General features: G+C 43.5%; 2 protein-coding genes across 5 annotated transcripts; both read left to right on the top strand.

Annotated features, from left to right (window-relative positions):
* The first annotated feature begins 12,236 nt into the window (after window positions 1–12,236).
* Window positions 12,237–25,645, top strand: FXN (frataxin). The gene is made up of 5 exons (XM_065657729.1): window positions 12,237–12,405; window positions 14,169–14,251; window positions 15,617–15,737; window positions 20,194–20,291; window positions 23,638–25,645. The coding sequence occupies exons 1-5, from the start codon at window positions 12,280–12,282 to the stop codon at window positions 23,789–23,791; spliced, it is 582 nt and encodes a 193-aa protein (XP_065513801.1). The 5' UTR covers window positions 12,237–12,279; the 3' UTR covers window positions 23,792–25,645.
* Window positions 25,646–29,080: 3,435 nt separating this feature from the next.
* On the top strand, window positions 29,081–93,100 carry TJP2 (tight junction protein 2). 4 transcript variants are annotated; one of them, XM_065657895.1, is made up of 24 exons: window positions 29,081–29,156; window positions 41,802–41,922; window positions 69,630–69,683; window positions 72,451–72,575; window positions 74,409–74,511; window positions 75,248–75,830; window positions 77,502–77,605; window positions 77,765–77,918; window positions 78,975–79,083; window positions 79,176–79,315; window positions 79,842–79,908; window positions 81,962–82,112; window positions 82,861–82,969; window positions 83,666–83,876; window positions 85,082–85,269; window positions 86,349–86,444; window positions 86,556–86,635; window positions 87,691–87,901; window positions 88,320–88,420; window positions 88,782–88,994; window positions 89,347–89,457; window positions 90,390–90,731; window positions 91,145–91,230; window positions 92,186–93,100. In XM_065657895.1, exons 3-24 carry the CDS (start codon window positions 69,639–69,641, stop codon window positions 92,352–92,354), a joined length of 3,498 nt encoding a protein of 1,165 aa, XP_065513967.1. In that variant the 5' UTR covers window positions 29,081–29,156; window positions 41,802–41,922; window positions 69,630–69,638; the 3' UTR covers window positions 92,355–93,100. The 4 variants fall into 4 exon arrangements, with proteins under 4 accessions (XP_065513967.1, XP_065513966.1, XP_065513965.1 ...); XM_065657894.1 differs by lacking the exon at window positions 29,081–29,156 and adding an exon at window positions 29,653–29,778; XM_065657893.1 differs by lacking the exons at window positions 29,081–29,156; window positions 41,802–41,922 and adding an exon at window positions 29,702–29,778.
* Window positions 93,101–121,737: the final 28,637 nt, after the last annotated feature.

Below are 121,737 nucleotides of genomic sequence, written 5' to 3'. Positions count from 1 at the left end.
TGCATCTGGGACAACATAACCAAAGAGCCCAGCACAGGCCGGGATCTGTGTGGCTGGGAGCAGCCTTGCTGACAGGGACCTGGGATTCCCAGTGGACAACAAGCTGAACACAAGTCAGCAGGGTTCCACTGCAGCAACCAAGGCAAATTGGATCCTGAGCTACATCTGCAGGGGCATCACTAGCAGCAATAGAGACATGATCATCCCACTTCAGTCAGCGCTTCTTAGGCTGCACCTGGAGTAATAGGTCCACTTCTGAGCCCCACAGTTCAAAAAAAAAAAGATGTGAAAAGACTGAAGAGGGTACAAAGGAGGGCCATGATGATGATCAAAGACCTGGAGCACCTGCTGTATGAGGAAAGACTGAACGAGTTAGGTCTTTTCAGCCTATAGAAGAGAAATTTCAGGAGGAACCTCATCACAGTTTTCCAGCATTAGAGGGTGACTGCAAAGAGTATGGAGGCTTTCTCTTCACAAGGGGCAACAAGTACAAGTTGCATGGGGAGAGGTTTAATCTTGATATATCAAAAAAATTATTTTGCAGTGAGAACAGTCAGTCACTGGAACAACTTCCCCAGGGATGTGGTAGAGTCCCTGTTGCTGGAGGGTTTCAAGATGTGGTAGGACAGCATGCTAGATGAACTCATATGGGCTCCCTTTCCCAAGAAAGGCTGAACCAGATCATCTTCCAAGGTCCTTTCCAACCTGGCTGTTCTGTGGTTCTCTTGGACCCACTTAACAAAGAAACCACTTCTTGTTGAAAACATTTGGATTTGATTTGTAGTATAACAATCTTGTTTATCACTGACACTGCTTAGCACTGTGAAGTGCTTTTTTTAAAGTTTGTCTATAGGGTGGATGGTGCTCAGAATGCTCTGAAAATCTAGTGACATGCATAGGTAATACCTTCCGTAAAGCTGTCCTTACGAGTTTCAGGTGTCATGGTGATCTCTTTAGTTAGTTTTTGGCTTGTAAAACATTCATTACTATTATGTCTGGGAAACTGTAGTTAAGTATATGTGTATTTGAGTGATCAATACCTACAGAAACATAAAACCCAGTTGTGCACCTTATACAAGCACCCAGTGTTCATTCCACTGAGTAAAGGTCTGGAAGAATATATAGGTCTTAAGTGGAGAGAGTCATAGATGCCTTTTTGTCCTAGCAGCACCCTTTCTCTGCACACGGAAAAATCCAAACCCAAAATTCAGTAGTCAAGACAAGATAGTGGCACATACCTCCAGTGTCTAGATATGCAAGGGCTGACAGCTTCAAGGAAATTGGATACTGTGGCTAAGCACAGGTTACTACTTAAATGGCAAACTCATCTTGAGAAATGACTTACCTCTGTGCCTTCTTGGTCATGTCCCACAGACTGTATTGATGCCTCCTCAGCTGTTTTGAGGTTGCTGTGGAAGTGAGCTGTAACTTAATCACATGTACACCTGTATGTATGCTGAGGTGTTTGGGGAAGAAAGAGGAATAAGATACTGTTTTATGCACTAACCTTTTACTTCCTAATGCCCCCCAAATATCCTTCATCAGACCCTGAAACAACGGTTAGTCTTTGGTTGGGAAAGCTTGACACTAGAGAATCAGTGATGTGTGTTATCTTCTTTTGCAGAGGCAGAAGGCAGTTTCAATTTTATAGGAGGATGATTAAACACAGGCTAAAAGGGAAAGATGCATGTTTTTGAGAATACTAGGCACAGGTCAGTCATTTCTAATTTATGTCTGAAAAACAAAGCAAATCAATGATGTTTGCATTAGCTGGTTTAAGACTTCAGTTGAAAAGGTTACAAGATACATTTTGACCTTTTAAAAGCATGAAGAGAAAAATATAGCTTTAAATGGCACTCCCAGGTTTTCCTTTAATCCTGTAGTTAATAATCCTTGTCTGTGTTTCTACTGCAAGGCTAGCTGCTGTAGTCTTACTCACTAGATATAATTAAAAATATCTTAACTTGCTTAGTTTGAGTCACTCCACTAATCCTTTGATTTCTTTGCCCCTCTTGCTTTGAAACCTGGGCAAATTTTAGTCCTCTAGTAAATTAGGAGCTACAAATTTTTGATCCCATGAATGAAAAAAAGTAGTAAAATTAGTAAAATGACATTGTGTAAACTTACTATAAAAATAGCTTTAAAATGGCATTTGGCTGAACAGCGTTATGTAGAAATTCAGTCGAGTAAGGTGAGGTGGAGCAGAGATTGTAAAAAATAAAAAATACTCCTGTTACAGGTAAGAGCACTGGTTTTGGGGTGTTACATTAAGGGAACACCATGCAAACTCACACTGTGCACCTGATGTCAAAATTGAGAATTTACCTGGTAACAGCAAGAATTTTCGTTCCAGGACACAGGAACAGAGACATCTTGAGTTTGCAACCAAAGGGCTGGTCTGGGTTCATCAGTTCTGAACAAAGACCAAGTTCAGCAAACCAGCATTTTGTGCACCTGTCATTCTAAGCAGCACTGTTATGAATATCTTCAAACCTGAGTTTACTTAAAAATGCCATTGGTTTATTTTCTCTTTTAACCCAGATAATAACTTAAGAAAGCTAGCTCTTATGAGTAAAATATGACTAACTATGATGTGCACTGAGCAGTAAGTATAAGCCAATCTAAAGTATTTCTAAATATTCTAGTACCATACATTGGGAAACAACTACTGAGTATTCTATAAAAATAATTTTAATTCATAATCAAATACTGCAGAAAGATAGAAGCAGATATATAAAGCAGTTGGCAATTTGAAATGTTTCTCTGCAGAGAATTAAAACACTAAAGGTTATTGTTTTTATGGATATGTAATACGATGATAGATCAGATATTCAGAAGCAAAAGATGCCATCTAGTACAAACAGGTGTCCTGTACATAGGACAGTAACAGAGAAGGTAACACTCTTCTATTTAGCACTTCGATGTAGAAATGCACAAAACGAGTAAAACAGTGTTTCCTTCTCCTCTGGAAATGAACTTAGTCTCCTTTTAAAGTTCTGCTGAAGCCCTATTCATCTGTGTCAGTTCAGGCAGTGTCAGCTGATATATAAGCAGAAAAGCATTTAATGTCAGCAAACACTGTTGAACACAAAAGTCTACCATGTTCTATGGAATTTGATTAGTAGGAACTACAAGCCAAATCCTTCAAAAGTTTCTTAAGAGAGATCAGCAAGTGCAGCTGATCCTGGAGACCTTAGTCCAGTGTTACTAAGGACTGGTATTAAAAGCGATAATTTCACTCAAAGTCACTTAAAAACTGGTAGCTGACATTGTTTTGGCAAACTGCAGTATCAGTAAAATCAGAGTAGTAAGGCTTAAGAATTACTTTAATTGGTTCATTGCAAGTAGGCTTGATTCCCTTTACACTTACAGTGGAACAAGAAGATGCATATAATCAGCACTGTAACAAACTTCAAAGTTTGCTCCATTGTGATGCTGTACATCTTAAGTCATCTGGTGGTAAATATAGGATTTAAATAAATAAATATATACCCTGCCTGTAGGATTTCATTAATGAACTATAATGCTTGAAGAATACTTCTGTATATTTAACTATAACGGAAGATTCTTAGGTAGTACAGAAGTTGTTACATGGAAAAACAGCATTGCATCCTGTTGTTGAACAACGGAAGGGCTCACAGAATTGCTGTATAATTTAGAAGTCACTACCACTGAAGATATGGTTGAAAAGGATTGATAAGAGCTTCAGTAAAATAAAAGAATGGAATAACCATAGTCATGAGCAAGCCCAGAGTTAGAGTCTGGTTAGTGTAGCTATGATTTGTGTCAGATGAATCGCGTAGATAATATTATTACATTTAGAATTACTTATGGTTTATGTCCAAATGCCAATTTTATTATAGGATTTTGAAGTCTTAAAATATCTCTGGAGATTAATTTTGCATGTCAAAGCTGCTGTAAATGCATAGATAAACAGATTTACAAATATTGGTCTATAAAATGCCTGTTTAGAAACTGTCAAAACTGTCTGCCTCTTCTTGCTCTTCAGTGCTCTTCCTCTTTTCTTCTGTTCTCTCTCCCATAGTTTAGTATTAACACCTGCCTCTTTGAGCATTTTCTACTTCATATTCAAACCCTTCCAATTGCCTTCCTCATCTCCTTGGTTACTTTCTCTTGCAAATATTTTCATGCCTTCAGCTATTTTCAGTGTAGCGCCCCAAGCGCTCTCATCTAGTATAAACTCTTTTTTCAGAGAAGAAAATTCCCACCTGGCTCTGATCAAACGAGGCATCCTAGTCAGATACAATTTTGGCTAGGGGATTGTACTTCAACTGCAACTTCTTGACGAGGTGTTTGGCTTTTATTCAGAAATATTTTGCTTCTCAGTCTGTCATTTGATTTGATATTTGATACATTTGTACTCATATTATAGTTTTCCTCAGGGTGCTATTGTGGACTAATGGCAAGTGCAGCTGAAATTAAGGCAGTTCCCAGGCAGGACTACATGGAAAAACAAGCTAAAAAGTGTACAGTCACACTGTGCTGCATACCTCAAATTCTGATATGTTGCTGTCTTTCTGGAGGCTTCAGTTTCTCTGCCTCACCATTTCCCCTGAAGATACTGATGGAAAAACATGGTAGATTGAACATTAATTCTGGGACTGTGAGAAGGGCATCTGGGCCTCCTTACTTACAGACATCCTTCCTTTCCCCTGAGAGCAGAATAATCCTTAAAAAGTTATGTGCACATACTGGAACCAATCAAGCACTCTTTCCTTAAAGTAGAATCCCATTTAAGGCTGAAGGGCACAAACCTACTTGTTTTATGCGGTGGGGTAACTGCTCCTTTCCTCTGTTATCCATCTTATCCCTGTATCCATCCATGCACAATTTTAAACAGGAGAGGGAAAAAAGAGGCCCATGTCTCTCAGGGAACTGAAACCTGGTGTCAGGTAAAACAACAACCAAGCATTTAATGTAGTTTGGCAGAGGTGTTCTTGCAGAAGCAACATCATGTAGGAAGCAACATAGCAGCAATCTTTCAGTCACCCTTGGATGAAAATCAGACACGGGAATTATGTGCTTGATTAGATTTAAAAGGTACCAATTCAGATTACAAGTAATACATTACCTGAGGAGCCAAGTATTAAATGCCAGCACGTATTGTCACTGAACGGCTTGTTCTCGTGCCCCGTATGAGGAAACGAATCGGCTCAAAAGCAAATCCATTAAAAGAGAACTGGAACACAAAAATGCTCCAATACAAAAAGCCTCAAGTAGGCTCAAAGATTGTAAATCCATTATTTACTCAGTGTGAGACCTCTCAGACAGTGATTACGGGATTGTATCCTGTAGTGTCATTTATCCATTATTTATCATTTTGGGCCCAATTGCTATGGCCAAACTCAGTCTCTATGACAAAATAATGTTTCTTACATCTGCAATCAAAGTAACCCCAGAAGTTGTGCAGTGGTTGCAGTGTTGCTTAGAGGATCGTATCCTGCACCTTGAAATACATGGACGTTTTTCCAGAATGGTATGCACAGAACTGGACTGTACGTGACACAAAGATGAACGTCTAAAATCCCACCTCCTTAAAATGGCACCAGTAGCACGAACAGCGTTTTTGTGATTGACTCACACAGTTAACATTTGCTATGAGTTTGTCAGGTCTGTTTATTCCAGCTCTCTTGTGTAAATTTCCCTGATGTTTTTTCATCGTTGATCTCTCTGAATTCCTTTGGAAGAATCAAAGAGAACAAGAATAAGCTCTTTGTAATTACATCACGTAATTACTGGAATAGCATAAAGCTGGCATCAGCAATACTGCTTGTCTCCTTAGAGAGTGAAAAGTAGTGATAAGGCTGGAAGGTCTGGAATTCTGTTGAGTGAACATCATATCTGTCAAAAATGGACCTGCAGTCACTCAGATCTGAGCTTTCAGGCAGAAACTAGATCATGCTAGTGAAAAATTATCTTGGCTTCATAAAACATTATTCTGTTTATCAGTACTAGCATTTTTCAACTTTTTTTGCCAAACTGGTTCTTAATTTTTTTAAATCCTTGTAAGCCTTATGTCATCCTCTTTTTAAAATGTCACTTTCTTTAATTTTACTCACTTGTCCAACAATTTCTCTTTGCATATTAAAGTGCTCTGCATCCTGTAAGTACACACTGCTTGACTCCCTTAGCACATTCAGGTGCTAATATGGCAGTAGGTAGACTTTCATTGCCAGACCACAGCTATCTAGAGAGAAAGAGAACAGCCTCTGAGAAATTAGCACTGTGCCCACCACCATCAGTGACTATGAACACCGTAACGCTGCTGTAGAAAACAGTAACAGATTTAAAGGTTGCCACAGAACAATATTGAAATATCAGTCTTCAACATTCAAGGTCTAGCACTAGAAGTCGTAACTAAAATATTGATTTAAATCTACTGGTTACCTTTCGGGAAGATAAGCTTTAAGAATGTCTTTTGAGATTTTGTTGTTGTTGTTGTTCGTAGTCAAGATTAGATTGTTGAGCTATTTGAAGATTAGTTAAATGCTTGTATAGAAAAGTACAATTTAAAGGTGACCTTAAAAATCTGTTGAATAAATGTGAACTTATGCCTTTATTATATATATATTAAGAAGGTTTTGGAATTAAGGTCCCTACAGATCTCTTTGTATTGGGTCCTGCCCCATGTTGGATACAGTAGCTGAGATGCCTTTAATTTACTGCAATATTTTGTTCAGCTGTCAGTTTAGCCTTAGTTTGATTCGTAATAATATGGTGTTAAGCAAAGAACAATTTATTTTCCTTTCCTCTCTGACTCTGTAGAGATGCTGAGAAGTGACCAACTATTTGTATCACATCATTGCTGCTTCTGTAGAAGATACAGCATTCTAATTCATTAACATTATTAAGGTTTGGGGTTTCTTGTATGTGTGAGGTATATTGATTGCTATGACATTGACTAGAACATCAGTTGTGCCTGCAGGTTTTTGAGTAGGTGTGATTTTTTCAACTGGGGAAGGCTATTGTACAGAAGTTAAGACGACTTTTATACGTGATGTAGGAAGACTACAGTTTTTCCCCTAGCACTTTTAAGTAACAAAGGCCTCAGTCAATTCTGCAAGGTAGTAAAAGCTGTTGTGAATTTCTGAGTGCCCTCAGTTTGGACTGTCTTCTCTAATGTCCAGAGTGTTCCACATTTTGCATCCGTTAAGTGGCTCTCTTCATGTAATATAAGCATATTGCAATGTCTGCAAAACTTCAGGCATTAGCTGTTGTACAACAAGAAACCAAGTGCTTTTGACTAGGGGGCAAGGTAAGAAAAGAATTGCTGAGAAACTGTGCTGCAGCCTGTTTAGTGGAAGAAAGATGTTACCTGTTTATAATTCTGTAAGAAAACAAATGCAACTCTTGACTTGTCATTTCTTTATTTCCAGTAACAAAGAATACATGAAGAGTAAGACTAAGAGACATGATCGTGGTTAATGAAGAGCACTCTCTGCACTCTGGATTTAAGAGGGAGGAACTTGCTGAGCCTCATAGACAAAGAGTAATAATCAGCTGAACTTATTCTAAGAAGTGTCAGGATCTTTGAACCATAGAAAGGATTGATGGACTTTGAAAAAAAAATCTCATGGAACATTCCACACTCTGCTATCATCTGCTGTTGCTTGCTGAACTGTGAAGAACTGTGTATTCAGGCTGCTTTCTACTATATTGCGAATCACCTTTTTTGGACTTTAGAGTGATTATTTTCTTACCAGCTCTCCAGTGGTTTCATTTGCATGCATTCTGTAACTATGCACAAGCAACATCTATTATATGCTTTAGCTATTTAAAAATAAGCACAGTGATGAATAAAATTAATACAATTTGTTTTGACCCTTCAGTTATAATCACTTAGGTCCATGTCAGTGGAAACTGGATTGATGTCATACAAGGGTTAGGGTAAAACTGTGCACATACTGTATGAAAATGAGCCTCTAAAGATATTTTTACTGTTGGTGAAAAGGAGAAAAAAAATGTTATTTATAAAAAGGCCTTATGTTGTGTACATATATTGTCTTTGAAATATTTTTGATTTTAGTTTATTTCTTGTAAAAGAGGAAATATATAATTTATTTAGTAAATACTACTGTAAACTATAGTTTTATTGATGAATAAAATATTTTGTTCTCAAGACTATCATAGCTGTCAACCTGCTTTTGATCTGATGAGGGCTTACTGTTCTGGTATTTATTTGCTTTCATGAGATGGTCTTGAGAGGGATCTCAAGAGATAGGACGACCACTCTGTAACATGTTGTCTGCCTTTATCTCCTACCAGCTTTGTAATGAAAAGGGGAATCTTGAAATTAGAGTAGAAGAGGCAAAGGAACATATTCAGCAGGCATTGCCTCATACAGGCATTTCACGTTTTTCAGTATGGGAAATCATTTTAAGATAACTGTGGAAACTGTTCTGGTTTCCTTAATTTCCCTAGCAGCAAAGAGAATCTCAAACACCAGTGACCATCAATCCAGGATTTCATGCTTCGATACCCTGGTGTATTTAAAAACCACACAGCTGTCACTTTGAAAATTTATGGATATTATTGGAAATAACATTTCTTCTACGAGTAAGCATAGCAAACCTGCTTGATTGGCAAAAGCAGAATTTGGCACTTTAATTCCTAGAATTATGCTTTGTAACTCTGAAAATTTTTTCATTTAAGGTTTTGTTGTGGTTTTTAATTTTTCTTACTTTAATGTAATCCTATAACCGTGACAAGGAGGAGGGTATTATTCCTTAATTATGCACAGAATAGAGAAATGGAAAGGTTATTTTTTTTTTCCCTGTAAGTATGTAGAGTCTCTGGCTTAATTTAGAGCTTGTGTCTCACAATAACCTATTTTCCGGGCTTTAAAATTAGATTGCTTAATCACAGCAAGATAATTCTTCTACAGCATTCCCCTTAGAAATGCACAAGACCAATCCACATGCCCTGTGAGCAAAAACATTTTGTACATCTATGTGAAGTGTCTGCTCCTTCATGCACAGTATATAGCATATTTACAGTGTGTCTCTGTACAAAGTGGGTATTTCTGATTAGCCTTATTTGGGGAAAACCATGAAATTTATTAATTTAAGCACCAGGTTACCCTTCGTAAATCACATACATGTTACTTTTTTCCCAATTACCTAGTAGACCATAGTGTCTGAATGATTAGTCCTTAGGAAGACCCCAGAGGACACACAACTGCAACAACCCTGTCCAAAACCAGAATGCCTACAGAAAATGATTCAGAGACTGAACCATCCTTTGTGTACAATCCCTTTTACGCAGTGATTCCTAAATGAAAGCAGTCATCTAATACTTGCAAAAGGAAATCCTCCACAGTCTATGGAGCCTACTGGGAAAACCTCCTCCAAAGCATGTGCACTTACAAGTTTGGTTTTGTGGTTGTGGTGGGGTTGGGTGTTTTTGTGTGTGTGGTTTGGGTTGGTGAGGTTGGCTTATGGTTTTTTGTTTTGGGTTTTTTGGTGGTGTTGGTTGGTTTGTTATTGTTGTTTGGGGGGGTGTTTGTTTGGGTTTTCTGTGGGTTGGTTGGTTGGTTTGGGGTTTGGTGGTGGTGGTCGTTGGTTTTGGGTTTTTGGTTTTGTGACTACATGGTTCCACTGAGAGGGAAGAGGGATTAAGCAATGTTAATGGCCAACAACTTGGAACCCATTTTCTCTAAGACATGAAATGGTATAAAGTTTCAAGCGTCTAATAGTACAGAAGCTTATAAGGATGTTTATGTCTCACGCCTAAGTATTTTGTTTTTCTTCACCTTGCATTGGCAGCACTTCGATGAAAATGTAACTACTATTAAACAGATCTATAAATCTGATGCAGCAGTGCATGTCAGGTAAAAATAAAATATATACAGATGGCGCAATCAATATGCTGGAGTATTGAGGTAATGTGCTTGTCTATTTCTCCAGGCCTAAACAGATGGAACTCACCACAGGGAGCAAAATTTGAAGAATTAGGTCACAGATGTGGGCTATCTATGTGCAGGGATATCTGAATACTCTGTCCCTGCGACCTGGCCAGAGGGAAAAAACACAGGCTGATGTCTGCTTAGAGAAAGATAAGGAATAACTCCAAATTTGTAGATCTGACCCTGTGACTTAATCATAATGGTATTCAGAAGGGCGAGTTTTGCCTTTGGTGGTAGCATGGAATAGTTATCCTCAGTTAAAAAACAAAACACCACGATCAAACTTCCTGTCCTTGTACTAGAATTCAATGGTTTGAAAATACTTACACCTATCTTGAGATCTGTTCTCTTGTTGACTTTGCTTGTTATTTCAGGCAATTTAATTTCATATAACTCAATGCTATTTTCCCAAACTGTGAACACTACACAGTGATAAAAAAGTAATCAACAGTGCAGTCCACCTGTTCTTCGTTAGAAGCCACTTGCTGACCCATTTCCAGTGGTGCGTGCATTTGCTTGCAAGAGGAGACACATCAGCTCCTTCCAGACCAAAGGTGCAAGGCCTGACCCTGCAGCTATTCTTGCATCTGGAACTGCTTCACAGTTATTTTACACCAGCTTAAAAAGATATTGATACCAAAGTGCTGTGATACGAGCATTCATGTAAGGGACAAGGATCAAGATGAAAAACACCAAGAAACCATTGCTAAATTTGCTAACCCCTAACTAACTCAGGCCCTTTTTTAAGTTGCATAAATGATCCTCGCCGGTAGTTATGTCCTGTAAAGTTCATTAACTTGGACATTGTTGACTATTTTTTAAAAGATTTGGAGAGATTGCTAATACCAGAGAAAATATTTAATCTACGCTGATTAATTGATTTGTCATTAACTCAGAAACAAGAGAGAAACAAACATTTCCTATTGAAAGTGGCATATGACCTTGGATGATCAGAGAAAAATCACTGTGGAACCACCTGGACAATACCAGAAAATATCATCTGACAATCTTTTTGGAGGAATGGCAAGGTATGTAAACAAGCACCATCTTTTATTAGATCGAATGCTACATAAAAGAACGGGCATTCCCCCGTTCTCTCAGCTGCTTTCCCCTCTCCCCATCGAGGTATGAAAAAGGAATTGTTTGCTTTATTAATGTATTCTGCAGTCTGACAAAAGTTATTTCTCCCTACAGGCCTTATCTCAGTATGTAGACCATTATAGGTGCAAAAAAACATAACTATTTTCTTCCAGAAGTGATAGAATGTCGGTTGGTCTTTAATGAGGTAGGGAGTATCTTGTATGGGCTGGAAGTGAAAAAACTTCCCTCAGAAAATGCAACAAGAACACAGACAAGAACAAGCTCTGAGGGAGGATACTGGTAACCAAAACCCACACAGGACTCTGCTGGAAAGAGACAAGAGGCTGACCAAGATAGATAATATGGTTTGGTACAGAGAAGTCTTAACTACAACAGATAAAGTTTTACCAGAAACGTGCACATTTGACTTGAATTGTCTGGGCTTATGCCCCTCGTGTGGTGGAGAAGAATTTCAGCTTAAAGAAAAAAAAAAAAAACAGAAATCATGGTGAGAAACCTGACAACTTATTACCTAAAGCATTGCAAGATGCCAGCTGCTTACTTGAGTGAGAGGTTTAGAAATGTAAAAACGCAACGGTAGCAGAGGGGCCAGCACCTCCAGGCAGCACACTCCCCCTCTACCGGGCTGGCGGGGCAGTGCCGCGTCGGGGACAAAGGCCGCAACCGGCTCCGATGCAGCGATGTTGTCTCGGCAGCAAAAGGCACTGTAGTTTAGTGTGGCTGTGCTGCGGCTGAAGCCAGCAGCGGCAGGGGACCTGGGAAAACAAACACACAAACAAATAAAAAACCAGAACACGAGGTACCCTGCTTTCCCCCCGCCCCGGCGCGCCCTGGGCTGCGCGGCAGCACCGTCCGCCGGGTGCTGCGCCCGGGCCGGCTGCGCCCAGGTCCCCCACAAGCCACAGGCGCGGCGCCCAGGGCCCCTCGCCACCCGCCTGACCCGCGCCGCCTGCGCGTCCCGGCTCGGCCTGGGGAGCGCTCGACCGCCCGGGCCGGGCCGCTCCGCGCCCGCCTCCCCGAGCCCGGCCCTGCGCCCCCGCCTTGACAGGCGCGCTGGGCGGCAGCGCCAGGCCTGGCCAGCGGCCGCGCCGCTGCCTCGCACCGGGGGCTGGTCTCCGGCCCCGAGCCGGCCCGGCCCGGCGCTGCTCCCCGCGCCGCCGGCGGAGGGCGGTAGCGGCCGGCGCGGTTCTCGTCCGCCGCCGTCTCGGCGGGCTGGCTCCTCCCCTGCCGCTTCCGTAGCGGGCGGCGGCGGCATGTGGAGGCCGGGGGCGGCCGGCGCGGTGAGCGCTGCGCGGCGGGCGGCGGCGGCGCGGCGGCAGAGCGGAGGCCCCGGGGGCGCCCCGCTGTCGGGGGCAGCCGGCGCCCGCCGCGGCCGGACGGTGAGCGTGAGGCGGGCGGGCGGCGAGGCCCGGCCTGCGCCGCCGGGAGGGAGGAAGCGAGGCGGCAGCGCTGCCGCTGCGGGCGGGCCCTGGGGTGGGGAGCGAAGGGCGGCAGGCGGGGTTTCCTCAGCCGGTCCCCGGGACGCCAGCCGCGGCCCCCGCCGGGCTGCCCGCGGGCCGGGGGCAGCGGAGCCCGCCCTGCCTCTCCGGCGGGGGGAAGGCCGCTCGCTGCCTGCCGGCAGCCGCTGCGAGCGGCGCTGAGGCGGGCGGGCCAGCGCGGGGCGAGGGCGGAGCGGCGCCCGGCAGCAGCTGCCCGCGGCAGGCGCGGCTTTGCCTTCGCCCGCGGGAAGGCGCCGGAGGGCTGTGCCGGCGGTCTCGCTGATTCCCAGCCCTGGCGGGTGCAGCGAGGCCCGCCCGGCGGGGAGCTCGGCCTTTGCTGCCCTGCAGAGCTATTCGCTGGTTTGCTGCCCTTCTCCAGTTGCAGCAGGTGCGTGCTGGCCATCCCTAGCGCCGGGTGCGGTATGCGCAGGGTGATGCCAGCCGTGCGCTAGCACCGCGTTGGCAGCCTCGACTCATGAGTCGAGTGTGAGCACAAGCGACCGAGTCCCTGCTTCTCAGGCTGGCCAGAACCTGAACGGGTTTGTGCCGCTGCAGCTTTTGATCCTAAGCGTGTGTCAAATAAATGCTAAAGGGTGCGGTCAAAAACACGTGGGCATCAGTGTGTACTTTGTCAGCCAAATCATTGTGATATTACAAGGAGCTTGCTGTTCTGTGTCCGTTACGTCTGTGTGATGGCTTTGGCCTAACAGGCAAGTTCATCTGTAATGCCTGAGGATAGACATCAAACCGTATGGACAGAGATGTTTTTGTGTTTTGCTCTCGTGCACTTGAAGAGGGGCTGTCATAGTTCCTTTTAAAATGTCATTTGTTTTTCAGCTCACTCTGTTACTTTTTAAAACCTTGTATAAGTACACAGAAAACAATCAATGCTGTCTTGCCATTCATCCAAAAATATATGCCTTAATAGCCCAGGTTAAGAAGGAAATGGCAAGCATGCTATCTTTCTTTCTTGGTAGATAGCATAAGTGCTTCTGCTAGTGCATTAGACTAAGCAATCAACATTATCCATGTTGATGTATTGCTTCCCCTCAAAGGGCTTGCCCATTTTGATCCCTTGTATTGTATTGCCAGTATGTTGATACAGCTCTTCTGTAATTTTTATTTGTTTTTTTAAAAGCTTGTTTTAAACAGAAGAAAAACAAGAAATGAAACAGCTTGTTGTACAGAAGAGATCTGGAATGTGAAGTGTGATGTTAGCTCTTAACTTTCGTAAGGAGGATTCAGGGTTTCTGTCTGTTTCAGTCTGTTTCATGGCTTCTAACAGAGGGACACAAGTTATTGATAATGAAATGTCTGAGTAGCTGATACTTGTGAAAGTCTTGGCCTGAGCCAGTTTTCTGAAGTTGCTCAGTAGTTCTGTGATAGAAAAGAAAACGGTTCTTCTCTTTCCTAGTTCCTTATTGTATAAATAAAGTTGTTTTATTTTCCACTTGTATCAGAAGAAAAGAATATTATAGATTGCCTCAGTCATCCAAGGACTAAAGGTGCATAATTGTTTCCATATTAGCTCTGTAATATAGAATATGAATATTTTACAAAGGGGGGAAGGTCTTCAAGGATCTATTGACTTTGTGTGACAAATATGTAATTTATAGTTCTTTGTGTTTTGGCTTTTCCATGTTCCTTATGCTTGCTTTCAACAGCAATTACAATGTGCTGCAGCAGTGAAGAGCAAGACTGTTTGGTCCATGAATTTAAGAAATGCAGGAACTCTGAATGATACAAGGTAAATTTTATTTTGAGATATTCATATGAAATTATTGTCTCTGCATTTTAAAATAATTTCTGGACATGGCAAGTCTGTCAAATTAATGTAATGCTGATAGGATGATGTAAAGGAAAAGGACAATTTTAGTGAAAAGCATTTTGGGTTAATTTGGGAAGTCACTCAGGAAATAATTCTGGTACCTAAGCATAGGTGTCTAGCACCATTTCACATGTCAGAGTACATGAAGTTTCTGCCTCGTGCTGGGAGGATGTGACACATTACCTGTTAGAGGCTTCTCCCCTTCTGATGCAGGAGGTGGAGGCCCAGTCAAGATTGTGCAGATTTCTAAAATCGCTCTTACCGTGAAGTCTGTGAACTGCACCCTGAGCCAGGACACGAATCCTGCCTAATCCTAAGGTCTTCTATTCTCCATGCCCCTAGGTTTTTCTGTGGTGTCCCTCACCTAAGGGGCATACAGTATATTTCAGTAACTGGCTAGCAATATTTTTTTTTTTAAATTGTGTTCTTTATAATCAACTGCAAGATACCGAGTCATAGTTCATAGAGGCTGCTGTATTGCCATGCCAATTGGCAAAAACTGAAATTATTTTACTGAATTGTCTGTTGCTAGAGATACCCACCTACATACTCGGTTAAAAATTGACACTGACGTGGATGGAAAAACTTATGTGATTTAATTACGTTTGGTTAATTAAACTGATCTAGGCTTTGTTCCCACAAACTTTTTCTACTTACTAAAGAGGATAACAGAAGCAGTCCCACAAGTGCTGTAAACCTTACGTAATGGCTACAAGGGTGGTTTGACACTTTCTGAAGAAGAAGGTAATTGTATGTATTAGTTCATAACCACCCTTTAAATAACGCTTAATTACCAGGGTGCTTTGGTAATACCAGTTGAGGAGTCAAATGCTGTACATAGACATGGCACATGATTCTGATGTTTGTAACCTGCTTATAACTACAGTGGGTTTCTTGGAGTCAAATGTCATACGCTTCTAAACAGGAGATACTTGTATCTATTTATAGAGTTCAAAACTACGTCATTCTTGCACACTGTGCTTTTATGAAAATGCCTTATTTTGCAGTCGAACTCCCTCCTCTTAGCACACAGGGATCAGTATATCTAAGGAAAGAAGTACATATTCCTCAGTTAGAGATCTCCACTACCAAAATTTCAAAATTCCACCTCCATTTATAACGTGGATTGTTACCTTACCTTAAGAAAAATGAGTGCTTGTTTCGTATGAGCTTTTCACGGTTACCGTTGCCTTCATGGTCATGGTCTTGGTATATTTTTATTGTAGGGAAAATACTGTCTTCCATGTTTTTCCTCCTAATTATGGGTCTGTATGTCATGTGTAGCTCTTTAGATGAGACCACTTACGAAAAACTGGCTGAAGAAACACTGGACTCCTTAGCAGATTTCTTTGAGGACCTAACAGATAAGCCTTTTACACCAGAAGATTATGATGTCTCTTTAGGGGTATGTTTTAAAAATTCTATTACGACTGTAATTATTCTAGATTTTCTTTTCTTTGAAGGAGAATTTTAAATTATTCACCTTAGTGCCAACACTTAAAATACAATGAGTTTTTAAAGCTTTTTTGTTCAAATGTGCCTGTTTATACTGACTGCAGCAACTATTCTAGTAAAAAGTAACACGTGCTGTTGTATGATTTGGGCATTTAAAATGTTTAGTGTATAGAGAAAGACATAATAAAGAATAATAAATGAGCTCAAGAGGAGACAGAAACTCATTTCTGATTTCATAGAATCATAGAATAATTTTGGTTGGAAGAGACCCTTAAGATCGTTGAGTCTAACCATAACCTAACCTAACTCTAGCACTAAACCATGTCACTAAGAACCTCGTCTACACATCTTTTAAACACCTGCAGGGATGGTGACTCCACCACCTCCCTGGGCAGCCTGGTCCAATGCCTGACGACCCTTTCCATGCTAAAATGTTTCCCAGTATCCTATCTGAACCTTCCCTGGCACAGCTTGAGGCCATTTCCTCTTGTCTTCTTGTCCTATCACTTGCTACTTGGGATAAGAGACCAACACCCTCCATGCTACCACCTTCTTTCAGGTAGCTGTAGACAGCGACAAGGTCTCCCCTCAGCCTCCTTTTCTCCAGGCTAAACAGCCCCAGTTCCCTCAGCCGCTCCTCGTCAGACTTGTTCTCCAGACCCCTCACCAGCTTCATTGCCCTTCTCTGAACTTGCTCCAGCACCTCAGTGTCTTTCTTGTAGGGGCCCAAAACTGAACGCAGGATTCAAGGTGGGGCCTCACCAGTGCCAGGTACAGGAGGACGATCATTTCTCTAGTCCTGCTGGCCACACTATTCCTGATACAAGCCAGGATTCTGTTGGCCATTCTGGCCACCTGGGCACACTGCTGGCTCATGTTCAGCCAGCTGTCAATCAGCACCCCCAGATCCTTTTCCTCCAGGCAGTTTCCAGCCACTCGTCCCTGAGCCTGTAGCGCTGCCTGGGGTTGTTGTGACCCAAGTGCAGGACCCGGCACTTGGCCTTGTTGAACCTCATACAATTGGCCTCAGCCCAACGTTCCAGCTGGTCCAGATTCCTCTGTATGGCCTTCCTACCCTCCAGCAGATCAACACTCCCACCCAACTTGGTGTCATCTGCAAAGTTACTGAAGGTACACTCAATCCCCTCATCCAGATCCTTGATAAGGAGATTTAAAGAGAACTGGTCCCAATACTGAGCCCTGGGGAACACCACTCGTGACCGGCCGCCAAGTGGATTTCGCTCCGTTCGCCACAACTCTTTGGGCCCAGCCATCCAGCCAGTTCTTTATCCATCGCAGAGTACACCCATCCAGGCCATGCCAGGTTCTCCAGGAGCATACTGTGGGAAACAGAGTCAACACAACATCCACAGCCTTTCCCTCATCTGCTACGCGACTCACGTTGTCGTAGGAGGAGATCAAGTTGGTCAAGCAGGACCTGCCTTTCATAAACCCATGCTTACTGGGCCCGATTACTTGGTTGTCTTGTAGGTGCTGTGTGATGGCACTCCACATGATCTGCTCCATGACCTTCCCCAGCACCAAGGTCAGGGCTGTAATTTTCTGGGTCATCTTTCTGACCCTTCTTGTAGATGGGCAACACATTCACCAACTTCCAGTCAACTGGGACCTCTCAGGTTAGCTGGCACTGCTGATAAATAACTGAAAGTGGCTTGGCGATCACCTCCACCAGCTCCCTCAGTACCCTTGGGTGGATCCCATCTGGCCCCATAGACTTATGTGTGTCTAAGTGGCGTAGCAGGTTGTCTATAAATTTTTCCAAACATGTACAGACCTCTGACATCAGCAGTCACTTCCCTCCCGGTGAATACCAGGATAGACCCATGTGTCATAGTACATGTACATCACGTGCACCTGGTAGAGGAGTTTCTTTGATTGCCCTGAATACTGAGAAGCGGCGTTTGCCTTGACCAGGTAGAGTACGTTTGTCCTGGCTTTATTGATGACTCAGCCTGTGGTGGAGAGAAGCCACAAGAGGATGCAATGTTTAGATAGGTCGTTGCAAAAGTGGCACCAGGGCATACATGGGGAGAAGGCAACTGTCACAGGAGACATTATGTGGGTGCTAGCCTGATAATTTCAGCCTTTAATAGCTCAGCCACTCAAATTTGTTTACAGGAGTCACAGGCTCTGATTAAAAATGTCAGTTTTATTTGTATAGGGAATTTATTAGTTTTATATACAATTCCTGATGTGGTTTGTATGTTACAGCCCTCTACATGACTTGGAGGAACGTGCAGTTTTGCCGCACGCTGTGGTCTGCAGCACAGGTCTCTCGCTATGGTACTTATTGAGGTCACATAAATGCTGCTCCCTCTTCATGCCTTACCACAGGGAGGTTGCTTTCTGCTAGCCCTGTCAGTTAAGGTTTTATGCTCAGGGACACTGAAGCAGATGGTTCGGATTGCACTGTGGAGGAAAACCCAAACCAAACAAAACCAAAACCTAACTAACTGAAACCCAGTAGTTTTCAAACTTGCTTCTGTGTAACTTTGCCATTGTAATGTTCATTCTTTATTTCTTATAGCTAGGCTAGAAAATAACATGTCGTTAGTAGGATTCTGTTGTTGCCCTTAGCAAATACTATTTGTTGCTTTAATTAAGTATGTAATTAATGTTATAGCTAGTTGCTTTTTTGCTGAAAAGGAAAGAATTGCTTAACTGTTACCATTCAGTATATTTTAGCACATCAGCACTTATCAGCTTAATTTAAAGAGTTTAGGACAAAAATTAGCAGAATTTTATCTCCAGCCGCTGTAGAGTGGATTGTGTTTGACATTGTCTCACAGTGAGGCTCAAGAAGAATTATTTTTACACCCATCTAAATTCTTACCAGTGCTCCTTTTTCACATAGACAGTATGATGTCATAATATCTTGTCATTTTTCTGTTAAGAGCAAAATGTTCAACAGTCCCAAGTTTACCCAAGTTAATTCCAAACAAACAAGGCTGATGTTGTCGTAAGCCACAAGGTGGCAAACGTGATAAAGGTCTGTTATGCCAGTGAATTGTTAGGAACTTGGTTTCTTCATGCAATTTCTATCTTCTTGTCCAGGGAATAAAAAATATCTTTTGGAGAATATTCGTGTTAGCATGAGCTAACAAACATTCATCCACAGTACAAAGCACATACAGTAGTATTTCTGAAAATATGGTAAAAATATGTTGCATTTTAAGTTCTTAAAAAGTTGTATTTTGTAGTATTTCAGAGGCCTTGCAAAATGTATGGGAAAATGTTTTAAACACAGCATTAGAAATTAGCCTTTTAATTTGCAATGACAGAACAACAATACTCTCCAATAGCTGAAACACAATATAAGCAATAGTATAATTTTTTTGTTAACTCTTTAAGACCCTATTTATGTACAGTGTTTCTATAGTGTACAGCGGAACATCGTGCTGAATACTTAATATGCGACTGAAGAGCATGCAGAAAAAGAGTGAAACCTTTATATCGCTATTCCAACGTAATCACCCCAACCTGCTCTTTGAGCTTTATTCTAATATAGGGCATGAAGTATGTGAGAAACACTAGCTTAAATATGACTAAGTTATTAACTGAATCATCAGGCTGTATTCTGTAAAGATATCATTTTTGATTAGCATAAGTCAGATCATCTGCAGGTTAGCTCTAGTCCAGGTAGTGTTGTTCTTTTAAAGTTACGACAAATATTTTGTCAGAGTTACATCTGCTTTTCAAATGCACCCGTGAAAATGTCAGAGAAATGTGAATCGTGTTGTCAGTAAGAAATGTGAGTAAGGAAGAGAAAATAAATGCTCGTTAGGATAATGGTCTAAAGCTGGCATAACTAAAACAAGCCAGACCTCATAGAGTTGAGAAGTGGAACATTTTTGAGGTAAGATCAGGCACTTCATCAGAATTATTGGAGAAAAAATTGTGTTTATTCACTGGGAAATTGTTACAGTTACTTAAGAAAAGCTAGGTAAAATTGCATGGCTCAAAAATCTAGCAATGACACATAAAGCTTCTTGACTTCAAGCCACACCAGTTCTGCTTTATTCATGAATAGAAAAAAATGTTATTGGATTATGTTTTAGTCATTGCAAAATAAACTAGCAGTCCTTTCAAGATGACAGGTCAAAGCTCAAGAGCATTATTTAAGTAGTGCCATTGTGAGTGGCGCAAACAAACTAAAACTCTGACCAGAAGGTTTAAAGTCTAGATCAGACTCGAAGATATGTAGGTTGTCCTAGGTATTAACACAGGTACCTAATGATCATTCTTCCAAACAATAGTCGTTTGGGAAATAGCTGGGAATATGATACAGATGGGTAAGTTTCTGTTTATTTACTGCAGATGATGTAATTCTTGTCAAGTAACAGGATGCAAATTTTTAATTTCTCTCATTTTCTTTGTGTTTTAAGAGTGGAGTTCTAACAGTTAAATTAGGTGGAGACATGGGAACATATGTAATCAATAAGCAAACACCAAACCGGCAGATTTGGCTGTCCTCACCCACTAGGTAAGTTATGTGTAAGTTATGTAATGTCTACAGGCTGGGTGGAAATGTACTTCCCCTTTTTTATAGCACAGCATGGACTATGTAATATCCTTTTCATAAGTAACCCTTTTCCTTGATATATTCTCAAAACATGATATAATCTAAGTGTTCAATAATAATTTCTTACAGAGGTTTGCGACACAGTGCAGTGTACTGACATACCTAAATTAATCCAAGAAACATGTAATACAGAATTTTCATATACTGTTTCGATACAAAGCCGCTGTCTACAGGAATATAGTCTACTCGTAGGGAAAATAAACAGCCATGATTGAAAAAATAACCAGAGTTTCTGTTGGAAACAGAGTGATGATGCTGTTATGATCTAAACCTCGCTTTGTATTTAAACAGGGTGGCTCCTTCCCGTTCAAGCTTATGGGATTTCCTGCTTTATATGTTTATGTGCTCTCCCACTGGTTGTTTTTGTCAAGCATCTGCACTTTATGGGAGCCTTGGCTAGCTGTTCCCTCTGCCTTCTCTAATGCCGTGTTTTGGTCCATTCCAGGTTTCCTGGTTGGTTTCAGCAGAGAGTGCAATCAGGAGGGAAAACGTTGTAGCTGTCTCCCCCAAAAAATTGTATTCTCTGCCACTATCCCAGGGAAAAAAAAATGAGGGAGTTGGTCAGCGTTGCTGGTGGAGGAGCCCAGCTAGCTGGAACGTATGAGCAGTGCCAGTAGCCAGGCAGGCATACCTCCTGAACAGCCTGCAGAAAGAATGTGGTCATTGCGAAACTGGGAATGGCTTTGCGGTAATAGACTTCTGTAGTAGGGTTTGTACCAGTGAAAAAAAAAAAAAGGCACAATGGAATTTAAGATTTTAAGAGAGACAATTTTAATAGATATAAAATTTAGCTAAAGAAAATTATAACCTTGCTTTAGTGTACTTCTGTACTGGCTGGTGCACAGCATGCTATGTTAGTAATTTTTTTCTACTACCTCCTTTCCTGTACAAGAATCATTTTACTAATTAAATAACTTACTTAGGAGGTACATGACTTGCTAAGGCACAGGCCTAGCAAGGTAACAAACCTTTTTGTATAGACGGATGCAGGGTGTGTGTTCAGAATTGATTCATTCTGTGTATTTTGCAACAAGCATAATTTCTGAACCTTGATTCTGCTTAAGATGACTACGAGATTTTTGTGTCACTGACACAAAGGTTTCATCTATTTATGAAACCCAGAATTTAGAGAATTCGTAGCTGTTTGGAGCCAACCCTAGTTGAGCTAAGACATACATGCTCCAGAATATGGCATTCGTGAAAAAATGTTAAGCTTTTCTTTTTGATTGCTCCAGTAGTGAAAAAAATACACAAAGAAAGATATAAACTTGAAAATTCTCTGATGGTCTTTTTCATCATCTGTGATGAAAAATTATTCACCTACAAACATTAAGTTTTGTGCTTCTTTAACTGGTATTACGGAAAGCAGTGGTATTTCCTGAAATATGACACTACATGTTCACTTCCTAGCTTCCGAAAAGCAACTCCAGCAAGTACCCTATGATTTGTAGTAACATCCAGTGAAAGAGGCAAATGTTACTGCCAGCGGTCACTTGAATGTTATATTTGGGAAATTTGTACAGTACATGTAGAATCTTGAGTCTTTAAGAACATCTCCCAAGGGAGACAAATTCTTAATATGTGAGAGACATTTTCTTGAATTTTTTTACTTTGTGTTTTGCTATCATGCATCTATACAAGAAAGTTTACCTAAGCTTGTGTTTGTAAAGCTTTACTTACTTGACAATTTTTAAAAAGGAAGTGAGAGGGTGGGTGCAGCCTGCCAGCAGTGTGATTGCAGTAATTTCACGTAGCTCCTTTGAATTAAAAGACTTTTCAACCTTACATGGCATCCCTTAATAATACTTTAATGTGATACTTTAATTCTTCTCTTACCGTTTAAACATGTATGCAGACTTCCCATGGGAAATGTATTTAGTCTGTGTTTAACTTTGTAGGCATTTGATAGAATTCACAAGATGCTTACTTAAATTATTAATTTAAATGAAAAAAACATACTTGTACAGCATTTTGGAGATTCAGAGAGCTATGGTGGTGTTTCATATGCTAAGCGTATCACTGATATTTGCCATGTAACATTTAAAAACAGTTAACTTACACATTTCTTCTCTTTGTCGGTGTTGATTAAATGGCCTGTCTTAGCCTGGTTGCATGAATGGCTGCATCCCATTCTGACATTCCCTAGGTGCAGGACAGCATAAACATACGCTTGCGCTGCAAAGAGGTGAGAAATGCCTAGTAAAGTAACTGGAGCACATAATCTCCATTCCAAATAGTTACAAGTTCACATACAGCAAGTGAGATTTCAGTGGAAGTGACTCTGATTTGTGTTTGCATTTGTGGTTTCTTGTAGTTTGATTAGTGGTTGGGAAGTTCTTCGTTTGAATATTGCAAGTACTTCAGATATTCGAGGTTCAGATCAGTGTTTATGTTTGTAGAGAACCTCCAGGTTGTTCTTGTGTATACATACCATAGTCTGTTTTCTAGCAGGCCTTGTATGTGGATTGTCTGAGCTCCAAGGTATTTTGCCCTATGAGTTCAAGGGTAAGACTGATGGTTTGTGTGTTTATCCCAGACAGCTATTTCATTCCTTCCTCTTTTCTTAGTTTCTCTAGCTGACATTAGCAGTAGTGAGCACCTTTCAGTCATGCTCCTGTTTCAGATGTGGAGAACTGATTGGATAGAAATGTCTGGAATGGAACCCGAGTGTTCAAGTTTCTTTCTTGATCCTTAATTTAGACCTGAAAGAGAAAGCCAACAACTATATGATAGCACAGAGGAAAAAGGCATTTTAAATATAAACATCCCAGATGCCAATATATTGGGATTCGGCTGGTAATTCTTTTATTTCATCTAAAGAGAAAGTGACTGTGGTGATCTGTGTTCTGCTGTGCTTAGAATATCTGCATCTAACTGCTGCAAGAACCAATCAATAGCGTTAATTCAGCATTATACAAATATCCCTTGTAATATGCATGTGCAAGGAAATTATGTGGTAAGGGAAGAAATTGGAGAAATTAGTGTCAAAAGCAAGAAGGGAAGGAGCTTGTGTCTGCTGGGAGTGACTGATGTATCTTGTCACCTTTCAGATATATCTGTTAGATGGCTCGGCAGTTCCTGGCAGATCTGGCCTTTTCTGCTCTACTTCCCCGGACTGCCCACCCATCCTTCTCCGTGATATCTTGTTTCATTTCCTGGGCATTCTCTGGGGTACATCATAAATACAGGCTTCCAGCAGCTCCCCATGAATAATCTGTACTTACACAGTGTGTGTTTTGTTTTCTAGTGGGCCCAAGCGCTATGACTGGACTGGACGTAACTGGGTGTATTCTCATGACAGAGTATCCCTTCATGAACTTCTCTCAAAAGAATTTTCAACAGCGTTAAAAACTAAATTGGATTTGTCCTGCTTAATATATTCTGGGAAAGAAGATACTTGATGATATTCTACCTCATGAAAGTTTGAAGACTTTAACTGCAAGCCAAGCCCTTCCTTGGTTTCTGAAGTACCTGAGCTTAATTCTGTTGTTTTTAATGACATAACTATGTTGTGCAACAAAAATGAAAATAATATATTTTTCTCTAGTGCTCAGTCTTTGGGTTTCTGTGTCACTGCTTGCATGTGTGTCCATGCCGTACAGGTGGTTGAGGTCTCCCTTCCTGTCACTGCATTTCTTACTTTATTACTGCAGAAGTAAGTCGTGAATTCTTACTCTCTGTAGTCTTGTTTAGATGTAAGGACTGACCCACCTGGTGACTTCTGACAAGCATACAAATGCTAAACTTCTTTTCGTGAGACTTTCACCCAAAAAAAGAAATGCCTGCAAACTACACTGACGTAAGTTGTGGTACTGGGAATGCACTGCATTAAAATTTGTGACTCTCGTGAGTGAATAACACATCACAGTCAAATTGAACACATCATAAATTAAATTACTGTGGCAGGTAATGCATGTAGTAAGAGTTTTTCTCCAAGTATTGCAGAACTTGCGCTTTTCTCCAAATTCTAAATTCTACTTTCTTTCACGTGAGGATTTTTTTTGAGCTAAACTTTAAAATACTTAGAAGTCTGTGTGATTGTAAGCATCTTATGGAACTGGAAAGGCTGGTATGTGATGTTTAAGCTGTGCAGCAACACACTTCTGTCTGCAAACACTTCATTCTGTTACTGTGAAGTTCTCTTTCTGTTACCTTTATTTCTTCAAAAAGTAAAGTACATAATTTATTGACCTTTTTTTACTTAGTTGAGCAAAATTAAGATCCTCTCATGGTAGCAAAAATCAGCACTGTTTGTTTCACTGCGTTTCTTGAGTAAGTGGGACACAGGTTTTTTTCACAGTGATACACCACTGCTCCCCTTAGTAGCATGCAAATGCAGAAGCTTCCACCTTTTTGCTTCTTAGAATTGAGTATGGTACTTATGCTGATGAAGCTGTCTTTTTCAGGCTGTTAAAAAATGAGAGTGAAATAAATTACATACTCTGCATCTTAAACCAAAAAACTTTGAAAGAAATCATGAACTGGAGGAAAAACACTTCAACACATGCATGGTTGTATTATTACCACTGGTGGTTTTTAATTGCCTGTAAAATGGAAGCACAAAGTTGTTGACTGATTCTTGAGGAAACAGTTATACCATACTCTCAGAATTGTTTATCAATGTATGAAAATATGTTCAGTGCAAACTATTTTTCTTCTTGGTTCTTCTGATGCTTGTGGTTTGGCACGATCCTCTGGCTAACTAGAATTATTACAGATGTGATTCATTATGTCATTGAAAAACAATAGCTATATAGTATTGTTGTCCAGTATTTGCATTTAAAGTATAAGCGTTGTCACCCGCTATTTCCCACCATATAAATAGAGAGTAACATTTCACTGGAAGTAGCTCTTGGTTAATTGTGCGTACTGTTTGCATGTTTTTCAATCAAAATAAAAAATATAACAGTTACCTGAAACTTTAGCTTTACAGGATGAGGTAAATATAATGACTACCAATTCATGAATACCAGAGTAAAATGTGTTGGTTTTTTAACAAAGGAGAGCTAAAACAGAACATCTTTTTACTGTTTTGAATTTAGAACAGTGAAAATAATTTGCAGCATATGGAAAATGGTAGTAGTTAGTTCTACCTCCTAGTATTTCAAATAGCTAGTTAAACATATTTGTATAGATGTTATGACTTGATGTTTGAATCAAAGACGCTTCCTCCTGGTTGTGCCTTTGCCTGATCATGTATGGCTTGTGTAATTATTTTTCTGATTGATTCTTCCAAAAATTATTTTCTTAAGTAATTTGCATGCAACATATTCACTGACATGCATCTGATTAATATTTGGAGGTTCATTCCCCATTCCCTTACCTCTCATGCAAATGTCTACGCCAAGATCAAGTTGCATGTAGAATTCTTAATTGATTACATAAAGGTGTGATTTCAGGCTACGATGACAAAGCTAAAGACTGCAGACATATGTACTGTTTTGAATTTTTTATGTTTCTTAAAACACTTACTGGAAAAACTGTTCAAAATTTGGCCAGTTCAGGTGGATTTTATAAGAGCACTTCAACTTGCACATTTGACATGCCCTGGTTGTGCTATTTATGCAACATCCTGTGTTTAGGTAGCCGAGTAACAAATGGATTTAATCTAACTGGTGAAGGTAAATATCACCAGCAAGTTCGAATGAGTTTTATCGTGGTGTACAAAATGAAATCATAAGATGTGACTCATTTTTTGCTCTAATACTTGAATGAAATTGTAAGTCAGGGCAAGGACTCTGGCAGCGATTGTGCTCGTACAGTGGAGGCACAGGACAAGCTCCGATCCTAAGGTCAGACTTTGCATATTGCCCCAAGACAAATAACTCCTCTGTACTGTTTTTCACTTCTGTAACTTACTTGAATAAGCAGATTGCTCCCTGGTTACCTGACATCACGTCAGTAGTTTCTTGTTTCTCTTCTCCCGAAGGAAACAGCTGAAGGAAAATCCTCGGATGGAGACTGTGCACAGTCAGTATTGATAACTACCAGCATATTGCTGGCAGCGTTTTCCCCATACGACAGTTGCTCCACCTCCAGTGAAGGAAAACATACAGAATACTTTCGAAGGACGAGTATTAGCTGTACTGGATCCTCAGACTCAGCAGAGAACTTGGGCTGTGTTGGGTTTTTTTAGGTATATCAGAATTTTCACCAATAGCTAATTGCTCTTTCTGCAAGTGGTGACTGTATTTTTCTGCTTCTGGTCTGCTGTCTGAAAGTCTCAGCATTTCTAGCCTTGCTAAATTTCAGTGTTCTGTGTGCCAGTGAGTTCTTTGGAAGTCTTGATTCATGTACTCAAGCTTACAGCAACTGCTCACAGTCTGTATTGATCACAAAATACTACGTTTGACAGAAGTTACATGCCTAAGTGCTTCTCTGGTGTTCGTTGGTTCATTTTCCTTTCGCCTTGTGATAATTCTTAAGAAACATTACCATTTCCCTGCAAGACTGTTCATGTGACAATGTCATCTTTGTTCTTTAAAATCCGCAAAGTCTTTAGGCAGCTTCAATAAATGCGATGAAGACCTGTCCTGAAGAGGTGGTAGCTGAATAAGGGGGATTTGCAGGAGGTTCATGTTTGATTACTTTCAGCTCTTGGTTAATGATTGAACTCTGTGATTGTGCTAACCAGCTCTGGAATGTGTGGGAGTCCTAGGAAGGAAGGTGGAGGCTTGCCAAAATACCTGGAAGAACATTCAGAATAGAAGAGGAAGCATGGGAGGGGCAGAGACAAAGGCCATCAGGAAATTAACTGTGCCGAAGGGCTGATGTCACTGCCAGGGCAAGGAAGGACCAGGGGCAAGCTGCAGCGTGTTGCAGCCCCTTAGGGGGTGGTATTTCACATTTACTGCACACCACTACTTAGAATTGAAACCAGTCAAACATGTTCCATGTCCCAGTCCATTTTGCTATAGAGCTTTTTTAAAAAAACAAAAACAAAAAAAAACCCCCTCCTCTTTAAGAAAAAGTTGTTTGGAGTTACATCTCCCTCTGTCCCAAAATGTCTTTAATGTAAATTGTACTGTTGGCAGTCGTAGAACAAAGACAAGATTAATGACCTCTACCAAAGGAGAAAGCCAGCAGAGGCTGTTTCACTGGGGGCAGAATAAACAGAGCTATGAACAGATAAAGATTTTTAAACAATTAATTACAAACTTTTTTTTTCCAGTTCAGGTTAAGGAGAGACAAGTTTAGATAAGGAAACAATAGATGTTTAACACAAGCTGTATAATGTTGCTGCCATCCCCAATTTGCTGAGTTGTTTTAAAAATTGTTTGTCATGGTAATTACGGTAAGTTATCAGTATTACAATGAGTAATTTTGTAAGCATTGTTGGTTTCCAGTTGTAGGCTCTTCTGCTAGCCATCAATGTTCTCCACTGTTCTACTAAAAAAAAATAGGAATATATTAGATATGTCAATAGTATTGCTTCTCTTCACAGCATTTTAGAACCATTAACCTAGCGTCATTGTAAGGCCACTATTATAACAGTAGCTTCAGAAAAAGAGACCTAACAGCTCATGTTTTTAAACATTCATAAAGGAAATGGACACTCAGCATAGTGAAAACTAAATAATCTGACACGTACCTGCAAGTAAAACTAAATTGCTACTCCTCATGCCTTGATTCTGCTTGAATGCAATATTGTATTACATACCGATCGCTGAACCTGTCTATAGCTGACAGAAAAGTTACTGAATCAGTCCGTTTTTTTTCCTGAGTTTTGCTGTTTGGGGCTTTTAGACTGCAACAGTCACTTGAAGACTATTGTATGCACACGCATGTTAATTATTAACTATAACTACAAGCAGGTTTTTTTCAATACAACGTCTGAATGCAGTTTCGTATTTGCTGTCAATAAAACAGGCTCTTTCGGTGGCTCCTTCCAAAGTCCAGCACCTTCATGAAGAACACTGTTTGCCTTCTTTATCTTAATTTCTGTATGAGGCATCCTGCACAAACGTAATCTGCACCTAACAAAGAAGAAACCAGCCTGAATTAGGAATGGTGTGGGAATCTGGAATGTTTAGCATCTGTTGAAAAATCACCTGCCCTTTGTCACCAGCAACTAAGAACAAACCAGAAAACTTACAAGTAGTTTTTGTTTCACAGACCTGATACCGGGGGAATATACAGTTGAATTTTAGAGGGGTTTGCATTGGGTTTAACTGCCCAAGAGAGCAGATAACAAATTCCTGGCGACATTTAGTGCTTTACAGTGCGGAAGAAATAAGACTCCTAAGAATCCTGTCGAAGCTGTTCAGCCTTGCCTTTCCCATTTCGGCTGCAGTGCTGGAAAGCTGATACCTGTGGAATGCCAGCCTCAAGTGCAGTGCCCTTTCGGGAAGTTAAGGTTTCAGGAGCAGTATTGGTAGCACTTGCAGAGTGACGCCGTGTTCTGGCCTGGAAATGGGGCTGCTCTGCCTTCTGCTAATCTCGGATGTTTCAGCCGTGAGTGATGATGTGACCACACCAGTGAAGCAGGGGGAAGTTCGCCACGGCTCTTCTGTGATAAGAGGCAGGAAAAAGCAGATTCAGAAGCATATGTAAACACTGCACCGTGGTTTATAAGCTTTTTCGGAGGTCTTCCAGTTAGAAAAGTTTAGATGGGCAATGATCCCGAGTTCCTAGCAAAACGTTGATGTAATCGGAAGGAACACACAAACGCAGGGCCGGGTGACAGCGCACCCCTGCAGCAGCAGCGGCGAGAGGGTCCCGCCAGCCTCGCCCGGCCCTCCGGCAACCGGCACCGGCCGCCCGCAGGTGGGACAGAGGTGGGACCCCCTCCCGGGAGGAGGGACGGGCCGAGGGAAGCCGGGGGGGCGAGGCGACCGGGGTGGCCGCGCCGCGGTGACTCAGCGGCGCGGAGCACCGGGCTGCAACCGGTATTTCCTGTTCCCCCGCCCGCCGCCGCGTGTGTGTGGCGGGGGGGCCCGGAGGGGAGCGGGGCGAAGCCGCCCCTCAACCGGGGGCGTGGGGAGGCGGCGGGAGCGCAGGTGGAGCCGCGCCCGCAGAGGGGGCGCGCAACGCGCCGCCCGCCCCGTCCGGCCGCCGCCGTCCCTCCTCCCCTTCCCTCCCCGCCCTCCCCTCCGCCGCCTCCCCACCTGGGGGCGAGGCCGCCACCTGCGGCGGGAGCCCGCCCCGGCGCGGCCGCGCCGCCCCCGCCCTGGCAGGAAATCGCCCGACTCGCCGGGAGCGGCCGCAGCACACCCGGACTCGGCTTCGCACTCCGAGTCCGCAGCGCCGTCGCAGCCGCTCCGGGGCGGCGGGCAGGGCTGAGGGCAGGGCAGGGCGCGCAGCCCCGCCGCTGGGCCGCCTCCCGCCACCTCTGCTCCCGCCACCTCTGCTCCTGCCGCCGCCACGCCGGAGCTACCTTCGCGAGCAGGCGAGTATCCCCGCGGGGCGCGGGTTGGGCTGCCCCCGGCTCCGCGCCGCTCCCCTCTCCTCGGGCAGGTGCGGTGCTCCGCCGCCCCCCGGCTGGCACCGCCGCTACCTCTGCCCCGGCGGCCGCGCTGCGGGGAAGAGTTGCGCGACTTCTCCCTCCTTTGTGTGCTTTGGGTTTTTCTCCCCCGCCCTTCCTCGGGCGCACTTTGGCTCCTTTGTCCGCGGGCGCCGGGGCAGGGGCTGCGCTCCCGCCGCGGGGAACCCCCCGGCCCGGCCCCGCTCCCGCTGCCGCGCACCTGGGGCGCGCTACAGCCGGCTCGGGTCGGGGATCGGCTTTTCCCTAACAGGATTAAGCGGCTCTCGGTGACTTTTTCCGTGCTAAGTACTTTCCGGGAGAGTGCGATACTACGTGGGAAGTGGGAGAGATGTCACCGATGAATCAGGGTTTTTGTTTACCCTTTTTTTTTTTTCCTTCCCCCTTAGGAGGGGCGGGTCCCCCGACAGGAGCACACCCCCGACAGCGGGGGTTTGGGCTGCCTTTGTTATACACAGAATTCCTGAAGTCTTTATGTTGGCACATCCCAAGTGAATTCCAGCCGTGCCTTGGGCTTTGGCTAACTGGGTCAGGGGAAGTTTCAAGTTAACGGGGAGCTGTAAAACAAAGGAACAGGCAGTTCCAGGAGCCAAAGGCTTGATTGCCCTGTTAAAAGTGTCTTGGCATCAGCGTTGTTTGCCGTGCTGGAGCCCAGGCCCATTAGATTTGCATCGTGTGGTGTCCAGGCTGATCTACCAGTGGCATGCACTTGCTTTATTAGACAGCTCTGCCCTTACTTTCCCCCTGCTTGAAACCTGTTTCCTCTGCATATTTTCCCAGGGTGAAAAAGTACATGCTGTCTGAACATACTTGCGTTAAGAGTCATATACGCATCTTTCAGATGGGTTACCTGACAACTTTCATACCTTCAGTGTTGCTAATAGTTACTTTCTTAAAACAGTTGCAATCTCTGAATGATCTGTTCCCTAGCTTCCATTTATCAGCTGGTGTTGAATCCAACAAATAGCACAGTATTTGAAAGCTCTCAGCCCCATAGCTGTCTTCCAGCAGAGGCCACCGAAAGTCTGCTTTGTTTTAACCTTTGGCTGCAATTACAAAGGTGGAATGGTTTGAAACAAAATAACTTTTCTTTTGCTCAGCAAAGTTTTGTTTTAAAGGCTGAGGACTGTGATTCAGCTGTGCTTCAGAGAAAATAAAAGCAAAATGCTTTGCATTTAGTAAGCATGTTTCTGTAATTTAGACATGATCAGTAAGATTTATACTTAGTATAAGCTAGCGCTTATGAGGGCTTTCTTCAGGCTTCTGAGGAAGCTGTCTGCTGTATTTGACTTTTAGTTGAGTTTACTGTTATAATTGCTTCCAGCCTGTTATATGCAAACATCTTGTTATGCCCTAAACATTTCAGGTAGCAGTAGTGACTGCTCTTCTCTTTGCAAAAGAAAGTCACTATGGATTGGAGAAACTGCGTCTGCCTTTGTGTTCTCCAATGGCTGTGTCACAGTAACTACTTCTGTGCTCAGTGCCACTACACTGGGCTTTTTGTGAGACTAAAGATGAGTATCGGGAATTATGCAATGGAGTTAGCATGATCCCAATACTTTGCATGAACTATAATCTCAACAGAGCTCTTCAGAATGAAACGTCAAAGTAATAAAGTGTCTGATACTTTTTTGATTGCTTAATCCCCCTTTTCCTGGTTCAGTGTCTTCTAAGGACAACCAGGAAATCTTTCTTATCTGATTAAAATAATGTTTAGGCACTGACATGGTTCACAAAATGGGATGCGTTGTACCTTTATAAAACCTAGATGCATCAGGAAGTTGATCATAGTAATCCTCAACTGGGGAATGGCCTAATATTCCAGGACTACTTCAAAGCTGCATTTAACTTAGAGCCAATTTAGATGACAGCATTTGTGCGTGTGTTTTGACAGTTACCAATATTGTCTGTCTCCAGAGCTTCCTTGTAGGGTAAAGGAAATCTCTTGTTACAAGACTGCTCTCTTTTAATTGCTGAAATAACAGTATTTACATTCTCAAGGACAGTGTAACTTTTGTCATGCCTTGACTGCTCAGTTTCATTCTCTTGTAGTAACCCTAGAGCAAGTCGTTCTAATAACAGGGGAAAGAAAGCACTGACATGTTGTAACACCTGCAGTTTGTTGAGGTTAGAGATTTTCAAGTCTGGTTTATTTTCAAACAGGTATGAAAACACAAATTGCTGGGAAAAAATATTTATTAAATCTGACAGTTGATCCTTGACAGCAGCTGCATGAGGCCTGTGAATCTTGATCCCAGATTGCAGCAAATTTCTGTGAACTTCAGAAGACTTTTCAAAAGTTACACAAACAATTTGTAAAAGAAACACTCGTGGCAATAAGAGTATGGGTCATAATTTTTAGACCTATCTTCTAACATTACAGACCTTGCTGTAGTGAAGAATACTTGCAAGTGGCGAGTTACCTACAAAAGTTGCAGCGCCAAAGTGCGTATGACCGGTTTTGCATGGCCACGCTGACGTATGCACACCAGTGCATGTCATCTTCCTCAGCTGAGGGTTTGGTTTCACTCCCGTGACCACGTAATCAGGTTTAATTTCTGCACAGATTCCTCTCCCAGATGATTTTGTCAAAATACAGCTGTTCAACCATGAGGTGCTTTTTCTCAGTTATCTGAACCTGGCCTCTTCCTCAGAAGGAGCAGCACTGTGTTAGATCCTTGTGTCTGCTCCCTTGTAAAGTGTGCTTATGCCTGGTCCCCAGGGTCTTTGGAGCCTTCTGTTGCCCTTTAGTGGTCTTTTAACAGTACTATGGTTACCCTAGTTCCACTTCCGAAAGCTTGTGGGGGGGCTGGGGGTTGTTTGGTTTTGGTGGGGGGTTTTTTTGGTGTGTTTTTTTGTTATGTTTTGTTTGTTTTCTGAATAGATAAATTGTGATTTAGAACTTGCTGTATTTTTTTTTTAAACAAACAAACCCTACATTTAACAGTAGAGGGCTGAGGTTATTTTTTACTTACATATTACATAATTGACACAGGTACTGACTGCAGTATGGGAATTATCATGCAGCAGCAAAGACCAGTCCAGGTCACTTCACAACTTAAACTATTAAGGTTTGGGTTACTTTTTAGTTATTTTATTATAGTTGTTTTATGTTTTCTTTTAAATCGGATTATTGCTTTTTGAAAGTGCATGTTTGTAGGGAATATTGTAGATTTTTGTTTCAAACGAGTATGCAGACTGTGGATTTCTGTCCAGTGTTAGATGACCCTTGCAATTGTGAACGTATGTGGGATGTTTGTGATCCAAGCCTAGTAATGACAGAGTGAGCTGTGGGAGCTCTGGTCTGGTATCTTGTACAGCTTCTGTCCTGGTGTGTATTCATCAGCTGCAGGCTTTGTTTTTAGGAAACATGAGCTACCCAAGTTTTCCCGAATTTAGGTCAGCATTGTCACTGTGTATGAGTGTTGCAAGCTCAGATGACCACGGTTTCTAATCTAGGAAGAAAATGAAACTCATTAGTGCTGTATTTTCACGTGTATACTGTGAAAATGACAGCCAGGAGTACTGTGTGATACAATAGTAGAGTCAATAAGAAGTGTGGAAGGAAAAATATAAATCCCCTTTTGTTCTGATATTTCCCGATGCCTACTCCCTTTCCATGCTGTTGTCTTTGCTTCTGTTTTGCACCAGCAATCCAGAACTGCTTCTGAGAATTTTTTTTTTTATTTCATAAAGGTATGCAGATTGCCTCAGGTGTGGTTGATATACACGTGAAATGTCAGATGTAGGATGCCTACTTAGGTGTGGATATGTTTGCATTAAGCTAGGCATGGGTTCAGATATTTTGGTCTGCTTTGGTTTTTTCCTCAGGTTGGCTCAGTAATACTTCCCACAGAAGTGTTTTGTTGTCTTTACTCTGTCATCCTGAACTAGTTCTTTATCGTCAGCCTGCATTGTATTGATAAACTGAGCCTGAACTCAACAGTGTTTGGCTTCATCTAAACCAAGGTTTCACAGGTTTGTTCAAGCTATTTGTTATTTGTTTTGCCCCATTAGTGGTGGCGTTGTTGTTTGGGTTTGTTTGTTTGTTGTTTTTGTTGTTGTTTGGTTTGTTTTTAAGACACATTGGAGAAAACCCATTAAATCTCTTCTGCATGTCACTGTTAACAGCAAGGCTATCAGTAGTCTGTCTTGCTCTCTCTATTCTAACATCTGCTTCATCATCCAGCTCTGCTTAATAGCCAGCAGATTTGACCGCTGGTGTCTCTAGCCTCCTTAGCACAACTTTGTATAAGCTGATTCTGAGAATCTCCAGGAACATATGGACTGTTCAGGCAAGGGACGATTTCTAAGGAGGGGCCAAAACCAACTGCCTTCTGTGAAGCTGTCTGAAGGAAGTTTCCAGGTCCTCCTCTTTCCGTGAAACCACTTCTGCCCCCACACCCCTAGTCTGGTCCTTGATGCTCCTTTGCCTCAAGATTGTTTCAATAGATCAAGCTTTACATATGCATTGATTGTTTTTCAAGCTATTTCTTAGCTATATGGCTCAAACAAAACGCATGTATATTCTGGATTTTAACAAATGTCTGTCATAGTTATTCTTGTCACTTGAGAAAAAGCATGTGGGAAGAGGCCTTTGTTTCTTTGCTGTCTTCATGACATAATTCTTTGATCTGTAGGTGTTACAGAGATTTTTGTTGAGAGATGAGAAAGAAAATAATTTTGTCTCTTTCCAAAGCGATTTGTGGTTGTGTTGGGCAATAGTTGTCTCCTTTATAGTTGGGTCTGAAGTGACTGAAGCTGTACTCATGCTTCTGTCATCAGTTCTTACACGAAGTATGCTCTACATCTAATTAAGGGAGCATGACTCTGTTTTCATCTGTCGAGGATTAGAGCAAAAGGAAGCTTTTGCTTTGATCTCACAATTTTTTTTTTAATGCAGAATAGAGCTTCCGTCATTCTCTGCCCATTCGCTGAAATATGTCTTACTTTCCAAACCATCCACTGCAATTGAGTCTATAGTTTTTACAGTGTGAATGAAAATAAGCAAAATTCAGAACTGCTTTTATAAAAGTCACCAGTAGGATTTCAGCCAGGTTGAAATCGCAGCCTTAAGACTGAAACGGTTTGGTTTTTTGTTTTTGTGGGGGGGTTGGTTGGTTTGTTTGTTTGTGTGTTTGTGTTTTTTTTTTTTCCCCCCTCTGTCTCAACTAAGGAAGCACAGAAAAGAGTGAGAAACTTTGGAACAGTTCAAAAAAAGCTGACAATCTTCATGGAGACCTCTTATACACTTACAGCAGCTTGGCGAGGCTGTGACAAGTGCTCCAAGCCTTTTGGTACATTGCCACAATGCACTCTATCAGTTTGATAGAAATGTGTTGCTAGATTTTCTTAGTTTTGTAAACTGGTTAGTCATTTGTGTGAGAGATTGACAGGGAGAAGGTTAGCAGAGAACGCAAATATAGTGAATAAGTGAAGAATCTTTTTACCAAGCTGTGAGGTGATTTCTTGCTGTTATCTTTTTGGATGTGGCTGAGGAACATGAGGTCCTGAAGTTGACAAAAATATTTTTCTTAACAGCTTAGTTCTCAGATTATGTTTGTTCACTTCTCTGTCCTCAGTTAGGAGAATTGCACTGTGTTCTTTACAATAAAACTTGCTGTTTGTTCTTCTTGAAAAAATACAAGACCAGAAGAAGGGGAGTGGATGGTAACTCCCCAACAGGAAACAATGGGCGAAGGTATGTTTTAGACCTCTTGTTTGCTCTGCAAAAGCCATCCTTCACTAACAATTAATGCACTAATAGCTTTGAATTTCTGTTTTCGAAAAAAAGTTGAAGGAAGTTGATAAACTGTGAGTCACTCCCTCCCTCCCTCTAGATATCAGGAGACTTCATGAAACATTTAGCCAAAAGCAGTGCTTGGGAGTAACTTGTGCTTATTGTGTGAACTTGGCTTTTCTGTGTACAAATCTAGTTGTTGAGCACCTGTACAGGTGAGAATTAATTGGATTTGCCCAAAGAGACAAAATATGGACCAGAGCTGCAGTAGATGGTTTTTAGACTTTGCATGTCTTTGAAAAGTACTTCTGGGAAGTTTTTGTAAGAACTGTTTCTTAGATTTATAAGGGGAAAATTTAGGATTAATAAAGTGTTAAGCGGGGGACAGAAAGAAGTACCAAAACTTCATAGGAGAAATTGTGGTAATACAGATGGTGCTAACAAAACTGACTTTGAGGGAAGATTTGATTTTGTTGAAATGTTTCTACATGGACTACTACAGTTAGAAGGTTCTTAAAAACTGGAATAGTCAAAAAACTGCCTGCTGCTTATCTTGTCTTTTCCTAGTCAGTACTGCCTTTGCCACAGAGCTGCCCAAGCTATCAGAAGTCAGGATGTGTGCAGGGATAATGATGTTAGCTGTGCTTGCAGCCTTCTAGTAGTACTTCACATTCCTAAGCTTCTTAATACTTTGTATACAGATGTTTGAAGTTGTAGTTAAGACATGGAGAAGTAATTCTTTACTTAATTTAATTTCTGTGCTTTTAATATATTTATTTTCTTAGTACATCAGAATTTTTCAGGCTGTATACTCCTTACATATCAGCATGCAACTAGGTAGGTGACAACTGAATTTCTCCCTCTGACAGTTGTTTTTAGTGGTACTCCCTGAATAAAAAAAAATGCTTAATTTTATTTTGATCTTCTAAGGTCAGTTCTATGGGATTACTGTTTAGTAATAGCTTAAGAGAGTTCAATGTGTGCATGTGTTAACATAACCTTCACAATTAGCTGAATATTAAACACCAAATATGGGTAACATAGGATTGTAAGTAATATAGGACCTGGCAATGGTTATACAGATCGTGTTGTTAAGAGTAGAATATTTTACAGTATAAGTAATGAAAACTTATGGTTTTCATCTTAGCAGTTTCTAAATAAATAGCATGCAATACGAAGTCAACCCAACAGAAATATAGACGTGTCTGATAATACTGAGGAATAACTAAAATGCTCACTTTACAGAGATAGTTGTAGTTGAAGTCGTCCATCTTCCCATCCTGTCTGTTCTTTTTACATTTTTATCTACAGTACTGCAGAAGTATGTAATATTTATATAATATATAGTTATATAAAAAACATTCATATCTTACAATCTTAGTATCTAAGTAGCATTGCAACAACATTTCCTTAGTTAGTCTTTTTACAATCAAGTATGTCTCTTATAGTACTGCAATTTGACAGTGCTGCAGCAGTTCCAAGATGTCCCTGTTATTCAACAAGTACATCTGCCTCTAACTTTGTAGTTAGTATCTGAGGTCTTTGGCATGTACAGTTGCTTACCTCATGGCAAGAACAATTTTGACATGGAAAATTACTTCTGGCATAGTGTGAGGCACATTTGAATGACTAGTAGGTATCATAATGGGAGTCTTTAGCTTTCTTAATTCCATACAATTCACATAAGGAAATGTTTCTCTGTGTCTTTTCTGAACAGATCAAATAAATCCCTTCTAACAGTTCTGTTGTACAGAGCTTTGTGGTGCTGAGAAGAAAAGTTGAAGCAAGAGCTATTTTTGACTGTCACAATGTCTGAAACAGTCTCAAGTTTTCTGTGCAGATCTCTTTTAGTCCGTGGATGGATTTGACAGAGACGTTACCTAGTCCTCCATTAGTACTTGAAAGATTATAGACAGCAGAGATTTAGCAAAGGATTAGTCAATTGGAGAGTGTGCATTATCCGGCCAGGCTTAGAACCGTGATTGTCTCTTCAATCATTTTTATTAGTGTCTTATTCAAAGATCGAATTATGTAACAATGACGTTTCAGGGGAATCTGGTAGGAGTTTTTCTTCGGTTTCTCTCTCCTGCTAACTCTTCAAGCCTGGGAGAGGGGGAAAAAGCATTATTTTTATTCTTTGAAGTGCAGCATGTTTTGAAAAGCAGCAGTTCAGATAGGTGAAGAGGCATGACTTCAGTCGCAGCATCTGCATTTGGATGATAACTTAGCGTGGTGGGACTCTTGAGAGAGGCAGGATGCGGTACAAGAAATATGTAACTATTTTAGAAGCGGCGATTGGTATTACTCCCCTTAACAAGAGAGAACTGCTTCCTGAGGGTAGACATGCAAATCTGTGGAAACACCCAGGGTAAGTGTTAAAAACTAATCAGTGAATAACTGTGGAAAAACCTGTGCGTACCTTGAATCATGCAATTTAAAAACTTGTTAATCTTTTTTCGTACCTTCCAAATGGTGTGTCTTCTGTGGTTGTAATTAAACTTTGTTCTTTCATTAGAGATTTCTGTGTACTTCTTGTCCTTGGCTAGTATAATAAGTAGGATAAGGTATTATTTCTAAATCAGGCGTTTGCTGAAGAACAGAAAGGCTAAACAGGTGTGTACTCAGCAGAATGAAAATTAAATGGTTGCTTTGTGTTTGTTACTTACTACTAAGCTGATGTGCATATGTATGCATTCCCCCTCCCCCATTTGAAGATATACATATTTTAGTTATATCCATGAGAGAACTAGCAGCTTCTAAAAATGGAAAAGAAAAACACTTTTCTCTGTGTGTGCAACTTTCCTTCTCTGCTGGGAAGCAAGAGTTCATCATACTCAGAAATACCATTTCCTTGAAGGAAAGTTTTAGTTATTAAAAGAGAAGTAAATTAAGGCTATTAATGTTAAATGTGAAATATTGAGCATTCTGGTTTTGTTAAAGACTATCCAGAGTGCTTTCTTGTGCCACACAAGTATTAGGCTTCAGAAAATTATTTCTGTTTATGACCGTTTCCTTCAAAAACACATGGTTTCAGTGAGAGGGGATTGTCATTCTCTCCCACCTTCCCCTACATGAGTGGCATCAATGGATGGGTGTCTTCACAAGCCCTTCTAGGCTCTCCTAGTTTTGCTGTACATTAGAATGCTGTCACTCTGTTTCGGACGTTGCAGCGGAGTGCAAAAAGTGAGTAGCTTGTGTTCAAGAGCAATTAATATGTTTGTACTGGTTTGGAATAGTTTTCTGTAAGCAAGACTTCAAAGAAAAGCTTGGAGTAAAACTCTGACTGTTTGGCTGTGACTGAACGCAGATTTATCCTATAATTTTTCCACAAGAGCACTTCCTCTGATGGTAGTAGCAACAGTAAAAGCCATTAAAATACAGTGCACAATATGATCTTTTTTTATAGTTGCATCACCAAAACCACGAAAACCAGTCTAGAATATATGCTGAAGCCAACAGTTTCCAGCCTGTTTTCTGCACAAGTATTCTTCAAGTTCATCCTAAGCTTCTGGTATCGTATTAATAAGTGCTTGTAGGGCTTTTTGTTAAAAATCTGCCCATTAAAAGGGGTTCTTAGGACAACGTATTTGGACACAGGACAGTGGAGTGTCCTGAACTGTGACTTCCTTTGATGGTTTTATGTAAGTTATCTACATGCCAGTCTCTTTGAATTTTGCAGCAACTCTTTACATGTTGATAAAACTCAATAGTTTGAGGAGTTGTGTTGGAAAGTAATGGTACATTCCTCCAGAATTCCTCTTTGCTTTCAAGTAGACTTGTTTGGCCAGAGTCACAGCTTGAAACAAGCCATCTAAAAATGAAACTTGCTAACTTCAGTATCCATTATTTTTTTGTTTCATAACTGTGACTGTTTGGCTTTAATCTACTACTGAGTGCTAGTCAGTGTCAAAGTGCAAAAGACACTACCCTGTTAATATTTGTGTTTACTTCCAGCATACTGGATCGGGTATCTCCCTACTTTCAGGGAGAGGTTTAGTTCATGCGACTGTTATACGCACTTGGAATTCCAAACTGGTTAAGATGTATTTGGATTATGTTTGGATTTGTCATTCCAACAGTTTCACAAAAGCAGAAAAGCTGTTGTCATTGGACTGTAATAGGGATCACTTTTATGTTTTCATTAAAACTTTTTGGGAACTAAAGGCTGGTAACCAGCGATTGCAGCAAAGTGAACCGTGAGTTGAAGAAAAAAGCTGTTCTTTTTTTAGCTGCAGAATGCTAATTCTCTACAACAGGAATAAGCAAATTTATAGCTCACTTTGCTAACATCATCTTATCACTCCACTTCTAGAGGTACCCTCTCATGTTCATAGGGGGAGAAGGTGTTTTAGAAGTGTGATTGTGTATAGGGGGGGAAAGAAAAAAGCAACAGACATAATGAGATGGTTCCCAAAACGGAACGCGGAACATGGGATATAGAAGTCCTCATCTGTCATCTCATCACTGCACAAATTCAGGTGCATGCTTAATTCAAATACCTCCTTTATTTCTCTTAATCATCTCCTAAAATTAACAGAAAAATAGCATTGGAGTGTGATGCCAGTTCCAGTGCCATCACTTGAAAGTTGTGAAAATCCTGATTTAAAAACCCAGACTAAGGTGTGAAAGAAAGCAGGAAAGGGGGAATTATGTTGTTTTGCCAAGGCATTCATTTACATTTCCATATCAAAGGCATTATAGAACATGTTTTTCTACCTCCATTTTTGCTTGGAATATTGATGTGTTTTCTGTGACAGATCTGTTTTTACGACTTTTGGCATCTTGATGTAGAGGCAAAATGATGACAGCAGTGGTAGTTTGGGTTTAGCTTCCTTGTGTAACTTTCCTGCAGCCTCTAGAATAGTATTCTGTGCACAGCCTGGAACAATAAAGCTGATGTTTGTTCATAATGCACAGCATAGTAAACTCATATTAAGCATCCTTTTGTTCTGTGACTTCAGAAGTCATGCCTTGATCCAAAACAAGTTTGTTTCAGCATAAAAGTATCTTTCTGGAAGTAATAATCAGCAGAGAGGGAAAAAGAACTTCTATTATAGTTTCACAATGCAATGTCTGGCAGGTGTTTGCATTTTTTGAAGTTTTTAAGAAGTTAATCTGTGACAATATGTATCTTTAAAATATCTTAGAAGTTTTAAGGTTGCTTTTTTGAACCTGGGTCCTCATCATGATTGCGCTCAAGAAAAGGTAGGTGCCAGACACAAGACACAATCTGTGAAATGTGGGGTATACGTGTAGATAATTGGGGAAGTTCTGCGGGATTCATTCAGTATCTCTTTCTTATGGCACTCTAACTATCTAGAAATGGCCAATGGGGTATTAAGCAGAACAAAAAAAAAAATACATTGGTGAGGAAAATGAATGAACAAACAAACTGTTACAGTATGGATAAGATACTCTGCTAGGGAAGTCCCTAACCACTGGCTTCTATTTCTGTCAAAAGTTTCTCCTTCATCTTAGTTAAGCCATTCATTTTCTGTTTTCCTACACGGGAAAATCAAGGGCTAGAGCAAGGGGTCGGGGAGAAGAGGAGACCTCTGGCAGGGATGCTGAATGGAAGCAAACTTACTGCCTTTGCAGAAGAGGGGTAGCAGAGGCCTGTTGCAGGTGAAGAAGTAGCAAATTACATTGGAATTTTTTTTTTTTTTTCCCCCTGTCATTTGGCAACTGGAGTGGATACGTTACCAACTGATATCACTGTAGCACATATACCTGGTTGTTCTTAGGGAAGCTATACTCAAGATACAGCGTTCTTACTGGCTTAACTTTGTACAACACTCTTGCGCAAGCTAAGCTGTCAGACTATGACTAAATTAAAACGCCCAGATGCCTTGTGGAGAGGACCAGTGCAACAGAGGGATTATAAGCATGTTTCCTATCTGTACCCTATTTAGTTTGCGAAAAGTCGTTGTTGCCTCGTGTGCAGGCATGTGTGGATGCCTGATGAGGGACAGTGCTTGAAGTGAAGTCTGAAGCATTGCTGCAAGTGCAAATACTGCTGAGTATGTCCTTTATTCAACTAATGTTTCCACTTGGTTGCCAGGGGAGCTGAAGCCTGGCAAACCAGTGAAATGTATTTTGTATTCTCTCTATCTCTAGGACTTCAATGTCCCAGGTTTCACAGTAACTCTTCTGTGATTATACATGACTCAAATGAAACTTTGTGTTTCAGGGAGCGAACTACTGCACTGCCGTCTCCTTGTGAGTGGGACTGGGAGCATAGCCGTACATCGAGCCCAAAGCATCTCTCAGCGAGTAGACAGAGACGCTCAAAATCTGTCATTCCTCACAAGGTACTAGTGAAGTTGCAACAGAAGTGGCCATTAGTTTAAAATTATGGATTCTTGTCATGTGCTAACTGAAATGTTTGTTCTTTTAGCTATGTTTTTAGGAGGTTTTAAGAAACTGTAGTTAATAAAGTAATATGTTGAAATCTGAACTCGTTCTTTTGGATTCCTGAAGCAACCTAGAATGAGCACATGTGCATTTTCTGAAAGCTGGATGATGTACAACAGGCCTCCAGAAGAGAAGGGACTTCTGCAATGAACTCAATATTCTGCTAAAGTTATGCAAATAATAATGCGCAGGCCTGCACTAGTTCATCTCTTAGCTAAACATTGGTAAAGAATGAATTTAATCTATGGTGATGTCTTCAGCAAATATAAATATTTAGCATGGGTTTGGGGATAAATAAATTACTTTAAGCGTGGAGGGTAATATTAATGGGAATTACTTAGTGACTCAGTAGAGTCCTGGGAAACAGAATAGCCACACACAGGGAGAGTTGTTTTGCTGCATATTTTATTATAGTACATCATTAAGGTAAATATAATCCTTTTGGCATCTTAACCTTGCTTTTGAAACCTTTTCTCAAGTGCTTCCAGAGAGAATATAAAATGCGTCCTTAGTTTTATGTCTCGATCAAACATGTTTGGCTTGTTTTCGTAAGTCATTTATAGATAACAATTTTAAGAGAGCAAAGGGCTTTTATGGTGTGTTGCAAAACTATAATTGACTTATCTTTCATTCTTGAGAGATGAATAGCTATTGCTGCTTTAGTAATTTACTTGGAAATGTGGGTATCAGTTGTCCTCTCTTTTTAGTTTGTGATGTGCTTAACCAAACCTACTTATCTGTTAGTTTAATATTCTGGGAGTGAGGGGAGAGGATGCTAGTTAATAAGACCCTAAAGACATGATACAAAAGGGAAAGAAAAAAAAAAAGTCATAATTTTATAAAATAACAAACAAGCAAGACCTGTTCACTTAGGGCACTGTGTGGGGGAAAAGATGATATTAGAGTATCAGTGAAGCATAGCTAGGCAGAAATGTCCCAGTTGAAGTCTCAAGCAGATCTAGCATTTTCCTCATAATAAAAAAGCTGTCGAGAATCTGGTGTGGTATGCAAACCTTACACCAGGGAATGTGGATACTTGGAAGCCCAGCTCTTAGCAAAAGAAACTCCAGAGCCATGTATCCACTAGAAAATATGTCTCAGAAGCTGCATCCAGCCACTTTGCCTGTGGGCTCCCAGGAGTTGTGGAACTGGCAAGTGAATGACCGGCATGGCTGTGTCCATCTTGTTTCTCCGTGATGATTGTTTTCACTGTTCTCCCTTGGACTCTCACCAGCTCATTTCGGTCCTTCCCAAAGAGCAGCACCCAAAAACGAGCATAATACCCTAGCTGGGACCTTACTGTTACTGAATAGGGCTGCAGAACTGCTTTGTTTCGTAATGAGCTCGTCAGCAGGAGGTTTGCCAGTATAAATAGGATGGGGAGAGGCAGAGCTTTGAAGCATAGTTTTAGTGCTCTAAAGGACTAACTTGGCTGAAGAACTGCTGTCTGGAGCTTTGTTCTTTAAATTAATCTCTGTATCAGAAAAAAATTAACAGGAAGGTTTTGTGTATGTTAGGTCTTGTGCATTCTGCATATTATTTTGCTTGTTCTTAATGAGTATAATGATCTCCATGAGAATGGGATCTTTGTTTTCTTTACTGTGTTGTCTTAATTAGTTTGAGCCATAAGAGTTGATTACCATGGTAAAGTTTTTCATGTTGTAGGGCTTGGCTTCTAGTGAGGGAAGGCAGATAAACAGCTGAAAGCAGATGATTGTTTCACAGCCTTGCAAGGAGTAGTCGAGAAGCATGGAGAAGAGAGGAAGGAAATGAGATGTAAGCAAAACGAATGTTCAAACAGAATGTGCTCAATGTGGTGCCTTCTGTTTAAAATGAATAAATTGGGGGTGGGGAAGAGATTTCCTTTCATGTGTTGATACGCACTTTTGTGTGGTGTTTGGGGAGAAACACAGTACGCACTTGTGTGGTTTGGATCTGTTTAAACTACTTATTTCATTCTTTAGAATAACAGTACTAGCTTTTGTAGCTTCCTAAATTAATAGCGGTCAAAGTGCTTATGTCAAATAAAGTTGCTTCAATTGCGTAATCCCTAGGGCTGTGGGGGGTGTGTGTGTCCAGGTAGAGTCACTGTTAAGTCCCTGTTTCACTCTCTAGCAGTAGGCCACACTGTTTCATTTGCTTGCCGTACTTACCAGTGTAATTTTCAAGACACTGCAGTGTAGTTTAAAAGATTGCACAGAAGAAAATGTGTTTAGAATAAATAGAATGTATTTCTTTATTCTCCCCACTATCCTTTTTTATTGACTATTATAAAACATCTTTGCATATTCTCATGCTGCTTTTTATCTACCCTGTGAAAAGTGCTGTACATCTATGTTTTCTAATTCACATTCTTTGCAAAGAAATGTCAAAACGAAGCAGTCTTATGCTGTTTTTTAGCAGAATAAACTTGTGAGGTCTAGTATAACAGATCACTAATATTTCAAAACTTTTGAGAAAAATATAGTTCCTGTATTTCATACTGTTAATATCTCTAGTGCTGTTCCTATTTGTTCAGCATATAACAGTTTGTCACAGTAGTTTTTTTAATTTGCTTAGAACAGTACTGCTTTGTGCTCTAAATCTTTATCTACGTGCTTTAAATTTCACTGATTTGAAGTGTCTATGTAAATCTGTATGCCTAAGTTACAAAAAAAAAAAAAATCCTTACCATGAGAACATCAAAATAGGTGGCCAGGTAAGCCACAGAGGATTTTGTACTGTTGATTACCCCAGAAAAAGTATGTATAAAGTATGGGATGCTGTTTATGTTGGGCTCTGTGTTTCTTCCAGGGACATCCATGCTTGCTAAAATAACAGCCTCAGAATTGCTGCTTTGAAACACGGAAAGTGTGTACAGCTCTGCATCCCTACACTAGACCAGATATACCAAACATACCGGACCCTGCAAGCTGCATGCCAAAATCTTTATGCTGCATAATCACAAGGTGTACTTTGAAAGTAGAGACAAGGGTCAGGTTAGTGAACACATCACTCTGCTTTAAGTTGGCACTTGAGTCATGCAGTAACCCAGCTAGTTCAGGTAGAAAGGAACCTCTGTTAGGGAATAGAGATCTAGGGCAAAGAAACTTCCGTGGCACCTCAGGAGGTTTCTAGCCCAACCTCTTGCCTAAAACAGGGTTGGCTGTGAGATCAGAACAGGCTGAATGGGACTTTACCTGGTTGGGGTTTGAAAACCTCCAAGGACGGAGATGGTACAACCACTCTGTGCCCTGGGTCCACGGCTTGGCTGCCCTCATGGGGTAAAAAATTTCTCTTTATATCCCTCCGAACTTCTCGTTTGAACTTCTGCCCATCATCTCCTATCCTCGCACCATGCACCACTTGTTAAGAACCTGGCTGCATCTCCTCAGTCTTCCCCCCATCAGCACCAATGGGCTGCTGTTAGGTGTCCCAGAGCCATCCTTCCTCCAGACTGAACAAGCCCAGCTGCTGCAGCCTCCTCCTGCGGCACCAGTGCTTTAGCCCCCACCATCCTCCATTGAATTTACTTCTACACATGGTAACAAGTGCCCAGATAGTATACGTGGCTTCTCTTGTCCCCTCAAGATAGAGACTAAGTGTGCCATACATGTGACTTAACCCCAGTGTAGAGCTGTATGTTTGAACCACATGTAGCTCCTGAGCAATTCAAGAGTCAGAGGTCAGCTGCCTACACATCTTCTAATCCTGAAGGTTGAATCTGTTAGGGCCCAGCTTACTATATAAAGAAGTGGATGTAATTGGATTTATGAATTATTTAAGTAGGACTGGGCTGACTGATTTGTGTGATTTTGCAGGCTGGTGACGAACAGCAGTCTGAAGAGATTGCCTGGAAGGGAAGGGGGAAAGGCTGTTTGGCAGCCTTTTGTATTTTTAGAAACTTCTACAGTACCTTTCATCAGAGGATCATGAACACTTGCTTAAAAACAAAAGCAAAACTGACATCTCTGTTCAGACAGTTCAACAACTGGGCTAGCAGCCTACATTCCCAATATCTCTTGCTGAAATCAGTTCTCATTTCTTTAAGGAGGTTGCCCATTTGCCATGCTGTCTAGCAGCACTACTAAGCATTGAACTCCAACATCAAAAAAAACCCACACCAAAACAAAAAAAACCTGGTTGTCAGAGGGGCCAGCTAAAAGGCTTGGTGGTGGGGAGAAGGCAGAGAGAATCTGAATCACAACATGGACACTAAGCTTGGTCACTGCAGGGAAGTGCTGAATAGCCTTACTTGATAGGCAGGAGTAATGGTGAGGGGCAGCTGCTTATTTTAAATTTGCATCCTGTAGTGTTAAATGGGTGTTCCCTCTGCTGATGTTGGAAGCAGCATAACTGCTTCACTAGAGCATTAGATAATTTATGGAATGCGTCCTAGGTTTTGCATGACTCAAGCTACAGCAAGTGATCTCTAAATTAGTACTACATAGACCACAGATTCAATCTGATTGTAGGCAAACAATGTCTGCCTTGATTGCTTAAACCGAAAATCTCAATGGGAAATGTGGTCACTAGAAGTTATTTGCATGTTTCTCATAGAGTTAGTACCAATTACTCTTTCCATGGAAGTTAATTTTAAAATGTCTCCACACCTACATAACATTTTGTGAAATCCCCTGCACATGATACTGCTTTGTACAGTCACTGCACATGCAAAATAGCTGGTTGTAAATACTGCAGAGGGCAGAGCTGCACATTTATAGCCCAGTTCATGTAATTTTGACATGGTGTTGGTACCCAGCCTTTACGCTTCATGATGCAGTATCCCTTCTAGGACTGATTACAACTGTACCTGCACCTCCTGTTTCAAAGGGAGACAATGAGTGAAAAGTGCAGGCAGCCATGCCTCCAAACATTCTTAGATGTGCAAAGACCTGCACAGATGGAACAGACCGTTTTTTCTGGGTGTCCTGCCCCTCTTCTGCTTGTGGGGCTGTCCTAGGTCAGTTTTGGTTAGTTTGTAGATATTCTATGTAGTCACTAGTGATCCACAACGTAGCGTCTTGTGCTGTTTAAGAGAAGCTGAGTCAGGAGAAGTTATGTCTAATTATACACTTAAATAGGTGCTGCTTTGAGCTGCAGTTTAAGGGTTTGGTTTTGTTTTCCTCGGTCTTACAAAGAAAGAGAATGGGAATGCTGTTCGCCAGTGGAATCACTCCTACATGAACTGGGTGCTTTGAGTATCTGTTCTCCCTTTTCCTGCCACAGGAGGCAGGAACTTGTGCTGAAGCTCTTGTCACTAATTACACTGCTATCTTGTGTCCTTCCATTTTTGGTTAAGGTGGCATTATCCTCCCAAATCCTACCTACGTATTCACCTGTGTGATGGTAGCTTGATCAAAGGGCAGAAAATACCCAGGAAGGCCTGCAAGTCTGTTCTATTTAGTTGATTTCAGTATAAGTAACTTGTAACTTGTGATATGTTCATAGCTATGCTGTCAGTATGGGCATCTGGGCACTTGGCCAAGCTCTAGTGTGAGCATGAGCACTAGAGGTCACTTACTGCTCACATTTTTGGGCTAGTATAGGATGATTTATCTGTTCATCATGGCAAAGTGGCTGTTTGGTTTGAGGGAAAAAAAAAAAAGCAGGAAAAGTTATGTGTCCTCTTACAAGTGAGAAATTTTAAGAACGAACATGGGAGATGTTTTGATAAGCTCAAAAGGATTGTTTTAATAGAATCATAGAAGAGTTTGGATTGGAAGGGACCTTCAAAAGTCATCTAATCCAATCCCCCTGCAATGAGCAGGGACATCTGCAACTAGATCAGGCTGCTCAGAGCCCCGTCCAGCCTGGCCTGGAACGTCTCCAGGGTTGGGGCACCTACCACCTCTCTGGGCAACCTGTTCAGTGTTTTATCACCCTCATTGTAAAAAAATTTCTTCCTCATGTCTAGCCTGAATCTCCTCTTTTTTAGTTTAAAGTCATTACGCCTTGTTCTATCACTACAGGCCCTGCTAAAAGGTCTGTCCCCATCTTTCTTATAGGCCCCTTTTCAGTACTGAAGGGCTGCAATAAGGTCTCCTGGAGCCTTCTCCAGGCTGAACAAGCTCAGCTGTCTCAGCCTGTCCTCACAGCAGAGCTGTTCCAGCCCTCTGGTCATTTTTGTGGCCTCCTCTGGCCCCTCTCCAACAGGCCCATGTCTTTCCTGTACTGAGGGCTCCAGAGCTGGAAGCAGGACTCCAGGTGGAGTCTCACCAGGACAGAGGGGCAGAATCATCTCCATTCACCTCCTGGCCACACTCCTTTTGATGCAGCCCAAGACATGACTGGCCTTCTGGGCTGCAAGTGCACATTGCCGGCTCATGTCCAAACTTTCATCCAGCAGTGCCCCCAAGTCGTTCTCTGCAAGGCTGTTCTCAATCCCTTCATCCCCCAGCCTGTGTTGGTACTGGGGGTTATCCTGACCCAGATGCAGGTTCACATGGGCCCACTTCTCAAACTTTTCTAAGTCCCTCTGGATGACATCCTATCCCTCACGTGTGTCAACTGCACCACTCAGCTTGGTGTCATCTGCAAACTTGCTGAGGGTGCACTTGATCCTTACATTACTGATGAAGACATTAAAAGGTACTGGTCCCAGTATGGACCTCTGCAGAACACCCTCTGTCACTCATCTCCATCTGGACATTTAGCTGTTGACCACTACCCTCTGGATGTGACCATCCAGCCAATTCCTCATTCATCAAACAGTCCATCAAATGCATATCTCTCCAATTTAGAGAGAAGGATGTCGTAGGGGGCCATGTCAAAGGCCTTAAGGAAATCCAGGTAGATTTTTTTTTTTTTTCCATCCAGGTAATTGTCTGTTTTTTCTGGAAAGTGAATTGAAACTAACTGATAAGCCATTCTCAGGTGACAATTTGTGGTAAGCGGTTGAAAACCAGCCTACTTTGCTTGCGTAACTGTGGTCGGTTCCTGTATCTTAGCTCAGGCTAGCTGTGTTAACCTTGCTTGCTGCCCTACAGGTTGGGGAGATATAGCCTGATAACCTCGCTGTTAGTGTTAATACCGTGTGGCTTTAATGAAGTCACAGAACATGCCAAAAGGAGGTTTTGGGCCAAACCAAACTTTTATCTGGAACAAGAAGTAACTATCTTCGGCCTTGGAAAGGACAGGCAGAGCCTTACATTGTTCTGACTGGCACTGCCTGCACTCTCCAGCGGGCTGGGAGGGGATCAGGAGTGCTAGCTCTGCATCTTCTGCCAGAGCCTGTGTGGAGGGAGATGGCTGCAGGAGGCTGCTGCCCTGCTTTATGCTGCCATAAACTTGGTATGTGTGTTAAGAGAATGCAGTTGCAGGGATCTAATGGCTTTTCTTTCCCCTGCCCCACCTTAAGCCTGGCAACTGCTCCCTTTGAAAAAGTTACTGCTATCCAGCTAAATACAAAAATTGACTTTGTCTGCAGCTATGCAGTCTTCAGAAAATCCTACAATATCCTACCAGAGCAAATACCAGCTCATGTTGTTTTTGTTGTGTCTTGTCACTTCAAGGAGCTACGTATTGGACAGTGGCTTTCTCTGCTGACGCTGTGGTGTAATACCCTATGCTGATGTTGTCAGTCAGTGCTCGGTCTTTGGGAAGTTGCCTCCAGTTTGCAGAGAGGTGCAGAAGCACTCAGTGGTGCAGAGAGTGGCAGCTGTTTTGCCTTGTCCTGCTGTGTCTCATGGACCAATTCTCAATGCCAGATGCTATGACAGTACCCCATGTGCATGAGGAGCCTGGCCCCCTACACTTCATTTTTCCAGGTGGACTTTGGTGGTATACCAGACGGCTAGTGTTCAAACAAAAGTTGGATGGTAACCCTCTCTTGTAAAACTGAGAGGAGGGACCAGATGAAAGAAGAGCTAAGTGTGTGCTTTGGCATTTTTCTCTCTAAATTTGAGGGTAGGCCATACAAAGTAACATGCTGTTTGCATTCTTTTTTTAAAGTACTGGCCTGAGAAAGCGCTTCCCTTACAGTTTGTCCTCATTCTTTTTTTTCTTCCTTCCAAGAATTGATTCAAGTATTGGCTCATACACCCAAAATAATGTAACTCCAGGAAGACAGTAGCACTGGGAAAGAAATCTTTATTTCTGAACTTCTGCCGGTCTTCTCCTTAGTGCTTTTAGTGACCATCATTTCTGCAAGCTCTCGAGAATACTGGTACCTCAAGAACATGCTTTTTTAAAAATATGTAATTACGGCCTCAACTGAGGAATTCAGCCTCTGAATTAAAAGCAGCAGTGTTGACTGTGAGACTGATGTGGAAGGGCTGTTAGGTGGTGGGAGGGGAACCCGACCGAGGCTGCAGACTTGGGGAAGCCATTGCGTGGAGGGGGTGGCTTTTGAATCCCTATCCTCCTCAAAACACACGAACAGAAAAGGTAGAAATGACCGGTGCGTTTCTGTTTGGCAAAGCAGCTGTGGACACTGCCCGAGAGCCTCACGCCAGAAATGCTGCGTGGGCCGGGACCGCGGGCCCATCTCTCCCGTTTACCCGGTGACAGGCGTCAGCAACCGGCCGCTGCCAAGGGCAAGAATACAAGAAATATTTTTGTAAATGGAGAATAACAATTCTTTTCTTCCCAGGGAGAATGAAAATGTTTCTCCGCCGCCCCGGGGCGTTTGCGGGCTTGATTGGCTGGCGGCTGAGGGCGGCCGGGCCCCGGCAGTACAAAGTCGCTCTGTGGCGGGCTCCTCAGTGCCGCCTTTGTCCCTGACGGGCTCCGGCCGCCCCCGCCGCGCCTCTCCCGCCGGCCAGAGGCTCGACCGGTTTCCTCCGGCCTTTCCCGGGCAGCGAGGCCGAGGTTGGGGAGAAGCATGCCCGGCGCTGGCGGATTTGACCGCTAGCGCCGGTAGCCGCGGGCGGCAGCGGCCCCGCGGCGGGGCGGGCGATGTTACTATGGGAGCGACGCAGGGCTCCGCCGGGAGCGAACCACGGCAGCCCGCGGGGGGGGCGGAGCAGGTCGGTAGCCTCCCACTCGCTCACCGTGCTCCTCCTCCTGCCGGGCTCGCCCCCCGGCACCCCTGGCCGCGGCCATGGTAGTGTCCCCGCGGCAGGAGGCAGGGCGGGCGGGGCAGTGCGGTGGGCCGGGGCCGGGGCCGGGGCGGGGGCGTGTCTGGCGCTGCGTGTGGCAGTTACAGGTGCTAACGGGCCTTTCAGACCCGCTCAACGGTCCCGGTGGCCGCCGCGGCGCCGCCTCCGAGCCAGGCCGGGACCCCCGCCGTGCGGGCGGAGAGGCCGCGGCTGTGAGGAGGAGGTGGTCGCGGTTGGGGCGGGAGTCGGGTTCGCTCGGCTGGGTCCCGCTGCCTCGGGCTGGCCGGGGTCACTGCTGGAGCCGAAGCGCGGTGGAGATCCCGTGTTTTTTCGGTTAAATCGGAGCGGGAAGCTCCAGGCTGGCAGGCAGGAGCAAAGGGGCGTTCAGCTCCCTTGTGCGTGTCGGTGCGTGGGCTCGCCGCTCTGTTTCTTGTGTCTTGAACGCCAGAAGACAAACCTTAATTTTATATTTTAAATACTGGTTGCGCCCAGGATGCAGGTCAGTGTTTTAACCAGGAATATCCCTGTTTCTGTGGAGAAACAAACTCCCAAGTTCGAAAAAGAAAATCCTCCCTCTCCCTGCCCCCTGCATCGTTGTTGGTTTGGTGTTTAGAGGCTGTTCAGTTTTTATGAGAAGAGGTGTTTTCCTACACCTGTTGCTGAACTGCAGTAATCCGTGTAGCCACAAACACAGAGCAGTAGCAGGCAGCACCTGTCGGGACTGGAGAGGCAGTGCAGTGTGTGTGGTGTTGCAGGAAACTTGAATTCATCTGTAGTCATCTCCCCCACCCCTGCTAAAATGTGGATAGAAGCCATAAGGATAAGTTATTTATGCTTCGTAGTTTTGTGGCTTGGAGAGTAATTCCTACTGTAAGTATCCTTTTTGTGTGCGGAGTCTTTGTGTGTTTTCCAATATCCCATACTGCACATGTTAGGGGTATTTATTTGCCGTCAGTGAACCACTTCCTTTTATGTGATTATCTCCAGATTGTGTGGTGTGGGTTTTGTTGGGGGGCAGGGGGTGTGTGCTTTGTTTTTAAATATAAAAGGTTGTGCAGTTGATCCGAATTAACTCGGTCTTACTCCACCCTTCACGTTCTGTTATCTTCATCATCTTCTCTACTTGTCTGTTTCATCTGTTCAGAATCCATGGTGTAAGCTCTTTGACACAGATCCCATTGTATTTGACACTTCTGTTGCTGGAATACGTTTACTAAGTAGGTGTAGTCATTTGCTGATGGTTCGGGTGAGAGAACCATAAATATCTGACAATGTGTTGGTGACTTGCCTCGATGAGGTTTAAATATGTTGACATGAGATGGATGGAAAGCCTGACTCTGCATGTGTGAACTATAGTAGTTGTAGAGCTTTTATTTACAGTTGCATACTTTAGACATACACTTTACATGGCTATTGCTTGAATACTTCATTTAAATTAAATTAGAGTGAGTATGGAATGGTTCCTGAAGGAAGACACCTTGTAGTATATTTCAGCAAATGGTGTACTGGTAGATTGTGCTGTCAGCCTCCTCCCATTTGTTTCAAATACCAACATTTTTTGGACCTGCTTTTATTGGTAGAATCCTTGCCCTTTTGAAGTTAATGATGACACTTCTGTTGGCTTGATTTGATCGAAGATTTCGCCCTTTTTTGTACTTCACTATTTATACCACAAACTTTCTCTTCTCTGTGGAGAAAATGCATGTTTAAAGAAAAAAAAAAGGTTGACAGGTTTCTAATGAATGTATGAGGTCTTTGGGTATGCCTTTCATGTAAAGAAATAGAATTAAATGGTTTGGATACAGCTTCTTTTTATTTCACAGCTGTGAGTCTATGCAGTATGGGAATATGCTGTGTTGGCTATGAATTCAGTGGCAGCTTCTCTGTCAGCAGAAACAGAGTTTTGGCTGATCTTTTCTCCTGCCTATTGTTTGAGACTGAGAAAGCTCATGTTTCCTGTGTGAACTAAACTTAAGGAGGGAGAAATTGTTGGTGTGGCTCCTGCAATGGTTATGTTCCGTATATTACAGTTACTAAAGACCACAATTCTGTTTCTTTTACAAAGACAACAGTTTGTTCTTTATTTTGTAGAAAAAGACAGAAAAATAATCTGAGAGCTACTACAGCTATGACTTCTAGTTTCATCTTTGTTTTCCTAACAAAGCTATGTAAACAATGTAAAATTTATGGCTACAGTTTTAGGAATTCAATTTTTCACAGCTTGTGATTATTAGAAATATAACACAAATGAAGATTCAGCTGACAATTGAAACATTTTTTGAGTCCTTTGGGTAACAGAAAGTCATAAGTTGCATTATTTTCTTAGGATGCTGAAGTCATTGATCGCTGCAGGGAATTTCTTTTCTGAGTGACCTGTATATAGGTTATGAGCAAAACAGTACGGTGACATTCATGGTCATGTTAAAATTGCAAATAAACTTAAAATCACTTTGTATTTTAAATCTGTATTTGGAATGTATTTCTTACCATAAAAATGAAGAACTAGCCAATAATTTTTTTGTGATCCATGCTGATAAGACAGACTGCAAATACCAGCCTTAAGGCAGAATTGTGTCCCTGAATGCATCTCAGCTGGAACGTACAGTGGAAACTAATACATACATGCAATTACTCTTGGTGCTATGTGAGAATAAATCATCTAATTTACTAAACAGGAGGAGAGATGTCTTCATGAACCCTCCAGGCATCTCTACCCAGTAACTTAAAAATCCAGTAAAGAAGAAAATGGTCCTTCCAGGCCTACAGTGGCAGCAGTTAAGTAAACATACAGATGGTTGTCAGCAGCTTTCCAGGTGTTTGTGCTGTGTATTGTGCCCTATTAAATAATCAGAGAGCAGTATCGTTTTACATATTCTGCTGCTGGAATTTCTAGATCTGATTAACGTTACTGTGTGTTTCAAAACTAGATTTCAGATAAATTCTTGTGGGAAAAAGAAAAGACAAATTATCAAAAAAGAAAAAACTTCTTGAAAAATGGGTGTGATCCGACAACTTCCTTATACAGCTACAAGAACTGATACACCCATCAGCCTGCTATGTCTTTCCCTTGCACATGCATGCCTGTTCTGTGATGGGAAAGCATTTTGGATGCTTACCCATTATGATTCTTAGTATGAGCTTTTCAGAGAGAATGCAGAATGTCCAGCTAGACTGTCATTCCAGGCTCCACAAACAAAGCTGTGAGAGGCAAATTGTTGGCTATTGACTGAACAGAGCAGCATGCTGCCAGAGTCAGTGCTTGGCACTGGTTGCTCTTCTTTCTGTGTTCCAGTACTGCAAAAATCTGGATAATGTGGGTTTCTTCTAGTGGCCAGGGCGGAGTATTCTCCTGTCTAGTGTTTCAGAGGCTTTTTGAAGAATTGCAGAACAGGATGAAAAACAGTTAACTGTTGTTGTTGTTGTTGTTACTTTATTTCTGGAATAAAAATTACTTAGGAAAACAATAAGTGGTCAGTGGTTTTGGTTATTCTGTTCAAAGTCAAGCTGATACCTCTTTAAAGCAATTGAAGTGACAGTAGCATAGCTGATTGGTGTGTTCACTCCTTAGATGATACTGTCAGAACTTCTGTTTGTGTGTATAATTGTACTTGCATTGTTTCGTCTGTGGACTACATAACAGCTACATTTTGGCTGTATTTTTTTATCTTGCAACACCCGTAGTTTCTTGAAAGTCTTGCAGTTTAGCATAAAAGTAGGGTGGTTGTTCCTGAGCCAGTACTTTGGCAGGAACTCCTTTTCAGTTGCTGACAGAGTTGTCAAATATTATACGTGCTTTATCTCGATAGGATGTGTTACAGTAGATGAGGCTGCAAAAACCCTGGGATCAGACTTCTAAAGACATAGTGTTGATTGCAGATGGATGCCTGTTGGCATTTCCAATAGCTGCTATGCATTCGATTCTCCTTTGGCAGTTATGCTTCCCTAGCTATTTGTGCACAGTGCCAATTGCACTTAAAAGGTTTAAGGGTGGGTTTAGATGGGGGAAGAAGGTGGAGAGATCTTCAGTCATGTGTCTCAGACACCATTGCTAAACTACTGGTTAAATGTGAAAAGCCTGCACGAGAGTTGGTACATCAGTCTGCTGTCCTGCTGGTGTGTGTGAAATACTTGTAATCTAGTCTGACATATGGGAATGCCTTGAATATGTTTTGTCATTTTCTGTGAGGCTTTTTGTTTGACAGATTATTATAATGCCACTTTAATTTTAACATTGCTATGGTGTTAAATTATAGAATTCCATTCATTAAATTTCATCCATTAACTTCTCTGCCTGTTGTAATAATTTGACTGAATTTTCTGTTCTTTTCCAAGCTTTCTTTACTGGCTTTCCTGATGTCTTCTGCAGCAATAAGGATGGACTAAAACCCTCGGATCATAATTATTTGAAATGGGGTTAAATTTTTCTTACCTTTTGTAAAGTCTGTTTGTCTATAGGCACGTATATAACTTCTTTTGGATGGGAAAAAAACAGAATACTTCATCATAGTTTGCTTCTGCTCTGTATGTCAGAAGGTCTTTGAAGTGTATAATGCTCTTTTATGTGGTTCAAACCACAAGAAGAAAACTTTCTGTTCTGAATCTCGGTTGAGAGTGAGTTTTCAGTGGCTACCAAAGTGAGCTGTGCTCTGGGTGGTAACTTAATGGAAGCATTTCTAAACCTTAATGATTCTGAGATGTTTAATTTCCTTTTAGCCACATATGCAAAAGCATCCTCTTGTTTTTCTTTCTCAATCCTTTTCAAAGCCTCGTGATTTATGAAAGTGGCTAATGGTCGCGGAAGGAGGAATAAAATTTCTTCTGTCACTCTTCTGATCTTGTTCTGGTCAGCTTATCCTTTGAGGACTTCAGTTTGCAGTTCGGTGGAAATGGCACTGTTTCACAGGGATGTGTCGGTTTGGTTTCATTAAATGGCTGGAGCAAAGCCTCAAGTTCCTTACGTTGATGTTACATGCATGTGAACTGTTGACTTGGTAGAAAGACTGCATCAAGGGTTCTAGTTTCAAATGGTTCTACTGTCATCCTTTCAAAAGAAGCAAGACCAGCTGCAGATGTACTCAGGTTAACACTTAGGGAATGAATAAGACAAGTGAAAGTTGCTATCTTGATATTAAAGAAAATGGTTAGTTTTGAAATAAGTCGAGAGGTGTCTGAAATGTTCTTTATAACAAGATGTTTGGATGTTACCAAAGTCATACACTAGTATATAACTGCATGATACACTTCAGCTTCATGTCAAACCTTGCAAAAGAATTGAGGAGAAGGAATGGAAAACACTTGAATTTTGCCACTCTCATCTGCCCTCCTGTTTTCTTACCTCAAAGTGTTTTTCCCAGTGTCACCAGGTATGTGGTAAGTTTCAGTGTAACACAACTTTATATTGGATTATAGGGGTTTTTTCTTTGTTTGTTTCCTCTTCTTCCAAATGTACTGGGAAGGATATCAGTATAAGACTTATGGACCCAAACCCTTCAAATGCAATCCCCAGATTTGCATTTGCATCCATACATCCTGCTGTATGGATGACAGAAATATTACTGAACTCTCTTTTGCAACAGATTTTGCTCTCATTTTAGGGATGTGTGAGAGATGTTAAAATTTAGAGGTGAACTTCGGCGATGCCTTCTGGCATGACGGAGTAGGCTGTTGAGCGTCTTGAGGCGCGGGTGAGTTGCCTGAGGCTTAGAGGGCAGGAGCATGGTGGCAGAAGAAAAGGAAAGCAGAGCGTTATGACTACTGTGACTAGAAAAAAGGGGGGATCTCCTTGTAAAACGAGGACAGCAGAGCAGTCTGTAGTTTCAGTATGCTGACTAGTGCAATTAGTATCTCTGTAAGAGTTGGTGAATGAATCAAGCTGTTGTAGCGCACATCTGAATGATGGTGAACATACAACTTCAAAACTGCTTGATTTCATAAAGATTTATATCTTTTGAATTGTCAATTTAAAATTCTTTAACAGAAATTTGAATTATGTTTTTACTGTTATAGACATTTAAATGCATTTGAAGGTTTTCTGTATCTACCTTCGTGTGTCAGTGACCTCTTTGACATTTGTTTTGTGAGGCTTGTGATATGGCATTGATAATTGTATTAAATACCTTGTATTGTGTGAATTTAATGGGTTTTAGTCTTAGATGGGGTCAAATATACCATTAGACTTAAAGCATTATACAGAACCATATTGAAGTTTATTTCTGTCAGCCAAAAAAGAAAGCTAATGTGACAATATGCAATCTTACTGCCACAGGAATGCTGGAACAAAAGCAAAATGTTTCCAAGAATACGGCATATCATTCTTCTATTAATAGAATTAGAACAAAGAATACTAGAAACCTTAACAGGGAAAAATATCTAGTTTGGTTTGGGACTAAGCTCAGAAACTAACAATTGTACACGGTTTTGCATTGTCTTGCATTATAACTAGATGATTAAATATAAATGCTGACCTTATCGTATTGTATCCCAGCAGTGAAATGGCTTTTTAAAAACCAGTTACATAAAGTAGTAGACAGGTACCCAGCTTGTTTTCCTCAAATTTTGGAGCTGTAGTTGGTGCATAACAAAGTTTATGCAGTCACAGAGTCTGTAAGGGCCGTGGAATGGCAGAAATGTGATTTCTCACCAGTAGTTGCTTGATGGTAGAATTAGTCACTTTTGTTTGGTTTTCTCTTTGAATGTGGGTGCAGGAAGCAAAAGCATTTAAAAACAGTAGCAGTAGAAGATGTATCACTGCAGCTGAACAAAATTGTAATGAGTGCCTTGGACCATGTAATGCATATGGTGCCTCTTTTTTTCCTTTCAAATTTTTATTTTAAGACGCTGCGAGAGTAAAAGCTGTGCTTTGGCTGCAGGGAGTAATTGAATCTGAAATGAGACACTTAAGGAATGGTGGCTCCATTTTTATTTTTCATGGTTGACTTGGTTTTTTAAATTAGTTTATCTAGCACAGTGAAATTGATTATGCTAGTGAATTTACCTCTCTGTCAAATCCTGATACTGCAAATACATCAGAACAAACACTTTTTTTATGATGCCAAGCAAAAGATGGTCCTCTTGAACTTAGCTTGTACACGAACTGCTTGAGCACTTCTATTCTCAGGCCTCACTTGCATGGACATCTTTAGGAGCAGAAGGTACCAAAACAGTGTGCCTGGAAAGAAATATGTTAGGTTTTACAATTAAAGTAAATGGGGGTAGTTAAGTCAGAGACAGTCTTTAAAGCAGTTGTTGATAAGGTGAACTGAAAGTTTAGTGTCCCTTCACTGGTGTTACCTTCTCTTAGTGTATACGAAGAGACAAAGACACCTTAGTCTCTGTGACAAAGTGAAAGCCTAGGAAAACCATTCAGAAAACAAAACAGTAAATAAACTCGTTTCACTTTCCACTGTGTATATACATATGCCACATAAACAAATATAATCGATCTGTTAGCCTTTTGCTTAGATTAATTTTGATCTTCAGCTGAAACTGCTTGGCTTCCAGGTTTTTATCTCCTGAAGCCTTGCTATGTTTTTTTTAAAAGGGGTGGAGGGGAAATCCACTTTATTGCAAGACTTGGCACATGCCATCTGCCCAAGAGGTGAGGTTTGTTCTTTTCTGTAGAACCCCTTCAACACCTGTGGGAGATTAAATTAGTGTTTCCAAGGCTAGTGCTGCATGTCCCAGAACACTTGGGAAAAACAGTTTCTGGCTTTCCTCTGTGAAGCAACATCTAAAAAGGAAGAAAAATTTGATGAAGAAGTGTTAGTTCCTACAGTATTTTTTCTGAAGAGGCAGAAATTATTTTCTAAAAAACAAAACCCAAAATAATTTAAAACATTTTTGCTGCCTCCCCCCACCCCGCTTTTTTTTTTTTTTTTTTGGACATGGGATCTGTTTTCTTCTCCAAAATGGCAATTTTGTATTTGAATTGATGCTGTTCCCTCAGAAATTTTGAACAATTGTTTGCTTCCTGTGGGGGGAAGCACTGGAACAATCGCAGCATAATGTCACCAGGTTAATGACAAAACTGTTGTTGGGCAAAAGATAGTGAAGGGAGCTTGCTCCTGAAATAGATCCAAGCTATATTTTTATGAGTTTTAGGTTTTCAGTAGGTAAGACCTGTCTATCTTGCAGCTGTGTCTTGGATACAAACATTTGGGTTTCGTTTTTTTTGTTGCGTGTTGGTTGGTTTTTTTTTTTGTACCCTCCCTGTCTTGAACAGGCTTTTGTTTAGTTTGTAATGGGATATTGTACTGGGTTTTGATGATGCATGTGTATGCATCTAAGCTCAGTAGAATTCAGCTGTAACAAGTGTAAACTCTCTGCTTGTGTCTTCCACCCCAACCCAGAAACGTTTAGAAATTTTGCCTGTATGTTTTAAATTTGTATGGCATGTAAAGGTTGTGATTGAATTGGTTATACTCTGGTGGGTAGATACTGCTTTTAGCCCTTCTCACCCCCACCCCCAATGGTAAATGAGGACCTGCTCCTGGTAGCATGCCATCAAAGCAGTTCAGATGGCTGCTTTTGCGTATACCCCCTTCCAATAGTAAAAGAGGGAACAGTCAGTTGTTAGATGTATAGTTGCTCAAGAAGCCTCATAGTTTTTAAAAGGCACCATGCTGTCCTAGAGTAATTCCTGGGTATTGAATTGGAATGATTAACTGTTGTTCTTACTGGCAGAGATCACAAGTACTGTGAAATACAAGTGAATGAATTTGAGGAAATTCCAGTGTGTGTTGCTTCACTTTTCTGGTGTAACGAGAAATTATGCCTTGATATCAGCAGAATTAGGACCTTAAAGGACCTCTTGGTACTTCCTGCATGTATAAACTACTTATGTTCAGGTTAAAAGTAGCCTGGAAGAAAAAGCTTCACTCCAAAAATGTAACTATAGTTCTCATTTTTATTGTTAGTGCTAAAATGTAGTATTTCTAACTGTAGGTGCAACTGTCATGTAGTATTGGTTCAAAATATAGTTTAGAATTTTTCAGCTACCAATTTCCATGGTGTCTTGGTGTGACTGATGAGTAATATGCATCGTTTCTCTTTGGAGTACCAGATGTTTCTCTCTTTTCAGAACATAAAATTGCTTGGGGAATATGTTTATTTCCTTTGTACAAACAGTGCAATTAATTCTTGAAATAATTGTGGTGGAAAGGCACTTAAACTTAATAAAGCTGGAATTTAAAAAAAAAAAAGTCTGTTTGACTGATGATAGGATCTGTGCTTGAGATCAAAGAAACAAAACAAAGAACACCTAAACACCTAACATCATATTTCTTGTCATCTTTTGTCTGAAAGGAAAACTTTGAAACAGGATTTTGGCCTAACAAGATGTTAGGCCTTTCTCAGAAGTTTTTAACTGCTACAACTTTTATTTATGAAAATCACTCAAATGCCAACCTGTTTGGGAAATATGTGAAGATATTTGCTATATTGAACCACTTCTTCAGAGACGTAAGAATATGCAGTGTGCCAAAGCAATAGCACGAAGTTGTAATTCTAAATTCTCAAACTCTAAAGAAATTCTGTATTTAACGTCTTGTTTTATCGGGCAGGGAAGTGCCTGAGTTGCAGATTCACTGCACCACCTAGTGTCTCTCTGGGTTAGTTGCGAGTTAGCTCTCAAGTTTTGCTGGCTTTTGTGGATTGCCTGCAGTGTGCAAAAAATAATTTGTCAAAAACTCGGTGGGTTTCTTCTGGAATGTGAGATTTCCTGCTTGTTTTGCTGATCTACTCTAGACTTCTAAGTGCCCTGCAAGTTCAGTGCGAAATGGAAATGCAGCTCCTGGTGCTTGTATGGCTTTTTAATATGCAGCAAGAGGGAAAAAGAAGCAGACTTGCTTTCTGTTCATCTGTACTACAAGGGCAGATATATTTAGTGTGTGTATATAAAAATATATTTTATTAATATATCTTAAAATATATATGAGATTATATCATAGTATTACATTAATACTCGCAAAGCTTTCATAAATGTTTTTTCTAGAATATGGGCAAACAGACAAGATACATGACCTGTTCATGTCTGTCAGGATATGCTAGGGTAAAGTGTATACATGAGGGTAGTAATCTCTTGTTTTATCAAAAACGGATGAACAAGCAGGGGAGAATATGTTTTCTCATACTCTTAGGTACCCTTAAAGCCACTCAGGAACTTTAATTTTCCTGTATTTTGCATTAAAAGTTTTTTTTTTTCTGTGTTCCTTGTATTTCCCTGCTCCTGGCTGGATAGCTGGACTCAAGAGTTGTGGTGCTCCTGGCTCTTCAGCTTACAACCTTGGCACTGGGTATTTTTTAAGAAGGAGTAGTTTTGCTAACTGGAAGCAAAATTCATAGTGAGATAGTGCTGAGCACAGTGTCAAGTAATCACTGTTGGTGTTGTGTTGCTGGATTCAAACTGTTCCTTAAAAGAAGTAAAACACACAAAAAACCCCCTTCATTATTTTCTGGTGAACAGTTCTCATTTGATGGTTTTAAAAGTTTTCATGCTCCTTAAGTAAACATTGGTCTTTGAATGCCTGGAATACACATTGTAGTGTTTGCCAGTGCTGCTGTAGGTAGAATTTACAAATTATAGGAAGTGAATAGTGTACTGTCTAAGTGAAACATGATTAAGAAATGTCTTTTGACATCATCACTTTTTTGCATTAGAAAGTTATGCCTGTGTTTTTGTATAATGACATTCAACTTATCAAATAAAGGAGTTTCTGCCTTGTTGAAGAGCACCTGCACATTATGTCTAGTGGATATTGTGGGGGACTATGGTGGGTCCGTGGGTTCCCTGACGGAGAGCATGGGAACAGAGATCAGCCTTGAAGATATTAAAGCCTGCCTGTGAGAAAGATGGGAGTAAAGGACCATCCGGAGATATTAAGGTGTACCCATGAGAGAGAAGGGATGCACGCGTAGAGAGAAGGGAGTAGAAGAGTAACATTGATGATAGAAAAATTTGCCAATGAGATGTTACTGCTGTAACTTGTAACCAATAGTGAAGAGACACATGAATTGGTAAAACTGTATAAAAATGCACTTGTGGCAATAAATGGCATCTACTACTTTCATCCTGGAAGAACTTGGTCTATGTCGTTTGTCCGTCTCAACCGCGACAGGATATCTTTTTGCAAACCATGTTTTATCACTTCTCTTCCTTTGAGCTGAGCCATTTATCATTCCGGTAACCTGTTTTTTCAGGATGATCTGTTGCTCTTCTGGGGGTTGTTGTATTGGTGCAGGAGCCTACATAAAAAAGTAGGAAGTGCTTCTCTGTATTAGAACATTTATTGGTAGAAAGTGAGGTACCTCTTTTTTGTGAATGTTGGCTGTGTTGCAAAACAGCCGTGGCTAAATAGTTTTTCTCATCCTTCTAGATCTTAATCAGAGGTCTACCATACCATATGCAGATACTTCATGAAAACATTTCATTCAGAACCTTCTTACTCCAAAGTGGCTTGAGCATCCTTCCTTACTGCATGGGGAAAGGCCTGGTAAAATTATGCTAATTAATAACACTTGGTGGGTTCTGGATATGCAGCTTGTGTTACGTATGTGATTGTCTTTTCATAGTTAATAGCCTAGGTAGACTATGGCCTACAGCTGAAAAAGAGGAGGTATGGACCTTCACACCACACACTGATACACATACAGATTGCTTTTTATTTCAGCCAGCCTCCAGTGTCTATTGAGGGGATCTTTCGGGCATCCTCCAGAAAGTGAGGTGGATCAGCATCTTTGAATGTCAATAAATCTAGGGCCATCCAGTTTTGTCTGTCGTAATTGCCTTTATGTAGGCAGGTGACATGTGAAGGCAGTTTCTGAATCCCCTGATAATGTATCTGGTCTTTGAGACCAGGTGTGCTGCCAGTGTCTTGATGCAGGTCTGGAGTCCTGCTACTTGGCTGGCTACTGCTGTCAGTGGCTAGAAGAGCCTCTGTCCCCATCCTTTACAGGTCGATGACTTTCAGTTAGACTTGAAAGTTCTTGATAATCTTCAGTATGGGAGTCTCTTTAGGGAAGACCCGGACTCAGCTTTCAAGGTTTTTATGCTTAAATCCATGGTAGCAAATGAAGGGGATGGGGTGAAGAAGGGCCTCTTTTTCGGCGCACTTCCATAATGGAGCCAACAAGTCTATTTCACAGCCTTGTCTAGATTATGTGTAAGGAAACACCGTTTTTCTTTGCTGGCTAGACAGGAAGAGACTAAAACAGACAGTGCTAGGTGTAAGACTTGTAGTTAGCTTTTCTGCTGGGGAGATCATGCTGAGGTAAGAAAGCTTTCTTCGCCTGGGTAAGTGGAGAGATGCTGCCTCCTGCTGTAAGGCTTTCTTGTGACATTCTGAGGTTGCTCTGTTGAGTTTTCTGGGTGTTCTGCTGTTTTTTGCAGTTCCAGTTTCTAGAACAGATCATCGTGCTTAGTTTTCTATTTATGTTTCCTCACAAGATTCATAAACATGTTGTTGTCTGGTTAGATTCCCACAAAGGACTAAGGTGTGTGTCTTTCATTGGAGCTGAGCTTGCTTTCAAGAAGTTTCAGTTTGAAATGTCTGTGGATAATAGGTGTCAATTAGGTGTGAAATGTGAGAGGCTTGTGTCTGTCATCTTGTGCTGGGGGTGAAGTTAGGCTTTAGTTTACTCTTTGTAAAGAGACAAGCAGGTAAGGTCAAAGGACAGCATCTGGGATAGTGCTTATTTGTAGCTCAAAAAACTTATTTCCATGTAATTTAAAAAAATGAAAAGAGGAATTCCTATCATGGAAAAATTGTTTTCCTCCAGAATGAAATATCCAAATGCAAAAGTCTTCATCTTCCTGTTAACTCATCAGTCTGTTCACAGCTCCTGTTGTGACTATGCAAGAAAACTTGTAGTAATATTCCTGGACTTCCAGATTTTTTTTTTTAATTTCTCTTCAGATTCCTTTTAAATTTTAGCATAGTCAATAGATAGTCTTTCTCATTTTTCTTTAGAGAAAAGACAATCCAAAATGAAGGAAGAATAGTCCTTGCTGTTATCACCACTACAGCTCAAGGACAATGTTTTGCCATTTTTGTTCTCTATGTCATCACAGTCTTTTTATATTTTTGGTGATATGTCTCTGTTTGGAGTGCTGTTGAAGCTCTGTCAGGCAAGGAGGAGGAGAGCTGAGACAGGGCTAGAGAGATCTCAAATATATCCTTACACTTGTTTCTGTTTCCTACTGTTTTTGTTAAAATAAATACATTTAAAACACAGTCTTGGAAGCTGTGAATGTGGGTCTGTCTGTTCAGAGGAATGAGTTTCTTCTTTAGAAGTGTTGATGGAAATTCTGAACTATTTTAAGCAAATTCTAATGACACTCTTAAACTACTTTCATCTGCATGTGTGCTCTCGAAATGGGAAGCCCCAGTCAGAGGCTGGTATCAGTGTGCTTGCTTCTCCCAGACCCCTGGGTGCAGGATAAAGAGTGTTGGCCTTCGGGAGCCCAGCGCTGGAGGTGCAAGCCTGTGTTCATCTGAGTTCTGGCTGGTGCAGAGATGGGGGTCACAGTCAAACTGCAGGATGTTGAGCTTAGTCTTGATTTTAAATGGAAAAAACAAACACAACAAACCCCCAAAAACCAAACAACAAACAAAAACCAACCAAAAAAACCCAAACCAAACAACAACAATGAAAAACAACAGCCCCCCCCCAATATTTTCCACTGCTGTCTGAATTCTTAAGCAGCTAAAAATGTTCCGCTAATGAAAAATGCAGTATGGGGATGGAGATTTTAGTTAGCATTGTGTACTGAACTTGGCCTGTGTTCCTATCTGTCACTGCCTGTGAAACTTACTTACACAAAGTCTAGGTGAAAAGTTCGCTTAAGGCTTAAATTTCACAGCCTTTTTTCAGCATACACAGAACTGATAGCTTGACCTATTTCCCACTGAAGTCGTCTGTTTGGCTGTATGATTAGCTTGTCATTCTTACAAATATTTTACTAAATGTTTGAGAGCAGAGGGAGTGTCTTGTTATTTGCGGCTTTTATAATTTTGTTTCTCTTTCCCTTTTTGCTTGCTGGAGCAAAATCCACAGTTCTGCAAGTGTTAATATGTGATTTTGCACACGCAGTTGACAGGATTACTGGCATGTATACAGTTATTTCTGCATAAGGACTTCCTGGATTCAGCAGTTAAATTGTTAAAACTCGGTAGAGGCTGCTAAACCACAGTGTTACTCAAGACAAGCGGTAATTTTTACTACGAAATATTATAGTTGGAATACGAATTTTCAAATAATTTGCACTGTGCTTCTTAAACCTTTTTTCTTTTAAAGTTTCGAGTAGGTTCCTGGTAGAGTTAGCCCATAAGTGCTTGGAAGAAGAATAACTTGCTACATATCAATTTGTTCCTGACACTTAATTTAAAAACCAACAAACAAAAATGTAATATTATGGTACTGCTTCTTTCTGGTGTTCCTTAAAGTGAGAGTTGGTTAAACTCGTAGGTTTCCCTACTGCGGTTTTGATGTGTTTCTGTGTGAAACTGATGGCAGGATTTGTTTGGGTATGTAGGCCACTATTGTATTAGAATTACATAACCCTGTTGAGTGGTGGAAACAGATGAAAAGACGGGGATGTGCAGCATCCCCTCACAGATTATATCCTGCAACAATGAAGACAGCTCAAGCTCTGCAGAGAATGTGGTCACATGCAGTCAAAAAGTTGGGGATTTTGAAAGGGCACGTGAGTTGCTTTTTGTTGCATGTTGCTCCAAGTCTTTTCTTCCCCTCCTCCCCTTGTATATTCCTCCCCTCTCTAACTCAGTTTTATAGCCAAATAACTGCTGTGGCAGGTCTTACGGTTTTGTTCTTCTCCCAGCGTGGAGGAAGTTGTATTCAGTGATCTCTCCGTAGCAAGTTACTGCATAAATCTCTGAAGGCTGTCAGTGAGAGCTGCAACAGCTGCTGCCTGTTAGTAGCACACAGACGATTTTAGCACTTCGACTACTTTCCTGCCAAAGATTCTGTTAAGCAGTCTGGTTTGCGTATGTAGAAAGCACCTGTCATTTTGGTATATGAGCATTAGGCAGATTTAAGCAAATCCTGACTACAGTGTTCTAATTAGAAATGGACTGACTTTAGTCACTAATGAATTTAGACTACCTAATTACAGTAATTTGCACTTACTGCAGGTAGCCTGCTATCTGTGTGAAACCTGGGTAGACTTGCAAACCAGTTACTGTTAGTAATTGGAGGTGGGGGTTTTAACCATTTTGCCTGCCTTTCTCTCTCCAGTGTTTTGGTGTGCAGTCTTACAGTGAAATTGTGATCCTATAAGGGATGCACAGGCTGTTTAGTATCCCTTTGTGTTCCCTTACAGATGAAGTGTGAAGAAATTGACAAGGTGATGGAGGCTTTTTGTAACCCATCCCTTGACACATTCAGAGGAGAGTCATATTATTAGATGTGGAATACAGGAATGTTGTGATTGCGGTGGAGACTTCAATCTTAGTTTCGATCAAGTCCTCAACTGATGATTTATAATATTTGTAGTCTCTCCCTCTCAATCTTCCCCATTAATCTGTCAGTGTGGGTTAGCATCATGGCAATGGCAAGCAGCAGTACATTTCATAATGTTAAAGAGATTATTACTTAGAAATTTGAGGGAGTACAGATGTGTTTCATGCCTTATTGGCTTCCAAGGTGACCATTCAGTTCTCTGAACTGTGTTACAGAACCTGCATAGCTTTATCAGTATGGCAGAACTAGTTCTGTTGTCTTGGTAATTGTGTTGCACAAAATGAGCTTTGCAAGTACATTGTGTACTTTCCTTCACTAACATAGCATACAGCAAATGGGAGAAAGTTTTGCAAGGAGCAGTTTCTAAAAGTGTATTACTTTAACAAATGCTTATGAATTTTAAAGTTAATTATTTAATTAGATTTGTTGAATGTTCAGTAACAGTTTCAAGCTAAAAGTAACCCCTCAAAATTTACACAGAAAGTACCTGAGACAGTCACTGATACTATGAGGAAATTTTTCTAGGCACAGATGAGATGATATTGTAGGCTCAACATCTTGCAAGACCCTAACTGTAGCATCTGTAGGCAGTAGTTTATCTTCCATTCTTACTGCTTATTTTTGTGACCAGATACCATGATACTTACTTGTCAGAGCAAAATAAACCTAACTCTGTTAGTTTACAATGTTTTTCTTTACTACACAATGCATCTCTCCAATTGTGCACAAGGTTTTGAGTTGTGCCACTGCTCATGGGAGGCCTAGTTTTCTGGAAATGAATTCCTGTAAGTTTACCTGTTTCATACCCAGAAATCCACTCTCAATAGCTTTACTGTGCTTTCCTTCATCCTTTCTCTGCAGTATTGTACTGAATAAGTAGTCATTTCTCAGGTCTTCCTTTAGCAGGTAGTGTATCAAAAGACCTGGTGGTAGAGTTTGTGGAAGAGTAAGGGAACTGTGCTGCTCTTTGTCCCCACAGGTAGTAAGCTCTTGTAGATTTCATCCTACCTGCCGTGCTATTTTGCCTGTGCAGAGCAGGACTCAGTATTTTGGGCTAGGAGGTGGTCCTCATAAGAACTGTATGCAATGCAGACTGAAATTAAGTGGTGTTCTTGTTGCACATGTAAGTTGTTGAGTCTTTTATACAGTGAGAAGGATGGAAAAAGGTTTTCTATCTCCCCTGCTTCTAAAGAATTTGAACCCATCTGCTTGTCCTTCAGATTTTATCCGTCATTGATACTGTCTTTCAGTTCTAAAACTTTCTTCAGTTAAGCCAACTGGAATTTAAATGACACTGAGGCCCTTCTTTACCACAGACAGGTTTTCTGCAAAGCTTAAAAATACCATATAGAAAAGTGGGACAGTGATGATGTAGCCAAGGTTCAGTAGTAGGTAAACTGTTTACATGTTTTCATATGTGCCAGACAAGCAAGCCTAGTCACTTCTATTTACCACAGCAACACAGAAAAAGTGCTTCGTTGAGGAAAAATTTTTTACTTATGGAGGGTTCAGTGTCAGCTAGTTGAAGAGTTAGACATGTCAGCTGGTTAAATGCAAATATCAGATAGAATTATTTCACCATGTGCTTCAGCAGAGTAGTTAATTGACCCAAGACATATGTGTTTTAATACTAACAGTTTAAACGCCACTCATTCTTGTCTGATCTAGACAAGTAGAAATTTAGAAATACTTACTTGTATTATTTTTAATATAAGCCATCCTCTCCATGTATTTTAAGTGAATTTTTTAATTAGACCCAAAAGGTTCTGGAAACTGGAGAGCAATATTCATTTTCTGAGAGTACAGTGGAAATTTAACACCGTTCAGTGTTGTGAAATTCCTGGTAAGGATGCTGAATGTTTTGTGTATTCCCTCAGGAACTCAGAGCAGGACTTATGTTATAAATTTGGTTTTCAATACATGAATGTGCAATGGAAAATGCAAACCTAGTTCCTCTTTGGAGTGCTCAGAATCCACGGGAAGAATACATTGTGGGGTTCTTTGCATTCAAGAAGCAGCATCCGTAGCTCGCTAAACAGTTTTATACTGCTAGAAGACTTACTCTGGAAACACAGGGCATACTTTAAAGTACAGGCATATCCTTCTTGTGCCACTTCTCTCTGTTGTTTTGGAATTTAGTTACCAGTAATCCCATAAATGCCTTTAAAAAGATGACTGAGTCAAAACTGAGCTTCTGTGTGAACATCAGTTTTCTGAGCAAACTCTTAGCTTTCCAAGAAGGAAGACCACTTTTGGCATTAAGGATGAATAAACCTAAGGCTTGAGTGTGTGCGTACACATACTTGTGCAATGCCTGGATATTTCTTCTGCAGTGCATCAAATATTGTGGCTCATTTTTCTCCTCATTTTACAGGGCAGGCACTGAAGGGTCTGGCTGTGTACTATATGATGCATCACAGCTGGGTGATTATTCTGTATTATATTTTTAAGCTGTGATGTTGGAAAGATTTCAGGTTATATCATGTAACATAAACTGATGAGTTCAGGATCAGTTTTAACTGGAAATGTGGGGGGGGAAAAAAAAAACCCGTTTCCGAGAAGTGTCACAGAAATGGATATGCCAGTGCTATATAGTGATACATGGTGTGTTCCTGTAAAATTTAATTTCATCAGAGGAAACTAAATAAATACTCATTTATGTAATTCACAGTGGACAAAACATTTTGTTAAATCCACATGAACATGAAGAAAAAGATCTGAAGGCTAGTTTGGTTTGAAAACCTCAGTTTCAACTGCTAATCTTATTGCATACTGGAAAGGAGAGGTATTAAGTATTTTGTGTGGCTATATAATGCTAGTGTGATCTGAATTAAATGATTTTGCTGAATGAGACTTTTCCAGAAAATCAGAATGAGCTGTTAAAATGGTGAAATCTGAAGAGATTCTATCACCCTGGACCTATTAATATTCTTTGTCTTTTTAGAGAAAAATCATCATTAACTGAAACACATACATTTCATACCAACTCTACCAAGTTATTAGAATACATGTATTAGTTTTATACATGTGTTTTAATGGGGTATTTCACATTTTAATTTAGATAGTTGTATGCTTTGTGTTTACTAATTCGTTTCTGTGTGCAACAGGCCCCAGGCATGGAAGAGCTGATATGGGAACAGTACACTGTGACCTTACAAAAGGTGAGTGAGTGCCTGTTATATTTTTAGTTTTCAAATATTCATGCACTGGTTTAGTCTAAGTATGTTTTACAGTAGATGTTATTAGCATATCTGAGTCCAGAATAGATTGAATTTGTTGTCCAAATCAGGTATGTTTTTCATGCTGAAGCTTAACTGCTAGTTACACAATAGTATGACTCTTTAAAATTAAATTAGCAATGTAAGTGCTGTATTTGCTACTGTTTGGTCTTTGTAATTACAGTACAATATAGCACATGCCAGCCACATAGCTAAATTCGTCATTGAATAAACTTAAAAACAAAGCACGTGGTTCTATAATAATCACTGAACATGATTCCACTGATTTCTTTTTATAAGCTTTAATATCTACCAGTCTAGAATCTAGAGGAAAATTACTGTCATCAAAATTTCTAAAATATGTGGATTATAGATCTCACTTTTAACAGTTCTTCCAAGAAAGTAGGAAGTGTCTCATTACTTAGAGTCCTGTTGAGTTAAAGAAAGTAGACCTTCTGTTTCTGAGTACTCTAATGGCCAGGCTGCCACGCCGTGGCACAGGATGTGTGCAGTGACGGTGGTCTTCCCAGCTGTTCTGATGATCTGAGTTCAGTTAGTACCTGTATGGCGCTGCGTATGTTTTTTTACATGTTCTGCAATGAACTCAACTTGATGACGTAAGTTAAAATTGTGATCTTTCCTACATGGCCTGTTTTATGTGCTGAGTTGTTGAGAAAGGATTCTTTCCAGGTTACAGAGGTAGACAGGAGAAACACTGCAGATAACAGAGCTTAGTTCCTGTAATTTCCAGCTTTTCAGATCTTGAATGTCTTGTAAATGAGCACTATTTCTTTGCCTCTGAGACAGGCTTATACTGCTGAGGTGACAAAGGGCCATTGGACTTGCTGCATCAGCCACTACCAATGAATTTTACCATTATTTTAAATTTCGTACTCTTTTGGCTTGAAGCGTCAGACTGTCTCCTGTAAAACTAAGGTGCAGCAAGTGAAATGCTGTTGAAAAAAAAAAAAAGAACAAAAAGCCAAACAAAAAACCCCAAACTTTTTTCCTTCTCAAAGAAATAACCATCTAACATTGACATTAGTGGAACACGAGCTGGCATATGATGTGAGCTGGGGGAAAAGCACCACTTTAATTTGGTGTATTACTTTGCCACTATCACTATGTTAAAACATTTTGTTTAAATGTGGCTTAATTTGTATTTTATAGTGATAGGAGGACTATGTTAAATAACTAACAAAATTAACCTGTGTGTTTAAAAAAATGTATGGTTTTCTGCACACCTTCTTGTCTGCAGTTCAGTTACACTAACAGTTCTCAGGTCTAGTGTTACAGACATGCTTCCTTCGCACCCTTTTACTTCCCTGATGTTGTGAATGCTATCTTAGGGCTTTTAGGGATCTGATATTTCTACGATGACCAGTTTCACAGAAATTACATATTTAAAATAATTGGTTGTGAGAGAGGATGATCATAGAATCATAAAATCACTTCAGTTGGAAGAGACCCTCAGGATCATAGAGCCTAACCATAACCTAACCTAACTCTAGCACTAAACTATGTCCCTAAGAACCTTGTCTAAATGCCTTTTAAACACCTCCAGGGATGGTGACTCCACCACTTCCCTGGGCAGCCTGGTCCAATGCCTGACAACCCTTTCCGTGAAGAAATTGTTCTTAATATCCAATCTGAACCTCCCCTGGCACAACTTGAAATCACTTTCTCTCGTCCTACCACTTGCTACTTGAGAGAAGAGACCAACCCCCTCCACGCTACAAGCTCCTTTCAGGTAGTTGCAGACAGCGACAAGGTCTCCCCTCAGCCTCCTTTTCTCCAGGCCAAACAGCCCCAGCTCCCTCAGCCGCTCCTCATCAGACTTGTGCTCCAGGCCCCTCACCAGCTTCATTGCCCTTCTCTGAACTCTCTCCAGCACCTCAATGTCCTTCTTATGATGAGGGGCCCAAAACTGAACGCAGGATTCAAGGTGGGGCCTCACCAGTGCTGAGTACAGGGGGATGATCATTTCTCTAGTCCTGCTGGCCACACTATTTCTGGTACAAGCCAGGCTGCTGTTGGCTTTTTGGCCACCCGGACACACTGCTGGCTCATGTTCAGCTGCTGTCAGTCAACACCCCCAGATCCTTTTCCTCCAGGCAGTTTCCAGCCACTCTTCCCTGAGCCTGTAGCGCTGCCTGGGGTTGTTGTGACCCAAGTGCAGGACCCGGCACTTGGCCTTGTTGAACCTCATCATAGAGAATTCACAAGTTCAGTGCTTGCTTGTTGTTATCAGCCATGATCTTGTTTAGCTTGATCAAGAAGTAGTTGTTACAAACTAGATAGCAATTATAGTGAAGATAATATCCTAGAAAAGCTGGTCCACTTTCCTAGGCATCACTCAAAAAATAATTTATCTAGCAATAAATTTCGTATGAATAACCAGTAGAGCAAAATGCAGGCTAAGTTAGTGAGTCCTTTGCTTAATTACTCACCATCACAAGGCTGTAGACTGAGGTTTTAGAACACAGGAACATGTCATCTTGTTACATGGGTTTGTAAACTCATTCTTTATAAATCTACAGGTACTGTGTATTTATGCAACTCTGCACACAACTGTCATTTTAAATAATACCTAGGTAGAGTGCCATTACAGGAACATTCATGTTACTCTTCCTTCTCTCTATCAAACTTTCTATGGATGGAATTGAATTTTGTTATAATTGTTTTTGTTGTATTTGTTTTTGTTGCAAAGGATTCAAAACGCGGATTTGGGATTGCAGTTTCTGGTGGCAGAGATAATCCTCATTTTGAAAATGGTGAAACATCAATAGTAATTTCCGATGTTCTCCTGGGTGGTCCAGCAGATGGATTACTTCAGTAAGCAATTTCTTATTTCTTTGTCTGGTTTATTTTAAGGGTATGGCTGAAGAAAATAATATAGAAATGAAGTGTTTCTGTAGTACTTCTGGTAACATTGTCCTTGGTGAGGCAATGTCTACCGTGGACAAGTAATTTTAAATCTGTAGGCTGAGATAAACAGTTTCTGTTCCACTGCTGATCAGTTTTTATTCCTTTCACCTGGAATACCTGATGAGAACTTGACAATTTGGAGGAATGCCAAAGTTGTGCAGTAATAGTGATTCAAAAGAGTAGATTCTGGCCATTTTGCCACACACGAATTTTTGGTGAGCTAATGAAAAGGCTGACATGGGAGCAGTTGTTGAAGGACTGAATAAAAGGATTCTTGTGAAGCCGGTAACAAACCATTCTCAATATAAATGCACAAAACCTTCGTTTTGTATCAGTGATCCCTGCACAACACCACTCTCATCCGTCCTGTTCCGTAATCGTCTGTGATTTGGGAATAAAATCACGTTCACAAATTATGTAAGATCCTAGGTAAATTGATGATAAGGCAATACCAAGCAATTTGAGCACATTCAGACAAAACACGTTCTGAAGAAAACAGAATGCAAAGCCGTTCCTCTGACAAACCAAGGAATATAGTTCTAACCTTCAGCGTGTGTGGGAATTACAATCCAGCAATGCATTTTATGGTAAAGTGGGGTCTTGATACAGTGTTACAACATTAAGTTTGATACCATCTTTATATATGTGGGCTGTGAAGAGAGCTATTTTAACTCTGCCATAAAGCCCGGATGAAACTGATCCTGGAATATAATGTGTTGTTCTGGCATATTCATTCAGTAAAAGGAATTGGAAGGGTAAGAAAAGAGGCACAAAAATCGTTCAGAAGGTAGAGAAAGTGCCTTATAAAGAGAGGCTTAAAGTATGTAATCTTCTTATTTAAAAAGAAGATTGTGATGTGACTTGATTACAGTGAAGAGAAAATAACGAGTGCTGAAGATTTCTTCTATCTAGCAAAAAATGGCACAGTAGCCAGTAATTGTTTGAGCTAATGCTTCACTGTAAAGCTAGTAACTGATGGTTTGTTTGTTTTAAATCTCCTGCACTGTTTGTGCTGAAATGCTTTTCTGGAAGATACGGTTTTTAATTAGTCATGTGTTATGGGGCTGTCTCCTGGGGGTAACTGAGTTCAGTCTTAATGGTTCATTTGACATGCAAGAGATCTGAATAGACAAGTTAGTAATACTTTTGGCCTGTACTTTAAGGCAGGGAGGACTTTTTGTGTATTATAGTTTGGTTGGTTTCCCCACCCCCCCACCGACAATCATCTTTCTTCAGAGTAGATGGGACCTGAATGCCAGTGTTTCAGAGAAGTGTACTGAAGTGGTACTTGTCAAGATTTGTCTGAACACCGCTATGGCTGCAGCAGTTTGAAGGTCTCTTGAAATTCTTATGTTGGTGTGAAAAACATCTAGCACTAGGTATGAAAGGCTAAGAGTTCTGAAAGAACTTAAAAAAAAGTTTTAATGGTCACCACAAATATTCTTTAAAAAACCAAAATCTTATTTGACATTATTGCAAGGTACTTAAGTGGGACATAGTACATGTACAAAGATGTGCACTGCTACCCAAAGTCTGGTTTTTAAACATACTGAAAGCTTCTTCTAGCGTCCAGGTATTGTAGGGTTTGTGTAACAAGCACAGTTTTTAAGCAAAACTCTCTGTTAAAATGAATGAAATCCATAGCTTTCCCTGAAAAGAAAAAGAAATTTTGCTCTGGGGTTTTCATGGAGACTCATCTTAAATCCCGTTTTTCTTCTTTTTTCCCTCCCCCACTTCCAGAGAAAATGACCGGGTGGTCATCGTTAACGGCACCCCAATGGAAAATGTTCCACATTCTTTTGCAGTCCAACAGCTTAGGAAAAGTGGAAAAGTGGCCACCATTGTAAGTAAATTACAAATTTATTCACTCTACAGTGGTAGGTACCTGTGTAACCAGCCAAGGTTTTGTTTTTCTTCTATGAAGTGTATTATACATGCATAAAGCAAAGCAAGCCTTTGCCCAGTAGAATGTACAAAGTAAATAAAACAAAGACAAGACATCACTTCTACAGGTGAAACAAATGGAAGTTAAACAAGTATTACAGCATTATCCTGTTGAAAAATTGTGAATAAAATGTATGCCCTCAGTTTTTAATTTTACTGAATTATGAGTAATAGTTGGAAAAAAATGAAAGTTACATGAGGCAAACGATGTCCTGCATACGCAGACCATGTGCAAGGATTTGCTGTCCAGGTTGGCTTTCATTAGTTAAGGGAGGCATCTGCTGCTCTCTCTTCTGGGCATTTGTCGTGTTTTTTAGAAGGTATCTAGAAAAAGAATATTAATTACTCACACTTTTGCAGAGGTAAAAGAGTATGGTTGCTGATCTGATTTTTTTTTTCTTTTTTTTCTTTTTTCTTTTAATTCTTCTTCTACTCTTCTTTATCCATCCAATTAGTAAATACTTGTTCTCTACATCTAAGTAATCTAATTTACTGGTTGTTCTATAAATATAACATTGTTGTGTTGGGGTTTTTTTCCCCCCAACCTCTTTTTGAAATGTGAATAATATTAATCTGTTGAATTTCATATTCTGACCATTGGAGGGTTTTTGTTTGTTTCATACTGGACTGAACAGGTAGTGAAACGACCAAGGAAGGTGCAGGCTGCTGCGTTGAGGAGAAGCCCATCCCCTGAATATGAGGGCAGAGCTTTAGATGTAATGGATGACCACGCAGAATTTGATGGCAAAAGTGCTCGAAGTGGCTACACCGATAGAAGCTGGCATAGTGGTAATGGAGGGCGCAGCCAAAGCTGGGGAAACAGCCTGGATCAGAGCTATAGAGATGAACACAACAGAGGACGTAACCAAAGCAGAGACCGCGACAGGGAATGCAGCTACAGCCGTGATCGAAGTCGAGGCAGGAGCATTGACAGGAGCTTGGATCGAGACTATAGAAGAGATCGGAGCAGGGGAAGGAGCATGGACAGGGATGGTGGCTATGAACGGGACTACAGAGGAGACTACAGCCCACCCAGTTATAGTCGTAGATCTCAACCTGATCCTAGATATGGGAGGGAAGTGAGGAATCGAAGTAGGGACAGGCTTCGTTCCCGAAGTGCTTCACCTGAAATACACCACCAACATGAGTACCTGGGACCTGCACAGGATCAGAATGGACCGATCAGTGTTCTCTTAACAAAAGGCAGACATAATGAAGGTAGGTATAGTAGGGGAGGAGAGGATTTCATTTTTAATACAGTATGTTATTTTGTTTGGGGAGGGAGAGGAGCTGAACATTCTCTGCTTTTAGAGGTTAAATATTGGAATTTTCTAGCTGATCGCTTAAGTTGTTCTTTCATTCTTCCTGGCTGGTTTGGCATGCTTTTTCCCTCAGCACCTTGAACTTCACCTTTGAACAAAAAACTGCTCACCCACACCATTTCAGTCTTTTCAAGACACTGCGTCCTTTGGTTTTCCACTTTCTCTGTCCTGTTATTCTGATTCTGGTGGGAAACATGGATCCGATCATCATTCAGATTACACTTGGTACATGGTCAGAAGTGTCAGCTACAAAGGGTGAAGAGTAGACTCTGCTTTTAATTGTGCACTTCTTCCCTTCGGTACAATTAAATTAGTTTCGAAGATTGTTTGGCTCTGAATGTTTCGGAAAGTCATTAAGGAATACTGAAATAGCAACAGCTGAAACAGCCTTTCCTTGCTGAGTATTGGAGTGCGTAAAGGAAATCCAAAAGCCTGATCTTTTCATGTCCTGTGAAATAAAGATTCTTGTGTTATAAAGTGTGTTTGAGATTAGGTTGTGTATTCTTTTGTGGGTTTTTTGTTTGTTTGGGGGTTTAAGTGTTGTTGGTTTGGGTTCTTGTTCATTTGGTTTGGGGTTGGTTTTTTTTTTGTGGTGTTTGTTTTTGTGGTGTTGTTGGGGTTATTGTTATTGTTGTTGCTAGTTGTTTTTTGTGGGGGAGGTGGTGGTTTGTTTGTGGGAATTGTGTGGGTGGTGGGGTTTTGTTTTGTTTTCTAATCTGCCCTGTTGAGATTTGGAACAATTTTTGCTCATTTAAGCTTTGTATGCATGAGCTAACCTCTTCTTTCATCGACTCTAGCAAGGATCCCTTTCCCTCTTTCCTCTTCTTCCCCTGCATATACTGTTTACGCTTGTAAAGATAAAGCTGATAAGGATAAATTTAAGGTGTCTGTGTTAAGTTTTATATGTAGCTAGTAACTCTGTCGTAATTTCTACCATTCATATGGATACTCCGCAGATTCGCTTAAATGTGGTGATTTTTTAAAGCAGATAGCTCTTTCTTTCCTTTTCTGTTGTTGTAGGATATTTAAGAGTGTTGCCTCTCTTTGTTAAGTAGCAAATATGCTGATACAAGTAACTTGGATCAAAGGGGAAAAGGGGGAAAAACGATCTTTTTCCTGAAAAAAACAAGACACTTGCTGGGGTACAGAGAGGACAGGGTCAGCATAGAGTAACTGGTAAAAAAACCAACCAAACAAAAAACTCCAGCCCTTCTGGTAGTGCTTTTTGACCATTTTTCATCCCTTTCTATATCATGCAAAATAAGATGCAGAGAGAGAATCTAGTCCAGCATGTTAATAAGCACATCTAGAACGAAGGCATTGTTCTGCTGTGGAAGGTGCAGCCTAATTATCCATCTGTGATTGGCTTTGGATTGCTGTTTGTTCTGCTGTAGTGACAACACAGAAGTAGGAGAGTTAGCTTGGGGTTAAGTGGGTTTACTAGGTTTGCATTCTTTTTCTTTTCTCATGCTACAATGGGATGTGCTGCATGTACACTGTTTATTTTTTTTAAAAAAGGATCCTTGCTTATCTTCTAAGCTATGGTGGTTTATTTTCCTGATTCCAGAATATGGTCTCCGTCTTGGAAGTCAGATCTTCATAAAAGAAATGACCCGTACTGGCCTAGCAACCAAAGATGGCAACCTTCATGAAGGGGATATCATTCTTAAGGTCTGTCCTGGTTATGCTGCTAGCAGTTTAGCAGACACTTGTTTTTTATAGCGGTTACTCCCGAGTACGTCATGTTATAGTCAAGTTCACTATTGGACTTGAGCACAACATGGACTTGCGTGTTTACTTGCAGTGTTATTGTTGCCTTTTTATATCCAGATCAATGGTACAGTGACAGAGAACATGTCTTTAGCTGACGCCCGAAAGTTGATTGAGAAGTCACGGGGGAAGCTGCAGCTGGTTGTCCTTAGGGACAGAAAGCAAACACTGCTCAACATTCCTTCATTGAACGACAGCGACTCAGAAATGGATGGTGAGGTTTAATGTGGATAAAAAGTTCTGAACTCTGTGCAGGGACAGTATGGAGCTTATAGTGTTTTGCTGTGATAGAGTAGTACTAAGTTCTTTATTTAAAAATAAATAAATTAAACCAAACCAAACAAAAAAACCCATACAAAACCTAAGTAATAGCAATTAAGCATCAAGACCACTTCCTTTAGGAGAAAGAAGGATTTTGTAGTAATCATGTAATTACGTTTTGGGCAGGGACAAAGATAGAAGCAGCCATGTTGTTCTGGTAAAATCAATCTTACTTCTCTGAACAAGCAAATCACTTGCTCTATTAGAAGACTTCAGTTTTAAAAACAAGTGGATTGGACTGGTGTCTGCTTTTGAGGGCATTAACATTCATGACAGCATTCAACGGGAGGTAAAAAATGTGAGGACAAAAGGAAATTAAGTCCCCCTGGACAACTGGTTTCTATTTCCAGGATCTGTTCTGTACAAATGATCTCTCACAGTATGTGAGCTAATATCTCTCAACATAATCTTGCTTTGGGAAGGGCCTAGGATATTTGGGGGAGCAGAGTGTTACATTATTTAGTGCAAGATATTTGCTGCTCTGATGTCAGAATATTGGATGCAAATTTTCATAGGTCTTACTGTGAAAACTGAGATATGCTTCAAGTCTGAGGGCTACTCTGTTTCTTTTGTCACGGAAAAGCAATGATGTGAGGGCTGTTAATGTCAAGGTGGTCGTCTTTTTGGGAACCTCCATGAAACCTCAAATAAAAGGCTGCTAACACTAGTTAATGAGTACGTGTTATACTCAAAGTAGTTGTATGACATGAGTGTGTTTCCTAAAGGTTGTGTGAAACCTTCCTGAAATATTTTTGGGGCCGGGGCGGGGGGGAGGAGGATGGAAGCACTAAAAGGTATACAGCACTTTTTGAACTCTAGTCAAATCTACCTTGAAACGGGAGTAGGCTTAAAGGTCAGTATATGACAGCTTTGTAAATAAATGTGGTGATGAGGTGTGCAGATAATTTAAACAAATCCCAAATTTCTTGATTTGCTGCTCTCTTTACAGACATTTCTGAAATAGAGTCAAACAGATCATTCTCCCCTCAAGATGACAGATTACTTCATTCTGATCTAGATTCGCATTCATCCAATGAAAAGCTGGAAGAGAAACCAAAGTAAGAAGCAGTCTTTTCTAGTCCATTTTTCTAATGTGTCTTAAAATACATGGCATTCTTATCTGATTTCACTACACTTTTTTTTTCTTTAGTGCAAAAGATGATCCGTCCAGTAGGATGCCCAGGATGGGAGCAATGCCTACACCATTCAAATCGATTGGTGACATTGCTACTCCTGGTGTTACAGTTGTAGACACAAACAAAGAAATGAAGTACCAAGATGACCCAGCAGGTAAGTATTTGAAGTTTTTGGTTCGTTTTTTTTTTCCCTGGCTGCCGAATGCCTACTCCCCCCATCATGTTGACATATCTAGTATAAACTTCATGTCATCTGCATCCTGACACACAAAGAAGAGGTCTGTCTTTGCTGTGTGGTGCAGAAAGAGAAGAAACACTTGAGATTGTTTGACGGCAGTTGGTTATTAGAATTACTGCCTCAAAAAGCAAGTACTCTCCTAGAGCATCTACCGTAGCCTATTGCCCTAAGCAGCCAAATGAAGCTATTCCTGAAATCTGATCTGGCTTGCCTGTAAGAGTTGTCTATCCCTCCCTTTACCTTTTGCTCTGTTTCAATTTTTTTTTTTTTTTTTTTTTTAAAAAAGGAAGAAAATCAGTTCTAGTCAAAGAGATGCTTGACATTTAAATCTGTACTACCTTTGGCATGGAGTGGTTTTGATTGCTATCTGGTAGTTTAAAATTGCTGCCATTTATGACTTTTTCAATAGCTCAGTAACTTCTACTGGCTTTTTTATTTACAGTGTCTCAACCAAAAGCAGTTGCAAGAACAATTCTTAAACCCAGCCCTGAAGATGAAGCAATATATGGGTAAGGTGGCACTTGACGTGTTCTTTTGCACTTAGTGTTCTTCCAGTGACCTGTACCTGGTTCTTGGTTGTATGGGTTTCAGGGTTTTTTTCTCATTTGAAGAGATACTCCTTTTACAGCTTAATGCCAAGAAGAGGTGAAGTGCCTTCTAACTGACCATATGTGAGTTAAACTTAGTTGTAATAGTATCTGCCTGGAAGTTATAGACTTGCCTTCTACCTGGAAGATATAGAACACCCCTATGCTTCTGGACTTGCATGGGAGTGTGCACAGTGGCATAGTTTTATATTTTTATTCTGCTCTACTTGGCACTTTAAGATAGTATTTGGAGTACTATGTCTGTTTTGGAGCTCGCCAGGACAAGAAAGCCATTGACATACTGGAACAAGTCTAAGGGGTCAGTGGCTGCAACGTATGACAAATGAGAAAAGATGGAGAAAACTGGGTTTGTTAAGCCTGGAGAAGAGAGGACTGAAGGGACATCTTACTGCTGTCTGCAACAACCTAATGGGTAGTGGCTGTAGAGAAAACAGAGCCATACTCTTCTCAGACAGGTACAGTAGTAGGAAAAAGAGCAAGGGACACAAGCTGGAACAGAAGAAAACTTTTTAACGAGGGTAATTAACCACTGGAACAGCTTTCCCTTGTAGGTTGTGGTATCTGCACCACCAGAGATACTCAAAAACAGAACTGGTCAAGGCCCTGAACAACCCGCTTTGAGCAGAGGGCCATTCTAACCTATGCAATTCTATGGAAATGTATTTTACACCTCTTCGATTGTTTTATATGTACACAAAACACAACCCTCCCCTTCTCTGCGATATTAAGATACAAAGAGAATGTCCTCTAATTAATTAGTAAACAAGCTCGTTGCAACACAAGGCCAAACATGTGTTTCTATATAAGCTGGAAATTTCTGTACAGAAATTGATGTATTTTCTTCAAATCCGAGCCTGTGCAGTCCATATTGCATTTGTAGTCTCTGCTTAGAAGTGAACAAAATATTCCTTCCAAAGTTTTTTTTTGTGTTTGTTTTGTTGTTTTGGTTTTGGTTTGGTTTTTTTTTTTTTTTTTTTTCTGATTTTTGTAACTACTCAAATGGAACCTGTTACTGTTGATTCTTTAACAATTAAGATACTAAATGTTGTAAACTATTTAATAGCAAACCAACTTACGCATTTTCTTTTGAGGGTGTCCAAATGCAGAAATTGAAGGGAGAAGAGCACTGAGATTGTAAGGAGAAGCCTAAAGATAACTTTTTGAAGATATTCAGTAGCTTGGAGTATTTTCCCAGATGGATTCTCTGGTTTTTTCTGGGTTGGACCCTGCCTATGTTGTCATTGATGTGCAAATTAATCAAGTGATTATTTTGGTGAAGGGGAATTTATAATACAGGCTTAGGGTATTACTGAGAAAGGCTGACTGATAAGTACTGTCCTCTGTGTTGAAGGTCACTCGGGCATACAGCTTTTCTGACAGCAAAAAAGCTGAACCTAGCCCAGTAGCCTCTCCCACTGCAATATGAAAGGACTGATTGTTAACATACCAGTAGAATATACTTGGAAATATTTCTCATTACGAGAAAACTTAGACTTCTGTCTAATTAACATGTTAAACTGCAAAGAAAATAGGTACAAATTTAAGGCATATGACAGTTCTCAAGCATATACAGGAACAAGCAATGAGTATGATTACTTGTTAGTCAGAGTGTTTTCACAAAAAACCCAACTGCTTGTGTGAGGGAGGATCCAATAGGTAGGGGACTATTTGGGGACTTCAGGAGCAAGGAGTTGTTTTCCTGCTCTGTCAAGTCTGTGTATGCCACTTACTCACTCTTCCTAGTTCAGTTTCCACTCTGAAAAATGCAAATTCTCTGCTTTCGTTCCCTCACTGAAGAATTACCTGGGTAAATACAGCCTGTATAGTGAAAGAAAGGGGCTAAGAATATTATTAATATAGTTTTGTTAACAGAGTTGCAATTCTTTTCTCTTGACAACCTGTTACATGCCTAACATCTGGCCTTACTTCTGTTTTCTGCCTGTAAATCTCGTAGTCCTAATACGAAAATGGTGAGATTCAAGAAAGGGGACAGTGTGGGTCTACGACTGGCTGGTGGAAATGATGTAGGGATATTTATTGCTGGAATTCAAGAAGGCACCTCAGCTGATCAGGAGGGACTACAGGAAGGAGATCAGATTCTTAAGGTATGAGTCTGTGTCCCTGAAATGCAAATGTCCTTTGTATTTTTTAGTTTGCTTCTTAGTGGAATTATGGAAGAAATTAAAATCTTAGCAAGTCAAGTTATTGCTTTGTAAGTGTGTATGTGTGGTGGAGGGGTCTTAACTGAAATGAGTTTTTGAAGGAGACTTGTCTATCAAGCTTTAGTTTAAGATTCTGTGGAAGGGTTGGGTAAGAGAAATATTAATCAAGAAAAATACCCCAAGATGGGAGAATAAATTTTCTGTACAATGCTTCTTCCTAGTCTTGGAGTGAGGAAAAATTTAGGCCAATTTATTTTTCTTCTTTCATCTTTATGATTTCCGTGGATAACAGTGATTTATTTTTCCACTTTCCCAATTATATCGTCTATGCCATTTTGTCCTCCTACATTCGCCTTTTTTTTCTAAAATGCAAATAGGAGGCTGATGTCATTTTCTGTCTATTTTCTCCTGTGATAGCCTTGATTTTCAAGGTCTTTTGGAGTATATCAAAATAGAAGGAAAAAATCTAGCAGTGCACATCTAGGACCTTGTTACTTTAGAAAGATTACTGTTAATGGATGGAATAAAATAATCCTGGTGGCAACAGACATCCATATTGACTTCAACAAGAAAGTATAAGGGGAGAGAATATTTCAGATTTTTAGATCAAAAAAAAATCTTTGGTTATTCCTTTTTATTATTGATTTTTCAGGTGTTGATTTTTTTTAATTTTTTTTTCCTCTCTGCGTAGGTAAACACTCAAGACTTCAGAGGCATTGTTCGGGAAGATGCTGTTTTGTATCTCTTAGAAATCCCCAAAGGTGAAACAGTGACAATTTTGGCTCAAAGCAAATACGATGGTAGGTGCTTTGAATAAAATGTGTGTATATCCATGAATCTTTTAAGCTCTGTTTTGTCAGTGAAACCACAAATAATGTCTCTTGTGCTTATTGTTGATAGCATTTTAGTTACTTTCCCTTTCAGTAGTTTGGCTATGTTCCATACCACAAGGATCATACATATGTGCATATGTGATGTGTTTTTCAGAGCACTTCTCCATCTCTTTCATTATTAACAAACAGCCTCTCTTCTTAATCCTGAAGAGTGACAATGTACTGCGTGTTCCTTCTGCTTTTCTGTCTGTAGCGGCTGGCCCAAGGTCTGCTGTTGGCATTACTTATCTGCTGTGCCTTGGCAGTCATAAGGGATTCAGTCAGCAGCAAAGGGACAGTTTTACTGATGAACAGTTAAGGAGCAAGCAAAGCATCTTGCGTTCCTGTTGGAGACACAGCCTGCTGTAATATTGAAGTACCATAGCTGACTTTTACTTTGGAAAGATGCAAGTACTCCCTGCCATCAGAGCTGCAAGGGCTGTATGTGAACAAATATAGAACACTCTTGATAATGTGTGTGTAGGCCAATAGATGTGAATGAAGGCTGTTTTTTTGCACATTTTTGAGTGGAGGGGAAGAATTTCAAAACTGTTCTCTAGAATTATGGCTTAATCTTTCTTGAAAGTGTAAAAAATATAAACTAAAAGAGAGTTCCTGTTTTAGTCTACAGAGACATCATGGCCTGTGGCAGAGGAGATTCATTCTTCATCAGAAGCCACTTTGAGTGTGAAAAAGAGTCACCACAAAGCTTAGCATTCACCAGAGGGGAGATCTTTAGAGTAGTTGATACGCTGTATGATGGCAAACTGGGAAACTGGCTGGCTGTGAGAATTGGAAATGAACTGGAAAAGGGACTCATTCCAAATAAGAGCAGGTAAGGTGGCATCCTGTCTTCCTATGCATTATTAGAACTAAGTTGGTTTTTTGTCCAAGTGATTTTTGCTTCCTATGTCATACCTTTTTTTTTTTTCCCCTTACAATGGGAGAGTGAGGAAAGGATGAGAGAGGGTGATGTTACCTACATAGTAGATCAGGTATTTGCAACACAGGCCTAGAACTTCTGTCTCAGCAATCAGCCAAGGTTTGACTGCTAGCTTCAGTTCCTCTTCTAGAAAATCAGTGGAGGGTCCTATTTTTCCCTTTCCGCCCCCCCCCTTTTTTCTCCCTTCTTCTCTACCCCCCACCTTGTTCCCAACCCAATGAAATCAAACCAAACCAAAAAAAACCCAACATCAAACCCCTACACCTTAGGAAGCTCGTGTGCAAGAATATTCTGATTAATCTTTTAAAAGAACTTGGGTGCTTGAATTTCTTTTGTATATCCTTTTGGAAAATGTTTCAAGAACTTATTCCAGGGCTAATATTTCTTGGTAGCTGTGGTCCTTATTTTTTAGATGAAATACGGGGTGAACCACAGCAATATTTTTTGCTTAAATATGCTGTCCTAGTCAAAATTTGTGTGAGGTAATAGTAAGTGTCAAAATGTGCACAATGAGTAAAAGTATTAAAATTCATCAGCAAAAAGTCTGTGTATTTTTAGACTGTAGCTTTAAGTTCTTGAGTGTGGTTATGATTTTAAGATGGGGGGAAAAAAGCTCACAGCTACATTGTACAGAAGTTCCTGAAATATGCTTCTTATGTGAGTCCTCTACCCCTTTCCTGGTTAATACATTCTGTCCTCTCTGTTAATTGATTTCACCAAACCAGCCTTTGTTTCTATGCTGTAGTGACTTTACTTACAAGGCCTTGTGGAGAAAAGAGTAGTGACAGCAATTTCTTAGGCCTTCAGTTCTGAGTTACACTTGCCATTCTCTTATTTATGCTTGTGTGAGTTATCAGTTTAAGACCTGAGGACTCATTCCCGCCCAGCAATTTTGTAGCTGTGGCAAGTCGGGGCATCATTCTGACACTATGTTTGCTCCAAGGCAGAAGACCCTGGACTTCTCTATTCATTCCTGCGCTCGCAGCTGTCTATCTGGCAAATTACCTGTTGTAAATTGAAAATCTGTTCTTCAGTGAAAGTGTCTTTGCCCTCCTTGACTAGTTCTGTACAAATGAAGTCTGTGCTTTCTCTGTCAGAGCTGAGCAGATGGCCAGTGTTCAAAATGCCCAAAAAGACGGCTCAAGTGATAGGGCAGACTTCTGGAGAACACGTGGCCAGCGATCTGGAGTGAAGAAGAACCTGAGAAAGAGTCGTGAGGATCTGACAGCTATTGTATCTGTGAGCACAAAATTCCCAGCTTACGAGCGAGTTCAGTTGCGTGAGGGTAAGTGAAACTGCTGTGAGCCAGCTGCCTGTTTATTGCTGGCCGGTTTAGAGTCCAAATGTTTGGTCAGCTAAGTAAGTGATTTCAAACAAGTTGGGTTCAGTGTTAAATTTGAGCACCAGGAAGGGATAACATTTTTTTCAGAATGCAAATTTCTGGATGCTGTTAACTACTCTAAGAAAGAAACGTTCTGTGTTTTCAAGATGCTGCTGTTCTCCTTTGCCTCCAAATTACACATGCCAGTTTCAAGGTTTACAATGAAAAAAGGAAGAAACAAGCAGGATTTTCTTGTTTCCTCAGCTTCCCCTTGACTAACTCTGAAAGTACAATTCATATGCCTGAGATCAATCACAATCTAGCTTGCTCATAAATACCACTTTGACATTACCTTGAGAGTGGAACCCACATATTTTCAAAAATTTGTCCAAATGTGATCAAGGTTGATGTGGTCTGTGATTCTAAACTAGCTGTATTACTAATGATGTTGAGCAACTCAAGATAGTCTTCTGAGTATTTGCACTTGACAGTATTATGGAACAAAACATACAGTAAAAACTATTTTAAAGGAGCTCCCAGATGTCAAGATGAAGACTGAGTAATGTAATGGTATTGCCCTATTAACTTACGAAGACCGTGTTTGCTTGCACTTGTTTTGATATAAACATAAAAATTTTGCTTTTCTTTTCTTATTCAAGCTGCCCTGCAGCTGGTTTAGCATTTGTGTCTTTATTCACACAAAACACACTGGGTCAAGGTTCATGCTGTTTTGCTGGATGGAGGGATTACTGAAGATTTGCTATATGTTTTCGGAATGTAAAATCCTCTCCATACATCTTCTTTAGAAGAAATAAGGAAGCTGTTAAATTAAAACAATCTCTTTTGCTTTCTCAGCTGATAAAATAGCTTTCTGTACGAGTTAAGCTGTTGCACAAACTTTTGGGGAACAAAAATCTATATTTTTTTAATATCTTCAACTTATTTATAGCCTTGCATAGTAATTGAGGATCTTGTCTGTGCCGTTTCACTTGTATATAAAACCAGTCTTATCAGACATATATTTTCTCCGAATATTTTTTCAGCTGGTTTTAAGAGACCCGTGGTGATATTCGGCCCTATTGCAGATGTCGCTATGGAGAAGTTGTCAAATGATTTGCCTCATCTGTACCAGACAGCAAGTAAGTTGTCTTCCTAGCTTCCTTGTCACCCATCCTTAACAGAGAGAATGGATAACTTAATAATCACAGCTGCCCAGCCACTCCATATAAGCTAAAATGTTGTCTTTGCAGAGACAGAACCCAGAGATGCAGGTTCAGAGAAGTCAACTGGCGTAGTGCGCTTGAACACTGTGAGGCAAATCATTGAGCAGGTAGAGTATTTCTCTGTGAAAATTGCTTACTCTCAAAGGCATGTTCTTTGAGTCGTTTGCTCCTAAAACTTGCAGAGTCCTAAAGTCTTCACTGCATCTATTTCTGTAATAATTAGACTTGGCTTAATGTTAGAGCTGTTTTGAAATTGTTCAACAACAATTTATATGATTTCCATAGCTGTCCTCCAAGTGGGAGGGTGAACTGGATGTTAGAAATTAAATTTTCCTTTCTTAGTGCATTCTAAATCTGAGCATGTGGTTGTCTGTGGTTTACTATATGCTTTCTGAATTTGCCATGGAGGCTTTACTGTCACACCGTGCTCTGTTTGTTCTTACTGTCATCCAAAACTGAAAGTTTTAGGTTTCCTCAAAGTTGCTGCTACTGAAATGAACAGGAAGTGACTATGATAGCTAAGTGGCATCTACTGTGATTGCATTGAGTCTTTTTCTAATACTGTTTAGAGATCAAGTAACTAGGTGGTAATCAAGAAGCCTAAAAATCTTAAGGCAAAAAGAATGTACTCTACATCTTATTGCCCTGGGCCTAATCACATCAATGCCAGAGGAGTTACAGTGTCATACAGAAGTCTGTTCAGAGCTCAGGCCTCACTGAAGCACACATTTGAAAATCCCATTCATCTTTGTACTAGAAGTAGCTAAGAAGTAATATATCAAATGAAGAAAGTGAGATTTGCCTCAGCTAGTAAGAATAGATAAAAGTTCACAGATAGCACCCAGAATAGTTGTGGTAGGGGCAAGTAGAGAGAAAAGCTAGTTAACTTTCACTACCTATTTAGGGAAAAAAAGTGCAATAAGTGCATTTTACTTACCATGAAAGTTAGTTAACTGACATTCAGGCAAAAGCTGTTCAGAAAAATGGAGCTGAAAGAAAATGGCTGCCTGCTGTGGCTTCTGAATGTGATATAACTGTGAGGGAAAAATCCAACAAGTTGTGGTCTTATTTGGACAAAAATATCCTGGTTTTCTTAGGATGTTCCAAGCACCTCCTCTTGTTTCCCACAAGCAGCATGCTGACTGGGCTTTCTTGTTAACAGGATAAACATGCTCTGTTGGATGTGACTCCTAAAGCAGTGGACCTGCTAAATTATACTCAGTGGTTTCCAATTGTAGTCTTCTTTAACCCAGACAGTAAGCAGGGTGTGAAAACCATGAGACAAAGGCTGTGCTCCACATCTAACAAGAGCTCGAGAAAACTTTATGAGCAAGCAAACAAACTGAAGAAAACTTGTTCGCACCTCTTCACAGGTAAGGAGGAACATGTGTCTAACCTGCTTAGCAAGAGTGTGGTGGATGTGATTATGGGTCTTGAGGATCCACTTACTAACCTGCAAGTTAACTCATGCAAGCTAGAACTAGAAGGGTGTGAAGGTACGGTCATGAGCAATCCCTTCCTTGACTTTTCTCAAAGTTCCTTGTTCTGCCAAATTCTAATACAAAACAAATTATGAATCCGCATACTGTCATTAAAAGATAAGTTATTTAATAAGCTTGTGGAATGGACAAATGAGAAAATAAAAATACCATGGTTCTGTCAATGATCTGAATGAAATGGCTGTTTAACATTCTCACATAACTAAACCAAAAAGTGTTAAACAGCAAAGACTGGATAAAGGATCACATTGCATTTGCTGTGTATATATACTTTTTCCTTCACTTTTTACAGCCACCATCAATTTGAATTCTGCCAATGATAGCTGGTATGGTAGTCTGAAAGATACAATTCAGCAACAGCAAGGAGAAGCAGTATGGGTATCAGAAGGAAAGGTAAGCAGTCAGTCCATACTCTGCTAAGCTATACAGATGTCTCAAGATATCTCTTGCCAGTAAAAATTGTTCACAATTTTGTTTGCCAGTGCTGGATAGATTAGATAAGTAGTCGATTGATATTTTTCTTGGTAACAAAAAATTACTTATTATTGTTCTTTGTTTTATTCTTTGGAGCTTTCATCACTAATGCTGTGGCTTGGGGAGAATGATGAGAACTTTCCTTTATTATTCTACCTTAGAGTTTCAGTTCTGCAAAGTCATTCTTAAGGAGTTGTTTGGCATGATGTTGAGACCTAACTAGACTCTAATTCTTACATATTTACTATTTGTTCCTTAATTCTGACTGACTTTTCTCTAGCTGGACAGCTTGGAAGATGATGCAGATGATCGTATGTCTTACCTTACGGCAATGGGTGCTGACTATTTGAGTTGTGACAGTCGGCTGATTAGTGACCTAGAGGATACGGATGGAGAAGGAGGTGCATACACTGACAATGAACTTGATGAGCCCTTGGATGAACCAAGGATTTCATCTGTTAGCCGGTCCTCTGAACCTGTGCATCATGAGGAGGTGAGATGACTGGATTTTCAATAAGACTGTACTTTGGACTTTCTGAAAGCCCTGTATATATGGCTTAAAAATGAGTTTTAAAAACTGCAACTTAATCTTACCTCTGATAGTGTTTTAGAGCTACCTTGTGCAGAGCAAAAATAGTAATAGCTCTGCTTTTCAGCCTAACTCTATAGGTTTCTTGATGATGTCTCATCACCTTGAACTTTGCAATTACATCTGTAGTGATTGTGGTCAGGTTGCTGACAGTCATTTTTCTCCTGGTTATTGTTCTCAAAATAGTAAACTTGACAGAAAAATTATTGAGTTACTGGATACTGCAGTGATTTTTCTTTCTTATTTTCTTTCATAGAGTTTAAAAAAAATTAATCCAGAACCAAGGGCTCAGTTGAGAAAAGCTGGTAGCAGGGAGATCCTTAGAGAACCGAGTCCACCTCCAGCATTCAAGCCTGAACCACCTAAGGTAAACTTGTAGAAACAATTCTGAATACAAAGTTCCTTTTTCTGGAGAACTCTCCAGGGTGGGACATTAGGAAGAGCAATAGGAATTACCAGAGATTAAAAAACATTTTAAGTGTGGAGAGAAGGAATGACTGAGGGTGTTGCAGGATCAAGCAGACAGAGAACTTATTTGAAGAGAACTGTTATCATTTATGTGTAATCTCTATATGGAATAAGAAAGTAGACTCCTTTTTGTGTCTGCCAACAAATTGAAAGGCACTTTTTTAGCTCAGCAAGGACAAACTTAAGTTAATCATCAGGAAAAGTGTATCTGACAGCCATTAATGCAAAGCACAAAACCAGAATCCACCACTTCTGAAATTAGTCTCCATCACTAGAAATTGACATTAACTGTCTATTCAAACCTTGCTCAGGAATGATGCAGGGGGAAAATATTTTTGTTTGGACACCAAATTCTGTTTTAGCAATTCTTGATTTCTCCTGATGCCAAACTGCTTTCTTTATGAAGATGGGTGCCCTCACATCCTGCATGTATTCAAAATATATTCAAGTATGCCTTGATAATGGAGATTGGGCAGAGCAGGACGTGTAAAGCAAATGAAGATGGAACAGAAAACAGGTGTGGGTCCTGTGCACTTCTAAACTCCTGGTAGTGATATTCTACATTAGATAGTACTGACAAATGATTTGGGATGTTACTTTTCTCTGTGCTGTCACCTAACACACGTTGTAGTTCTGGTAATCCTTAAGAAAGGGGACAAACAAGTCTAAGTGTGTTAGTCTTCTATAGGTTGATCTGTAGTGTATGAGTGTATGGTCAAAATGTTGCAGCAGTTCAAATACCTTTCAAGTGTTACTTCGGATGAGGATTGACAGTGTTAAAGCCTTCATTTGAAATGAAAATTATGAAATTTGTGTGTTTTATACTGACAGGGGAAGTTACAAAACAAGGAGGATCTATATGACTTCCCCAAGAACTATGACTCCAAGTCAAGTAATGTTGCTGTCAGCAGCGAGACTTCAACTGCATCAGCTAAAGCAGCACCACCACCTGTTTCTGCGAAACCTGCCTTTGGGCGACCCATCCTGAGAAACGCTCAGCCAGCAGTCCCACCTGCAGAGGAAGAGGAGGAGACGGCAAAGTTGGAAGAGGAAGGAAGCGAACAAGAAAATACTCCAAAATCTGTATTGAGGAAGGTCAAAATATTTGAGGAGATGGATCATAAGGCGAGGATGCAAAGAATGCAAGAGCTACAAGAGGCCCAAAATGCCAGGGTAAGAAGACATGCATTCTCCCTCTGCTGTGCTTTCCAATATGGAACAGCCTGCATCCTGCAAATGAAAATCAAGCCCTTGCATTGTATTGCTTCTGGAGGGAGAAGTTTGGGAAACCACACCTACAGACATACTATTTTGCGGTCTGGATGTGAAAAGAGGATATATTTTAAGGCTTCCTATTATAACTGTAGAAAGCTGTCTTCTGATACTTCTATTGCTATTATTTTCACATGCACTTTGAATTACAACTCTAGGAAAAGCTGATATAACTGTAGGAATATGAATAAGATCAGTTACCAATTTGTGCTTTAGTTGTTTCAGATGTAGCTGTGACCTGTGGATCTGTGGTCTAGGATCCCTAATGGACAGACTTCAAAATAATAGTTCTTTTCTCTTACTTTCTTTTAAAGCTTGAAATAGCCCAGAAGCACCCGGATATTTATGCTGTCCCTGTGAAAGCACAGAAGTCCGAACAGAACTGGCCCCAGCCTGTGAGGTAAGGTGTATCCAGTTCAAAACATTCTGTCTTGATTGTTTATTTCACCAGCAGGAGGTAAACTGATCTGACCAGTTCTTATTCATACAAATAATCCTGCTTTGGTATATCGCTTTCTTGTTGTGCCTTAAAGATTACTGTAAAGGTGGGGCAAAGTTTCGGTGAACTCTTCTTGTTTTTCGGGATTTTTTTTTTTCTTTTAATTCATTTACAGTATTTTGAGTTACCCAGGAAGAAACACTATATGCATTTGCTAAAGTATTTGCAGAGCCAATTTTTGGCCTAAAGGAAGTGCTTAAGCAAAGGGTAGTATAGAAGGAGGATAACATCTTGTTTTCATACAGTGTGGAACTGCAAAAATAATGGCTCTTGAAACAGAGGAAATGCCCTTGGCAGATTGTATTTCTATCTACCTGCTTAGTGTCATATTGAATGGGTAGCATCGCAGTGTATAAAAAGCATATGTGGGTTATTTGTGCCCACTTTTAAGGATGAGAGCCTTGATTGAGGAGAGAAGGATGTCAGTTTAATAAATGTCACATAAGAAGTCTGCAGACCTTGAGACAGGAAACTGGGGATGCAAAAGAAGCAGGCATAGAAAGAATCTGGTGCAAAAATAATTGAGGAAAATATCAGCTGAGGTAGCAGCAACAACTGAAAACCTGTTAAGCTCTTGATGTGTATGTGTGTGCGTGGAGGTGTTTAATAATTTTAAATTTGGCATTCTTCCACATAGGTCAAGTAGATCAAATGTGTGAACATCAGGCTCCAGCTTGGTAGAAATAAGATTCCCCTCCAGATGAGGCTTACCATGGCCATGCAATTGTTCATGGGCTCCATGGTTTTCTAGGTTGTACATGGCCATAAAACCCATACGATATATAATTATTTTTCAGCTTTTGAAAACAAAAGTAAACATTACCTCTTCCTCTTTTTTCCTGTCTTCCCGTGTTAGCTCCAGACCTCCAGAACCACAGAAACCTCCTATTAGACCTTACCTAGAGAACCGTGGCAGTTATGGCAGCGATGCAGAGGAGGAGGAGGAGTACCGTCAGCAGCTCTCAGACCACTCTAAGAAGGGGTATTATGGGCAGCCATCCAGATACAGAGACACGGAATTGTAGGCTTGCTAATATGTGCATGTATAATGCTCTTTTGAGGTTTTCTTTCTTCACAGCTGAAGTGGAGCAGTAGTTAGTCTTGTAAACCTGCATTTTTATTGGGGTAGATGTTAAAGGGTACGCTACTCAACTTAGACATATCTATACGCTGGAACTGGAAGAGTTCATTTTTGGGGATATTATTTTGTTAGCATCTAAGAAAAGAAATCACTGTTGCCTGAATGCTGTTGCCTGTTTTATAAGGACCAAATCCTGAGCATTAGTGTTAATTCTTAGTACTTTAATATTTTTAACAGAAACCCTTTTTTCCCATTTATTAATGCTGCCTTTTTGGACTGTTCTGCTGTGTTACGAAAGTATGAACCCAGAGATACATTTCTTAATGCAATAGAACCTAATTTGAAAGTGTATATGAAGAACAGTAAGTGCCTTTAACAAGAAGCATCTTAAACTGTTTGTTTTGACATCTGATACTTGGTGCAAAGCCATAACACACTAAAAGGGGATTGACTGTTTTACCTATTTTTTTTAATCAATTTCATGGTAACAATTTCCTTTGCATGTTATTTTTCTAAGTTCATAGATACAAATGCAATATTTCATAAATACTGACTGTACATAATAAAGGTGCAATTGACTGGGTTGTTGGAAAAGACCAGGATGTGCTTAAACAGAGAAAATGATGTAGAAATTCAATCATGTATTAAAATTTACAGAATGCAAATAATAAAGCATCTATTCTAGACAAACCTTGTGTATCTTTTGAACAGTAGTATTAGTCTTCTAGAGTCTCTGACTTTCATAAGTAAACTTACAGCAGCGTGCTGTTCAGTTCAGGGTCTCATCTGTTGTTCAGGTAACTCAAAATGTCACTTTTGCTTCCCAATATTCTGACCAATGTTTTAAAAATTGTTCAGTGGGTCATAGAGAAATTAAATTTTGCTGATGTGATAGAAAACACAATTTTTTAATGCTTAAAAAGGTGGAATTTTCCTGTTGAAGCGAAGGAATAGATGCATCTCAGATGAAGAAACCTGCACTGCTCACCATAGATTAGAATCACAGCATAATATAATTTAGGTTGGAAAAGACCTTTAAGATCATTGAGTGCAACCGTTAACCTAGTACTGCCAAGTTCACCACTGAACCATATTCTTAACCACCACATCTGTACATGTCTTTTAAACACCTCCAGGGATGGTGACTCAACCACTTCCCTGGGCAGCCTGTTCCAATGACTGACAACCCTCAGCCCAACAATCCAGCCAGTCCAGATCCCTCTGTATGGCCTTCCTACCCTCCAGCAGATCAACACTCCCACCCAACTTGGTGTTGTCTGCAAATTTACTGAGGGTGCACTCGATCCCTTCATCCAGATCATTGATAAAGAGATTAAAGATATCAATATAAAAATCGATATATAGAAATATATAGAACAAGTTAAAATATAGGAACATATTGGGATAATATAAAAATATAAGTGAGTAGAAAAATATTGATAAAGATACTACTTTCATTAAGCCTTTTTACATTCAGCTGGAGGGAATTTTGTTATCATTAAAACTTTTACAGCTACAGGTTTTTAGTCGTGGGTTCATCTGTACTTCAGTACAACAACTTAGCTTCGAAATTTTTAAGTACTTGCTATATTAGAATGTACTTGATAGCTTGGTTGTATAATAAGAAAGCTAAAGTAAGTGTCCTGATCATCACTTCTTCAGTGTGATTTTCCCCACCACAACTCAAGATCCTTGACTCATTCATTTCATGTATAGTTCTTATTTAGTGGGTAATTATGTTTTTTTTCCTCCTGGTTAGCAGCTACATTTCGTGACTTAGGTTCAGAGAGTAAAACTCTTTTATAACCCTGCCCTATTCCTGTGCTGTTTGACATAAGTTCACTGCTGCTATTAAAGAAAAAAAGAAAAAGGAATCTTACTTCTTTAACCAACACCAAATTTGCTTTGCTAGTTCCCCTTGAACATTTTTCTAAGCAGTAATTTTACCGGGGATTTCAACCTTCCTTAATTCCAGGATATGGGATTTAGTGCTAAAGCATTATAATCAGATGCCGCCAAGTCTGTCTGCCCAGCTGGGGAAAAGCAGTAGCATTTTCACAAGTATAGTCGTGAATATTACTAAGGGCCGCAGAGTTGTAACCAGGTATTTAAATTCTTTCTATCCTTACTATCTTTTGTTGTGTCAAAATCTAACCTAGAAAATCTAAGCCTTTCATGGCATACATACTTATTTTCAAGGACGCTTTTATCCCAGCAGTTGCTCTAAAAGATCAGAAATTCATGAAAAAGGGATAAGAAAGGTCAGGTGATGAACTAGAACACACTAAATTATACAAGATATGAAGCCAGCAAGTTTAGAGAAACCTGACATTGTTATGCTATTGATACCGAAAAGTTGGCAAAAAGACCCTTTCACACTGTTTTGAAAGTGTTAAAAAGCAGGCACTTTTCTTACAGTGCACTGGACGCTCGCAGGATTGCTCCTCTAATTGAGTGTGTGCCTGATTCACACTTCTTTGTTATTTATTACATATACCTATTGCATGTTCATTTGTTTCAACTGCTTAGTTAATGCATTAAACAAATTATTTCCATAACCCCCCCCCTTTGCCAGAAGTCCATCTTTGGTATTTGAGAGTCTTCATCAGGGGTCTCTTGTGGTCCCTGGTGGTCTTTGCAGCCTGGTGTCCCCCTGGTGACGGTTTCTTGACCTAATCTCTTGAGTAAGCATATAGTCATTTTGTACTGCTACTCAGCAAAAGTCATGTAATTCTTTCTTCATTTGGTAGGAACATTCTGCTTTACCAGCTCGTGAGCCAAGGACATCCCGCTTTGCCTCATGTCCAGTCTCTATAGAGCTGTTGTTTCTCTGTTAGGTTTCTGGTACATTAGGCCTAGTCTTGCTACCTTAGGCCCAGTCTTGCTCCCTTATGCCTAGGGGTTTCTAAAAGAGTTCTGTTCCTCTTATCGGGGGAAAGGAGGGGTCAGGGGCTCAGGTCTCATGGTCCCAGCCCGCGGGGCCAAGAGGACAACTCCACACCTACCAGGATGCCGCAGCATCCCCCTTTGCGTTTGAGACTCAGCAGAGCACTGAGCCAGGCACTGCTGGAGCACGCACGTTTCTCCCTCCAGCACGTCCATCTCTGTGCCTGCACTTGCGCGTCCAGAGTCTGCAAGGCGTGAGGGGCACGGCCGTGGGCACTGTCGGGCACGGACACGTACAGGGACGCTTTCCACACGCAGGCACAGCCGCACTCTCTTGCACAGGGGACATGGCCACACACACGTGCAAATGGTGGTGGAGACCAAAAAAGTCTTTATTAGGGAAAGTGGTCAAAGGGGCAGCAGCCCCTCGCTGACCACAGGGAGGATCCTTCCCACAGCATAGGCCATGTTGTTGTACGTCTCCTCCCACAGTGCGTGCAACAGGAGGTAGTAGAAGAGCTCGAGGCCACTCCAGGAGGCGTAGAGCACCGCGGCAGCAAGAATGAAGATGACAGCCAGCTTGGGGCTGGCAAAGAGGAAACAGAGTGTCCTGCGGGCAGAAGAGGCATGGGAGACAGGGCAGGATGGATGCCTCGCAAGCCCCTCTTGATATGGGGTGGAGGGGCCCCTTCCAGGAGCCCCACAGACCTCCTCCCCAGCCATTTCTCATTGCTCCCTGGGGCAGGCTGGGGCATGAGACTCTGCAAGCCTGGGAAAACACCCTGGCCCAGGGAAAAGTGACGCTGAGCACTTCTCAGCTGCAAAGCCCACAGCCGGCCAGCAGCTTGCCAGCAGCCTGGCGTGTGAGCCCCACCGGCTGCAGCAGGTGTCCAGCCCATCCCAGCCACTGCCCAGGAGCGGGGCCGGGGCACAGGGGACGCAGTGGGGACACTCACTGCAGCCAGTACATGAAGCCGCGTCTCCTCGCCAGCAAGTCCCTCTCCTGCAGGTCAACAGAAGACAAGGACACTTGTCAAGCACTGGTGCATAGTGGGGACAGCTGGAGTTGCACGGTGCCCCTGGCCCCCGCCTTGTGCAGGAGCGTAGCCCATGTGTGGCTGTGACCTCCATGGACCCCTCTCCCCAGGGACACCCACGCTGGCAGGGGGGCAGGGGCTGGCACAGGCTCTCCCCCTTACCAGCTGTTCTTCCACCAGCTCTGGACGTGCAGTCCGCGGTGTCTCGGCCTCCTTCTTCCTCTGCAGCTGGCTGCAGGCAACAGGGCTTGGTTGGATGACTTACAGAGCTCCATGGCCATGCAACGGGTCCCCTTCCAAACACACACCACCCCAGGCAGGGATTGGGCTCCCCTGTCACACCGCGTGCTGCACGTTCCCCCCACTCCATTGCCTGCACCAGCACTGGCAGCCCTGTCACTGTGGGTGCTGCAGAGACATCCTGGAGACCCGTGTGGGGCCAGGGGCCCAACTCACCAGGCCTCTATCTTCTCCATCTCCTCTTCAAGGCTGCTTATTTCCCGCCACAGCGCCTGGGAGAAGGAAGGAAAGGTTGCGAGTGCCCGAGCCTGCTGCGGCCCTGCACCAACCGCCCACCCCAAGACCTGTGGGCACCCACCCCCTTTCCCCCAGCCCTTTCGGCATTACCTCTGTCTCCCGCTGCAGAAAGGCCCCAGCCTTGGCATAGAGCTTTTCCATCTGCTAAACAATGGATGCATCATGTGGGCGGCTGGGCTGGCACCAGGACACCCCTGGCCCTTCCAGTCCCAGGGCCGTGCCCACTCGAGCCTCCTTCTCCCCTCTACCTGCTGCGCCTCTTCTTGCTTTCTTGCAGCTGCCTGTATAGCCTTGCACTGCTCCTGCGGGAGAGGAAGGGATGAGGATCAGCCATCAGGGCAGCGGGACACTCCCACCAGTGCGCTCCCCTCGCCATTATCCCCTCCCAGCCCGCTTTGGGCACCGCCTTTGCCCTCATGTCCCCTCTCCTTCCCAGCCCTGCAGGCGCTGTGGGCAGACACAGGGACCCCCACGCCCAACTCCGGACGCAGTCCACGTCTGGACATGGTCCTGAGCAACTGGCTCTAGGTGAGCCTGCTTGAGCAGGGCCACGAGGTGAGACAACATGATCTCCAGAGGTCCCTTCCAAGCTCAACCAGTCTGTGATTATAGGAACTCACCTTACACTGGCCCAGCAGACTCTCCAGCTGCTGGCACTCCTGGCGGCAGTTCTCAAAACATTCCACCACGACAGAAGTCTGGGAAGAGGAGCCGCACAGAGGCACTGAGCCCCTGACACAGCCCCAGCCACTGCAGCTCGGGGGACACGGGCAGAGGAGAGGACACTGACCTCTGTGCTCAGCTGCGCGATGCTTTCCTTCAGCTGCTCCTGCTTCTTCGCCTGCGTGGGGAAAGGAGGGGTCAGGGGCTCAGGTCTCACGGCCCCAGCCCGCGGGGACAAGAGGACAACTCCACACCTACCAGACGCCGCAGCATCCCCCTTTGCATTTGGGACTCAGCAGAACACTGAGCCAGGCACTCCTGGAGCACGCACATTTCTTCCTCCAGCATGTCCATCTCCACGCCTGCACTTGTGTGTTGGGAATCCGCAAGGTGTGAGGGGCACGGCCGTGGGCACTGTTGAGCACGGACACGTGCGGGGACACTTCCCAAGCACAGGCGCAGCCACGATCTCTCACGCAGAAGACACGGCCACACACGTGCACGGTCAGAGATGCCCAGAGCCTTCCACTGCACAGTGGACACAGGACAGGTCCTTGGAAACTACTCTCCAGACTCCTGCCCAGCAGCACCGAAGTTCTCCTCCGGATGCTTCCCCACCTCCAGGAGCAGCCCCTTTTATACCCGTCAGGGCGCCCATGTCACACACCCACAGTGACATCACGGTGACACCGCCAACGCTGCCCATTGAGACGTGGCCATCACCTCCCTGAGGCGGGTGCCAGGAGCTGATTTGGGGTCCAGCTGCAGCCTCTGAGGGAACAGGGCATCACTCACAGCACCCACTCTTAGCGCATGAGCAGGAGCCAGTGTGGGCCCCGCGTGTTGGCATCTCCCTGTGGGCTTTGCCTGTTCCTTGCCCATCCGGCCGCCTCAGCTTCCCAGCCCAGGATCAAGCAGGAGCCAGGCTGCACGTGTGCTCCCAGCCGGCACCTGCAGACGCTCACACACACGTGCGGGCACCACGGGTGGGCACACAGCAATGGACAGCCACACCGCGTGGGCTCCAGCACAGGGCTCAGGCATCCAGCCCCCATGTGGATCCAGCATCCAGCCCCAGGAGGCAACTACAGCTCAGGAAGGGGAAAAACCAAGAGTGGGCCTCTGCTCCAGCCTGGACAGAGCCTGCGCTTGCAGGCTGCCCGGAGGAATGGGGTCCCTCTCCTGCTCAGAGAGCCACAGCTGCTGCCAATGGGGGGACAGCAGGAGGAATGGGGAGCACACGGCAGACAGGCGGTGACCCCCGTGCTTCAGCTGCGGCCCTGCCAGCGGCTGCGTGCAGCGGCGCTGCATCCAGTAGTTGCAGGCCACGTCGCTCCGGCTTCCATCCAACAGGGCCTTTCCCCTTGGCAGCCAGTGCTAATGGGAGGAAAAGAGACTGCAAGACCTCAACTCTGGATATGAGCAGAGCAGACCTCAGGTTACTCAGGGGACTACTTAGTAAGATTCCCTGAGAATCTTTTCGTCAACTCAGGTTGGCTTTCCTGGCCCTGTCCCCTCCCGAGGTCTTGCCCATTCCTCAGCTGTTCTTCCACCAGCTCTGGACGTGCAGTCCGCGGTGTCTCGGCCTCCTTCTTCCTCTGCAGCTGGCTGCAGGCAACAGGGCTTGGTTGGATGACTTACAGAGCTCCATGGCCTTGCAACGGGTCCCCTTCCAAACACACACCACCCCAGGCAGGGATTGGGCTCCCCTGTCACACCGCGTGCTGCACGTTCCCCCCACTCCATTGCCTGCACCAGCACCGGCAGCCCTGTCACTGTGGGTGCTGCAGAGACATCCTGGAGACCCGTGTGGGGCCAGGGGCCCAACTCACCAGGCCTCTATCTTCTCCATCTCCTCTTCAAGATTCCTTATTTCCTGACGCTCCATTTCCTCCCACACCCAGCAAACCTCAGGTTTCCAGAGCGGCCCGGCCCGCTCTCTGGGGCTGAGTGTTTGCTCTGCAGAGGCACAGGGCTCCTGGTCGGGAGAAAGGCAGGACAGAGATGCTGTCCCGTCGGCCAGGGCGGGAGCTGCAAGGGCTGGGCTGGCAGAGGACGACGTGTGGGGCGCTGACGCTCTGGCACTGACCTGGCTGTTTGCCGTGTTGCCTTTGCAGAATGAGCTTCCCAGAGCCTTTCGGCTTATCAGGCTTCTCGTACAGAGCAACTGGGGGAAGTCACGCTACACCTGCAATTATCGAGTGCAGGTTCATGGGAAGGTAAAGGAAATGAACACCATCAGCCGGGCATGAGGAGACCTTCTATCGTGAAAATAAAAAAGCCCGGAGCAGAGGAACCTGGCTGTGAGTCTGGAGCAGAGCGACGTGGTTTCACAGGCCCCCTCAAAGGCCACATGGGGTCTAGACATGTCGGGGACCCTGGGCAGCCTAAGAGATGCTGGAGACCTGCGGGGGGCTGGCAGTGTCCAACATGTGGCCCAGGAGAAATTTCTCGCACCAGCTCCATGTGCCCAGGTGTGGCAGCCCCATGTAGGACCCTCCCATGAGGAGCAGCCGGAGCCTGAGGGGCTCCTGGCTCAGTTCTGCCCACCCGAATGGCCGTGGTGCCTTCCCAGGCACAGCCCTCCGTTCCGCCAGGGACGCGGCACCCCTGCCCCTCTGGCCCAGCCGTGGGGGCCCCGTGGAAGGGCACAGGCTTGTAGAGGCCCGTGCAATGTGCGATGGGCTGTGAGCGGCCATCATGGGAGCGCACATGCCTGGGAAGGGGGCACTGGTGGCTCGTGGCAGCTGGAAGCAGCCAGGGAAGCCAGGATGGGAGGGCTCTGGAGGTGTCGGGGTTCCTCATACTGGGTTCCTCTCCTAGTTTTATATGGAGAAATTGCTTCCAAATAATCCTTCCCTTTATTAGCATGATTGAGAGGGGCTGTTTGGCTCGCTTGGGAGTTCAAGTCGAAACTCTTTGGATCTGGCATCCGAGGATACAATAAAGACCCCCCCACTGCTCCTTCTACTTGGTCAGGAAGATTAGGAGGAGGTTGTACATACGATGGGGGTAAATCACAGAATCACGGAATGGTTGGGCTGGAAGGGACCTCTGGAGATCACCTAGTCCAACCCACCTGCTAAAGCAGGTTCACCCAGAGCAGATGGCACAGGGATGTGTCCAGGCGGGTCGTGAATGTCTCCAGAAAAGGAGACTCCACAACCCCTCTGGGCACCCTGTTCCGGTGCTCTGGCTCCCCCAAAGTAAAGAAGTTTTTCCTCATATTCAGATGGAACCTTCTATGCTTTAATCTGTGCCCGTTGCCCTGTGCCCTCCTGGGGACCTGCACATTGTTGACTTATGGTCAACCTGTTATTGACCAGAACTCCCAATTCCTTCTCTGCAGTGCTGCTTTCCAGCAGGTCCTCCCCTGACCTCTACTGGTGCCTGGGGTTGTTTCTCCACAGGTGCAGGACCCTACACTTGCCCTTCTTAAGCTTCTATTAATGGAGAATGTCCCATCTTTTCTGATTCCTTTCTGTTTCTCCTCCCTACTTTCTTTCTTTGTTATATAGAATCCCACCTTTTTTGTTATTTCATCCCCTACCAATATCCCTTTTAACCACATCCATCCACATTCTTGTTTAATTATTCCCTTTTCAGTGTTTGTTAAATATAGACAGGAATACTGACATATTGATATATCATCACCTGCTAAAGGAGATCACTTCTGTCCTTTAGCTAACTGGTATTCTGGCCATGTGAAATAACCATATTGTACCATAAGTTCATTAGTTATCATCCTCCCTAACGGACTATCTGGAGGTACTGCTGGACCACCCCCTCCCATAGTCATCTTTTTCCCTTTACGCTTAACACCTCCCACAATTATGATTATGACTACTGTAATAAATTTCGACTCCAATTAACCTAAACAAATAAGGTTTTATTGCCAAATAGAAGCAGGCTGCAATAAGCAAAGACAGTGCTGGGCGGCCCCCCTTAATAGTGGTAGTGGCGCGCAACACGTGGCGGGTTCTTTCAGTTTTTATATCCTCCGGCCGTCCCTCCTGCGCATGTGTCTTCTGTTGCTAGGTGGTCGTCGTTGTGACTTTGCAATAACCTTGAAACGCCTCTCCCGCCAAACGACCCACCACCCTTATTTTTAAAACAACTTTCCAAACTGCTCATCAAGTACAACAAATAACAAAACATTTCAACAAAGGCACTTTAATGAACAAATTCCTTGTATTTATCACAACTACAAATACCCCAATAGGTCACAGGAGTGAGGCTTCTTTTCACTTATGAGCACTGTTGTATTGAAAAAAAAAAAAACGAACACAGTTTGTCAGAAGCTAAACTCCGTTGCCTCGCAGTTTTAACTTTAGTATCACTGGGGGCTGGGTGGGGCAGGGCTGAGCCTCTGGGTGGTGCCCAAGTTTTTCTTTAGGGAGGCAGAGCCTCCCAGTGCTGCTCCCCTGTTCGCGCTCTGCTGTGTCACTTCAGCCAACGCCACACGCTCATGCTTTCCCGCCGCCGCCTCTACCTTTTCCCGCCGCCGCCTCTACCTTTTCCCGCCACCGCCTCTACCTTTTCCCGCCACGACCGCTTGTGACGCGCGGCTCTTTGTGCGCATGCGCGGGGTGCCGTGGCTGCTGCCCCGCTCCCTGGCCGGTCACAGGTCACTTGTTGTCGCCGCCCAGCGACCCAGACAAAGAGGCGGCAGCGAGAGTTGAGCAGCCCCAGCAGCACAAGAGAGGCGGGGCCCGCACCCCACCCGCTGCCGAGAGGTCCCCCCAAAGCGGCGGGGGTGGTCAGAGTCCACACGCGCTGCTGCGCAGGCGGCACCATAAATCTCACATACACGTGTAAGGAACGTTTCAACGAAGGAATGTTGTTTTTACAAAACTGGGGACCTGGTGTCTGACCCCAGTGTGGGGGAAGGACTGGGAGACTGATCAGACTATGAATCCTTAATGGAAAACAAAGTCTCTCTGAACTAATCCCGGAACGCAAACTGGTTAATGTATTTGATGTGGGGAAACTTGTTTAAAGGGCATCTAATTAGTAAAGCAGAAGGTTGTGGTGTCGAGTTCTTAGTATATACAGAAGCTGCCCCATCAGTTTTAAATTTTACCCTAAAAAGATCTTAGACGGAAGATACAGTTGTAATAAAAGGGGTACCAGGAGGAAGGAGAGAGAATTCTGAACAAACTCCTATTCGTGACAACAGGAATTAAAAGTGTGTGGAGAAGGTTGGTGTTAGTGGAAGATTCCCCAGCGTACTTACTAGAGAGAGATCTTTCACAGGCTCTGGGTGTGGATACACAGTTATTGCCTGCGGGATCAGGCAAAGAGATTGTATTCCCTGGAAGTTTGTGTTGGTTTTGGCTGGGGTGGAGTTAATTTTCTTTACAGTAGCTAGTATGGGACTATGTTGTGGGTTTATACTAAAGCCAGTGTTGATAATACAGAGGTGTTCTGTTGAGCAATGCTTGCACGGAGTGGAGGCGCATTCTGCCTCCTGCACCGTCACACCAGCAGGTGGGCTGGGGGGGAGCGGCAACCAGTGTCACGCTTACCAAAGCTCTTAGACCCAGGGTGTCCAGGTTGGCCGGAGTGTGTGCAAGCTGCAGCAGCAACTAACTGCTCTTCTGGTGGAAGAAAGCAGGGAGTTAACCTTTGGAGGAACTTGAGTCGTGAGCACCCCCATCAAGCAAAAACAATCCTGACCCAAAAGGCTGAGAGGTGTCTGACTCAAGAATCTTGAAGTATGAAGCTATGTTAATTGAAAAAGATTATTTGATCTTAACAACAGAATCGTATCTAAGCCCTGCTCCTTTCCTATAGAGAGGTGACAATGAAGATCAAGATTTAGAGCGTATTTGTTTAGACTTGACAGAATACCAAACTAAAGTAAGACTTGATTTGAGAGACATACCCCTACGTGTAGGGCTGCACCCCTTCACAGATGGGTCTTCAAGGGTAATTTAGGGGAAAGACACAACGGGTGTGCCATCATTGAAGGTGCGAGTGGTGAAATAAGGGAAACAAGAAGGTTACCTAATAACTGGTCAGCTCAAACATGTGAGCTGTGTGCTCTCCAATCAGGCACTGTTCATGTTAGGAGGAAAAGAAGGTACATTTATACTGATTCTAGATATGCATTTGGAGTAGTGCACACCTTTGGGAAAAATTGGGAAGAACGGGGTCTAATTAATAGCAAAAGGAAATAATTGTTTCATGAAGAACTAGTTGGACAAGTGTTACGTAACCTGATGTCACCAATAGAGGTGGCTGTAGTACATGTTCATGGACATCAGAGGGGAAACTCCTTTTGTGCCAGGGGAAGTCGGTTAGCAGGTGAAACGGCCTGAGAAACAGCCTTCAAGCCTGAAGTAACAACTACAAGTTATCTCACGCTTGAGGTCCTGGCCCTGCAAGAAATTCCAGTTTTCAATGGAAAAGGAAAATATGTCCTCCAAGAATTAGGAGCCAGGGAGCAGAATGGGAAATGGATACTCCCAGAGAGTAGAGAAATGTTAAATAAGCAAACCATGAGGGAGGTATTAGCAATTTTACATCAGGGGAGTCATTGGGGAACACAAGCAATGTGTGACATTACGAAAATACGGGTGTACTGGAATTTATACTATAGCCAAGCAAATTTGTGAAATATGTGTGGTTTTTAAAAAAGTAAATTAAAAGGGACTTAGAAAGCAGCCTGCAGGAGGGCAGAGTCCAAGTTTACGACCCTTTCAAAATATTCAAATTGATTTCATAGAATGACCTGCAGCTGGTGGAATTAAATATTTCTAGTGTTGGTAGATCACCTTACCGGGTGGGTGGAAGCTTTCCTTCTGAGCACTGCCACGGCAGCAGTGGTAGCAAAAGTGATTCTAGAACAAATTCTTGCTGGATAGGCAATAATGGAAAATATAGACTCAGATCAAGGGGGACATTTTACCTCCAGGGTACTGCAAAGACTAATGGACAGTTTGGAGATATCTTGGGATTTTCATTCCCCCTGGCATCCCCCTTCATCTGGAAGAGTAGAAAGGATGAACCAGACCTTAAAGAGGCAATTGTCAAAATTAGTATTAGAAACTAGGTTATCCTGAACTAGATGTCTACCTATAGCCTTGTTGAGAATCAGACCTGCTTCTCACAAGGATATAGGAATTTTACTTTGTGAAATGCTCTTTGGGCTACCATACCTGGGCAGAAATAACAGATGGACCCCCCCCAGTTTGGAACTAAGGATATGTTTCTCAAGCACTGTATACTCAGGTTGTCTTCTATCTTCTCTCAGGCACCAAGGGCTTCTAGCTCAAACTCTGCCATTAGTTTGTAGCTCACAAGTTTCAGCCAGGGAACTGGGTCCTGGTCAAATCCTGGAAGGAAACTGAGCTTCAGCCACATTGGGAAGGAGCATTTCAGATTCTGCTGACCACCGAGATAGTGGTACAACCACCTGAGAAAGGGTTGACTCATTACACATGGATCGAGGGGCCAATTGAACCTGCAAAGGACAATGACGAGTGGCAAGTACAGACAACTGACAGCCCCTTCAACTAAAGATACAGAGATAAAAATGAAATAGTGTGTCTGGGGATTATTAATCCTGTATTATGTAGAATTTACAAATGGGTTACTCATCATTAACATGACTGAAACTGAAGGTTCCCTATCAATTCGAGTAGAAGCTTGCCAGATCCTTAATTGTGGTGATGTACAGAGCCAAAGAGAATTGAGTTATGAAAACAAATACATGTGTCATGGGGAACTGAGCTGCTCTAAGGATGATATAAATAAGTGCGTAGTTTTTGTTGCCATCTCTCGTTGCCCCTCCTGGTACAGTGTTTTCTGGACCACAGAGTTTAGGGGATGGACAGTGAGCAATGTACAGTTATAGAGTTGAAAAGAAAAATTACGCTATCTAAAGGACAGTCTCTCCCAGGATGTGAGTCCCTGCAGTGCAACCCTTTGCTAATTACAATACAGGGAGCAGATGATTCAGTAAGTGGGGTTTATGAATCATGACAGACATTAGTGGAAAAGATGCCCTAGGAAGGTTCAAAATACAAGTGTTAAAGAACAATAGTAATGAAGAATTAACAAAATTACCTACTCAAAAAACCTCGAAATGGGGCCTTGGGTCCTGCCAAATGACCCTAAAGTGGTCACTGTTGTAGAACTATCAGATTTAAGAGAAACCTTTGAAGTAGAAACAGGATATGGAGATACAAATGCCTGGGTAGAACGGGTCAAGTATACGGTGGAAAGCCTAAACAAGAGCAATTGCTGTGTGTGTGCACCAGAAGAGCCTGTGGCCCAGGTGGTACCCTTCCCTCTGGGATGGCGTGGAGATCGGCAGGGGATGGACTGAGTGCTTCTTAGCCTTATACTGAGACTCTACGGCATGGGGAAATAAGTCATATCATACTTTCTCCCTGCTCTTTCCAGCCTTACAGGGGAAAGATCTCAGAATTCCCCTGGCATTGTCAGGAATAATTAGAAATCATACTGCCTGTCTCTCACAACGGGGCAGGGATGATACCAGGTTCCTAGGAAACATGAGTAGGTATGTAGAGACATGTGAAGCTGGTCCTCATGAAAGCAATTCTATCTCTTTAAATGTTCCCCGAGCAGACCTTTGGCGGTGCTTTGGGAAGAGAACGCTTCATTCTACTTTACCCCCGCACTGGGAAGGTACCTGTGACATTGTTCAATTGGCAATTCCTTTTCCTCTGGCATTTGGAAACCACAAGTCATCAGGGCAACAGACAAAGGAGTTCAGGGTTTTTCTTCGATGACAGAGTTTATCTTGATTCAACTAGGGCTCCCAGAGGGGTCCCCAATGAGCACAAAGCAAGAAATCAAGTAGCAGCAGGTTTTGAATCCTTTTTATTCTGGTGGGTAACTCTAAACGAGAATGTAGATTGGATAAATTCCATCTATTATAACCAACAATGATTTATAAATTATACTAGAGAAGCAGTTAAGGGAATTGCTGAACAATTAGATGCTACTCGTAGAATGACGTGGCAAAATAGGATGGTCCTAGATATGATGTTAGCAGAGAAGGTGGTGTATGTGTAGTGTTAGGGGACAGGTGTTGTCCCTTTACCCAAACAACACTATAACAAGAGCTTTGCAAGGACTCATGACTTTAACAGAAGAATTGGCTGAGACTTCAGGAATAGATAGTCTACTCACAGGATGGTTAGAATCTTGGTTTGGAAAATGGAAAGAAATGATAGTATCTATTTTTACTTCTTTAATCATAGTAGCAGGAATGCTAACTGCAATGGGATGCTGCATCTTCCCGTGTGTCCGAGGACTTGTTCAACGCCTTCTTGAGTCAGCTCTAGCAAAGCAAATGCCTTTAGGGCCACTGCCGTACTCTGATAAAATGATGCTGCTAAAAGAACAAGAAGAAAGAAGCAATACTGGCTAAATAACTCCTGAAGAAAAATGTGAACTCATATCATCCAGGCTTGAAGCCACCTACTAGACTGTATCATAAGATAATGCAAAACCAGCAAAAGTAAAAAGAAAGAGAAGAGGAAAATTGTAAGGAACGTCTAACGAAGGAATGTTGTTTTTACAAAACTGGGGACCTGACACCTGACCCCAGCTGGGGGAAGGGACTGAGAGACATCAGACTATGAATCCTTAATGTAAAACAAAGTCTCTTCGAACTAATCCCGGAACACAAACTGATTCCTGTATTTAAAAAGTTAAGTTAGGGCGAAGGGTAACCAAAGAGCCAGGAACCCATGTTTTAAATAAATCAATAAAGGGAGGAAGTTGTTAGGATTAGATGAATGAGACAAGTAAACTGAGGCAGGCATCGGGTAGTCTGTAAACCCTGCAGTACCCAACCAGTGGGGAATAGGGTAGGGAATCTGAGGCCGGGATTTGAGGGAGATATAAGCAGGGGCTTTTTGCCCTATTTTGTGTGCCTACCTTTAGGTAGAACACTCGATCTTGCAAAATCACCATTGAAATATGCTTTGCTGAGAGGTCCTGCCTGGGCCTATTATATTTGCAAGGTAAATTGTTTCCTACGTGCTAGACGTGCAGAGGACCTGTAGTCCTTTTTCTGTCTTACGGTCCAGCCTTCGGTTCTTCTTACCCCCTCCAGGTCTACCTGTAGGAACCGGCAGCTTTTCAATCCCTTTTCCTCACCCACCTTCTGCCAGGGGCCTCTCTGGAGCCCCCAGCCGTCTGTCTCCTGAACAGTCTTGGGAACTGCTGTGGATGGGCCGTGCCAGGAGAAGAGCGGGGTCTCTCCCCATCTCCAACTCCCTTGTGGCCCCGTCTGTGATGTCACAGCCATGACTTCGTAGCATGAGGGCCGCTGCGTGGTCGGGGCCTTGGGCAGCCCCCTGGCACTCGGGGCCACGCCTGCCTGGCAGGGCGCAGCTCCTGTCCTGGTGGCTGTGTGCCTGTGGCAGCAGCGCTTCTGCAGGGAGCGGTTTGGAGCTTTTGCCTGAGCGCCTGTGCCCTGGGCAGGCAGAACGCCTGGGGCTGAAGGAGGGGCTGTTGCTTTCTCCCCAACATGAGGAGGAGAAAGTCTCCCTCGAACTCACGGGGGGCGTTGAGAGCCCCGCCAGGGAGGGGAGCTGGCAGTGACATGGGGGATAGGTATGTGACTGGGGGGGTTGTTCCTTGCAGGGGCCTCAGCCGGGAGGTAGCACAGGCAGAGACTTAGGCAGGGCTGGCGGGGGATGCAGGGCGAAGCTGACAAGGGCCATATGCAGAGCGGCAGCCGTGGGGCTTGGGAAACTGGCTGAAAGCCCTTCTGACGCTCCGGGGCCCAGCCCTGCGGTGCTGCTGCTGGCGCCGGCTCAGGGTCCTGGCCATGGGGACCTGGGAGATCCTGCTGCTCCCCTGCACAAGCTGTCTCTGGGTGCTGGCACTGTGCAGGTGTGTCTGGGCAACCTCCAGCAGAGCTGTGGGAGAGCTCAGCCTTCTCCTCGCCTGGTCTCTGCTGGGGAGAGCAGCCCCGAGGGCATTTTGGGAGGGCTCTGGCCCTCTGTCATGTGCTGTAGGGGCCTCAGGAAGAAGAGGGGGCTTTGGAGGAGGGCAGCCTGTGCCCCCGTGCTGAATGCCACGGGGCTGCTCTGGTGCCCACTCAAGGGCACGGTGGTGCAGCAGGGCCTGGTGGGCAGAGCAGGATGGGGTGGAGGTGGCTGCGCCGCCTTTCTGCTGCTTCCCTTTCCCGCAACGACGAGGCCACGTCCTGGGAGCCTGGCAGGGGCTGACCTGCTGGAAAGCGGCATTGCGGGGGAGGACCTGGGAGTTCTGGTTGGCAGCAGGTTGACCATGAGTCAGCAATGTGCCTTTGTGGCCAAGAAGGCAAATGGTACAAAGGGCGCATTGGGAAGTGTGACCAGCAGGTCGGGGGAGGTTCTCCTCCCCCCCGCTCTGCCCTGGTGGGGCCACATCTGGAGTACTGCATCCAGTTCTGGGCTCCCCTGTTTAAGAAGGACAAGGAATTACTGGAGGGAGTTCAGCAGTGGGCTACAAAGACTATTAGGGAGAGTCTTTCTTAGGAGGAAAGAGTGAGAGAGCTGGGTCTGTTCAGCCTGGAGAAGAGAAGGCTGAGAGAGGACCTTATCAATGCTTATAAATATCTCAGGGGTGGGTGTCAAGACAACGGCAACAGACTCTTTTCAGTGGTGCTCAACGACAGGATGAGGGGCAAGAGGCACAGACTGAAGGATAGGAGGTTCCACCTAAACATGGGGAGAAACGTCTGTACTTTGAGGGTGACAGAGCACTGTCCAGAGAGGTTATGGAGTCTCCTTCTCTGGAGACATTCAGAACCCTCTGGGACACATTCCTGTGTGATCTGCTCTGGGTGAACCTGCTTTAGCAGGTGGGTTGGACTAGAGGTTCTCCAGAGGTCCCTTCCAACCACAACCATCTGTGATTCCATGATTCACAAGGCCTGTCTTCGGTCCAGACCCTTTGTGCTGGCAACTCCCACCGGCCTCGGATCGCATGGCATGCAGGCAGCACAACAGGGCTCTCCATCTTTCCTCCCCCAGGTTCACCCGTTCTCGAGTGGCCCAGGGCGTGAGCCAGCAAGAACCTGCATGCTGCAGGGCCAGCTCTCAAGAAAGTGAGAGTAAGTTCAACACTGCTGCGTTCTGCATAGTCCCCTGGGATGCAATCACAGAGCTCCCTCTGCACCAGAGGTGGAGGAGATGGTGCTGGCACGACTAGCATCTGACCACGGGCTGGACAGCTTTCTCAGGAAAGATGCCCGAGCATCTCCCATTCCCTCCTGCCTCCCCTGGCTATGCTAGGGCCTGGTGCTGAATGTGCCAGCGAGGGCTGAGAAGAAGAGGCTGCCTGTCACCCCACATTTGGGGCTGGGCCGAACAGCCCTGCAGAGCCAGCGCCATCCTCCTCTGAGGAAGGCCAGGGGCCATCTCAGCTGCATGTCTGTGACAGAGCTGATGGCTGCTTCCATGTCCTTGCGGGATCCTCTGGCTACCATGGGCTACACCCATCTGGTGGGAGCGTGGAAGTCAAAGCCTCATGCCACGTCCTTCCCTGGATAAGCCATCAGTGCCGTGCCTGCGAGGGGATCCTGCCCAGCGCTCAGTCCTTTGCTCCCAGGGGTGCACCCAGCTGCCCCCTCCCCAGGGGAAAACCTTGGCCCTGCCCTTGCCACTGCCCCGGGTAGGGAGCATGTGGGACCAGCGCCCAGCTCCCCGAGGGTCTGACCTGTGTCCCACCAAGGTGTCCTCCAGAAGGGTCCTCAGGCTTTTCTCTGGTTTCTTCGCCAGGCTTGGTCTTGATTGTTTCTGGCAGTCTGGCGCTGGCCCTGGTGACCCTTCAGCGATACCTCAGCACCTGCATCTCCACTGTGTGAGTACGGCACGTGTCCAGTGTGGACATGGAAGGAGGTGTCACTGAGTGAGGGGGAGGCTGGTGGTTCTCTGCACCAGGTGAGCGTGGCTCCTGCTGGCAGCAGGTCAGGTGCTGCCAGGGCTGGGCAGCTGCTTGGAAAGCAACGAGAGCAAAATCCTTCGGCAGCCCTACTTGGCACGCATGTCAGCGTCTGAAACCTCCGCTGCCAGGGAGGCTGCAGCAGGAGGGTGCAGCGAAGCGCTCAGGGTGAGGGCTGAGCCTCTGCAAAAGGCTTTGCCGCGGCCTTGACCAGCCTCTGGCTTGGGGAAGAATGGGCAGATCTGTGCGGGTAGTGGGAGAGGAGCAACGAATGTCTGCTGCACTGTGCGGTGCTGTGGAAACACCCCAAAACATGAGGTTTCATGTCAAGTGCAACCAGGTCTGCCACCTTAATGAAAGGGAAGGTGAGCGCACAGCAAGGACGGGAACAAAGCACCTTTCCCTTGCGAGGTCAGCTTACGTCCCCAGGTCGTTTTACCTCTATGTCTGAAGGTGATCTCAGAGTGCTTTTTTTTTGGCAAGTTCAGCCTGCAGTGTTGAAGGGTGCAGATAGAAACTGCTCCTTTTGAAAGCAAGCTGATCTCCAGAATTGGTGCTTCGCAGCTTGCGAGTGAGAATGTCCCCAGGCAGAGTCTGACCCAGTCCCTGAGCACCAGTATCACCAGGACTCCCTCTTTTTCAGGAAAGAGATGGTCCAGACCAGGAGCGGGCTCTTGATGACCTTCTTCTTCGTCTGTGTAGCTGCTACTGGTGAATATTCACTCGCTGCTGGCGGCAGCACAGATGCATGGGCTGCAAGCCTCAGCGTGAGGGAGAGGCGCTGGAACGCCTGTGGGGACCTTCCAACTTGCTGCTTCTGCAGCTCCAGGAGCCCCGCACACACAGACCCCAGTCGGCCCAAGGCCACTGCAGACACCCCCAGTGCTAGGATGCACAGCCATCGGGACCCTTTCAGGCAGAGGTCCCTGCTGTTGGGCAGCTTTCCGTTGTGGACAGGCTGTGCAGAAGCTGCCTCGGCCCAAGGGCATCACTTGCTTAGCCGGCAAGCATGCAAGAGGAGGCTGTATGGACTTCCAGCCTGGCTGGCATGAGCAGGGTGTGTGTGTGAGAGAGGCAGACCGGCAGAGGCAGCGGGAGGGAACAGCCTGCGCTGCTGTGAGGGGGAGGTTGAAGAAGGTCCTGCTCCTTCACAGAAACCAGTGCCAGGTTGCAAGCCCATGCCGGGACATGGAGCTCAGCTGAAGGGAGGCTCCTCGGTGGTGCTGTGCAAGGGGAGGGACGGAGATGTGTCTGTCTCGCAGGCCATGGAGCCAGGTGTTGGTGCTCACTACAGCAGTGAGAAAACCTCTCGGCAAACCTCTTGCCATCCTGGTGTGGGAGGAGGTGGCGTGACTGGGGGGGTCATTAGAAACACTAGTAAAAACACTCTTGGTGATGTGAATTACAGCTGGTGCCTTCTGCGGGACCTCGCTGCCCATGTGGATGCTGTGGGCAAAGGATGTGCCACAGGTCAGTGACTGTTCCTGTGGGACAAGAAAGTCCCGCAGAGGAGCACTGCTGGTGTTGGTTGGGTAAAGTGCCAAATCCTCCATCTCCAGGCCACAACCCAAAGAGGCAGCAGCAGCTTCTGCGGTGCCTCCCTAGAGCTTCCTTGGGCTCTGGAAAGCCCCAGCAGCTCTGGGATTCAAGCAGAGAGCCTCTCCTTTTCAGGTGCTGCTGGAGAAGCCTGTGGGCGAGCTGAAGTCCCTGCGGTAAGAGCCCTCTCCTGGCCCACTGCTCATCTGGTGGGGTGGCAGGACCTGGCCTCGTGCTGTTTGTGCTCCATGTGTAGCACCGAGGGCTCAGACCTTTCCCTCTCTCTTCGCCTATTGCATAAGCTGGAGGGGAAGGGGAGCACCTGCAAAGCAGGGCAAGGAAAGGGGCCTGGAGCCCCTGTGTCTCTGCTCTGTGCCTCCGAGCCTGGAGGCTCTGGCAGGGGCTGGGCAGCTCCCTGACAAGATCTGCTCTGCCGGCATTTGCAGGAGCTCACTCGCTCTGCTGAGGGAACAAGCTCAGGAGGTGCAACAGCTGAAGAAGGATCTGACGCGCCTGACTGCTGAGATGAGCCCCTTGAAGACGGTGATGCCACGCTTTGTGAAAGAGGGCAGGGATGAGCAGGGCCCCGCATAGGGTGCTTTGTGGGGATGCTGGCGGGGTTTTCCTGCTCTGCCCACCCAGCCAGCCTTCAGAAAGTGTTGCTGCTTGAACCGCTCTGCTCTAAAGTCCCCTCCTCTGGCCAAGTTTAACTGGGCCACGTCTGGCAGTGGAGGACTGCTGATGTCCTTCTCCTGAGGTGCTGAGGCCTCTGGTGGTTCCGGCTTAAGCCCAGAGAGCAATGAGACACAAGTGTCCTCCCAGGAGCATCCAGCCCTGGCAGGTCTGAGCCCATGTCCAGGCTGAGTTGGGCAGCGTGGAGGTGGAGATGAGGCTGTGGGGCCCAAACCCACATCCCCACTGTGGCTGTGGACACAAATGCTCTTCCCGAGCCCTCGCTCTGCTCGACAGGGGCTTTGAGCCTGGTAGCTGCTTGTGCAAGGCTTGTCTTGCGCTTTCTGACACGGGATCCTTCCTTTGCTCTGTGTCAGGACTCCGTGGCCACACTTAATGGCCCGCTGATGTGTTCGTCTCCCATGTTCGTTTCTGTCTTTCCCAGGAAATTGAGGACTTGAGAATGGCCATGTCTGCCATGCCCGTGGAAGAGAGCGTCCAGATGTCTGCCTGGGCCCTGAAAAGCACAGGTGTGGATGTGGGCAGACAGGTCTTGTTGCACTGGGCTCCTGCTTAGCCCTCCCCAAAGGAGGCTGTGGTGCAGACAGTGCTCTCCAAGGCAGGGGCAGATGAGATGGAAGCACAGGGCCCAAGAACACGCCTGCGGCAGAGCAGCTCGCTTGGGCAGGCTTGTGTCCTGCCCTTGGGCCCCTCACAGGTGCCCCGCCGTGCCCCTGCCAGCACTTCTGCGCTCTCCCTCTCCGCTGAGCTTTCCTGGGCACTGAGAAGCCAGTAGTCAAGTCATCGTTTGCTGTCCGTGTATCGGATGGCCTCAGCTTGGGCCCCCTGCTCTTCCCATAGGGGCTTGCAGGCTCCCAGCTCCCGCAGACCTTCTCCTTGTGTGGCCATGAGGGAGACGCTCTCACCAGGCACTTCCTTGCCTGCATCTGCTCCGAGAGCGTGGGGCTGGCAGGCAGCCTTAGAAATACCCCCCAGCCACCAGCCTGGGGCCCCTGACAGTCAGCTGCTCTCTTCTCCCTTCAGGGGTCACCATCGACCTGCAGAGATCACACAGGAGCTATGCGTGGCCCTGCAGGCTGTTTTGGTTCCTTTGTGATCTGCGGCCTCTGGAGACTTTTGTGCAGGTATGGGAGCAGAAATCATTGGTGCCTGTTTTGTTCCTCCTGCTAAGGCTGAGGGCAAGCCCCGGGGTGTCCACCCTCAGGCTGGTGGTGTTGCTGAAGCCCGTGGCACTGGTCAGGTGCCAGATACCGGAGATCTCACAGGGGGCTTGGCCTGCTAGAAACCAGCAGCTTCCCCCAGGAAAGGGATGAATGGAGCTGAGCTGAGCTGCTGCCTCCTGACCACCGTACCTGGTCACCGCCAGGTGAAGGAACTTCTCAGATCTGGGTGATTTGAATGAGGCATTGAGTGAACCCTCAGTAAGTCTGCAGATGACACCAAATTGGGTGGGAGTGTTGATTCGCTGGAGGGTAGGAAGGCCATACAGAGGGATCTGGACTGGCTGGAATGTTGAGCTGAGACCAGATTATAAGGTTCAACAAGGCCAAGTGCTGGGTCTTGCACTTGGGTCACAACAACCCCAGGCAGCACTACAGGCTCAGGGAAGAGTGGCTGGAAACTGCCTGGAGGAAAAGGATCTGGGGGTGCCGATTGACAGCAGCTGAACACGAGCCAGCAGTGTGCCCAGGTGGCCAAACAGGCCAACAGCATCCTGGCTTGTACCAGGAACACTGTGGTCAGCAGGACTAGAGAAGTGACTTGGTGCTGGCGAGGCCCCACCTTGAATGCTGTGTTCAGTTTTGGGCCTCTCACTACAAGAAAGACATTGAGGTGCTGGAGAGAGTTCAGAGAAGGGCAATGAAGCTGGTGAGGGGCCTGGAGCACAAGTCTGATGAGGAGCGGCTGAGGGAGCTGGGGCTGTTTGACCTGGAGAAAAGGAGGCTGGGGGGAGACCTTGTCGCTGTCTGCAACTACCTGAAAGGAGTTTGTAGCATGGAGGGGGTTGGTCTCTTCTCCCACGTAGCAAGTGACAGGACAAGAGCAAACGTCCTCAAGTTGCACCAGGGGAGGTCTAGATTGGATATTAGGAAAAATTTCTTCACTGAAAGCGTTATCAAGCATTGGACCGGGCTGCCCAGGAAGTGGTTGAGTGCCTGTCCGTGGAGGTGTTTGAAAGACGTGTAGATGTGGCACTTAGGGACATGGTTTAGCGGTGGACTTGGCAGTGTTATGTTAAAGATTGAACTCGCTGATCCGAGGGGTCTTTTCCAACCTCAGTGATTCTATCATTCTCCTTAGTGACCTCAGTTGGCTCCCCAGTTCTGAACGTCCCTTTTTAGATGTGGCGAGGTGGGGGTAGGGGAAGATGCGGAGCTGCTGCGCAAACAGAGGTTTGTTCATAGGCCTGACTCAGGTGTGATGTATCAGGTGCTTCACAAAGGCTCTTTTCCTCCCCTGGGGAATTCGGCGAGTCCTCTTTCACCAGCCGGGAAGACGGCCGGATGCTTCTGTCCGTTTCCCAACACACCACTGATTTGGAGCACAAATATTGCTCACAGGCTCTGTGCCACCAGCGCTCTGGCTGCACTGGTAGCAGCGCGGGCCATGTCATGCCCTCACCACTGTACAGAAATGGGCTTTGCTAGCGGTTAATGTTCAAAGAGGAGACAGAGGACTAAACCAAAAAAAAGAAACTTTATTCAAAGAAAAGGGGAGTCCGTAGGAGTCCCTATGGAGACTCTCAAAACCGTGGGAAGACACAGTCCTCTGTTTACCTAATCCCTGGCCGCAGGTGATCCGTCCTCCTTTCTTTCCCCACTGGCCGAGGTACCTGGGGGCTACAAACTTTCCAAACTGCCTTTCATATTACCCCAGCAACATTCCCTGTTAACTGATTGGTTAAGCCTGTCTGTTGCGCTCGATTTTGTAAAGACATGGGATTGCTGTTCCCTTCACCAACTGCTGCCATTGCCCTCTGCTTTCAGCTGGACATTTCCCCAGGCTACTGCTGGCCTTTCCAAGCATCGCAGAGCCACGTGGTCATTACGTTGCCCGCACAAGTCCAACCAACCGCGATCACTGTGCAGCACCCCTTGAAGAAGTCCTCTGCACTCGGGGACATCAGCAGTGCCCCTCGAGATTTCAGCGTCTCTGTAAGTCTCTGCAAGTCTCTGCTGGGCACCTGGGGCTGAGACCTGGTGCTGGAGAGAAGCCGGAAGGGGGACTTGCAGGTCCCTCTGAATCTCTGCAGAGATTTGTGGTCTCTCCCGAGCACTGCTGTGCTCTGAGGGGACATTTCAGGGGATGTGCAGGGTGGTGTCATCCCATCTGAAGACTTGCTCAGTGGGTTTTGGCCCGACGCCTCGGCCCTACCACATCCTGTGCCAGACTGCGCTGGAGCCGCGGGAGAGGAGGCGGCTCACGGGCCCAGATCGGGCATGTGTGTTGCCTCATGGCCGAGCTGAGCCTGACCTGCTCCCCTGTACTTCATCTCCAAGGGACTGGATGAGGAAGGAAAAGAGGAGACTCTGCTGGGGACATTCAGCTATGACATCAAGAAAGCGCCGGCCCAGACCTTCCCTCTGCAGGTGTGGGATGTGTGTTAGGGCACGAGGCCAGGGCAGAAATGCAGGTTGGCCAGCAAGTCAGTGGCACAAGGAGTGTGGACGGTCCTTACCGGGGCAGGGGCTCAACCCTGGCCGAGAGAGATGTGGCGGGCTTTGGAGGGCTGAGCAGCACCCAGCAAGGGCAGCGAAAGTAGAGTGAGGCTCAGGTCAGCCCCACGGCTGTGCAGGTCCCCAGAGCTCCTGCCTATGCCTACTGCTCCTGGCAGAGCCAGCCAGGGCCGTGCCACCCCACCTGTGCTGCATGCTGCCCTGAAACCCAAGTGTCAGGTGGCAACAGCCAACAGGCAGCACCACGGGGATGGCCTCCGTGCCGGGCAGGGCAACCAGTGTCCCCGGGCCTGGGCTGTGCTGGGGAGGGGGTGGAGGAGCTGCTGGGTGCTGCCAGAGCCCATGTGCGGGAGCGCTGCCCGGCCACTCTGCCAGCACAGAGCCCCCAGCAAAGGAAAGGGGTGGTGGGACAGGCACTGAGCCCCAGCCGGGCAGGCAGTGGCAGCCAGGACACCCAGCACCTTGCCCCAGCAGCAGGACTTTCCCCAGCCTCCATTTCCTCCCAGACCCAGCAAACCTCAGGTTTCCAGAGCGGCCCGGCCCGCTCTCTGGGGCTGGGTGTTTGCTCTGCAGAGGCACAGGGCTCCTGGTCGGGAGAAAGGCAGGACAGAGATGCTGTCCCGTCGGCCAGGGCGGGAGCTGCAAGGGCTGGGCTGGCAGAGGACGACGTGTGGGGCGCTGACGCTCTGGCACTGACCTGGCTGTTTGCCGTGTTGCCTTTGCAGAATGAGCTTCCCAGAGCCTTTCGGCTTATCAGGCTTCTCGTACAGAGCAACTGGGGGAAGTCACGCTACACCTGCATTTATCGAGTGCAGGTTCATGGGAAGGTAAAGGAAATGAACACCATCAGCCGGGCATGAGGAGACCTTCTATCGTGAAAATAAAAAAGCCCGGAGCAGAGGAACCTGGCTGTGAGTCTGGAGCAGAGTGACGTGGTTTCACAGGCCCCCTCAAAGGCCACATGGGGTCTAGACATGTCGGGGACCCTGGGCAGCCTAAGAGATGCTGGAGACCTGCGGGGGGCTGGCAGTGTCCAACATGTGGCCCAGGAGAAATTTCTTGCACCAGCTCCATGTGCCCAGGTGTGGCAGCCCCATGTAGGACCCTCCCATGAGGAGCAGCCGGAGCCTGAGGGGCTCCTGGCTCAGTTCTGCCCACCCGAATGGCCGTGGTGCCTTCCCAGGCACAGCCCTCCGTTCCGCCAGGGACGCGGCACCCCTGCCCCTCTGGCCCAGCCGTGGGGGCCCCGTGGAAGGGCACAGGCTTGTAGAGGCCCGTGCAATGTGCGATGGGCTGTGAGCGGCCATCATGGGAGCGCACATGCCTGGGAAGGGGGCACTGGTGGCTCGTGGCAGCTGGAAGCAGCCAGGGAAGCCAGGATGGGAGGGCTCTGGAGGTGTCGGGGTTCCTCATACTGGGTTCCTCTCCTAGTTTTATATGGAGAAATTGCTTCCAAATAATCCTTCCCTTTATTAGCATGATTGAGAGGGGCTGTTTGGCTCGCTTGGGAGTTCAAGTCGAAACTCTTTGGATCTGGCATCCGAGGATACAATAAAGACCCTCCCGCTGCTCCTTCTACTTGGTCAGGAAGATTAGGAGGAGGTTGTACATACGATGGGGGTAAATCACAGAATCACGGAATGGTTGGGTTGGAAGGGACCTCTGGAGATCACCTAGTCCAACCCACCTGCTAAAGCAGGTTCACCCAGAGCAGATGGCACAGGGATGTGTCCAGGCGGGTCGTGAATGTCTCCAGAAAAGGAGACTCCACAACCCCTCTGGGCACCCTGTTCCGGTGCTCTGGCTCCCCCAAAGTAAAGAAGTTTTTCCTCATATTCAGATGGAACCTTCTATGCTTTAATCTGTGCCCGTTGCCCTGTGCCCTCCTGGGGACCTGCACATTGTTGACTTATGGTCAACCTGTTATTGGCCAGACCTCCCAATTCCTTCTCTGCAGTGCTGCTTTCCAGCAGGTCCTCCCCTGACCTGTACTGGTGCCTGGGGTTGTTTCTCCACAGGTGCAGGACCCTACACTTGCCCTTCTTAAGCTTCTGTTAATGGAGAATGTCCCATCTTTCCTGATTCCTTTCTGTTTCTCCTCCCTACTTTCTTTCTTTGTTATATAGAATCCCACCTTTTTTGTTATTTCATCCCCTACCAATATCCCTTTTAACCACATCCATCCACATTCTTGTTTAATTATTCCCTTTTCAGTGTTTGTTAAATATAGACAGGAATACTGACATATTGATATATCATCACCTGCTAAAGGAGATCACTTCTATCCTTTAGCTAACTGGTATTCTGGCCATGTGAAATAACCATATTGTACCATAAGTTCATTAGTTATCATCCTCCCTAACGGACTATCTGGAGGTACTGCTGGACCACCCCCTCCCATAGTCATCTTTTTCCCTTTACGCTTAACACCTCCCACAATTATGATTATGACTACTGTAATAAATTTCGACTCCAATTAACCTAAACAATTAAGGTTTTATTGCCAAATAGAAGCAGGCTGCAATAAGCAAAGACAGCGCTGGGCGGCCCCCCTTAATAGTGGTAGTGGCGCGCAACACGTGGCGGGTTCTTTCAGTTTTTATATCCTCCGGCCGTCCCTCCTGCGCATGTGTCTTCTGTTGCTAGGTGGTGGTCGTTGTGACTTTGCAATAACCTTGACACGCCTCTCCCGCCAAACGACCCACCACCCTTATTTTTAAAACAACTTTCCAAACTGCTCATCAAGTACAACAAATAACAAAACATTTCAACAAAGGCACTTTAATGAACAAATTCCTTAATGAACAAATTCCTAATGAACTAAACTCCCTTGCGTTGCAGTTTTAACTTTAGTATCACTGGGGGCTGGGTGGGGCAGGGCTGAGCCTCTGGGTGGTGCCCAAGTTTTTCTTTAGGGAGGCAGAGCCTCCCAGTGCTGCTCCCCTGTTCGCGCTCTGCTGTGTCACTTCAGCCAACGCCACACGCTCATGCTTTCCCGCCGCCGCGTCTACTTTTTCCCGCCACCGCCTCTACCTTTTCCCGCCACGACCGCTTGTGACGCGCGGCTCTTTGTGCGCATGCGCGGGGTGCCGGGGCTGCTGCCCCGCTCCCTGGCCGGTCACAGGTCACTTGTTGTCGCCGCCCAGCGACCCAGACAAAGAGGCGGCAGCGAGAGTTGAGCAGCCCCAGCAGCACAAGAGAGGCGGGGCCCGCACCCCACCCGCTGCCGAGAGGTCCCCCCAAAGCGGCGGGGGTGGTCAGAGTCCACACGCGCTGCTGCGCAGGCGGCACCATAAATCTCACATACACGTGTAAGGAACGTTTCAACGAAGGAATGTTGTTTTTACAAAACTGGGGACCTGGTGTCTGACCCCAGTGTGGGGGAAGGACTGGGAGACATCAGACTATGAATCCTTAATGGAAAACAAAGTCTCTCTGAACTAATCCCGGAACGCAAACTGATTAATGTATTTGATGTGGGGAAACTTGTTTAAAGGGCATCTAATTAGTAAAGCAGAAGGTTGTGGTGTCGAGTTCTTAGTATATACAGAAGCTGCCCCATCAGTTTTAAATTTTACCCTAAAAAGATCTTAGACGGAAGATACAGTTGCAATAAAAGGGGTACCAGGAGGAAGGAGAGAGAATTCTGAACAAACTCCTATTCGTGACTACAGGAATTAAAAGTGTGTGGAGAAGGTTGGTGTTAGTGGAAGATTCCCCAGCGTACTTACTAGAGAGAGATCTTTCACAGGCTCTGGGTGTGGAAACACAGTTATTGCCTGCGGGATCAGGCAAAGAGATTGTATTCCCTAGAAGTTTGTGTTGGTTTTGGCTGGGGTGGAGTTAATTTTCTTTACAGTAGCTAGTATGGCACTATGTTGTGGGTTTATACTGAAGCCAGTGTTGATAATACAGAGGTGTTCTGTTGAGCAATGCTTGCACGGAGTGGAGGCGCATTCTGCCTCCTGCACCGTCACACCAGCAGGTGGGCTGGGGGGGAGCGGCAACCAGTGTCACGCTTACCAAAGCTCTTAGACCCAGGGTGTCCAGGTTGGCCGGAGTGTGTGCAAGCTGCAGCAGCAACTAACTGCTCTTCTGGTGGAAGAAAGCAGGGAGTTAACCTTTGGAGGAACTTGAGTCGTGAGCACCCCCCATGAAGCAAAACCAATCCTGACTCAAAAGGCTGGGAGGTGTCTGACTCAAGGATCTTGAAGTATGAAGTTAATTGAAAAAGATTATTTGATCTTAACAACAGAATCGTATCTAAGCTCTGCTCCTTTCCTATGGAGAGGTGACAATGAAGATCAAGATTTAGAGCGTATTTGTTTAGATTTGACAGAATACCAAACTAAAGTAAGACTTGATTTGAGAGACATACCCCTACGTGTAGGGCTGCACCCCTTCATAGATGGGTCTTCAAGGGTAATTTAGGGGAAAGACACAACGGGTGTGCCATCATTGAAGGTGCGAGTGGTGAAACAAGGGAAACAAGAAGGTTACCTAATAACTGGTCAGCTCAAACATGTGAGCTGTGTGCTCTCCAATCAGGCACTGTTCATGTTAGGAGGAAAAGAAGGTACATTTATACTGATTCTAGATATGCATTTGGAGTAGTGCACACCTTTGGGAAAAATTGGGGAGAACGGGGTCTAATTAATAGCAAAAGGAAATAATTGTTTCATGAAGAACTAGTTGGACAAGTGTTACGTAACCTGATGTCACCAATAGAGATGGCTGTAGTACATGTTCATGGACATCAGAGGGGAAACTCCTTTTGTGCCAGGGAAGTCGGTTAGCAGGTGAAACGGCCTGAGAAACAGCCTTCAAGCCTGAAGTAACAACTACAAGTTATCTCACGCTTGAGGTCCTGGCCCTGCAAGAAATTCCAGTTTTCAATGGAAAAGGAAAATATGTCCTCCAAGAATTAGGAGCCAGGGAGCAGAATGGGAAATGGATACTCCCAGAGAGTAGAGAAATGTTAAATAAGCAAACCATGAGGGAGGTATTAGCAATTTTACATCAGGGGAGTCATTGGGGAACACAAGCAATGTGTGACATTACGAAAATACGGGTGTACTGGAATTTATCCTATAGCCAAGCAAATTTGTGAAATATGTGTGGTTTTTAAAAAAGTAAATTAAAAGGGACTTAGAAAGCAGCCTGCAGGAGAGCAGAGTCCAAGTTTACGACCCTTTCAAAATATTCAAATTGACTTCATAGAATGACCTGCAGCTGGTGGAATTAAATATTTCTAGTGTTGGTAGATCACCTTACCGGGTGGGTGGAAGCTTTCCTTCTGAGCACTGCCACGGCGGCAGTGGTAGCAAAAGTGATTCTAGAACAAATTCTTGCTGGATAGGCAATAATGGAAAATATAGAC

The sequence above is a fragment of the Caloenas nicobarica genome, chromosome Z, assembly GCF_036013445.1.
Source record: "Caloenas nicobarica isolate bCalNic1 chromosome Z, bCalNic1.hap1, whole genome shotgun sequence".
NCBI classification, from domain to species: domain Eukaryota; kingdom Metazoa; phylum Chordata; class Aves; order Columbiformes; family Columbidae; genus Caloenas; species Caloenas nicobarica.
The sequence above is the reverse complement of the archived record's forward strand: the minus strand, read 5'-3'. Positions and strand labels throughout refer to the sequence as shown.

Coding starts and splice junctions, on each gene's coding strand:
- FXN (XM_065657729.1), top strand. CDS start 12,280: ATGTGGAGGCCGGGGGCGGCCGGCGCGGTGAGCGCTGCGCGGCGGGCG. Junction 12,406..14,168: donor GCGCCCGCCGCGGCCGGACG/GTGAGCGTGAGG, acceptor TGCTTTCAACAG/CAATTACAATGTGCTGCAGC. Junction 15,738..20,193: donor ATTATGATGTCTCTTTAGGG/GTATGTTTTAAA, acceptor TTGTGTTTTAAG/AGTGGAGTTCTAACAGTTAA.
- TJP2 (XM_065657895.1), top strand. CDS start 69,639: ATGGAAGAGCTGATATGGGAACAGTACACTGTGACCTTACAAAAG. Junction 79,316..79,841: donor GTACCAAGATGACCCAGCAG/GTAAGTATTTGA, acceptor TTTTATTTACAG/TGTCTCAACCAAAAGCAGTT. Junction 79,909..81,961: donor GAAGATGAAGCAATATATGG/GTAAGGTGGCAC, acceptor TAAATCTCGTAG/TCCTAATACGAAAATGGTGA.